We start from the raw sequence: 130,643 nt of genomic DNA, 5'->3' as shown, positions 1-130,643 counted from the left end.
GTACCTGGGTTTCGAAGGTCATCCACCACCTTCTGACACCGCCCGTAGATGGATCTCTGTCTGTCCACTTATTTGTTACCAGGTCGTTGTCTATCAGCAGCCCGATTGAGTTCTACGGCAGTTTGGATTTCAGCAGCCTGTTCCACATGCTCCGATAAGTTGTCTTGACCTCTTGACGATTAGCATCACTGGCAAGACAGACGTAGATTGGAGGAGAGACATGGATTCTTTATCGCTCAGTGGGAGGATAGGGATTCTTTGGTACTACAGGAGCTTTTGCCACTTGCACATAATGATCAGGGCCACCTATCTGTTAACAGTGAGTATATAGGGTGGTATCATAGAGTGACCTGTCGATGGATGACCCGCAGGGCTGCGATTGCGACGCACGTGTTATGTTGTTATATTATTGATGTGTTGTTTTATAATCTTGTTTCTCAGTCACTAACAAGTTATTTCATGTTTGTACTACAGGCTGATCGCGCAGAGACGGTGGTCCATGTGACTTCGCCGGAGGTCGGGTATCGTTCTCTATGGATCAGATTTACCACAAGTCTCTCAGGGTAGTTGCCGCTTGTGATGATATGACCAGGTTGACAGATCCGGGCGAGCCCGCAGCCCCACCGGTGGTACGTAATACACAAGACCCTCCGCCTGTCCAGCATCGTTCTCGACGTTCGCGTATTGAGGGTTTGCCCCTGCACCATTCCGCACCTACTGTTGCTGATACGCCTGTTATAGTCCCTCCCATGCCCCCCCCCCCCGTCCGGTCGGGATGTATTATTCGCTTGGATTTCCAGCAGGTCCTTCTCAGCAGTATTGGTGGCCCCCGCAGTTTTCCAGTGCAGCACCTGGGGTTCATCCAGCACAGTATCCACCCTGGCAGACTGCGCCACCTATGGGTCAGTATGGGTATCAAAGTCAGCTGTTTCCCATGTATGCAGGCGGTAGCAGTTCACAGCCCACGCAGGGCTTAGACTCATTCACAGAGTACTAAAGGCCATCACCTTATCCACAGGATCCATCAGTTGCACATGCTCAGCCAGATGATTCTGATCCGGTGATTTCCACTCCCACTGCGTACTCGACGAGTTTCTTGCAGTCACCACATTCACAGCCATTCGGGGATTTTTCTGCTCAGGATTTGGCCGAGGCTATGCGAGAGGCGACTAATGCCGATTATCCTGGCCATGCGCAGGACGTACCTGTTCCCGGTGCTGATGCAGATCCTGATGTTGATGGTGCTGATGCTCAGGGGATTAGGAGAAACCCCGTTCGACAGGCCAGGTTTACTTGCATGCTGTCACCATTTGACCATGATCAGGCTAATTGCGCAGGGTATCATGCTCGACAGCATTGATGTGTTATTTTGTTGTGTCTGTATGTTTAGGTTGACTTTGCTTCAGTTTCCTATGGACGATGGACTGTTATGTACGTATATTTTGCACTTGTCTTGGTGACGATATGTTATGCGCGACTTATGTAGTTGTTGTAATTGCTATGATTATCGTTGTTTACTTTGGTAATACAATATTGTTACAGATGATGTTTTCTTTATAGTTATGGTTATGTTCCTGCCAAAAAGAAGCATTGAAATACAATAAAATGTAAATGGCGGTACTAAATATTATAACAAAGCCAACATGTCAGTGTACATACATCACTACTTTTGCGAATAACTAAATACACATGTTACTTACGCATATAATAAATATTTAAGACTCATTCACTGCTGTGGTTGCTGGCGCGAAGGACAATTTCGTTTATTATGCCCAACAACCCTACAATAACCGCACCTTGTTCGAGTAATTGCCCCTTCACGCGAATCCATTTCATTGTGAATACGTGTACTTCTTGGCCTCCCCCGTTGACGTCTCATAGACACATCTGGTATAACTGTTGCATGTGCAAATGGCGGTATGAAATCCTCGTTACCAATTGGATACCATTGACCCGAATAAATTTCACATTGATTCTTGGCACTGTATGCAGGGTCTATGTATAGTGTGGGATCGTGATGCGTCGATGTACATGCCGCAATGACATGGCTACACGGGAACCTGAAAGCAGTGAACTCACCACACTGACATGTACGGTCAAATAAAGAAACCGACCATTTTCGTCCCTCGCGATGAGTCCGGACATTATACGACTCTTGCACTTCAAATCTTGTCCTTTGCGCGTCATAAGATGTTACGTAATGTGTCGCAGCTTTACTTTGATTGTCAACATATAGTCGCCACATGACTTTGGCGAAGCGATTACCTCTGTCAAGCTCCTCACAGGCTTCCTGTCCGTGCTCTAAAAAATATGCCACCAGTCTACTGTAAGTTATACGCACAAGTGACATAATTGGAAGGTTTCTTGCCCCTTTTAAAACTTTGTTAACACACTCTGACAGATTAGTTGTCATGTGGCCAAACCTTCTTCCTTGTTCATCGTAAGAGATGCTCCACTTCTCTTTCGGGATGCGATCAATCCAAGCAGCTATTTGAGGGCTTGTTTCTCTAAATTTCTCTAAACCAGCATCAAAGTCAAAGCACGATGTTGTATATCCTACACATGGCACACAAAAAACATTACTACCTGTTGTCCATTAAACGAATCAGACCAATTGAAAACATACCTAACTTCTTCAACTACTTCTTCAACATGACATTCTTGAACTTGTGATTGAAATTACTGGCCACGTGGCGAAGGCAATACACATGATATGCCTGTGGTGGAGACCATCCTAGATCAGCATTGTTGACTGCAGACAAGATACCCGCATGCCGATCAGAAATCAGACAGATTCCGTGTTTTTGCGTAACATGTATTCGAATAAGTGCTAAGAACCATGACCAGTTGTCAGTATTCTCCGCAGACACGATAGTCGAATGCAATTGGAAGAATGTAATTGTTGCCATCAACAGCTGTAGCAATCATTAGGGTCCCACGATATTTGCCATATAGATGTGTTCCATCGATCAAGATTATTGGCTTGCAATAATTGAATGCTTCACAACACTGTTTAAATGTCCAAAACACCCTTCTGAAAACCTTGTGAGCTTGGTCTAGGCATCCATCAATGAAATGGTCACGCAAATTCAGCTTATATGCGGATCCGGGAGAAAAACGCAACATGTAATCCAGCCACCTAGGTAAGAACGCATACGACTCGTCCCAGTCACCAAAAACTTTCACAATAGCCTTTTGCTTTGCCTTCCATGCCTTCCTATACGATATATGGAATCCAAGGCTAGTAGCGATCCTTTCTTGGATAAGGCCAATTTTGACACTGGGCTCCTCTCTTATCATTTCTGTTTATGTGGTCAAACAACACTGTATTAGTCAACAATAGACAAAGTTTTTATAAATTTAATATGAATAACTGTACGCACCTAAGATCAATAAACAAATGAGATTTGAGTCCAACTGCTTGTGATCTTGGGTAAGAGATTGACTAACACATGTGTGTTCGTTGTTCCATGTGCCTATCGCCCATTCGCTGCCGCCTTTTTTTTGGTATGCTCTCATCCTCATTGGACAACCCGCGTTATGATTTTGACAAACCATAATCAACCTTTTCGTATCACTTTTCAGAACGAATGTTGTGCGATGATTTGCCATACAATATTGTTTAATTGCCATCTGTACATCTTGCTTAGTGTCAAACATTTGGTCCTTATATAGCTCGTCGCCGATCTGCCAGTTAGGTATTTGTGCTCCATTCATATCATCCAATTCTTGGTCTGGATATTCCCAATTAACATTCGTGAAATGGCTTACTCCAGACCAAAATGGTACATTATCATTTCCTGCATAATAAGATATCCAAAAACCCAATATATAATGTAAATGTCGTTATATTTGATATTAGATATTTTATTATAAAGCATTAATCCTTACGTACCTGCAACAGGAGGATCTTGCATTCCGACAATGCCTGGCGATGGAATTGGTTGTTCAACTGCAGTAGACGGACAACAATCAAAGTCACCATCGACATCCGTATCCGATGACTCGCTATCTAGAACAAGACCTTCATCACGCTCTTCCTCAGAACTATCCGTACGCCAAGATGGATCGTACATGTCGTTGGCTGGAACCGCTTCATACAAAATTTCTTGGGTTGGTGGTGCAAGCGTTGGGGACGCGACCTCAACTTCCAGATTAACATCGGGCACCATGTTTATGTCGATGATGTCAGTGCATGGATTGCTCGGTTGACTGCTGGATTGTCCACCGTAGTTGACTTCTGCATACAATTCAATAAATCTTGACTCGCCGTGTTCAGAAGTGCTTGCATCTACTACTAACGTTACATCTTCATCGTCGACAATTTCCACACCAACCCATTGCACCGGGTTACCCGAGGCACATCTAGCGGTCAACCGAGCAAGAGTTTGACCACGTTCTAATCTTAACTTCTTGTATATTAACTTCTTCAGCTCGTGAAGATTGCATCTTGGGCTCATGCGAAACATTTTTGCATCACCTTCAAACACTTGCCCGTTTGGACCAAAGTATTTTCTTCCATTATAATAAACAGTTGCTATTAAATCATTCCTACCCTCACTCATCCTACAAAAATAGAAAAAAAACTAAGATTCAACAACAACACAAAAGTAGTAAACCTTAACATAAAAGGAAAAATATGGCACTGGTAGTTCATACCCGAAATGGAGTAATTTATAGCTCATAATTCGCTAGGGGGGTAGCAAATTAAGTATCATAATTTCGTTGTACCCCCTAGCGAATTAGTGGGGAGATGACACTTGGCAGATATTACATATTTCGCTACCAGTCATGCCAAAAATAACCACATAATTCGCTACCTAGTACAACGAATTATGTGGGGAAGTGACACGTGGCCTGACTTTGAGTTGACATGAACTGACCCTTCTGCTGCATAATTTGCTATACAGGGTAGCGAATTACGTGTCCAACAGGGGTGTGCCACGTGTCCAAAAGGTGCCTGGCAGGGCTGACCTTTTGACCACGTATTTCGCTACCCTGTGTAGCGAAATACGTGGACCACTGAGGACGTGACACATCATCAGGCCTAATTCGCTGCACTGTGTAGCGAATTAGCCTGCGAGGCAGTTTGGGAATTTTTACTGTGCGCGTGGCATTCTGGTAAATTTTATGATGAACAGTGGCAAATTGGTCACTGTTTTGAAATATGTGTGGTCTTCAATGAGTAAATGATTCCAAAGCAAAGACCAAACTTTCTATCCAAAAAAGCATAATATGATTCTAAAAACCACCAACATGTTGACAATGGAATACTACCTTCACTACGGAGCCGTGTGGTGAGCACAGAGCGAACTATTCTTTCGCCTTTTACTAAAGAATACTACTTTCACTCAGTATTATAATCCATCCACTGCACTTGTGGTTTTCCTCCTTAACTTTCCTAAAACTTTGGTGAATATAATTGAAACTATGCAAAAAGGGAATACCAATGGACGCTTATGCGTAAAGGTGGCTTTTAAAAGGAAATCTATCAAAAACTACATAAAGGCTTGGCTTTGAGAAAATCATCGATTAATCAGGAAGAATAATAGCATAAAGAGGACCAAAACCAGAGAAAAAAAATACGAGAGTCAAAACAACATACCTTGGCTCTGAGTAAAAAGTTAGTAAATAATGTGAGAGATATTTTAGTAGAGAAATTTCAATAAATCTCAGGAATTATTATGAGATTGTGATAGAGGCAAATTATTAAAAAGTCTCACAAAATTCACAATAATAAAAAATTCATTAAAATAGTCAAATTTTTGAATATCACAATATTGCTTTTTATTTGTTTAAAATCTTAATTGAATACCACCGGATTTGGATAGATTCTAAAATAGTCTTTTAAAATCCTAATCGAATATCACATGACTTTTCTATAATCCTTTAAAATCCTAATTGAATACTAATGTATTTTTTGTCCAAAAATAATTCTTTAAAATTTCAATCCAATACACCCTAAGATTTTAAAAGATTTTTATCTAAATTTTTTTTAAAAAAATTAATAAATTTATAACGATGATATGGATTTACAAAACTGTTATAAAAAAAACTCCTTCCATAATTAAGATATGATAAAATTGAATTTTAAATGAATTTAATATAATTGGTAAGATTAAAAACGATAATACGAATTTACAAGATTTTAAAAAAACTAATACATTTTTTTAATTTCATAGCAATTTGATATAATTTCATGGCCCCATAAGCATCATCTCTCCATATTTTTGAAGTTATGCTAGTCTTCCGAGTATTAGGATCTTCTTGTTTCTATTTTTGGGTTTGAAAAATTGGTTGAAACTTTATGGCCTCCTAACACCTCACTTTCTTTTTGTTTCTGAGTATGTTTTGCACTTCATTTTTTATTTTATTTTTTGTGTTTGCAATTCTTATCTTTTTTTTTTTTTTTGAAATAAACAATTCTTATCTTCTTGGCCTCCTAACACCTCAATTTTTTTTCTTTTTTTGTTCATTGTTTTTTACTTTCGATTTTTTTTTTACCCGCGGCCCCAAAACCATGTCAATTGTCACTCTTCCATGAAGTTTGGATTTTTTTTAATTTTTTTTTTAGATATTTCAATCAGTTCATTGCTTCTGACTAATTTGATTCGGAGTTAGTTCCGGAATTAAGACTTTAAATTCTTCCTAAAGTCGGTACTAGAAAAGATCATACAGATGCTTTCACCCTACCCCCTCCTGCTCAGTTATCTAGCATCAATTGAGCTACTCCTTTGATTCTTTAACCTCTTTGAAATAGAAATAACAATATCTATTTATATTTCTTTTTTCTGTTAGAGGGTTGCGGGAAAAAGTCAGCATTCTACTTGCTAAAAGAACTAAGGGGGCGTTTGGTATGCAGTATTTTTCAGGATTTTCGAGAAATTGAATTTTTCTAAAATTTTAATTTTGGAATATTATCGTAAACTGAATGTAAAATTATATTTCTGAAAATTAAAATTTCCGGATAGAAAAAAATTTCTCCTGTACCAAACACCTATTAAGAGATATATTGTGACATAAATTCACTAAGCAACAAGCATTCAAATAAAGAGCGTAGAGAGACATAAATAGAGATGTGAGTTTCTTATGAAGAGCTTTCACTTTGAGAAGATGCTAGGCAGCAGTAGAGAAATTCAAGAGCTAGGGTAGGATTGTAAGGCACGATTGATATTTATATCTCCAATAAAAAAATCCTACAAAATCCATATTAATAAGAAATTCATTAAAAGTTTCAGAATTTTTAATACACTTAAGAGTAGGGGTTGGCAAAACTGTATGACCCACTGGTCGACTCACAATATGATATGTTAAATGTCAATCATTAAGATAAAACAAACAGTGTATCAGTTTATATGAATGACATGAATTATTGTCGTGTCATGTCCATAGTTGTTAAAATCTCAATTTATCACTATGATTTTATGTTTTTATGATTTTTTTTTATCAAAATAATTTTACTAATATTTCAAACGCTTTTACATTTTTATGATTTTTTTACGATTTTTTACATTACGATTTTATGTTTTATGATTTTTTAGTTTCCTTCCGATTTTACTTAAAATCTCGATTTTAACAACATTGGTCATGTCAACTCGAAAAATATTTTTGTCCTAAAATGTTTTAAAGAATTGAAGTTTCGATGATTTTGACACAACCTCTTTCGAGCCCGGGATTAATCTGCATATTTTATTCAATTTTTTTCTATTGTTAATGTGAGAATTATCCATAAATAACACCTTCATTACTAAGCAAGGCATATGATCTCTATCTATCGTTACCCTGCCAATTTCATAAGCCCACACTGCAACTCAACACACACACCCCCCACTTACATTGTTGAACATCATATATGGGATCACCGGCGGACCCACATTGGGTCACATGTCCGCAAGTGCGGACACGAGATTTTGCATTTTAATATTTTTTTTTAGTCATGTAGGTTATTATTTATCTCTTAGTTCAATATTTATTGTAGGAGTAAATATCATTTTAAGTTCCTAACAAAAAATATGGTCCCCATTTTAGTTCCTTACTAAAAATTAGTCTCAAGGAGGTTTCTAAGAAATTCAAAGTGGATCAATTTAATTAAAATCATGGTCCATTACAAATTCAAAAAAGACCTATATTAGTTTCAAAAAGACTAAAATAGGTCCACTTTAAATTTTATAGGGACTTGGTGACTATTTTTTTTATAATGGACTAAAGTGGGGACAAATTTTTCGTTAGGGACCAAAAATGATATTTATTCTTATATTAGTTAGCAACGTACGGAGATGATTACAACAACGTAGCAACTCAAATTGATTAGAGAGAAAACTTATTCTTCCTCCCCTGTCACATACCTATCCCCATGATTTCTTCATCATTTGTTATGGAAACAACTAGATTATGAGTGAGTTCAAGCATTAATTTAAACTTCTTTACAAAAAAAAAATTTCGGGGGCAGCACCCCCGAACTCCCGTCACTAAACGTGTAGACATAAAGAAATTTTTCTAGGTCCGCCACTGTCTAGGATGTCATTGTCTAGTTTGATCTCTACTTTTGCCAGTAACGGTACCCTTATAATGACCTTTACCTTTTTCAATGGTACATATTAAGCTTGCAGCTCTCAACGGTACATAAGAGAAGAAATTTTTTCAAAACGAGGTTTTGGATTTGATGAAAAAATACATAATGTTTTGGAAATTTTGCTTATAAATTTTCTTATCTAAAGTAATCTTGTTTTTATCAAACTAATAATTTAGAGAAATTATATAAAAAATAATTAAAAAAAAGTTACGATAAAATGGTATGAGACATCCTCTCTTCTAATATTTGAAGTGTATAATCTGCACGAGAGTTTAAATTTAATTAAATAATTTAAACCATATTTAAATATTATATTACCAATTTCAAATTTTCCACTAAAAGCATCCACTCTCCACCCATACACGAGTTGAAATTTGAGCTATATGTGACGCGTCGAAGTCATTCACACTCCCTTATCTGCTTCTACCTTCGTTCAGCAGAGCTCAAAAATTAGATAGCGCGAAAAAACCCTAACTCGAAATCCATGGAGGTTGTTTTGCAGCCTCTGTGCACCATTATAACCGCCAAAACCTTGAGGTGTAAATGTAAACAACCACTTCTCATTCCACAAATGCCTAATCCTTCTTCTTCAAAACATTTTCCGTTATTTTCTTTCCGCACCACTCTCTCTTCTCCTTCTCGTTTTCCTCCACCACCTGGTAAATTTCTGTGTTTATTTTGTTTCTTCCTTATTCAATGAATTTCGTTGGTATTTATTTTCAACTCCTCATTTTTACTTAATTTATTTTTAAATTTTGTCTTATCTTCTGATCTGAGAATAGATTTGTCTGTTTCTGGATTTTCCGGTAGTTTTGTCTGCGACGCCGGAGAATCAATTGAGCAGCGTTGGGGAAGGGGAGGACGCCGATACAAGAGAATTGCAATTACAAGGTACTTTATGTCTTTAGTTAAACAATAAGCTAGAAACTATAGCTTAACTTCATTTGAGGTGTTTTTAGTATAGTTTAGGGGAAATGATGTGATATTTTCATTCATACATCAAGCATAGGACGTGACTTGATGATAGTAATCTTTAGGATAACACTAAAATTCAAGTAACCCTATCCAATTATAGGTCAATTGCAGAACTCCTATGGTTTATCCCTTTCCATCATAAAATATCTAAACAATGGTATAGTAAGTTCATTCCACCCCATTCCATTCCATCCTATCCCTTTCCATTTCATTCCACCCATCATTAGGTATCTAAACATAGCCTAAAGGAATGACATAGTCAGATACACAGAGAGACTACAGGCCAATCTCTTATTAATATTTGTAGTTCCTTGTGTTTTTTTGCTTTTCCAAATCATTGTAATCTAAAATTTTAATTTGTAATTGAATAAGTACATTTGTACATTGGCATTGTCTTATGGACTTCTTTAGGTCTAAGTCATTTGACACTTTCCAGTTTCCCTCCAGCTTTTCTATGACCATACACTGATCATAATGCATGGATGTGTTTAATCAGAGAAAAGTTTATAGAATTAATTCTGGATCAGTTGTTATAATGTAGTGCATCACTTGGTGTTATTTTGCAGATTTTTATTCCCTGAGGAAAGATGTTGAAATTACATCACAGCGTGTTGAAGAGATTAGAGAATCTTCTGGTCTACAGCTGTTGGAGCAAGAAATTTCCAATTTAGAGGAGAAAGCAGCTGCTAGTTCCTTTTGGGACAATCGAGCCAAAGCTCAAGAGACTCTTTCGACCTTGGCTGATGTCAAAGATAAGATAAAATTGCTCACTGAGTTCAAAACCCAGGTTAGATATAATTCTTATCAATTTCCAACAATTATTTTAGGAAAAATTACATTAAGAACCAATATGTAGTTGAAAATACAGGAAATTTTACTATTTTCAATTACTGATTTGCTGGGTGCAGTATTAAAGGAAAATCATAAGAACTTTATTATAAAAATGTTAGAATAGTTACATTATACTTTAGGCGCATGCAACAAATATATTCACTGTACATGGGGATGTGAATAGGTTAGGCTATGCTTTCCCTAAGTAGGACTAGGCCTGTTTTGCAAGACATCATCATCTTGAGCCTGGCCTGTTACCCGCTGCATGCTTTTTTTGGAGCTTGACCTGGCCTTTTTGCGAAAATATAAAAGCATGGCCTGGCCTGGAACATATTTAGGGGCTTACATTCCTTCAATTAATGCTAAGAAACTTGAACTTTTTAGTTTTAATCTATAGGCCATAATTAATAAATGACATAATAACCTTTAATAAAATTGTTAATTCTCTATAAAATTAATATGTTATATTTCTCTATAATTAATAGGAGAGAGATCATTTGACTCCAGAGTAACACTTATAAGTCTTACTCCCCATCTTAGCCGTTGATTTCCGTCCATCCAACGGTTATAGTTTAGGAAGTTATATTAATTATTAATTACACTATAAATGACAACCGTTGATTTCCGTCCATCAACGGCTGGGATGGGGAGTAAGATTTAAAAGTCTTACTCTGGAGTCAAAAGAACCCTCCCCTAATTAATAAACTATGTAAGTACTATAAATTAAAGGTTTTTTAAAGACCTAGGCCATAGCATACTTAATTAAACAGGCCTTTCTAAAGCCCATGCCTGGCTTGTGTCAGGACAGAAGGGTAGTTGCTTGGAAGAATAAAAGGAAGACAGTGTAGTTAGTTTAGACAGATAGAACAGTCAGTTAGAGAGAATTAGTAAGTTAAATAAATATGGGGAAATAAGGGTAGGAGAGGGGATTATATGTCTATGTAGACTAATTACTCACATAATTCCAGCCAAAGAGATTCACTCTTTTTAAAAAAAAATTATAATAGGATGGAAAGGGAGCATGTACATCTTGGGGAAGGAGAAAACCTCCTGAAAAAGAAGAGCCAATGGGCCTAAAAAAATGCACTCAAGCTGTCTGGTTTATTCATATGTCAGTAATAATAAGACTTGTAATCTGTGGTTAGACACAATTTGTGGGTTTTGACTGTTGATATGACAGCAATTCAGGATTACTTGCACATATTGGAGTGATAATATTTAAATTTATGGATATGGGGTGTAGCATTTGAGACTTAAATGTTTGGAAATGGTAGTATAAAGGTTGAGAATTCTATGTAACTGATATATTGATCTAATTCGAATTAATTATCCTAGTTGTTGATATAAAGAAAATAAAAATCAAAAGGAAACTAAGTAACTAACCCACTTGCCAACTGGTGAAAAGGAAACTAACCTATCTGCGGACTTGGTTTTATAAACATGGCTTGCTTAACATTCATGATGCATGAGTGGTGTACACCAGATCTTTTTCTCTCTTAAGGATTCATTGACCACATGTTGAATTGAGTGTCTCCACTTCTTCTCTTGTATTAATCAAGCTTTGTGCCAATATGGACCTTCATCACAATGAATATAGGTCGAGGATGCAGAAACAATAGTTAAGCTGACTGAGGAAATGGAATCCATTGATAGAGGGCTTTTTGAGGAGGCTGCTAGTCTTATTAAAGAACTGAATAAATCACTAGATCGATTTGAGCTGACTCAACTTCTTTCTGGTCCTTACGATAAAGAAGGTGCTGTTATCTCTATTACAGCGGGTGCTGGAGGTACTGATGCACAGGTAAATAGCTATCTATGTACAGATGCTACATCAATCAACTTGTTTCTCTCATTGTTAGTCTTCGTTGAACACTTAGTCTGATATATTGTGCTGATAGATGACTAGAACTTGTATGCCAACAAAATCTAGAACTTATCTTTTTCATCATCCTGAGTAAATATTCTCTGCAGTTGTGACTTTAGAATACCGCCTCTATGTCTCAACATTGTTAACCTTCCTGGCTTTCAGGAATATTTTTGTTCATCTCTACTGAAGTATTGACAAATAAAGAGTCATATGCAATCAAATCTGGACAAGCATTCCCCTAATGTGTGGGGTGTGGGTTTATTAAGCATTTAATATTCTGCCATTTAGGAATTTAGTCATATGTGGGCTTTGTTTTGCTGATTTTTATTTTCCAAACCATGATAAAGGGGCCTGCCCTGTGTAGTCTGGGAGATGCAACTTATCTATCTTTCCAGTTCCTTTTTCTACTTGTGTTTTCCTTGGAATTTGAGTACCTGATGGTGATTCTGAGTATTCAGTTTCAACTTCTGTACAAAATTATCATTTCCAGTGCAGGATTGGGCGGACATGCTTCTTAGGATGTACGTGAGATGGGGTGAGAAACAGAGATACAAGACCCGAGTGGTTGAGAAATCCCCTGGAGAAGAAGCTGGAATTAAATCTGCCACCATCGAAATTGAAGGTCGTTATGCTTATGGGTATTTGTCTGGGGAGAAAGGAACACATCGCATTGTTCGGCAATCTCCTTTTAATGCCAAAGGTCTCCGTCAGGTAATAACCAACTTTTTTGGGTAGCTGAATGTCAGATTGCAAGATCAGGCCCCAAAGAACAAAAACCCAAAGAAAAGTGGCATCAGAGTGCATAACAATGATGTCCATGAATCCCAATTTTTTTTTTAATGTACATGGTCATTTACTACAGATTTGCCATTGGGTGGCGATGGATTGTTAAATTCTATTTCTCTCCCTTTAATTGTCAAATACATCAAATTTTCTTTTAAATTACAAGGTTTTAATATTTAAACAGACAAGCTTTTCTGGTGTTGAAGTCATGCCTCTTCTTCCAGAAGAATCTATGAATGTTGAAATTCCTGAGGAGGATCTGGAAATTAGTTTTTCAAGAGCAGGTGGAAAAGGAGGTCAGAATGTGAACAAGGTTGAAACTGCAGTTCGGATGACACACATCCCAACTGGTGTCACTGTTCGCTGCACAGGTTTTTTTTTTTTCCTCCTTTGGCACTTACTTAATCCCACTAAAGTAAACTTATCTTGTTCCATCATGAAATTGGTTTTTTACATGACTGTGAAGTCCTCTTCCATGTTTCTGCTGCTTCTTTGCAGCAAATATTTTCTTTTCTTTTCTTTTTTTGGTTTGGGGGTTCATAGGGTGCATACCTATTTATTGCTTATTGTGCACTGCTGTTGAAAGGGCTAATTGTGCCATTGCAGCCATGGTTAACTGTGTTGCACAGGTCAATATGCGGGTAGGTTGAACGTAATATTAAATTAATGATGACTCAAAAATATATTTGGTGACAATTTCTCATATTAAGTTGAATGGATCAAAGGTTCAAAAATAAAGCGCAAAATGTTTCTCTTTTCGGAATTCTTATCGCCACTCTAACCCTTACTAGCAATATGACTAGAAGTACTCATTTAGGAAACTAATTTTTATGCACAAAATGGTCTCAACCAAGTGTCAAGTAGGCTATTCTCCACAGTTTTCTTCGTTGTTTGAAACATTAGATATTATTTAAAATTTGAATTTGGAACTGTTTGAGGTGACTTTATGAATTTTCAGCTGCAAGTATTGTGATTTAACTTGGTTCGTGTGATAACATACTTCATTTATCAAGCTGAAATTTGATACCGGTGTTAAAGGATCCTACCTTTTATATATATATATATATATATATGTGGAATACATTAGGTGCTTTTTAATGGTAATTTCAGCTTGATATTTGGCTAGGACTATATAGGGAAGAAATCAGAGGATCCATATGTTGTATTATTATTATTTTTTGTCAAAATTTATGAGAGCCGCTTCTCTTGTACTATTTTTATTCTGGATCCAATTCAATAATCTAGTTTTTAATTGCAAAGTGTTAACTTCAAACGACCATTGTGCAGAGGAGAGATCCCAACTAGCAAATAAGATAAAGGCCTTAAGCCGTTTGAAAGCCAAGCTGTTGGTGATAGCTGTAGAGCAACGTGCATCTGAAATTAAGCAGATTCGGGGAGAAGCAGTCAAAGCTGAATGGGGACAACAAATAAGGAACTATGTATTCCATCCGTACAAACTAGTAAAAGATGTAAGAACGGGGTATGACACGCCAGATATCACCTCTGTTATGGATGGCGAGTTAGACCCTTTCATCAAATCTTACCTCAGACACAAGTACAGTATGACACTGTCTGCAAGTGGGGTCAACTAATATCTTCTATTTTAGTCACGGGTCCTTGCTCCCCCGAAGTGAGGTATAGTTAGGTTGTTGTATTAGTGGACCTATGTATCGCATTACAATGTGAAATTAAGGAGACAATTTAAGTTGTTGCCACTGGTTCCTATTAGTTATCCATTTATAATTTTAATCGCTGATTTTTACTAAATCAACTGTTGATGTCACCTTGAAACTGGGTGGCTTATAAAATAGAAGATAATGCTGGTTAGCATCTGCAGATCTTTCATTTAAAGCCTGTGATTTGTAGAATTTGGGAGGATCACCTGTCATTTTTCCTGACCTTATCCCTGCATTATCCCAATTTTATCCAGCTCTCTTTTCCATTTTCAATCTCTGAAATATATCGTGTCAATCTTACCTTTAAGAATCACTAGTTTATGTTCAGATTTGTTATTTTGCATTTTAAAAGTAATGTGGAGTTTAGTTTATGGAAGTAGAGGCGCCTATTGGAATTTTTTAAACCTTCATTGTTCAATTTGAAATTCCAAATACCGTATCTTGTCAATTGTCAGATAAGGTGTTATTCAGTTTGATAGATAACCTTCAACTAAATTATATTTGATACAAGTCCTTGAAAAACAAGCACAAATGAGGATCACGATGCCTTCTTTTTTCCCAGCAGTAGACTCAAAGAATAAGTATTTCCTTTCTGTGCAGCAGCTTCTACTCGATTTTTGCCAACCTATCAGTCATTTATATAAACTATCAATATGTAAAAACTAGGTATTGTAACTGATGTCCAATGTAAGTACATGATAAACAAAAAAATGTTAAAAGACTGACAAAATGCATATTAAACAGATGGCAAATACCTTGTCCATGAGCCAATAACCAATCGATGGCATGTACTGAACAAGATACATGACAAGCAGCACAGGCTGCAAAAGAGGTCAGTTTGATCAAGGACCAAAGTTGCATGCTGGAAATTATAATTCTTGCTAATTGAAAGAATCACCAACACAAACAGTATACCCACCACAAAGCGTGCATATGCATACCAATTAGCCTATCTATCAGGAGCAGCCGAATGCTAAAATCCAACATTTTTTTTTTAAAGTAGATAAATGCAACAAATTTTTAAATTTGTCAAAACATTCAATCTTCTGGGTGAGTGAACATAAACTCTTACGCTTCGTAAAGCAGGAAAAGATATTCCCAGCGTCATACTTGAATTCATGATGTTACAAGTTAACAACGATCCAGTATTTTCATGTCAATTACACAATTATACAGACGATTGCATAAACAAGGTAACATACAATCAAAGTAAACATACTTAATGATACATTATAAGGACAATGTTTAATCTCAATTGAAAGGAGAAGGTGGCAGCAAGTCACGTAAAAAGGGAGTAGTTAAATCGAAAAGGTAACCAAAAGCAAGCATCAAGCAGATTCGCTATATGAAATAATAACTTGTTAAACCCTCACCCTCCTTGATTCGCTCTCTCTTCCTAACACAAATACCATCATGATCTTAAACAAGAGATAAGGAGGCACAAAAGTTGAATAGTGGAGGAGCATTCGAACAGAAGTGAATTGCTAATACCAATGCTTTTACCTGATTTGATATCCAAACTTCCTTTAAGCCATGGGTTGCAGCAATAATAGTCAGCTCTGCACACCTTTCCGACGACAAACGCTTCTGTCACAGAATGCAATGCAAGAAAACGAACTTTCAATGTTTAATATAATGTATCCAGTGCAACACCACACGACAGGGAAGAATATACTGTATAGTCCAGGATCCTGCCCTATACTGCTTCTCCGCAATCAATATTTCATTTCCTTTTCGCAATAAAATTAGATATTTTTATGTATTTTAGTTTTGTTTTCATTTAGCAAACATGAGATCAGCAATCCATATTCATAGTTTTATAATAATAATCGAACATGTGCCAACTATATCAAAAGAAAAAATCTGAAGTAAAATTATGTACATCAACTTTAGCTAACAGGTACAATGAAAACAATTTTCTTCATTCTTGCAAAACATAGAAAATAGTAATGTATCTTGATTTAGCACTCTCAGTGGACTAGAAGTTTCTAAAGATACCTGTACTATGTACATCGCAGGAAGAAAGTAAAGAAAAAACAGACTCAAGCTGTGTCTTTCTTTACATTAGTAATGGATGATAAATTAGCAAAGAAATATACCTCAGATGAAACGTTCACTTCAGAGTTTTTTGATGTTTCTATTGGACCAGGACAGACAACAGTTACCCCGATTCCTTTCTGACAAAGCTGCCACCATAAAATGGTTAGTAATGCATGATATGTACTGTATGATAATTAGAATAAAATGTCTTTGGAGGAAAACTATGTATTTTATCTTCCAGTTATATAGTATAGTATGGTTTATCGCGGTGAGTTGCTTACCATTTTACCAAAGATAATAAACACTATCAACATACCTCCGAACGCAAGGTATGGAAGTACCCATTCAGAGCATATTTAGAAGCGGAGTATACAGCCTGACCTGGGGCAGGTGTCTTTCCTGCTGCACTGCTCATCTGATAGTAAACAAAGAACAAAAGATTATCAATTTATGAACGGGAAATGGGGTTCAAAGCAATATCAAATAAGCTCTCCAAAATTAGGAGTCACACACACACACACACACAAAGCAATATCAAATAAGCTCTCCAAAATTAGGAGTCACACAGATATATATATATATATGGGCCAGGATACATATGGGCCAGGATCATTTTACACCAGTGTAAGTTATAATCTTAATCTTGACTGAAGTTACACTTAATCTTGACTGTTGATTTCACTTTTATTTAATGGCTATAATTTTCTAGTTATATGAGCCATTGGATACAAGTGAATCAACAATCACTTCTTATTTCTTATTTATTTTTGCTTAATCTGTTCTTGCTTTTATATGGGTTCACCAACAGCCGACCCCAACTAATTTGTGATAAATTTGATATTGATGTTGATGATAGTTATAAACATAGCTAGAAATTAGTGCACCTAAAACATAAAACACATGCCAATATATTTTAACCAAACAATTAAAATTATGATTGCCCATTCAAGGATAAAAAGTATTTGAAAACCCGACTAGTGACAAAAATTCAGTAACAAACATCTTCCTGCAAGCTCCATGCTCCACATGATATAGTTTCTAACCACATTGCTATCCACATTCCGTAACCAAAATAAGATATTACCAAAGAATTCCCACATACCACCACAAAATGACCTCGCCCTCTCTTCAACATGAAAGGTGCCAAAAGCCTTGTGAGAGTTATTGTCCCCAGAACATTAACATCAAATGTTGCCTAATCAGGAGAGAAGAGCAACATAAAATTTCAGAAGGCTACTTTCAGTGTTTTGAAAGAAGACTAAAAAGGCAAAAAGAAAAACACTTTTCAAAGCCTTCGTAAATAAGCAGCAGGAGTAAGAGATACCTTAAGACCTTCCTCAGTTACATCTATAGCCGATGTTTTCTGCGAAACAAAATAATTAATTTCATAATACCTTTAATTAAAGAAGCATATTATAAATAAAGAATCATTAAAATAGATCAGTGAAGAGAAATTTCATCAACTCTCCAAAGCATCATCACTATATCGTCCTGGCAGGTAATGATATGCAAGCATCTCATCGCATTTTCTCAAATCCGGTGTTCTGTTAATAAAGATACTTGCTACAAATCCACCAACATGCAAGTACACTCAAAATTATCACATTTGAAGTAATTCTACTATCCTATAATTGTGATTAAAACACTAAAAGAGATATATGAAACAATGCTAAAGATATAAAAATGAACTCTCTCTCTCTCTCTCTCTCTCTCTCTCTATATATATATATATATATATATATATATATATATATGTTGATGCCCTGTATAACGACTAATAATGTTGTCTGCATATTGTATATCCTGATTAAAAGGAGGACACAACAATTCCACTTTTTTTTCTTTCTCTTGTTTTACATTTACAGGTGTACCTTCTAATATAACGAGCAAGCACATATTTGTTTTGTCTCCAGATGCAATTTCTGAATTATGAAATCTAGCTATTAGATAAAGCAATCAGTCACTTACCGGACGCTCAAAAGCTGCATTATGGATCATGTAATTAACACCAGAATCTGGAAAAAAAGATTCTGCTTTCTCAACAGCCTTCCGAAGAGAATCTTCTCCAGATGTTAAATCCATTGGTAAAATCTTGACTTCAACCGGTGCATGCTTACCTGGTGGTGCGCAAATCACATATTAATAGAGCACAGCACGAGTCCACATCATTATTTGTACACAGACATAAGTCATAAAATGAGTTATTTAAACCTTACATGCGGCTATACATAATAGAATATACCTTTCAGCTGTGTCCTTACTTGGTTCAGTTCAGCTTCATTCCTTGCAGAGATTATTAGCTTGGCCCCTAAACTTGCAAGCTGTTTAGCTAGAATCTCCCCTTCATATACATCATTGAATAGAAAAAATAGAAGAGAAAAAGGAATTAGTTATGCAAACAAAATTAGTCACAAAATAAGGAAAATGTTCTGGATGTACAAAGGAATCTTTCAATATTTAGAGGAGAATTTAAGCACAAAGGAACCCTGAAATAAAATCAAATAAACAACTGAACTCAAAACCGGTATTGCATGATTAATTAGATCAAGACACTTGTTCAAAGTCGACCATTAACAGAATTAAGCTGGAAACGGAAGGGCAAGACATAAAGAATTGAACTTGAATTGCATTAACTGTCCTTAATCAAATTCATCCAAAGTTAATTACTTTCTTTCATTCACTTATCAAAGTGATATCTGGGTGAATTTGAATTTGATGTAAGCCCAATGTTACATAAACAAATCAATCCTCTAGAAATAGAAGAGTGATACTAAAAGAAGGAATGAAAAAAAGGGTATAGTTATAGTTATAGTTATACCAATTCCACGGCTAGCACCAGTAATCCAGAAAACCTGGAAGGAAATGCAATAAGAGAGTGCAAAGTCATTTATCTATTGACGTAAGAAATGAAACACTAAGTGTGTATGTAGCATAACAAGTCTCGGTTAAAACAAACAACCTTGTCTTCAATTTCATGGCGCTTTGGTTGCTTCTTGGACATCAAAGTGAAATCGCCTAATAAATCAAAAACAAAAGAATGAGAATCGAAAATAAAAAAATTAAAAGAGAGAAAGTAAGAAAGAGGGATGATAGAGTGAAATAAAAAAAAATACCATAAGCGGTGGCGAATTTGAATAAAAATAACAATAAAAGGAACACGCAAATGAACACCACCAACATGGGGTTCTCTCTCTCTCTCTCTCTCTCTCTCTCTGTGTGTGTGTGTCTGTGTTGACAAATCGGTAATTACTGCTTGGTGTTTCTGCTGTTAGCCATTTCTTATTTTCGTTGCTGGTTGTTCCCAGGCATGAAAATGGAATAAACAGGCGTTAATGTCAATATTTGAACGCCTATCGGATTTATTTATTTATTTATTTATTTGGTGAACGCCTATCGGAATTTTATTTAGCTATAAAGAGTAAGTGATTATATATTTATTAATAATATTTTTATGAGGTTTTAGTTTGTCTTTTAATACGACACAAAAAAATTTCCTACACACACAATATTTTGTGGGACCCACACTTTTTAAAGCAAAATAAAAAAAAAAAATTAAGGCACACAAAATGAATCTCTATAACATTACACAATCACTTTTTCTACAATATAACTCTTATAAAACCCTATTTTTATACATACTTTTATGTATCATGGATTCACGGGGATACAAGCAGAAAGTTGGAAGCAGAGAATTAAAAGATTGAGCTGACCTTGGATCACCTGAAATTTATAGCTTATCCTTATTACAAGCTATGAAGCATTGATACTCCTTAAAATTTTTTCCAACAGATCAGATATGCATTTCGGAATGGTATCAACTTCCTATATCAAGAACGTATTATAAACGTATCGAAAATGCCGTGTCAGAATCGGTGCTTCATAGATTACAAGGCCTCTATTTTTGCTGTGGAAGCTCTGATTTTGAGTGATCACCTCATTGGCGAATGCACAACAGTATATATAGGTTGCTCATAGTTTTTGGTTTTTGACAATTTTATTTTGTAGGAGGAAATGAGAAGCTGGTGCTGAGTTTTGTATGTGTGGATTGATCATTGAACATTCTTCCAAAGCGATTATTTTATTTTAGGGTAGAATGAACTTTAACTCACTGGAATCTTAGCCATGCATAAAATAAAGATCTATTTTTTCTTGAATGGAAGACAGGATTTAAACAGATGGTGTCTATGAATTGCTGGTTATGCCATTTGGGTTTTATGATGCTGTGTTTCCGTGCGTCTCATGACTCGTATTGGGAAGCAAAAAGTTCAATATTAAGATATGGCTTTCTTTTCTCGTTTAAAAAAAATCAAAGTAGATGCATCTGATCTCAGAGCTTCATGTGGATAAATTCTAATGTCTTTAATCTAAATTAAGAAAAAAATTATTATTTTTTTATTCCCGAAATTTTTTATATTTTACTTACTATTCGAAGCCATGATAGTTAATTTATGTATAAGCAACTATGATAATGCCTTTAATACTCAAAATAATGTAAAATGGAAGTTATTGTATGACCATGAGGCATAACGGAACCAAAGCATCTTTACCACCTTAATTTACCAACCATCGCTCGTATGACCAGCAATCAAGTTTATCATGTATTCTTTTGCATTCTATTTGTCGACCTTTTCATTATTTGTCTCTTTTTAACTCCAAACCCCAAATTAATGCGAATTTTTTTGCGAAATTTTTTCTAATTTGTTTCGGAAATTAATTCATAACACGTAAATTAGGTAATTGTAAATGATCAATTCCACAATATAACTAGTTTTTCTGATATAAGGGTTTGTAATTTATATATTTTTTATTCTTTAATTATTCATTATTAAATTAGTTGATGTTATTTAGATTATTATATATATCAATAAATGAAAAGACTTTTGTGAGAAACAATTTTGAACTGAATAAGCTAATGAGGTGTAAAATCATGGCAAAAAAATTAATTTAATGCATTTTAATTAAATAATTACGCATTTATTGCAGTTTTGAGAATAATTACGAATTTATTGTACACTGTGACGCCCAAAATGGGCGTCACATGTAACGCCCCAGTGAGGCGTCTCACCCTAAGGGGAAGACGCCCCAATGGGGCGTCTTTCATCTGGTGTCTATTGTGAATTCTAACCCTCAAAGCCCTATAATTTAGATTGGCCAATTCTAAACAGGATATGTAAAAATTAAACCATGTAGAATAAAACAAACTAACTAATTAACTTATAAAATATCAATACAGGAAATATAAAGGATTCACATCGGGTCCGTGATTCCAACTACAAAAACAAATTAGCCAGACATAGCTGGCTTAAACAAATTAAAGAAATAAAAAGAATTCATAAAAGCAATAAAGAAGAAGAATGATCAATGGTCTTCAATCGTCAACTCTGTCGAAATCCTGATCTCCAGCGTGAGACTCCAAGAATTCTCTCCAGCCAAAATGAAGCTTTAAAGTAATGTAATTCTGAATTACCAATTAAGCTTGAAGCTTTAAAAGCAATTTAATAACCGTGATTAAATTTAAATTTCCGTGGTTAAACACCGCATTTCTTGTAGTGGAAAGAGCTAATATTACAAGCAAGAACTTGAGAAAGTAAAAGCATTGGAATGTTTATCTATTAAAGTTATTTGTAGAATTGTAATTCATAAAATCATTATGTACAATCAATTGTCCTTGAGGCTAAGAGTAAAGGGAATAGCAAACATCGAAATCCAGGCATCTAATTTATTGATTATTCGGATACAATGAAGCCGTTCATGTTGTTTGATAAATATGAACTATATGATTCTTGTATAGTAACTGTATGTACAATAGTCTTGACTTATGTACAACTCTTGTCATCTTGCACGACCATGGGGAATCAAATGATAAAAATCCAAAGATAAGACAATATTTAGGTTGACAAGTGCAAACACACACGCACAAAAGCATAAATAGGTGCATACTACACATTTCAGAAATAGTTTTATTACATTTCCATAGTTCTATCCAATTCTATTACAGAATCATAATATCAAATAAGATGAGCCTATAAATTTAACAAGGCAGCTGCTGAGTAGTAGTGGGACGAAGAATCGGATCCAATCGCCTAATCCATTGAGTGATTTGCTGATTGTCATGTAGGGTCATACAGATTTGCTTGTTGTACTTCTCCATCATCAACATTAATGTCCACACAGCAGGTACTATGATCCCAATAACTGGGGAAATCAGTGTGTAAAGAAGATAGGTGGTTGAAATTCCAAACATTAAAATCATAGATGAAAAAATCGGATGCTCGGTTCCCTCTTTTCCAAAATACACAGGCACAATCAAGATCACGTAGTGGAAGTAAACGGCGGCGAACACAAAGCCTACGAGGAACGGATACTGTTCATGAAATTCCTTCCCGACTTCAGAAGTGATAAATACAAATAACAACTCATTAATTTTTAAGTTATGAACATGATAATTAGACAAAATTAATGTTAAGTACTTAAAGTAGGAGTCTTGGGAGTTTCCGGGTAAAAAATTTGACGACAGTTAAGTTAAAAATTACACCGGGTCCCACTAAAGGACAAAGGCCATGTTGTGAAATCGGCAAGTATACCGTTCGTTTCAAGTAATAAAGTGATAAGTGTAACAGCCCGTTACATACCGGTAATGTTATCATTGCATATGGTATTAAGCGCAGTTACAATCACAGTAATTGAGTTAATTAAATTACGGGTAAACTTTTTCTTTTATTACGTTCCTTTCTTTAAACATCAACCCTTTCCGTAATCAATTAAAACAACGCCATAATTGTAAATGCGAAACTCGCGGAAGCATAAAACATACCAAATATAATCTCTCTAAGAAATACCATTTATTTAGTCTTTAGAAAACACATTTTTCAAATTTAACACAGTGGTAATCGATTACCAACTTGAGGTAATCGATTACCAAAGGTTACTGTAGAAGTCAGAACCTTAATTTAGGCTCCCCTGTTTTCTGGTAATCGATTACCAGATATTGGTAATCGATTACTGAACTAGGTAATCGATTACCAATGCTCTGGTAATCGATTACTTTGAAGACAAAAGCTCAATTTTTCGTTCCCTGTTGCAGGTAATCGATTACCAGTGAAAAGTAATCAATTACTATGCAGCAAAAATGACAGATGACAGCTTTTAAGACCCAAAATGAGTGGTCTAACCTACTCTTAACACATTGCTACTTCATGTACACTTTACACATGTCCTAATGTAGGCTCTAAGCCCTTCCATCATGCATATTCATTAATCAATGCATCATTACAACCATTTGCAATATCATAGCCATTTTACACAATCAATGGTCTATTTACAACTCAAGTCTTCCAATGCCTCAAAATACAAATATGTGGCCATGGACAAGTCCCATGCTCACTCAAAATACAAAATAACAAGAGGCATAACCATACATCAATTTTTAAGGACTTAACATATAGTCATAAATATACAAAAGCATGGCAATATTCACATGCAACAAGTTCATATCCTAAGTCCAAAATATCACATACTCCACTATGTACATCAAAAGGAATCCTTCAATATGTCATGCTCTCTAATGCACCTCACGCTCTACTCTTCCACTAAGCGGGCCTCTTGCCCGGAGATCCACCATGCTCAGCAAACCTGAAATGATGTCCCCAAACGCGGGGTGAGATATACAAATATATCTCAGTAAACCAAGGGTACTAGAGGATCACTCCACCCCATGGCTCACTCAATGTGCATACAATGATCATCATATAAAATGCATAACATACAATTATCACACAACAACAACAACTGGGCACAAATCCAAGGACATCCACATCAGGATTCCCTTAAAGGACCCCATCGTATAACTCCCGAAATCTTCCTGGTGCCTCTCCCATGGTTGAGACGACCCCATGGCAAAACCCAATTGGAACTCCTCATGAGACCTATCCAGCGGAAGTCCCACGTTTGGATCACCCTGGTACCGTTCCCAGAGTCGGTTCCACGGCAAAACCCGACCGGAATCCCCAAAGGATATCTCCAGCAGATGTCCAAACCAACACACATCTACTGGCCAGAGATCACAATTATTTCACACAACATGCTCCAAGCATGTCACACAATCATGTCAATAATGCATGAACATACATTTACATATAATCAAAGGCATCAAATCAAACCACGACCTTCCACTAGGTGTGGTGGAACACACGAGCGAATAAAACCCAAGTTCCAAAGGTTTACCTCATTCCGAAGCCAATGCTCCTCAACGTAAGCTCCAAGCTTAATTCTCCTCTATTGAGTCTGAGAGAGGAAACCTATAATGATCAATCAACATGATCATCAACACAATTTCAAGACAACCAATTCACTTTCAAATACAATAATTCTCAACAAAACAACTTAGGCCTAATGGCCAACTACGTTTAATCCAATTACGTCAACCATTTTAGTCACTAAAATAAATCATCATTTATGCACTAAGGCATCACTCATTGGTTATACCACCTTTTCACATCATTTTCCTTATTTCCTTCAATATGGTTAAAATCTCACACACACAACACATCCAACATTCCTCCTTTCAATTTCACTACATCAAACCAACTTACCATTCATTTAAACACCAATCACGATCATATAACATCAACCACATTATTTTTACATCATCTAGCCATCCATGACCTCAATAGGTCGAATTCTTCATTCCCATCAACCTAGGGGTATTCAATCCAATTCCACACTCACACTCATCATATAATCGTATTATTTACACATTACCAACCATCAATTGTACACATTTTTCACCTCCATAATTTCTTCCAACCATTACATGGTTCGAATTCCTCACTAGATGGTACTCCCAAGGTTTTTCATCCATTCTAACAATTATTCACTTCATATAATCCTACCATTTATACATACCAACCAACAATCAACAATTTTCAACCAATACATTCATGATCACAACCCACCATTTCATCAATTTCCACCAAATTTCACTAAGTTATAAAATTATATATCACCATAAATTTTATTGGTTCAATCATCATTATTCATCATTACAAGCAACAATTTACAAAGGAGTAACATCATTAAAGGTTCCTAAACATCACATTCATCAATACCTCATTAAACACAAACCCAAATTGTGATTTCCACAAAAACTTCATGAAACTAGGAATACTTACAACCAATAGCTTCCTAAGGCTCCAAAGGTTGACGATCAAGGGTCCATTCAAGCCAAAGCACCACCATTGGCCCCCAAACTCCTCAAAACTGCCATCCCATCACCAAGGAGGATCTCCTCGCACACTCACTCTTTGGAAGATTTCTTAGGATGAAAGGTGATCACAAGGGGTAGAGGAACAACTTTGATGTTGGAACTCTATTGATTTGGTGGCTAGGTTTCAAGTTGGCAACAATCAAAACAAACTCCCCTCCCTCCCATGGAGGTGCTGTCCATCGAAGAAGAAAGGAAAGAGAGGAGAGAGGGAGAGAAAGAAAAGGCGTGAGGGAGAGAGAGAAAATAAGGGATTTAAGTGACTTTTGGTGGGGCGGGTCCCACACACGATTTAACTTTGATTTAAACATCAATTTCAACTACAATTTTACAATCTACGTATTTTTATGGTTCTAGACATATTTTTGTTTCCTAAAAATGTTCATAAAATTTTCACCTTTATCGGTACCATTATACCGCAGTATTTTTACACCGGTAAAATCACTATTCATCAGAATTTTCAAAACTTGCCTATTCACTCGATTTTTCGTCCTGAATCCATTTCCGGCATTATTTTTACCATTTGAGATCTCCTACTCCATTTTTCATGCCTAGGGTTACGTGTTTGGTAAATTACCGTTTTGCCCTTTTCACTTAGTTTGCCCTTAATTTCCGGATTTCACTAATCCTTCCCTTTTAACCCACATTATAACATATAATTTCACATTTTGATTTACGAGGTGTTATAATAAGTAGAGTATCGTTCCCACGAGGATTAATGCACCAAGTACTAGTTTAACTATTCCCCTTAAGTTGAAAAATAAAATTTGGTTGAGTTGTGAAAGTAATTGATTTTGGAATTTCAACACAGAATTTAAAAAAAAAAAAATTTAAAACAGAAATTTAATAACAATAAATTTTGAACGCATGCAAGAAAAGATCAAGAACGCGAGAAAGTATTGATGAAAAAATTATAAAAAGGATGTAGCCATGATGCATTTCACCTACGATCCTCCCTTATATTCCTATATTGTATTTTATAATTAATTAATTCGTTTGTTAAGACAATTCATTATTTTCCTATAAAATAGTTGAACCCTAATGTCTTAGTGATTTCAACCCTTTAACCCAATCATAATTCTAATGTCTTAGTAATCCCTCTTGAATTAAGCATTAAGCAAATGAATTATGAGTCTGCAATCTATGTAAGCCTATGTCTAGATCATACACAAATTGTTATTCCAAGAACTCTCTCACTTTCTTGATTTCTCCAAATTCTTCCAGCCAATGATGCCTCCTAAGGGTTTTTACTCCTTTATTTATAGAAAGGAATTCAAATCTCTCTGTATCTTGGTCAAAACTTTGATTTAGAGTCCTTTTTAAAATAGAATCTCAACTCATTAAATAATACATGTGGCATCCGCGCGATCCGCGCGGATGGACAGAGGGTAAAGCTGTGTTTCATCTTTCTTGGGGCGATTCGCGCCAGTATGCAGTTGTTGTGTTTCTTCTTTGTGAAATCCTCCTTCTTTTATGCATTTTTATTCTGTAAAATACATAATTTTTTTGAGAGCATGTCTGATTTTGGATTATCAATAATTCTAATATATAATGTCATTTATCACTCAATTAATATCAAATCTTTGTTTTTTTCAGTTCAGAAACCTCTATATATGCTGGAGGCATATTGTAACACCCCAAATTTCTAACAAGTTATAAAACATTCTTATAATAAATAAATTGTCAAAATTCACATTTTATATAATTATGATAATAGAAATATTGCGGAAGCTAATCTAAAACTAATTTGGGGAATGTTACCGCCGCACCTATACAGGGACAAGTGCAAAGCTAACTCTAATTATATTATTATTCTTACACCGGTGTAAGATGATCCTGCCCCCATATATTGTAATCTAGACGCAGCTATAAGAACTTTTTGTGTGGATAAATATAAGAACAAATTACATTCTGGTAGGGGTGTTAAATGGCCGAGCCTATGTTTAAATGTGTCAGCCTGACCAAGTCTGTTACCTGTTATAAATATAATTATCGGCCTGTGGCCTAACTTATTTACAAAATATAAAACCCTGGTTTAACCTATTAAAAAAAATAAGACAACAAAAATTTATCCAACATAATATACAATCAACAACACTAGTAATTCCATAAATATTCATAAATTCAATGTATATCCAAATAGCATAATATAGAATAAAATCATTCAAAATCTTTGTTTAACCAATAAAATAGGGTGAAATGGATTAAGGAGAAATAGAAGGCTATTACAAGTAGTATAAAAATATAAAATAAAAAAATAATATATTAGACCAGTCTGAGAGGCTCTAAGGCAGAGCTTTTGAATTGGAGCCTGAAACTTTTTTATTAAACGAGCTTTTATACATGTTTAAGACTGTTGCCAACAACCAATTTTAGACATGTAAGCTCAGGCCTTCACGAACCAAGCCAATGGCTCCTAAATTGCCCCTGGTTCGTTTAGCACCCTTACATGCTGGTATAAAATACTAACAGTTAGAAGTGTTAAACTGGTCTCGGCACATAGGGTCGGGTCGTCCTGCTAACCAATACATTCTTATAATAAAATAAAAATTTCACCCTTCATCTTTTATAATTAAATTTCTAAATCTGATTTCAATTTTGTAAATACTAATTTGTGAAATTTCAAATACTAATGCCACAAATCTTTGCAAAAAAATAATTATTTACTTTTATTCATTACTAAGTAATGAACACTTGACCATTCAATGTTTTGCAGTATATCGTTATTTTAATGTTATTTATGATTAGTTGTTCCTAACACAGTGTGTAGTTGACTTTTCATATTTTTCACCATATTATTATTGGATACATTAAATATATACTTATATATATATATATTTATATTTATATTAATTTGTGGATAAATATGGATAGATAGTAATTAGGGGTGGCAAAACGGGTTGGCCCACCCCGCCCCGCCACCAACCCGCCAAAAGTGGGTTGGCCCGCCCCGCCACTTGAATTTGGGTTGAAAACCCCAACCCGCCCCGTTTTATGGTGGATTGGCGGGTCAACCCGCTTAAAATATAAAAAATAATTAAAAATAAAAAATGAAATATATTTTATAAATATTATAATATTACTTATTTTCATATCACATTCTTCTTAATTTTTTTCCAATCTTAAGTCTAAATATAATAACCGTAATTACATGACTTTTAAATTAGAGGGTTATGATGAGGACCTTATGGTCATAAATAGCATGAGAATGAAATTCCAAGAATTTGTATACTCATATTAAGGGTATTCCAGACAGGTGAATTTTCATCTGTTGTTTTTACTGTTAACGCAATAACAGACTGTAAAATAGCTCCAGTATAGTGAGTTTAAGTTAGAGAGCTATTTTAATGATATGAATATCATAAATGATGTAAGCATAAGATTTGATGAAGTTTGATACCTATATTGAGGGTATTCTGAACAGTTGAGTTTTCAACTGTTGTTTTTGACTGCTGACGCAGTAACAGTCTGTAGAATAACTTCAACCTAGCAAATCTGAGTTAGAGATCTAATCTAATGATATAAACATCATGAATGAGGTTAGGATATGATTTGATGAAGATTGATACCCATATTGGGGTATTTTTAAAAAGTCACTTCTGCCGGATATTTTTTACTGCTGTAGCAGCAGCCGGTGGAATCCCGAAACGGGAAAAAGATGAGAAAATGGAAATAAAGACCAATATATGCCTAAAAAGTCATAATTAGACCAAAAATGTCAAAGTTAAGAAGATTATGAAATCCGGGTACAGTTAAGAACACCGGTAAAGACTACGGTGCAATTAAACAGCTGTTAGTGGATCTGTGATCTACTAATTAAAATTTTAAGTTATGAACATGATAATTTGACAAAATTAATGTTAATTACTTAAAGTTAGAGTCTTGGGAGTTTCCGGGTAAAAAAATTGACGACAATTAATTTAAAAATTACACCGGGTCCCACTAAAGGACAAAGGCCATGTTGCGAAATCGGCAAGTATACCGTTCATTTCAAGTAATAAAGTGATAAGTAGAGTATCGTTCCCACGAGGATTAATGCATCAAGTACTAGTTTAAATATTCCCCTTAAGTTGAAAAATAAAATTTGGTTGAGTTGTGAAAGTAATTCATTTTGGAATTTCAAAACAGAATTTAAAAACAATTAAATTTAAAACAGAAATTTAATAACAATAAATTTTGAACGCATGCAAGAAAAGATCAAGAACACGAGAAAGTATTGATGAAAAAATTATAAAAAGGATGTAGCCATGATGCATTTCACCTACGATCCTCCCTTATATTCCTATATTGTATTTTATAATTAATTAATTCGTTTGTTCAGACAATTCATTATTTTCCTATAAAATAGTTGAACCCTAATGTCTTAGTGATTTCAACCCTTTAACCCAATCATAATTCTAATGTCTTAGTAATCCCTCTTGAATTAAGCATTAAGCAAATGAATTATGAGTCTGCAATCTATGTAAGCTTATGTCTAGATCATACACAAATTATTATTCTACCCTTGTCCAGATTAAAACCCCAATATGTCTATTGTGAATTCTAACCCTCAAAGTCCTATAATTTAGATTGGCCAATTCTAAACAGGAAATGTAAAAATTAAACCAGGTAGAATAAAACAAACTAACTAATTAACTTATAAAATATCAATACAGGAAATATAAAGGATTCACATCGGGTCCGTGATTCCAACTACAAAAACAAACTAGCCAGACATAGCTGGCTTAAACAAATTAAAGAAATAAAAAGAATTCATAAAAGCAATAAAGAAGAAGAAGAAGAAGATGAATGATCAATGGTCTTCAATCGTCAACTCTGTCGAAATCCTGATCTCCAGCGTGAGCCTCCAAGAATTCTCTCCAGCCAAAGATTCATGTTTCTTGGGGTCTGAGTCTCTATTTGTAGAGTTTGTGCCCTTGCTTAGAAATCTTGATTAAATCTTCATCGTAAATCTTGGTGCAATCTTTATCCGATTCAGCCTCGAAATTTGTTTAAAAATTTCTCACGTAACTCCCGTGCTACTAGCGCCACTTACACGCTAGTAGCGTGGGAGTTCTGTTCAGCATATTGGAGGTTCACGCTACTAGCGTGGTTCTCACGCTAATAGCGTGAGTGTTATAAATGGTTGGCGCTACTAGCGCCACTTCCACACTAGTAGCGTGAGAGTCTCTGGATGAAAAGTTTCTTCTGACGCTACTAGCGCGGGTTTCACGTTAATAGCATGGGGCTTCAGCCTGGTACATGTTTGTAGACGGGACAACTAATTAATCAAGCACAAAGTCGTCGGAGCTTAAAAGGTTTGTAGATGATCATACAACTTGTACGAAAGCTTATATTAAGCTTTAAGCTAACGCGGTGTTTCCCCTATTCTAAAGTGGTTTGGTTAACCATGATATCTGAACCAATTTTAAAAGATAAGATCCAACCCATATCCAAAAATTAAGAAACAGTTTAGTTTTTAAAACCATTTTAAAAAGGGATAGGATATTGTGACACACAAATAATGTTACGCACAATGTTACGACCACATCTTAACCGTTGATTTCCGCCAATTAACGGTTATCATTTATTGCGAATTAATTATTAATTAATGAGTTTGATTTGAAAAATGATAACCGTTAAGATGTGGTTGTAACATTGTGCGTAACATTATTTGTGTGTCACAATATCCTATCCCTTTTAAAAAACCAGTTTTTATGAATCAGTTTAGTTTGGTTTTCTATTTGATTTGGTTCAATTGAATTTTTTGCACACCCCTATATTTTAGCATAACTTTTTAGAATGCTTTTTGTGCTAAAACCGTCGTTTGCTTGCTGTAGCGTATAAGCAAGGAGATTTCAGATCCCCCCACTCAACCTGAAATGTTTTTTGGGAATCGACAAAGGAAGAAGAGAAAGCTGCTAGACCTTAATGCAATTGTAAGTTTATCTTTATAATTTATGAAGTCAAATATAATTACCTCTTACTAACATTGCTTTAAATATGCTGGACCAAACTTTTTGACTGGATTGAAAATTCTGGTCAGCCTTCCACTGAAGCTTTTCCGGCCGTGTCTGGGAAAGAAAAGCCAGGGAAAATTTGCTACTATGAAAGAACTACCACACCTACTCTGTTGAAAATAAATGAAGAAATGACAGAAATGGAGAAAATAAATGCTAATAAGGCCAAACATTTAAATGAAAAGATTGAAGTGTTAGAGGCACAACATAATACTGAAATGGCAACAGTGGAGAAAAAAGTTTCAACTTCATTCAAAGGACTATGCTAAATCAAAGAAACTTAGGACTAGATGTGGAGCCCTTGGCAGATTTAATTTGATATCAACTCTAGGTGATGCTATTGCTACCAGTGCTCCACACAATCATGAGGTAAAATGATTTTCTTTTTTTATTTTCTATCACTGCCTTGTTGCTATATTGATTGTGACTACTGAATGGAGTTAAAACAATTATATACTAGATAATCAAGTGATTAGTTTATGACAACTTACTGCACTTTTTAACTTCCCTTTATAGTCAGTCAATGGCTATTCTAACAATTTTTTTGTCAATGCATGTGGCGTAGTTAATAAATTTCTCTTTCGTTAATTATTTTCTCTCAAGGATAGATTTGATAATTTCAATTTACTTATAGAATTCATTGGATGTTAGAAACATGTGACCTTTAATGATTTGGATTAAAAATTGTAGTCCTTGATTTTGCTATATGGCTTTTAATATAATATTGCATTTGATTAAAATTTGTGGTCATTGATTTCGATTTCCTGCTTGACTTTCAATGCAATAGTTTGGTGTGTCAGTTTAAATAATTTAGTGACTAAGAAATGTTAACAGTAATGAACTTAATTTAAAAGGGTAATTCTTTTTACAGTAGTTGCAAGGGACGACTTTCAATTCTATAATGCATGATTATGGAATGGCATAACTCCATAATGTTCTTATTTTATTGTGCCCTAACATTTTTATGAGATATTGTGAACATATTTTTCAAGCCAATAGATTTGAGTTGCCTATTTACATTCAATGTTTGTTCATGATTGATGAAAATTAATGTTGATAAAAAAAAAGAGTGAAAGATTTCGTCAATAATTAAGTCTTACATATACATTATGATTGACGAGGCCACCAGACGAAATATGCATAAGGGATTCTTTCACTTTAGAATATGAAATTTAATGAAGGATAGGCTGAATTTATAATTAATCGGTCTTTTAGCATTAAACAAATAAAACAAAAGTTCAATAAATTGTGGTTAAAGGATCATGAGTTCTCTTTACTCTTGTAATACATTGGATTTGGTTGGAATGTAGAAACTAACACCGTTACTACTAGTGAAGAAGTTTAGCAATCTTATATTCGGGTACATTTAAGATTTTATTTGTGGGGTTGTGATTTTATTTTATTGTCAACATTTTTAAGTATCATTTGACTATTTTTATAAATAATTTTAGGCACATCCAAAGCCTAGGATTCATGCTGAGACGTATAAGGCTAAAAGTATAGAGGAGACTTCAAATGCATTGCCCAATTATTCTATTACTAAGTGTATGAATGCTCTTAATGAGATTGAAGACGTTTCTGATGAGATCTATGTGAAAGCTTCAGAAAAATTTATGGAGCCTGATCGGAGGGAAATATTTCTTAACATGCCTATGAACAGGAGAAAGCCATGGCTAGATAGATTTCAATGAGAAATTGTGCAAGTAGATGTTGAATTACTGATGTACTTTACTTAAATGGTGGGTTTATTGTCTTAATGGTTATTATTTTTCGGAGTTTATGATATCCGTTTGTACATGTGCTTTTTATTATATCATTAAATTTTAACGTATCCTTATTTATATAAAAATAAAATGCGTTATCAAATGTTTGTATGTGTGTTGAGTATTAGCACATTAAACTCTAATTTATGTTTGTACATGTGTGTTTATTAAACATATTCTTGTTATGAAATTATTTGACAGGTTTTGTCTGTAATGGATGTTGATAATACTACATCAGAAAGTGATTCTTGTTGTTTTGGTGAATCTTTATTTTTTCTTAAGTGATGATTGTTGCAATTGGATCACGACGTGACGGAGAAAAATTAAAAATTAAAAATAATGGAGTCGCCACCGTGATTTATTGAGAAAAATATTGGGAAAAAAAAATCCCTTTTTGTTTAAGAAAGTCGATCTTTGAAAACATAAACAGATGTGGAAGTCTATTATGAGTAGGGAAGGTGTTAGTACCCTACACCGTCCACTTTAAAAAATGGTACCTTAAATTAATTGCACAAATTATTAATAAATTTTCAAAATATTTATCTCACCCAAGGAATTAAATCAAATAAAACGTGTTATTTACAAAGAAAACTAAATCATAAAAATTATTTTTGTACTTGACGGAAAGGTTCCGCTCTGCTGTATCTCTCGGTGCAATAGGGAATTCAAAACTACGTTGTTCTATAAAAATATTTGTGTGTTAGTTAATTTTAATTTTTTTATTAGATTGTTAATTTTTTTTTGTAGGTAGATTGTTAATTTTAATTTGAATACAATGATTTTTTAGAAAGATAATTAATTTCAAAAAAGGAATCCATCATTGCTCAAAATTTAAGGTAGCACAAACACCTGAGGATGGTGAACTATACAATCAATGTTTATAAATTGTTGCTAGGATATTTTCGAATGAATCTATTAGACAAATAATTTGATTTTTGAAATCTTGGGAGAAAATAATTTGCTTAGAAAATACAGATGCATTACACGGGTTATAAGATAGCGTGGCTATACGTGTACCTTTATGAAACATACAACATTGAGGATGGTAAACCATACAATCAACGTTAAGTTTATTGCACAGATATTTTATTAAAAATAATTTATATGAGATGAAAATAATTACCTAAGACAAAATAGCACATAAATAATATCAACAATTTTCAAAATTAACACTATGTAATTTAAAATCAAAACAACATCAAATTAGCAATTACCTAAATTAAAAAAAAAACGCATACACAGGAAACCTCAATAAACATTTTTTCATTTCTTTATTTTCTTTATTTTCTGTTTTACATTATCCCACATGCAAATATCTTCCAATTAAAATAAAAGGGTAAACTTTAATGTAAGAAAATAACTCAAATTTTTTATTAGAATAATGTAGAGAAACTGAATAGATTAAGAAGAGAAAAAATGGGCTATGATGCTTCGGCCCAAATCCAAGCTATTGTCTAGAACATAACAAATAATATTAGAATAAAAGAAAGTAAAATAAAAATAATTAATAATGTTATAATAATGAAAACTAACCTTACGAGCGGGTGAGCAAATGTGGGGATTCGAAATCTCATCCTTTGGGTTCAATTGAAAAGAAGAACAGGGTCTCCTTTACGGTTATGGAGATATAATTATGATGCTAGAAGCTTTGCTGTAAGTGAAGAAAATATGGAGGTTTTTAGCAGCCTTTACTTCGTGATGCTTCTCCAGATCTATGTACAAACATCTTCTTGTAGGGTAAGCATATAAGATTGCCAAACTTCTAGATTATGTCCATCTTTATTCTAATAATTTTGCCCATAAATGATTACAATCTTATAACACATAACATGATTCATTCCATAACTTTATCTCTTCCAAGAAAAGAAACGTTAAACCATTTTTTTTAAACAAAAGCATTCTAAAAATACTTTTGGGCTGGACCAAACGTTAATTAATAGATAAAAATATGTGTGTAGGTTTGGGCTGTGCCTAAAGTCTAATATAATCCCAAAAGAAATTAAAATTGCAAAAATGCATTTCTCCCGATTTCAAAAGGATATCAATTTTACCAACAACGAAAAAGGATATCAATTTTACCAACAACAAAAAAATGATATGATTTTGGGTAAAAATAGATAACTTTATGGGAGTCAATACTCTCGAATATTAATTAATTAACATGATAATATCATTTGAAAGAATTATAACTATTAATAAATAAATCAATGCTGATGATTTTGTCATACTCTACTATAATATTTTTGGCAATGAATGATTACAAGTACATCACATGACATGATTATGTTAAATAAGATATGAAATGATCTATTTCCTAACTTTATCTCCTCTAACAAAAAAAAAATATTAAATCCTTTTTTAAAATAAAAGCATTCTAAAAATACTTTTGGGCTGGGCCAAACATTAAATAATAGACAAAGCTACGTGTGTGTGTCAGTGTGTGTGCAGGTTTGGGCTGGGCCTAATGCACGAAGCCCAAGCCCATTGCAGGACACAGGGTTTGGTTTTGGAGGCATGCTATGTAAGAGTGATAGAGGTGAGTGAGAGTTTGAGAATCGAGAGAGTGAAAGAAGCATCGCATCATCAATGGCGGCGAGGAGGAGCGGTTTACCTCTGATCAAATACTTGAGAGTGCAGGTTGATGCTTTGCCACACAACTACCAAACTCCGTTGAGGCTCTTCCAGAACGTGTTGCTTCGCCGCTTCTCCACCGAAGAGGTTAGGGGTTGCTTTCTCGATAAGTCCGAGGTTACAGATCGCGTCGTCTCATGTGTCAAAAACTTCCAGAAAGTCGACCCTTCCAAGGTACACACACTCCTCTTTCCCTTTTCCATTTTCATTTCCATTTCCATTTCCATTTCCATTTCCATTTCCATTTTCTTTCTAGGTTTTTGAGAATGTGTGACTATTGAGTTTGTGTTTAGACATTTATGATTCACAAATTTCTTTATCCTATTCTCTATTGATTTTGTTTTCGATTTCTACTTACTGCTGAAGGTTGTGATTAAGCCCAATTTTCGATTAATTAAGTTTATTAGAGCTCTAACAGGCACAAGTATGATGGTTAATTAATGGAAAAAACATCTATAAAAGTATATAATCCGTTAATTTCCGTCCATTAACGGTTATAATCTATTCAGTCAAACTTAATGGGCCAAATTTATTATTAATTAATTAATAATTTTGACTCAATAGATTATAACCGTTAATGGACGGTAACGGAAATCAGCGGTTACAGTCTAAAAAGGTTTTATCCTACAGATGTTATTCCCTTAATTAATATATGAAAATCATTTTTAAACCCTAAGCCCTAAATCTAAATTCTAATATTTATGCATGACTTGTTTTGTTCTCTACTCATTTTCTAATGCTCAGCCGATACCATGCTTTGAGCTATACTTGTTGTTCCCCTCTCTGTTTGGTTAGTGAGCTACTCATTTTCTATCTCATTGCTCTTAGATGCAGAGGTATGGACCAAAGCTCTATGCAGAATATCTTTGCCTGTGAGAGGGGATGGTGAGAGGGCACTGTAGCTTTAGATTTCTGCAAAGTCATAACTCATGAAATGTAGGATGTAAGATGCCCTTTTCAATAGCTGAAGAGAGATATTTATAGGTGGGAAAATATTCCCTAATCATGAGAGAGCGCCATAACCGTTTTGCCTAGTGATCCTACTACAAGGGAATCGCACCTCCCAGACGTGTATGAGGTGAGCTTGTGCTGGGAGTGTGTCATTCTCTGCTGCCAGGATCTAAAAATTCCCACTTTGGGGAGGCAGGAATGACCCCTTAATTGGGGCCTCTAAGGGCTGGCTCGTGAGACAGGGCTGGTGAGGCCAGTCTAAAACAGTTAGATATAGGAGAGTAACTGACAAGAACGTTGTTTGGGGCCTTTGTTCCGGTTATTGTCATCCTATTAGGATGTGAATTAAAAAACATCAGTATTCGCCAGGAAAATCAGCAAGCACTTGTACTTCTCTGTACACTTGAAGAGGATACATTCTGCCCATCACCGTCGCAATTATTTTCTGTATTGTTGTGATTTAAACTTGTGTTCTTACGTTAACATGGTGCCAATACTTCGTTTCATTTTCAGGTAACCCCAAATGCTCATTTCAAGGATGACCTTGGATTGGATAGTTTAGATTCAGTGGAGATCGTGATGGCTCTTGAGGAAGAGTTTGGGTTTGAGATTCCTGATAATGAAGCAGACAAGATCGAATCCATTAAACTTGCCGTCGACTTCATTGCATCTCATCCTCAGGCAAAGTAGGAGAGAATCAATGAGGCCCGGTGTATAATTTTTTATTTTGTTTCTCATCAAGTAGGGTAGAACCATCAAAACTTTTGAGACATTTTTCCCCCTCCTTGTTTGCTTCTAAAATGCAAGTTTATGTTCTCTTCCCTCTAAATCCCAGAAGAGTGTTAGCTGGGGATGTGCCAACTTGAATGCTACTGTACTTATGGTAGGATTGCCATCTCGAGACTTTAACATTTAATCTTTCCCCAGTATTCATGTCAATAAAAATCGTGTGTTAAATTTCTGATTATAAAATCTTGAGGTCTTGAGTTGTACTGTGTATCTGATGCAGTATGCTATTCTCTTTTGCTTGTTTTGTTATGCGATGGATATAACGTATCTGTAATAGTTTCACTTATTTTAATCTCCATGTTTGATAATTGATGTTGTATTTTTTTTTGTTGGTTCTTGTTATGGGAAAGGCATTGAATTGTTGCCCGTTTAAGAAAAGATATGCTCTTTTCTAGGAATGTATGTATACTACTGCATGAATAAACATCCATTTGATATTAGAGCCCTAACCTCTAGGTGATTTGTCGGGGCATGCAGCATGGATTTGTGGCTGAATAAAAGTTTCACCAAGCCCCAAGGGTTTCAATTTCAAAATGGGGTTGCAGCTCTCATTCTACGTTTCTTTTTTCTTGAATCTTCGGAAATCAGACATTTTTGGTAGGGAAGGAAGACTGAACTGGATCCTTAGGTGTTCACTTGTTCAAAACTCAGGTGGAAACGTTGCCTGTTATAACTAGTATCTACTATATTTGGGCAAAACAAGTTCGTTCCAATCATCTTGACTCGAACGTTCCATAGCTCAAATTAGAGAACAAATTCCAAACTCCATCAGTTTCCTCATGGGCTTTACCTAAAAAGCTCTGGCCTACACTATTTTATTGTTATTATTTTTGACAAATCACATATATTCTACACCGGAGACAATTTTGTATGAGCAAGGAACATTTATATATATCATGGTGGGGTTAATTTTTTTCAAAATGAATTTTTTGTATTCAAAGGACTTGAATCTAGAATCTATTTAAGCGAAATCAAGTATGTATTATTTGAAACTCCCGGTTGTTTGGTGTCTAAACTGGAATTAGAAATTTGATTGAATCTAATAATATCTGAGAGTCTACATTGGAAATAGAAATTTAATTGAATCAAATTCTAGCAAATTGAATAGTTAAATTCTTGGCATATATACCTTTATGTGTTACAATTCCAAGGAGTCCAGGAATACAAAATTAATTTTATTGTTAACCATCTAGATTGATTGTGTATTCGAGCAGTCATTGTTACCGGGCACTTCAGCAATTATCACCGCTAGATACCGTTGTTGATGGTGCTGGCTATGTTGTATTTTTTATCTTTTAATCAGTATTACCATTGGTATCAGTTGATCATTGTCTTCCTTTGCATCCTTCGATCATCAGCTATGCGTCATCAAATTCCTCAGCATCCATCGACACTGAAGATGGATTCTTACAACCATTAATGTCGTTGTAATATGAAAACAGAAGCTCTATTAAAATTTTATTAAATATTTTAAACTCTTATTAAATTTTTTATGACTGAAAGGTCAAAAATTCAAATTCAAAAAATATATAAGGGGAAGCTGTGTAAAGAATTGCCCTCAAGTGGTTTTTTAATTTTAAACCCTTCTTATTGAATTTAAATTTAATTTTTTTTATGTATTCTTGATAAAAAAAAAAAAATTGATAGTTAATGGTAAATATTTAGTAATGATTAGTGGTGGGGTAAGTTAAGTGGAGAATTGAAGGCACTAAACGAAAGTGGACTTTTGAGTCGTCTTGGCCACGTTGACTGTCGGAGTAATTGACAATTCAAACGCGTTCCTTGAGCCTTCCCAGAAGGAGTATGGAAGGAACTAAAACTAAGGAATACGGAAAGACATTTGAACCCTATCTTAAAAATTAGTAAATTTTTAATACTCGCGTTACATGTTCCTTTATACTTGCATTCAGGTGATATTAAAAATAACCATGTGGGTGGAATAAATGGAGTTAGGTTAATTATTATTTCTAGATTTAGTGGGTGGAGGGGCGGACCTGTATTGGTGTAAGTGTGAGTAAGTGCACACGCAAATTTTTGGGGGAAAAAAAAGAGAAAGTATATTTTGTGTCCTTAATAAAAATTAAAATTATAGGGCTCAATTTAATCTCTTAGAAAAAAAAATCAACTCTCGGTCCCTCTAAATTCCAAAATAGATCCGATGAGTCGAAATTATGGTTCCTCTAAAATTCAAAGAAAACTTACATTGGTCCCTAAAAAAGAGTAACATGGGTCTATTTAGAAATTCAGAGGGATATCACGAGTCAATTTTTTTTTAAGGGATTAAATTGGATCATGTGATTTTTGTTAAGGACTTAAAAGGTACTTTATTTTTTGTAGTAAGTTTCAGTTTTCTTTTTTTTTTTGTTTATATTCTTTTTGTTTTTTAATACATATAAAACTGTCTTTAAAAAAAAAAATCGAGACATTGCCATCGAACCCTTATTCTTAAATGTGCAGATGTAAATAAAATTGTTTGGATCCGTCATTAAGTGAGTGCAACACTAAAAACAAATGATAATAGCTGGGTTGACGTATAAGAGCTGAGCAAGTAAATTTAAGAGTATCTATTCGATTTTTTTTAGTATTATATTTGAAACGGATTATCTCTTATAAAAGATACCTATGATTTATTTAAAAAACAAAACAAAATAATAAAAAATTATCGAAGCCATTATAATTGATTTAGTGGTAAATGATTTGAGTAATTTGGATCAGATTATTTTTAATGTGATCATTGTATGAAAAGAAAAAATTATAGGTTAAGTCAAAATTGCATTTTCTTTCTTGCCTTCCTGTTTGGTTTAATGACTTTTGGAAGGTCTCGTAGACTTTGACTTCCTGTTACTTTCATTTAAGAAAAAAAGAAAAAAAAACTCAAAAAAGAAAATAAAAAAATGACACAGAAATGCAAGAAAGAAATGGTACCATTGGCCATTGCTACGTCAAAATTGGCCCTCTATTGGACAATTGCAACACTGATTATCATGCTTTTCAAGTCTTCAACGACCAACATGATTTTCATTTTCTAAGTAAAGAACACGCAGAAAGAAAAACAAACAATCTTTTATCTCAGTGGCATACAAGTAATTAAGAGGGCATGAGAGGGGCAAAGAAGTAGGTAGCTCCTCTATAAGTAAGCTATGGAATTTGTCAGTGACAGAGAACAATTATTGGAAAAGGCTTTAACTGAGATGAAGAAGTTTGTGTTTTTTTGTTTGCTGCTAATACAAGTTTCGGTTTCTGAAATCATTTTTGAAGAACGCTTCGATGGTATTTTATTCTCTGCTCTTTGAAGCTTATTTCTTTAGTTTCAACTTTCATGTTCCAACTGTTACCACCACGTGTGAATTGTTTGTTCAGTTTGGTTAGTTAGTTGGTGATTCGTTATTTTTTATTTTTTGGTAAATTGGTTATTAAATATACGAATGATTATTTCTTTATTAGTATATAAGCCACGTATGTATGTATGGCTATTGTGTAATCATTTTTTTGTCGTTAAGTTAATTTCGGTTTGTGTAATCATTTTTAGCATTTTGTTTATAAAATCTTGAAAATAGAAAACAAAATGAAAGCAGGGTGACATATTTGTAATTATTAGTGAAAAGCTATCAACTGATAATGAGAATAAAAATAAAAATAAAAAAGTGTGGTGTGGAATTCAGCTTATAGTTTGTTTAGTGTTTATGGTTTTTCATTGATGATATGATATGGTATCTGATGTGTTGTTGGTTTTGGTTAAGATGGATGGCAAAGTCGCTGGGTTAAATCAGACTGGAAAAAGAGCGAAGGAAAAGCAGGTTCATTCAAGCACACGGCAGGAAAATGGGCTGGAGATCCGGATGACAAAGGTACTTAGAACCAATTCAACTCAAAAACTTAAGCTTAGAAATGAGAAATACTATTATAACCCTTAAATAAATTATAATTACAAAAATACCTTGATTTCCGTCCCAAAACGACGATGTTATTTTGGGTTTAATATAGATAACTTATCTACATTGACAACGAACTCTTAAATAAATGTATTCTTTCTCTTTGCTCAACAAATGAGGCTGGACTAGTATAGGAAAGACATCTAAATACAAAACATTCATGAGCTAATCATTCAGTAAGTGAATCTGTTAGTGTAACAACATTTTGGTTAGTTTGAATTTTCTTTAATATAAATATTAGGGACTTCTGTGTAAATTTCATAATAAAGGAGAGGTTTGTGTAGTAAATGCAAAATACAGAGAAAGGGAGAGTAATTTACTCCAATAAATAACTCAATTAGGGAATAAACTTTACATTTGTAGTTGCCTCTCCCTTTCTTAATATGTACAAAATGGTAGTAATAGGAATTTGGTTGTATTGGTTAATTTAGTTATTTTGTGGGATCTTGTAGGTATTCAAACATCTAGTGATGCCAAACACTTTGCCATTTCTGCAAAGATACCAGAATTCAGCAACAAGAACAGAACATTGGTCGTCCAGTATTCTATAAAATTTGAGCAAGATATTGAGTGTGGTGGAGGTTACATGAAGCTCCTATCTGGATTTGTTAATCAGAAGAAGTTTGGTGGGGATACTCCTTATAGGTATGCTGCATATTCCATGTTCTTCACTTTGTCTTTGCTTCTTGAATTATATATCAAGTGAACAAATAGTTAATCTGCAGCCTAAAAAAGCTAACTTTTAAAAAAAAATATCAATCAATTTTACATTTTTTTTTTTATTAATGAAATTTAGCAGCTTTAGTAAACTAATGAGAGAAACAAAGTAGAACAAAAAGGTGGTTGGAAATAAGATGATGACATTTACTTCTCTGTTTGTAAGATGCAAATACTGTTTCAAATATTGCAATGTCCTCAACATTCCATCTTAAGCTGCATTTTGGATAACAGTAGCCCCTAGCTCATTGTACATTCACATAAGCTATCAATATAAAACCTACTTGTCTTCTAATTGACCTTATTACATTAAATAGTCACCATCTCTATTCCATACTTGTTTTCTAATATGTCAATAATCTAAACCTACAAGCTTAGTTCTTTCATTTTAAGACAGGACTTTGCAACAGAATTTTGTCTCTTTACAAAATATATGGAAGGGCATTCTTTGCTGATAATGTTGGTACAAGATCTAATTTGCTGGAAAATAGGAAATTGAGGCAAAATGACTTGTAAATTCATATTGAATATTACTTGTTTTCTAAAGCTCTTCTAAGTCATGCCAATGATTTTGTGACGTGTCGCTATTCCTACCTTTCTGGTTAGTAGTTGTACTATGGTAATGACGTACCAAAGTCTTACGTGAAGCACACTAGGAGACATAGAACAGATTGAGAATTAAACTAGTTTCAGCACCATGTTAATACGTATTACAAGGTTTGCAGATAAAAAAGATATTCATCTTCTTCCAGAGAGATTAGAAAACAGCATCTTTCAATGGGTGAAATATAGAGATTCATTATGTCCTAGAAAATTATTTTCAAAGTAACTTCAAGTAGAAGTTCCTCTTTGTTGATCTTCAAATTTATATTCCATATACATGTTATTTTTCTTTTTATTATCTTGTTTCACCCTGATCATTGCATGGTATTTTGCTTTACCTTGCATAATACTCTGTGCACTACCGGTGTTGTATCTTCATTGTATTTTATTTTTACTTTTTTATCCATATTTTCCATAAAAAAGAATGTCATACTGACAAATTCTCTATAGTTTAATGTTTGGACCAGATTTATGTGGCACGGATACAAAGAAGCTCCATGTCATACTCTCCTACCAGGGTCAAAATTACCCTATAAAGAAGGACCTACAGTGTGAAACTGACAAGTTAACTCATTTCTACACATTCATTCTCAGGCCAGATGCCTCATACAGTCTCCTGGTTGATAATAGAGAGAGAGATTCAGGAAGCATGTATACAGATTGGGATATTCTTCCTCCACGAAAAATCAAAGATGTCAAGGCAAAAAAGGTTTCACTTTGAGCTGTTTTACTTAGTAGTCAACTTCAGATATTGTCCTTTAACATGACACGACATGATGCTTTTGGTGTTCTGAATATCTTACAACAACATTATAACTCAGTCAAGATTTCCTGTTTTACCATAAAGAGACTTACCCTATACCATCCAGATCCTATTGTTCAGATATCTTTTATCTTCTAGCAATAAGTTGTACTTTGAAATTAAAACATCTCCCAACTTGCAGCCTGCAGACTGGGATGAAAGAGAATACATTGATGACCCTAATGGTATCAAACCTGAGGTAATTAAAAGTTCTAACTTTTCCCTAATGATAACTGAAGAAAAAGGATGGTATTTTTATTCCATGAGTATATTGCAAACTCATTTATTTGTTTATTGTTATTGTAGGGATATGATTCAATCCCAGCAGAAATTCCTGATCCAAATGCCAAAGAGGTTATTTTCCAGAAATTCCCCATTTCTTCTTAGTTCCTTTCCTCTCTGGTGTAACGCATTATTTTGGTTTTTTGATGTGATAACTTCTAAATAAAGAGATAAGTGAGGGAAAAAAAATGTTCTTATGCATCTTCTATCCTCTTAATTAGCCTGATAACTGGGATGAAGAGGAAGATGGTATATGGAAACCACCAAAGGTGCCAAATCCAGCATACAAAGGACCATGGAAACGAAAGGTTTGTTGATCAAGTAACCAAGATGGCTTCAAGCATTAGTTTTTCATTATTCTCTTTCAGTTTTCTTTCATCAGTCATTATCTCTTACTTGCAACCTCTATGTTAACAGAAAATCAAGAACCCTAACTACAAAGGGAAATGGAAAACTCCATGGATAGATAATCCAGGTATGTTCAAATGCATATACTAGGTTCTTTGTGATAATTTAGTATATATTACAAACTTTGCCACATGCTATGAAATGCTTAAATTATTTTATTTTTTTTCCTGTATCAGAGTTTGAAGATGACCCTGATCTTTATGTGCTTAAGCCTATCAAGTATGTGGGTATCGAAGTTTGGCAGGTATGATGAATGCAACGGTGATAGCTTGTTATATTATACTGTAGACCTCTCTGTCTATACTAAGTCCAAAGCTATTAGGCTAAAATGGGTGGCTGCTGTTAATTTAATCAAGCCAAATATTGTGATTCAGGTTAAAGGAGGCTCAGTTTATGACAATGTTTTGATTTGTGATGATCCTGATTATGCAAAACAAGTTGTTGATGAAGTGTTTGCCAACAGGGAGGTGAGTTTTTCTCTTTGATTTAGCTCAATTACCGACTTGTAGGTGGCACTTGGGTTACATATTAAAAAACAACTAATATTTTTCTATATATAAGTGTATTGACTTTTTCATTGGTTTTATAAAAAATAATTTTAAATATTTAAAAATATGTACAATATCTAATGTTAACTTCTGTATTGCCCTGTGGATTAATTTTTTAAAAGATTTAATTTAGTCTATACTTTTAAGTTGTGTTCATTTTAATCTTATATAGAAGTTTTTCACTTAAGTCTCTCTAATGAACCATATGCATTCAGTGGAAAAAAATCTCTAAAAGTGAGAAAGCCTTTAAAGTGCACAAGTGAAGGGTGCATCAACAGTTGATTTAAATTAAAGTGAAAGTGCCTCATGAACATAACCGATACACTCACACTTGTGCACTTCAGAGGCTTTCCCACTTTAGAGAAATCTTATCCAATTTAAATGTAGTTCATATAATCAACTGTCATCCAAATTAGGCTATTAATGGAGTCACTTGCAGTTGATTAGAGCGAAAATGTGTAAGATGATGTCATGTACGAAGTAAACATTAGCTAAACAAGCACCTATGAGCCTTATTTGGATGGCAATTGACATTAGGGGATACCTTGATCGCAAATGGTAAATTAAGGGACTTAATTGAAAAAATTCTAACACCAGCTCAACTTAAAAATGAATGGTATAGAAACTTAGTTAAGCCTTTTTGAAGTTATACTTGATTTGCCTCGAAAAAATTCAATTTAGTGGGAAAAAAAACAAGTGTATACAATTCTCCTTAATATGTCTTCTCTTAAGGTACATGTTAAAATGACCCTTATTTTTTTTTGGCGTCTCAGCTTGAAAAGGAGGCTTTGGAGGAAGCAGAGAAAGTGAAAAAAGCCAAAGAGGAGGAGGTACATGGACATAAAACTTTTTAAGTTCCAATGTGTGAGTCACCTAGGTTTCTTTCCAGGATCTAAAACTCTTATTTATGCAGGAGGCTCAAAGAGCAAGAGAAGAAGGTGAAAGGAGGAGAAGAGAGAGAGGTCATGATCGACGACACCGGGACAGATATAGAAAGGTTTGTATCATACCAGAATATGTTCAATATTTATTCTTTTCTTTCTTAATGAATCTTGTATCCCTTTTAAGGATAAGATAAATGGCCTAGATTGGAATATAACTCCAGTTTCAAAGTAGTATTCTAGCATTGTTTTCTAAGTATTGCTTTGAAATATCCTTTATGGTAAAATGTGTGTGGAAGGTAAACCAACTTGCCTAATAATGTTATGGGAAATATTTCACTTTGAGTTAGGCCTTATGTTCCGGAAGAATTCATTAAGTTCTCAACATTAGCTATACTACTTCAGTTAGATGTCAATAAATGTATTTGACAAAGAACAAAAGAAATAGACTGAATTGGTTTATATGTTTCTGTCTGATGATGACTATGACAGCAAAATTTTCTTATACCGAGTTATTTTTGTATGCAGCGTCGCCGTGATTACATGGATGATTATCATGTAAGTGACAATTTTTTCCATAAGTTAATATTTCTAATGCTACTTAGATTCATAGAGATTGAGGTGGCATTTTAATGATCAATCTCCAAAAATTTTCACTATTGGTTGAAACATAGCTTTTTATGTCATAACATTAATTTAAGTAATGAGTTTGATGTTTGTCATGTCATAGGAGATAAAATTTATTTTTTCTACACATATAAAAGTGTGTGGGACACACGTAAGGTCATGTAAAGAGAAGAGAGTAAAAAAAAAAAAATTAGGTCCCACACACTTCTATAGGTGTGTAAGAGATAATTTTATCTCCTACAACATGAGAGACATTAAAACATTACACCGTTAATTTAAAAAGATAAAGAGGAGCAAGAAGCTACAAATGAGTGTGATTGATATGCAATCTTTGACATCTTTAATTTCATTGTTGAACTCAAAAAATGACTTTCTTTGACTATGCAGGATGAGCTCTGATGGAATGAAACGTCCTTCTTTACTATCTGGTTGACAGGAATTTCTGGATTGTTATGAATTTTAATTACGTTGACATTAGTGTTGTATTCCATCTCGTGTTAATTTGTAGGGGAAACTTTTTCAATAATAAATATCTTTTTTGTCGGTTTTTTTTGTTCCCCCTCTTGTGGTTGTCATGCATTTTTTATGATATGGATTGGGAAAGCCTAAACCCAAATTGCCATTGAATTTTTGAGGAACGTTGGTGCAATCTTCGCATAAATTCTTATTAAATATCTATGAATATTGTGATTGATCGATTGACACAAAATTAAGTAATTCGTAGTATAAACTCCAGAGCTCATGTATTAATTCAAATTTAGTAAATATGCTTTAACACAGCAACATCCTTAACACACTCTCTATGCTTTGCTTTTGATATGGGAGATATAAACAAAGTCCATGTAATTTTTAAGTAACCTCAAGAGACTAACTGGTTATGTTCAAAGAGAGAGAGAGAGTGAAGAAAAGAAAAGAAAAACTGAATTGCTGCACTCAATCAAACACCAAAAATGGGAAGAATAATACCAAAGTTGGAATCCAAATATCCAATCCGATGAAACTAACGAAAAAGTTTTATCAGGCTATACACAAAATCCATTTATACAAGATATATGATCAATACAAGGGATAGAAAAGGGAGAAACGAAATCGAAAAAAACTACGACATACTTGGTGGACATGATATGATAAGATAAGAATTTATAGGATAAGAGGCTTGCATAAAAATAGGAAAATATACGGGCATGATAAGTTGATATCTTATCTTGTATTTGATATGCATTAAATAAGTAGACTGACAGGATAACGTTATTCTATTGAGTGCTTGAGATGAACTATCTGATTTAACCGAATTTCATTTATTACTTATTATACATTAGCTCCTATATTAAATTATTAAAAAATTAAAAATTACAATTTTAAATAAAAATATTAAAATACATATAAAACTTATCAAAATTTTCAAAAGAAAAATATGTCCTTACAAAATAATTTTTAAAAAATCATGTTTTAAAATGATCGTCAATATTTTTGGCAATGGTTAGTGACAATGATTAGCGTGGTGGTGACAGGTAAGAGTGATCGGTAAAAGTTGTGATGACTGATGGTGGTGGTTGTGAGGCTAGTGCGGTGATTGGTGGTGACAGTGTAGGTGCCGACAATGGCAACTAATGGTGGCGGTAATGGTGGGTATCGGGCTTCTGGTGGTTGGGGTGGCGGTGGCTTGAGGTGGTGGTGGTGGCGCCTGCAATAACCAATAGCAATTGTGGTGGCTAACTGATAGCGATAGTGATGGTGATGGCAGGGGTTTGAGGTGGTAGTGGCCAATGGCGATGACGATGATTATGGCGGTGGTGACGTCGGCAATGACATATGATAATTATGGGGGTTGATCAATGGCGGTGGTAGTGGCTAGTGGTGGCAGTGGTAGTTAGGGGTGGTGTTAACTAATAATGGTGGTGGCAGCGATGACCAGTGGCAATAGTGATGGCTGACTGATGGTTGGTGGTGACAATAGTGGGAGGTAGAGGTGGCTAATGGCAACAGTGTTAGTAGTTGGTCGGTGGCAGACCCTCACGTACTCAACAAAGTTCGTAATATATAAGTGTAAGGATACATTTGAGATGAGTGAGATATGACATTTGTTATCATATCCTGTCTATTTCTAATTTGAGTCCCCTTTAGGATAGTTTATTAGTTTATCTAAAATGAGCCAACAAAATAAATTTATCATATCTTATTCATTCACCAAACAATGTATAAGAGTAGTGTAACATCCTTCGATTATTAACCGAGGAATGTTACATACGTTTTTTGCACTATAATTATATACGTACATTATAGTTGGGTAAACTCATTTCTACAGTCGTTTTACGTACAACAATGACATGTGTATGGTTATGATTCCCTACATTTAATGCTTTCACGTATATATATGGCAAGTATTTGACTGCTGCACGTACAACAGCTGCAGAAATGTAAACCCCTTATAGTTTATCCTATCGTGTCATCTCTATCTTGACCACCAAAGGATAAGAATGGACAAGATAAAAGCAAATGATAAGAATATGAAAGGATATGAGCCTAATAAACTCTAGCATATCATATGTTTGATGTGCTCTAGATAAACAATGTGGTATGATAATATTATCCCCTCCCGCGTTTAAGGCGACCATATAGTGTTATGATATGATATAAATAAACAAAAATACCCGTTTTTAAAATTAATTTTTAAACTATTTTTTTTACTTATTTACACATTAGTTCTTATTTTAAATTATTAAAAAAATTAGAAGTCACAACTTTAAATAAAATATATTTAAATACATAAATAACTTATGAAAAAAATTAAAATAAAAAATTATATTCTCACCAAATAGCATAAGGTTATATTTGGGATAAGGAGAGTATGACATTTGTTATCTCATTCTGTTCATTCTTTAACCCGAGTCCACTTAGGATAGCTTATCGGTGCACAGGATAAAATGATCGAACATGATAAACTTATCATATACTATTGGCTCACCAAATAATTAATAGGAGTGAGATATGAAAGTTTATCATATCCTAAGATCTTATCTTATTATTTAAAATTATTATTTAAAGCCTTATTTCTCTATTTTCCTTCTCAACTTATCCATAGCTTTACGATAACATTTATTTCGATGATTCTTTTCTTCCTTTGCCTGAGGCAATCGAAATTTCCTTTGACTTTTCATCTTTCTTGGAAACTTTTTCTTATATGCTTTTATTAAATATCCATATTTGCTTAAGCTCTTCCCTTATTTCGGTATTATTATTGGTTTTTCAATACTGGCATGATATTATCGGGGAGAGCAAGAATGATAAAACTGCACTGTCTTTCCACGTACGAATAATGATCAAGAAGATATCATGAATACACTGAAGATTAGTACGAATATAAGGGTGTAGATGAAGAGATCTTGATAAAATCTTTGCATTCGGATTGGTATTAGCTGGTACGTTTGCGCCATGACTTGCTCAACTCTTCATGGGCTTGATTGGATTTTTTTATACAAGAAAATGCTTCTTCTTTTTTTGAATAAAAATATTTTTCGTGTATTAGGATGGAGTTTTTGAAAAAAAAAGTATAGATTAAAAAAATGGCGAAAATATGCTCTCTTGTATTTTTTTTTATTTTTTTTTTGGAAGCCAAAATACTGCTTTTTACTTAAAAGTGTTTTTTAGATATTGATATAAGAGATAGAATATTATGCCTACTATTTTGTGATCTAACAATGTTAAAGAAAGTAAATAGAATAGCCATAAAAAACAGACAGGCATAATATCCTTGATACAAACACAAAATAACTCTGTTTTTTGAAAAATATAAAATATAAAAAAGGCTTTTTTTAAAAAACCCATGCAAACGGGCTTCATGTCTCCTCGGTCTATCTTAGTGCTTACCTGCATCTAGTGAATTCAAAGAACTTAAATTGTCTCTGTTTTAAGCCACCTAGTGGTGAGAGGTGTAGATAATTATGTAATAGGTTGTGTGATTAATTCCTCAATGTATCCCAAAAAAACAAAAAACTTCTATTGGAAAACAGATTAATATGGCAGCAGAAATAAAGCCCAAAATGAGAGGTACCAAATGATAGACGTGTTAAATTTTCAATATAACATTAAATACTCAATCTAATTGGAAAATTTTAAGACGTGGCTGTTTCAAAGTTTGCAAGCAAATCAGATTACAATTTTTTCATAGGGGAATCGCAAATCTATGAATATGTAATTAAAATTATTTTTAAAATGCTACATAAAAGGTCAATCTATGATTTCGTTCATAACCCATGTCCTAAAATAATGTCTTACAAGGTCGAGGAAGCCAAATTATCATCTTCTGCGTACACCAGAACTTGTTCCACGCTGTACTGCAGATCCTGACTGCTGCTGTGGCTGAGCACCTGCTTGCCCACCAGCCTGTTCCTCAGGCATATTCATTGCTTGGGTAACGGCATTCATTACGATGAGTCCAAGAGGGATCAGGTACATCCACTGATATTAAGACAGGTTCCACATGAAAATTTTATTTCGGATACATATAGGTTTAATAAAAAAAGGGGGAGAAAGTTGTAGCATAAAAATCAAGCCCAACATGCATGTTGTATACTTACGTATTTAGCCCAAAAGGACCTTTCTATTGGCTGTACCATTTCACCATCTCCCACCTCCCCACCAAGCACATCTTCAGCAAATATTGGAGATCTGTAAAACCAAAAAATATTTGTTGAATAAAAAGACACAGAAGACACACTAGTAAAAACCTGTCATCAAGATAGTGCAACAGCTACATCATGTATGATGCTAATAAACTAAACTGCAAAAGGTTTACCCCTCCTTCCTTCCTAGTTTATTAGATAAAGACCATATTAATCTTAATCAAATATATTCCAGACAACTTCACGGAAACATTTAATTGGGGAAGCTATTTTTCTATTTCTAATTTTCAATTTTTTTATCTCTATTTTTTGCTTTCGTTTCAATTGAGAAGATATTTTAGGAAAACATTCTTCCAAGAAAATAAAAAACTGGACATTGAATTCAGTAAACACTAAACAGTTCAAAGCCAGAAGAACACATTCAATTATTTTTTTAATCTCATTATATTTTTATATAATGTGTATATTCTTTTTCTTTTTTCTTTTTTGTAAATTAATGTGTATATTCTTAGTTATATAATCAACACCAATTTTTTCAAAGACCTCTGAGCAGTTTTTCATCCTGCATTTTTTGTTCCTCAGTTTTACCAAAAGAACCTTCTTGACATGTCTTTTGAGGATATAAGAGGAAGCTTGCTTGTTCATTTTCCGTTTAACTTTGTTATGAATTCTTTGAAAGAGGGACTAATTCTAAAGCTGTTAAACTGCAGGCATTATTTGAATAAAATTCATCTAGTCTTCATCCTCATCCTCGTAGTGATATAAATCTTCAATGTATTCATACACATCTTCATGATCCACATGACCTTCAACAATTCAAAGGTTTAGAGTTCAAACCACAACATCATAAGTATTGACCAAGGTTATGTTAATGATTATTCCAGACCAACTTATAATTAGCGAACACTGTATACTTTCACTTGATCCTTTCCAAGTGCTATTTGGCAAAAAAATCAGTGAATCAAATATGGAGCGTAGAACTCAAGGAAGAATGTTTTCTGATGGAGACAAACAACCATAGAAGACTGCACTCATATAAAGACCAGAAAATCAGAATATCAGAATAATTGTTATGCTGAAATAAAAGCAATCCAGATTGTATTCAAGGACCTTATCCATTGATAATCCAGTCAGCAAAGGTCACAAGGACAGAATAACACCTCCATAGTAGAATCAGAAAAAATCGCACAAGATGAAAATTTTGAAGAGGAATATTCCATTTCCTGGGTCAAACTGATAGTGGTCCAACATCTCTTTTCTGCCTTGCTTAAACTTTAAGTAACTCAAGAAACCATGACTCAATAAGCAGAACGGGAGCTGATAGGGTATCAGATGACAGAAGAGCAGAAAATGGAAAGAAGAAATGGAATTTTGTATTGAATCTGCAGAATTACAAGTATGGTGGCTGACCTTTCTAGAGGTCAGCTCTCTCATCTAGCAGTGAAACTGCCCCAAAGTGACATTAATTCCAGCCTAATGCTAAACAAATCATCCCCCCTCCCCCACAAACCTGATCTCGTACAGAAAAACCCTTCTAACAAACTCTAACAGAATCAGTTCTTCCCTACATGTCCTTCTGACATGTCATGATAGTGGCTTGGCCCTGGATTGTCTATAACCATTTTACCCTTCCTAACATACACCCTGGTTACTACTGGCCTATCAGGAGCCTACAAAGAAATATCCATAGTCATTCCCAACCTTCATCTGAAAATTCAATTCGTAATTTTTGTTGATTAGCCTTTTAAGACTTCTGTGAGAATTTATGAACTTGAGAGAATTCTTGAACTAGTCCAAGAGTGATATATGGGCAAGAGAGTGTGATAGTCTCCCCGTAATTGATTGTAACTCACTTGGAGAGGCTAGGGTGGACCGAAAGACACTTGTTCATCAGTAAAAATCTCAGCGTTGCTGGGATTGGATGTAGACTCCACATTGAAGATTGAACCAGAAAACTCAATGTACAAGCTTTCATCATCCTATTTGTCAAACTTGGTGTCTATCTTATCCGGGGATAGACCTTCAATATGATATAGTTTTTGTCGCCCTTAAAGGTAGTCTGAATGACTTGGGACCACTGTAAATATTTTTTTTAGTGAGACAGTAGGTTGTATGCAGAACCGGGAGGTTGTTTAGATTGACCGATGTGGTCACAATGGATTCAAAAATGGATTGCGTGGTCTGGCAGGAGGTTTGGGTGATCTCTGAGTCAAACATGGTTGCCAGAGGCAGACTGGGCAGCTGGGCCATGGCAGAGATGAGAGAGAGAACACATAGGTGATGCTGACAGTGTGGGCACAACAGTTCTGCTGGTGGCTTTCACCAGTCAGAGCTACAGCGATGGCGGACGGCTAATAGTGAGAAATTCTAAGAAATTCATTGGTGATGCAAGCCCAATGAAGGCGTTGTCTCAGGAACAATGAAGGAACAAACGGATAGGGGTTTGGATACTACGAAAGCTGTTGGGATTGGCTGCACTGAATGCGGCCTTCACAAGGCTGCGATGAAGATGTTACAACAGGACTTCACAATGGGGGGCAACCTTCCATATGGAGGGTATACACTAGGAAGAGTATGACCCATAGGCAACCGTAGCCAATTAGTACAGTCAGTTTCTTTTCTATTTTGACTGTGGTCAACAAATCAGTTTGCATAAATAGTAGGATTCCTGATTGTATTATACAGAGAATTACTTGTATGTTTTAAAGAGAACTCTGAGGTGAGGCTCAGACACGGAATTCCTTCCCTGGGAGGAGGGTTACTGATAAGAATCTTGAGGTGCACCACCCCAAAAGCTAGCTCAAAGGGTGGGAGTGCCCAAGGCCTTATAAACCCCACATTAATTGCTCATACAACCAATGTGGGACTCCAAGTCCCATACCTTGCATTGCAATGCCGGCGTCACCACCCGCACCGCTCGATTGCAACCGGGAGATATAATGGAAGGCTCTGATACCATTTGATAAGAACCTTGAGGTGCACCACCCCAAAAGCTAGCTCAAAGGATGAGAGTGCCCAAGGCCTTATAAACCCCACATTAGTTGTCCATACAACCAATGTGGGACTCCAAATCTCATACCTTGCAAATAGGTCCTAACAGTTACCCTCTTGTAAACTTTCAATATGTTAATAAAGAATCAATTTTCAACCATTAAAATTGCTTTCTTGCTCTGTTTTCCTACGTCTGAGTAATACAATAGTCAGTTGAGATTTCCAGGGCGTAACAGAAGACAAGCTAAAGTTTCACGGAAGCAAAGTCTCCCAAATCGAGAGCTCTGATACTATGTTGAAACTTGAAATTCTGAATTTAAATATTTTTACATAAAAGTTTACAATTTATATACTAATGTTGGTGCAAAAAGTCAAAGAGTTGATGGTAAAAAAATTCAAAGGTGTCTGGCTACCTTTGACTAATTACAAAATTATTAGTTTTATATTTACAAGCTATAACACTAGTCAAGCCTAGTGCATCTAGCCAGTTATAATTTAGAAGAAATGATACTGTCTAAATATCAAACCACAAAAACAAATAGTGGAGGAGAATAGTGAAAGCAAAGCAACGCCCTGTATAAACTGGCAATTTCATCTAAGCAGCGTTTCTACTACACCGGTAATAAAAAAGTGAGAAAGCCAGCATTATGCTGATTTGAATTTCATTTTAACATAGAGGGGAAAAAAGAGGAAAGAAAGAAAGTTGAAAATATTTTTTGTTTTTTCTATTGGGTAAATACTAATTGGAAATTTAAGAAAGTTTTCCTTAACTGAATGCTCCCTTAGCAACCTTGCTAGGAACACTATGAATGCTTCTTTTTTTCCTATTATATTTGTATATTAAGTAAAAAAAACCACTACCCATTAAATCCCGACTAGCGAGGGTGGGGTAAGAGCAATCTTTGTACTCAGCCTTACCCTCGCATAATTGCAAAGAGATTATTTCCCGGATTTTTGTACATTAAGTACCAAAAAAAAATAACAATTAAAAGTGAAATTGTCAATCATAGAACATATACCTTGGTGCCTGTTCACTGTTCTTCAAAACTGTATGTGATTTGAAAGACCACCTTGCAGGCTAAAGCCAAAAGAAAACCACGTATAAGATTATCTTTTATAATATAAAATCAGGTATTCGACATCAAATTAAGTTTCACAAGTTATGAAATGGACTGGAAGACATGCACATTAGGGTTTTCTCGCTAACTTTTAAGAACAAGAACAAGAACAAGATGTGGCGTAGCAGAATATGTGTATGGAATATTCAGGTAGACTAAACTTCTATAAAAGGCTTCATACATGATAATTTTACTATTTCAAACAAGCAGGGATCAGGACCACGATATATTAATAAGATAAACACCTTCCATCTAAACTTCCACCTGCCTGTTTTAGATCTAATCACACCTTTATCCTGAACTGCAAGATTGTAAAATTATTCCTCCTAAAATCATTCTATATGCTCAAAAAAAATGTATATATGGCAAAAACAGTTAAAACATTGAATAATGTATGTATTTATATCATTATGTGTACGTTGAGGAAAAAGATAATATTATTGACTCCTTGTACAACACAAACAAATTGAATAATAGATGGCAGTTGTACCATGTCAGCCGTGTGTTTTCAAGAGAACAGAAGCAAGAGGGGAGAAAACAGATGACAACAAAACATGTTGAAAAGTTTTAAAGTTGAGCTATGCTCAACGAAAAACAAGAAAAAAGTACAGTTGCCAAAAGCAGACATGACTTACAAGCTTCAGTTGCCGGGGATAAGGGCAAGCCCCAGGGGCACCATAATCGACAGCCAAGACGTTAACACCTTCCTGAAACAGAAAAATGGAAAGAGTGAGACTCAAAAAGATTAAAAAGAAATAAATGTAAAGATAGATCTGTAAGAAAAGCTATCAAACCAAAGTTCAGTTCTGTTTCCAGGTTGAACTATTCTACTTGTTATATAGGGAACTCCACCCATGTACTATCAAGTCTCTTCAATTTATATGAAATATGAAAAACTCACTAACTTTTCAAAAGTCAAAACCCACTTTCTCTACTTTTTCAAAATCAACTGTTCCACTATAAAAATTACAGCTATTGAAGAGTTGAAAATAAACCCAACTACGGTCTATGACTTTCTCTTTTTTTCATCATATATAAAAAAATGGATACAAAATTTTAAAAATAAAAAAATATTTTCTATTAGAATGCCTCTTAACTGTCAAGAGGCTAGTATTTTGTCTTTGACTGTAGCTTGGATAAACAAAATTATTCATCAAAAGACGTTTTGGAAGGTAGCAAAAGTAGTTCTTGATGAATCAAAAGGGTTTGGAGTTTGGAACTAATAGTAAAGATTCATGGTGGTGGGAAAAAAGTGTTCAAGATAGGGATAAAAGTATAGATATTACTTTAAAACATTGCACCAATGTAGTAGTACCGAAAACTAGGAAAAGTATCAAGTAGCTAAGAAAGATACTAAAATCTTAAAAAAAGTTATCTAGGTGAAAGCAGAAGCTTTTCAGGGGTTACATCAATCTTTAGGCGCCAAAAATGAGGAAAAACATAGATACAAGCTTTCCAAGGGAGATGACAGGAAAACAAGAGGTTTAGTTTAAATCCGGTGAGATACATTCAGAATGAAGATGGACAAATCTTGGTTAATGAGCAAGACATTAAGGAAGAGTCAAGGAGTCATTTCTACAAGCTATCCAACAAAAGGCATGCCACAACAATAGACTTGAGGAGTTGAACTTCAACCGCTATAGAGGCTGATCAAAACTATGCTTTTTATCACACAATCCAAGAATTTGAGGTAAAGGAAGCACTAAAGAAGATGGACAACAGTAAAGATAGTTTGATTAAAAGGGATAGACAAAGAGTGAAGAAAACTTTAAGAGAAACCATTAAAAAAACCTTACTCTCAATACTTTATTGAAATTTTGGATTTTGATATAGCATAATTGGTTGTTTGATCCATATGAACACAAACACAGCTGTAATGCACATTCCCAAAACCATTTGTGTAAGAGCTGAAGCAAAACACATCAATTATCCCAAAATCCAAACACTGCTTATGAATCAATAATCCTATCCTATTCTATACATTCATTCTACCAAATTCATTAACTGAATCTACATAATAAGACATTCACTATTTTTCCCCATTTCCAGAAGACTGTTGAGTTTGATTTTCAAATGAGACGAGTATTTATGATGAATTCCTTTATGTACCAAAATTTGAACTGATGGGAGGAAAAGTTATCTTTGCAAATATAAAAGAACATCAATGCAGTATAAACAGCATATTTTATTATAATAAAGCAAATTACCATGTGTATTACAAAATGCTCCTCCAATCCCTCCCCTGGAAGACATCGCTGGATTCAGAAATGCAGAACTGTTAGTTATATTTGGAGTCAATAGTTCAAACAATCATCGCAACACCAAATAAAAGAGCCACAACTACCAAAATAGCATGACCAATGCAGTGGCAGCATAACAAGACTTCAAGCTATTGAAAGACATTCTTAAGAGTTAAAAACCCTACCAGGAAAAAATAAAAAGAAAAAAAGTAATAGCTTTCATTTAATATCACATGGTAAGCGCTGAACAAACCATACCCAGCATTATTAGTACAGTACTGCTAACTATCATATACCACAGTACCACCATTATCAACAGCACCAAATACATTGCCAGAAAAGGGAAAAAACAGACCGAGAAGCTAAAAGCTTCACACTTCCCAAGCATAAACCCGATTGTAAACCAACAGTATGAGCAGTAAATGAGAAGGACCAGGACCACCATATTTAGTTTTGAAAATTCACACTATCCAATGGACAAGAACTTGATTCGTATTTATACTTACAGCTTTCACCGAAGAAATAATATACTCCCTGCCAGGAGGGCTCAAAACATTAGATGGCAGTCTAATCCTATAGAAATCATCACCTTGCAACAGCTCCTGTAATAAGAGAAGAGCGCCAAAACTTTATACAAAGCTAGTATGCCAGAACACACACGGACAAAATAACTCGATGGAAAACAAATAATTACTTGAAATTTCTTTTGCTCAATATCAGTCAAAGGATCCCGCTTAAACCGCAGCTTCGTCAACGTCTGTCACGAATCAAAATTGCTTTTCAGTCCAACAGTATGAACCTCGCATATATCCATTAGAACTCAGCGCAATAAGATGGAACTAACGCCACAATAATATTTATGGTTTTGCACAGAATTAGACTCGAATCGACACAATACACATTCACGAATCGTTATCCTTGGTTTAAAAGAAAAACAACTCTAAAATTCTAATATGTTAGAGAAAGAGAACAAGATTTAGAAAGAAGCAACGGTTATCCATTAATAAGACGAGATAACAAAGGGGGAGAGAGGGAGAGGGAGAGAAATAAGTGATTGAAGAGAGTAACGAACCTGAGCGCCGTGGCTCCAAGTCTTTAGGCGAGCGGAGAAGTTACCGGCGTCGAAGAAATCGGAGTCTCCAAAAGCGTGTTGGAGTGGGAACTGGATCTTGGAATCGGAGGCAGAGTCTGAAAACCTCTTGCGAGTGGTGGTGGAAGCAGATGAAGGTGTGTGGGATTCAGGAAAATCGGAGGAGCGTCCTCCTTCGAGGCCAAATTCTTCGTCGTCGAGGTGAAGCTCGTCCGATTGAAAAGCGAGTGAGAGAGAGTAAGAGAGGAACAGAGTGAACAACAAAACCAACCGGAATATTCCCATTCTCGCGGCGGAGCAGATCGCAACTGAGTCTGCTTTCTCAAAACCTTTGTTATACCCGCTGAGTCAATTATATTTCACTTTTTTATTTTTTATTTTTTTTATTTTTTTAGTAGACCGTCTAGGAGCTAGGAGGCTGTTAGATTACTTTTTAGCGCAAAAATAATAAGCTGAGAAAGATAAATTAAATCGAGCAATTTTATAATGTTTTACATTTATAATGGATTTTTAAATAAAAATTACAAATGAAGTAGAAACGGTAAAAACATACTGAAAAATAACTATCCAATTAAATAATATAGAGAATAATTATCGAACTAAACAATACAGGGGTGCTTTGCTAGGAATTCAGAAAACATAGAAATGGAATTACATATTTATGGAATCATGAGTTTGTATCATTCAACTCTTCATCAAAATAAACATTATCCCCAAGGTTCTTGATGTCCCCAAGATTGGAGATTGTCATTTGATGTTGGGTCAAGTTGGTTATGGTCAAAGTGTTCATCGCAATTAAAATAAAACAGAGCTCTTCCCGCCTGACTTTCATTTCTTCGATGGCTAATCGTTGAACATCCGGTGGGAATTTTGATGGTGTAGAGGTTAAAGGCAGTGCTTTATTGTGGAATGAAGTAGGAGGTGAAGTGGATACAAGAGGGAAGAGAGTTTGTCTTCTTCGAGTTTGGCGAGACCCTGCGCTTGAAAGATGGTTGTTGGTTGGAGAGCTTGTATCTCTTTTCAGATTGTTGGTTTAAGACCAAATATAAAGTTGTGAAGCAGGAGCTATAATGGAAGGTTGGAAATGCGATTTGCTAAGGATTCATATGCAGTGATGTAGGCTTGAACAGCAGTCGTCTGTTGGAGTTTTGCAAGTGATCCTATGTGATCAGCATAGGGAGAATCACCAAAACGAGCTTCAAGTGCCATAATGAAGTCGTGTCAGTCATTGAAGGGGTGGTTAGAGTGCATCCATTGGAACCAAGCAAGGATTGGTCCGTCTATGTGAAAAGAGGCAATATGAAGTTTTTGTTGTTGAGGAGTATGGTGAAAGTCGAGTGACTGTGTAGCTTTGAAGAGCTAGCCTGAAGGATTTGTTCTGTCAAAGCGTGGGAAGTCAAGTTTGAAGGGTCTAAGTTAAAGGACAGGTGGGAAATATGGAGGTGGTAGTGGTGGAGGAGGAGGTGGAGGTGGGTTATTGGTGGTTGGGGTGATATGCATGAGTTGGTCAATACGGCTTATTAAAGTGGTAAATGTAGTCTGAACCTCATCAGGCAATGAACAGTCTGATTTGATTGTTTAGTAAGGTCAAAAAATTGTGTGGATGTTTTGCAAAGTTGGTTGATTTGGGAAGATCTTGGGTAGAGTTTTCGAAAAGTTTGTTGATTTGTGTGGCATGGTTTTCTTGAATTTTTTCAAGTTTTCTAAAACACGTTCCTTCAGCCATGGATGAGGAGAGTGGACTCAACGAGAGCACCAAATGTTAGATTCATATTTAGTAAATGATAAGCTTAAGGAAAGGAGAAAAATAATCTAAATGAAGCAATTTTCTTATATCTTTTCATTCATAATTGGTTTTTAAATAAAAATCACAACTAAAGCAAAAACAGTAAAAATATAATGGAAAATAATTCCCCAACTAAACAATATGGAGAATAACTACCCAATTAAAAAATACAGGGTGCTTGCTAGGAATTCAGGAAACATGAAAGTGCAGTTACATATTCATGGGATCATGAGTTTGTATTAGAGGTTCGGTCACTACACTAATGTGATGTGCTTGAGGTTTTGGATTGGAATAAGCTTTATATGATTAATAGGATGTGAAGCGAGGGACCATTTGAATGGTTTTTTTTTCTCTAAAAATTGCTCTCTCTTTTTTTCAAAAATAAAAAGTACTTCTCACTTCAAAGTTTGTTTTGATGTCTCCTTTTTAAAAAAGCACAAGTCACAAAAAAATAAAATAAAAAACTGTTTTTTTTTAAGCTAAAAATTTTAGCTTGTAAAAAAAGCAAGTCAAATGTCAATTTTTTTTTTTAAATAACTAAATAGATTTAGTTTTTCTAAAAAACACTTCTAAAACGACGTTCTTTTAGAAGTAAATGCATATAAGTATATAACTTATCTGCATTAACTGCAGAAATATCTTTCTGATTTAATATATTTCTTTTTGAATGAGATCTTAAATAAAATTATACATGTTGTAACACAATGCACAAAGGCATGCAACAACAAGCACCAATTGGGGAGGGGATTTAGTGGTATTGTTTTCTCTTTGTATAAAATTACAATTGCCATATCTAATTTCCTAGTATATCCTAATAAAATAAATATATATAATCTAATATATTAATAATATTAAATAATATAGTCTAATGAAAATATTTAACGCGATATAGTTATAATTGAATGAAAAAATATATATATTCATGGGAAGAAAATGAAATTTGGTCAAACAGAAAGTAATTTTGTGATGAATATTTCTATTTTTTAAAATAGATTATCTTGTATCTGGTAAATCCTTAGCCCTCTCAATAGAATGTTTTTGTAAATTATGGTAAATGTAAGTGTACAAAGCGTGATTTCACATTCAAAGTTTAAATGTACTTTAACAACTTTATTTATGCCAGAGTTTGGTTTTGTTGGATGGTAGTTTAGAAGTGGACAAATGAGTCATTATTTCTACCACTGTACATAATTGTTAATCTCCAAAATTGGTTTTAGTTAAATATTACACAATTTATTATTATTATTATTACTTTATTTTTATGAATTTTTTTGAGAAAATGATATTTTTCGTTATTATGACTGTAATGATTATAGTTAGAAAACCTTAATATTATTGAGATTTTTATCACATGTGCTTGTTTTGTGCTAACCTTCTTATAAGACCATCATGCCTAGTCTATACTTGTCGGTGAAGGATGGACGGTTACTGTTTATCGTTATGAATGACGTTCAGAATTTTATATAGTAATTGAAAATCAATGAGCTGTAGCTATATTCCACATAGACAATGTGAAAACTTATATTTATAGGCTAGATTAAAATGAGACTTATGTATTGTATAAATTTGTAACTTTAAGTAGTTAGGAATGAAATATATATATGGTACTGATGTAAAATAGTTTAGGACATAGACTTATTGTAAGATATTTAGAATGTGAAAAGTTATCTAGTAACTCAAATCCATTTACAATATAATGAAGGATGTTAGTTTAACTAATTGACCTTCCTGAGTTTATATTCCTCTATATCTCTTGTTATTTTATTAAAATATAATTTAGGAAACAATATGATATTCTCTAGTCACAGAGGATGTTATATGTGTTAACACTAGTGTTTTAAAACTCGGATCGATCATCAAACCGGTCGAGGTACTGGGTCACTGGTTCAACCGAATTCAACCGGGTTGAACCAGATAAACTGTTCACGTATTAGAAATATAAAAATATTACTTATATTAATAAAAATTCACATAAAAAAATTATCAATGAGCTTCAAAAAATAAATTGATTTTCAATGATAGCAAATATTATATACTTATAAGCTTCTAGCTTTAGACCTTATCCTAATATTGGATTAAAATTGCAATATAAGTTAAATGCACCTTTTGTGCTTGACATGATACGGATAAATTAAATCATGATAACAAATAGTATGCATGAAATGTACACTAAGAAAAAAGTGTCACCGTTATCATGATAACAAATAGTATGCATAAAATATACACTAAAAAAAAAGTGTCCACCGTTGAGATGAGCTCATGAGACCATCAGTGTTTATTACCACTTAACTTCATGAGATCATTATAAGATGCAACTAAATTACATAAACGAACTGCACTAATCTAAAATACCTTATTATTTTCACCTTACTTTTAATCATATTCATCATAAAATATGAATATGATTTAATTCAAGAGTTCTTATAAAAAAAAATTACCAAAAAAAAAAAAAGAATAACCGGTCTAACCCGGGTCACCGGGTTTCGGCCGGGTCAACCGGTTCAATCGGGGTTGGCTGCAGAAGCATAACTGGTCCATATTTAATATTTTATATTTATTTTAATCTTTTATGATTATGATTTCCTATATTTAATGCTTTCACGTTAAATATGAAGAATCATAACCATACAAAGATGAAAATAAATATAATCATTGGATCAACATAATCGATCTATCGATGAAATTTATTGATAGTAATATTTGTAGTAATATTAATTGATTGTTATAATATTCTATTTCTATTTTACATGTGTATATTTTTCCCCCGAACCCAACCCTAAAACTCGTGCGCAAAACATAGTAGTTCTTTTGTGGGTAAATATTCCAGATCGAATCCAAAACAAAACAAAACAAAACAAAAAAGAAGAGTGAGCAAAGCGAGTGGTGTGTTGGAGTAGTAGAACCCTAATACGAGCACTGAAGTGGTGGAGTAAACATGGATGCCATACGAAAGCAGCTTGATGTGTTGATGGGAGCAAATCGTAACGGAGATGTCAGAGAAGTTAATCGCAAATACTACGATCGCGATGTTTGTCGCCTCTATCTCGTTGGCCTTTGCCCTCACGAGCTCTTTCAGCTCACGGTAACCACTTTTCCATCGTTCTCCGTTTCTTTCTTTCTGGTTTGGTTAGGGTATCGTTTTTTTAATTCTATTATTTACTAAATCCGTTTCAGAAAATGGATATGGGACCTTGCCCCAAGGTGCACTCCTTACAGCTAAGGAAAGAGTATCCTTAACGATCTCTCTATGTATTTTACTTAGGGTATTGCTATTAAACAAGATTGTTTTGTTTGAAATTAAAATTACGCCCCGAACAATGTTTATTATTGTGTTTTTGGAATAGTGCTTAACTGTTTTCTAGATATGAAGAAGGGAAAGCCAAGGGGACTGATAATTATGATAGGGAGTTGGAGGATGTTATAGATAAACTCATTGGTGAGTGTGATAGGAAAATTGGCAGGGCTCTGAAGCGCCTTGAGGACGATGATGCAAAAGCTGCAATTGCAATTTCGGTCTCTGAAGTCACTCAGGTGACTGTTTTGTTCCGGTTTTGTTTGTTTGTCAGTGGTGATGATCCTGCAAGTTGTAATAATTATTTTGTTCAATGTGCAGACACCTGAGGTGCTTGAGTTGTCAAAACAAATCAAAGAGAAGTTGAACGAAGCTGATGAATATGGTATTATTGTTACTATGTAAACTTTTTTTGTTCTTTTGCTTTTTGATGAAATTGTAGAAAAGAACAGAATACTATGGGGATAATACATGACATGGAACTGTGAATGATGTCTGTTTATATGGTCGTAAACCCATTGTTTTTCTTGTCTCGAGTTGTAGCTTTTGCCTTTAGTTGAATGTCTATGTTGCTGGAGGTATCAATGTATCGCATTAACGGCTATATTTGCTTTTTTGCCCATAGTTGCAAGTTTGTGCTTTTCATGTGAAAATCTGCATTTGTAGATAGGGGTGATCTGTTTTTAGGAATTGAATAGATCCCAATGCAGAAGTTGGTAGTTACATCCCTTGACAACTATGCAAGTTCAATTATTAGATTGCAGCATTTTTAAGTATGAAAACTGCAGATGATCAAATTTAACTTGATTAGATTTGAAACTATTTGATATGTGATTAAATGCTTTTATTCCTCACACAAAAGTTGATTAAACTTAGTATCAAAACTTAACAGGATGGAAGATTTCATTATCTTTTATCTTTCTAACATTTAGCTGAGGTTGTGAATAGGGTATGCTATGCCATTTAACAGTGGGTCTGTTGAATCACGTGACAAGAAGTCAAATTATCAAAGTATTTGAACTTGCTTATTTTACAAGTGCTTGAAATTGTTTTTTCTGTTGTACATGAAGTCATGAGTGATGTTATTTTTTTAAAGTTTGATGCATGTCTTAAATGGTGAAAAACCTGGTTTTTGTTCATTTTTTTTACTTGTATAAAACAATTGTGGATTTACAGATCTTGAAGGCAAGACAGATCTCAAGATTCGAGCTTTGGAGGTTGTAGAGGAACTTAGAACTAAAAGAGCAGACAAGCAGGTCAGCGATCTCAATATTTTTTCGCAATTCATGTTGTTAGACTGTCATGTCAGTTTTCTGATCACTATTATAGATGATTATACTAACAACCCTTTTTGTTTTTGTTTTCTATCAATTTGGAACAGTCTATGCTTCTTTTAGATGCCTTTAACAAAGATAGGGCATCTTTACCTCAACCTCTGCCAAATCCACCACCTTTGGCACCCATTCCGGTGGTTACTCCTGATCCTCGAACACAGGAGATGATAAATGAAAAGTTGAAGAAGGCCGAGGATCTTGGTAAGTCAGTGATACTCTTAGCACATGTTTGGTTTTGCTTAATTTTTTCACATAAGTAGCTTTGCGGATAAAATCTGTTTCTGCAGCATTTTGATTATCTTTAACTGTTGAACACAAAATAAGATAATCCAAACACACCATGTGTCGCAATTATCTTTAAAACCCTTTTTAGTTTTAAGCAGCTACAAAATTTGCTATATGTCTTTCAAATGCTGATGCATTCATTACAACATTAGATGATTATGAATTAGCAATCTGATATATTTCTGGATTAAGAGATGGATAACTTGGAGAGAAATCCCCTTACGAGGGAAATATAGTCTGAAAACTAGAAACACAGAATATACTCTCAGAAATAATTCTGAGCCAAGATCCCATTCTATTTTGTCTTGATTAATTATTCATTTCATCTTCACCTCCTTCAGTTATGACAGCACATCCCCCTCCCGTTTCTCTTGGAACCCTTTCTATTAGCGTAGCTTTTATAATGTTAGTGAGTATAGAGATATGGAGGTCTGTATTCTGACCCATTACTGTAGTTCATGTTGTACCAGATTCTGATCACTATTTGGTTATTTTGTTACTAGTCTGTTAGATCAGTTAGTTAGCTGAGTGACTCATTGTTGAGTCATCAGCAGGTCTATATATAGTGCTTGTATCAGAAGCTTTTATATCAGTTTTCTATTCCACAAAAACCTGAATATAATGTGTTTCTTTCAGATTGTCTTCCTCTCTCTTTCTCAAACTTTCTCTTGTTTTCTTGATGCTACACAATTCTAATACTTTCGAATTCCTTTGGTGCCTCTGTTGCTTCCTTCGGTTCAATTCCCAAACTGCATCTTCTGTCTGGCCTTCTGTATTCCTGGAGAGTGGTTTTTCTAATACTAGGCTTAATAGGCTTCTTCTTTTTTACATAAACTTTCTTAACCCGCCTATCATAATCTCATGTCTCTACCCTTTGTCATGTACTGTAGTCAATTGTTTCTTGCAGTCCATTTGAGTCTGGCATACTTCTGTCTTCCTCTCATAAAATTTAGTTTTGAAATGCTACTGGCAGAATTATCTAGTAAAGGCTGCTCTTCATAAACTGCAATAACGAAAGCAAAAGATATAACATATTAGTAAAACTTGAACTACTAAGATAGAGCATGAATAGTTATAAGTTTTATGCCTTTCAATACCTATTACTGAATAGGAAGATGATTTATTGAGTTTGATGCGGCCGGAGTATTTATAAAGGAAGAATTTTTTATGAATAGTAAAGGATGGTAAAAAAATCAAAAGAACCATAGAGAGCTTAGTCATGACTCATGACTTAATTTGATGGCAAAAACTGATACAATAGTTCCTAAGGGTCTTTTCAAGCTTCTAATAACCCTAGCATCATATCAATCAATTACATGTCTTAAGTAAATGTCACCACTCAAGTTTATCAAAGGTCACATGCTGCTCCAACTCCCCTAAAAATAGCTCATGCCAGTTAAAATAACGTCTTTAAAATATTATAATAGCTCATTTGTCATGCCTCCGAATTGAAAATAACTAATGCTGATATGACCCTTAGGAATGAAAAAAGAATGGAATACTTGTGTTTGAAAATAACATTTGTCATGACCACAAAAAAGAATGGAATCAAAAATATTGAAGAGAAAATCTGCATGTCTCAAAAGGACTTTACCATTAATATGATCTAGTTTTTTATTTTATATTGTAAAACTAATATATTGTGAGTTTTTAGCTTTAGCCTCTGGGAAGATTTGGTATACTTGTGTTTTAACATCAACATAATGACTGCTGCCTGGTAGTCATGATAGCATTTTCGTTTTGTTTGGATCTTGATGCTGTATGTGTTTAGCTAAAAACAAACAAATTCGACCCTAAGCTTTGTCCTTTGCCTTCTGTGTAGCAACTCTAAAATGTGAACAGATTGCTTCTTGCAGAAAATCCTCTTTATTTATTATTTAATGATATGTATTTTTAATGAACAGGTGAGCAAGGAATGGTTGATGAGGCACAAAAAGCTTTGGAAGAGGCTGAAGCGCTTAAGAAGGTACTTCATTTTTTTTTTCTTATTCATTTTCAGCTTTTACTTATGTAATGGCTCTAATGGTCTGATTCTTCTATCTCAGCTTCCTGCGAGGCAGGAGCCAATATTGGATTCTTCAAAGTATACAGCTGCAGATGTGCGGATTGTGAGTAGATTTTTTTTGATCTCTAACTCTTTTTGTTTGATAAAAAATTACATTTATATTCCACCAATACAGCAAATGAGATGTTAGAATAAATTAAATAAAGTGTAGGAAAGAAGCTCCTCAGTCCCTTTCAGTGTCATAATTCTTGACCTTGTCAATAATTTTATATTAGTTATTTGTCCGATGTATACAACTTGCGAGGTATACCATCATGACATATCTTGTTCCAAACCTACTATTCATTGTAAGTTCATATTTATGGGAGTGCAATATACGCATATGTATCTCTTTTTCCAACTTTGTAGACAAGGAAATGGGAAAATAATTTCCTATATCTTCGCCTCATATCCACAATTTTGAAATATTTAGGTTTTTTGTTTTTTAGCTGATAATTTTTTGCTTATTTAGTCATATTAAAATATAAGTGTAATGATTCTTACACCTGTTTTACTCATATAACAATTCAGACTGATCAGAAGCTACGTGTGTGCGACATTTGTGGAGCATTTTTGAGTGTTTATGACAGGTAATGATCCTGCACCCCCTACATCTTTTCCCCTTATTAAGTGTTGCTAGGGATTTTTGGAGTTAGAGTTTGGGGTTTCAAGTGCTTCAGCTTTTGACCCGTTAGTAATACCTCCTTGTCACCAGCAGGCTCTTGTGCCAGTTTTACGAGGATAACTTTTGCAGCTAAAGAATGTGCGTCTTTTCTGTTTTTTGCTCGTAGATCATGCTATTCTTAGCTAGAAATTCTTGGGGAAATCATGTCGTACATCAGTATAATATCTTGATGCTTTTGTATATTTTGCTTTAATGTTTTGATTTGCATTATCATTTACAGTGATCGCCGTTTAGCTGATCATTTTGGAGGGAAACTTCATTTAGGGTATATGCAGATTCGTGAGAAGTTAGCAGAACTTCAAGTAAGACATCTTTCATGCAGTTCTAATCTTGAGTGATTTTATTCTATTCTGAAACTGGTTGTTAAATATGTATTTCATTTTAGATATGGAGAAAATGTTAAGGATTTGCCAGTTGGTTGTTTGCTGCATGACTCCTAAAGCCTCTCTTTTGGTTGCTTTTCAGGCTATTGCTTCCATCTAATTCTTGAAATATATTTAATAATTCCATCTTTCTGCCATAGTATAAAATGAAAAAAGAATAATGTGCTAAGTGTATTTTGTTCGTGATCTGATGCATTGGTTCAGGTGCTGGTGTTTGTTTGACTTAGTTCTAAAGAGATTCCGAATTAGTAGATGATGTGAGTTTTCTAACCTAAAAAAGAATGGATTTTACGTCTTGATGGTGGTCATCCTTTATTAATAAGTAATAACAAAGGTCTCAATTTGGTCCTAAAACATGTAAACTTGTGAACGGATGCACTTGTCATTTTGGTTTGATGTTTGTTCTGGCATTGCACTTCGTAAGTTAATATGGTTTCTTACTATTAAAATATAAAGAAAATCAGAATTTCTCAGATTGATGTCTCTGGGTTCTGGTCAAGCGATTAAATTTATGTCCATCAGTGACAATCCTGGCTATTTCTATAGCAAGTTTGTCGCTTTGTGCACTCAGTTTTTTGGCCTCCCATAATGTTATAGGAGTAATGTTTTCATCAATTTTGGCTTGTTGCTCAATACCAAAATGATTTTTTTTTCCTTCCTCTATTGTTAACTCTACTATTATGTCTGATTATTTCATAGTGTTTAGCCATTCATAGGCAAAAGGAAGAATCAAAAGAATCGGATGGTGGGATTGACTTTGAATAGTTCGGGGGTTGTGTTTTCGGGCATGTATTAAGTGTATATGTGAATTTTGTATATGAACTTTTGCTTAGGAAGAATCTCAGACTTTGTTATTTTCTGGATCAGGAAGAAAGGAACAAGAGCCGTAAGACTGAACGGCATGATGACAGGAGGTAAATTCCATTGCTTCAAAATATAGAAACATATTTGATGAACAGTGAAGTATAATTTCATATTTGGTTAAATATTGTGCGCATTTATTTTGCCTTAGATCAAAAGAACGGAGTAGGGATCGTGACAGGGAGTCGAGTAGGGACCGTGAACATGTTGAGAGTCATGAACGAGTGCGAGAGCGGGACTATGATCGCAGGAGCAGGGATCGTGATAGGCATCACGATAGAGACCGTGGATATGATAGAGACCGTGACAGAGATGCAGACCGCTCTCGCTCCTATGAATCAAGAAGTCGTCGGAGGTCCCGCTCAAGATCTCAAGAGCGTTCTAGGGACTATGATCGTCATAGGTACAAGCTTGCTTGACTGTTCCTTCAATCCTCCCTCCATTTGTTTTTGCATCCTTTTTCCACAACATGCTTTAGTTAACCATGGAAAACAAGTGCAGGGGATCCAATAGGAGTGACATAAGTGGGTCCAAAGTCTGAGAGTCAAGTAGAGCTTACTATATCGTCACTCCTAAAGCATCCCTTGTGGTATCCAAATACAGGGGCACATGCATAGCTTTTGCGTTGAAAGTCTCTGGCTTAGTCTTTGGTTATTTCGTTTTCTTTTTTTCGTACATCTTTTTATGCATCTAATCTTTGGGAGGTTATATCTTTAGAGAATAAGTGAGGGATTGCAACTATTGATGAAAAAATCGAGTGGATTCTAACAAAATGTATGGGTTGTTATGCATGTATATGTAATATTAACAATTGATTTTCTCGTTAATGGTTGAAATCCCTTACTTTTTCCTGTAAAATGAGGTATCACTTCATTCATATTTTACTTATCAGTACCTGGTGCCTAACTTTTCTCAATACTTTTTTGCCAGGCGTCATGATCGATACTAGCAATTGCCATGAATCTTATGGATATGAATAGCCTAGGTGGTTGTTGAACCTTGTGTTGGACAAATAATTTTGCAATTTCTTGTGTTGGGCTGTGTCTCCAATGATGGATGTAACTTGAGAGCTTAGATGTAGTTAAAATTATGGTTTGATGTCGCTTTGCAGATTTTTAATCCAATTTGTAATCTGCTTACTTGGAGCAGTTCCTGCGATTGTGCCTTAAAATAGTTGTTCTTTTTGGCTAATCATATGGTCCTCTTAGTTGCTTTTAGAAAAATACCCCGTGTTTAAGGAACCATGGAATTGATTTGACACCCTATCATTTTTTGTTAACCACTTGCATAGGTGATATGGGATGGTTAGTTTTTTGTTTGTCTAATATATTTAGCTAATAGTTAGTAGGGTTTGAACACTGCGGTATTTTTGGTAGAAGAGATCGGTTTCACCTTGCACCGTTGAAAGTTCATCCTATATAGATTATGTTTACACAATATTATGTTAATTTAAAATTACATAATATTTTCACTGATATAGTTTAAGATTAACGTAAATATATAAAAATATGAAATATTTGATTATATGTTAAATGATGATAAGGATTAATTATAATTTCACATTTGAGTCGATAAATTTATTAAGTCTTACACTATATATATATATATATGGGAAAAGTGTTTGTCATTTTAAATGACAGAAAATTTGAATTTTAAATTAAAAAAAATCACTCGCTTTTTCTCTCTCATGATTTTCGTTTTTCTGTGTCTATCTCTCTCTCTCCTAAAATAACATAACTTATGTCATTTTAAATGACAAACACCAAATCCTATATATATATATATATATATATATATATATATATATATATATATATATATATAGGGATAGGTTATTGTGCCTACTCCTATTTTACCTACTTTTGCCTACCCCTTTCGTTACCGTTCGATTACCATCTCATCCAACGATCCATATTTGTGATATAAAATAAACCTTTTTTTCCCTTTTTTTTCTTCTCACTTTCTTCCATACCTTTTATCTCTCCTCCCCTTTCTCTCTTCCTCTGCCATATACCTAATTTTTTCCCTTCTGCCGTCGTGGACCTCAATCTCCTGACAAACTGTTCGATTCTAATGATATTTTTAATCCTTGTAAATTAATACGATTGAATCGATGACTAACAAAGAAGTTTTGATGTGATTCAAAGCGGTGGTGCCACAAGGTCGATCTGTTCACAGAATCCTCCTTGTCTCTGCTTCAATATGTCGATCTGTTCTTCCACATGATAGATACTCTTAATTTCTAATAATTAATTGGCTATCTATATCAACATAATTGCTGGAATGGCACCAATTAACCCTCTTTCCAGATTTTCCCAATATCAATTTTTTTTATTCTTTAATTTTTTTATTTATTTTGAATCTTTTCCAACTCTGCACAGATCTTTTGAATCACATTAAAACTTCTTTGTTAGTCATCGATTCAATCTTATTATTTTATAAAATTTATGTTGTTCTTCAGATCTAAAAACTTGTTGTGATTTTTCAATCCATTGACACTGGTAATTTGATAGAATCTGATTCAGAAGGAGAAAATTTATATTACAATAATAAAAACAGAGACTAATGTATATTGACGATGATTTCAAATGCTGTGGTAATTGATTTCAAATGCTTCTGCACCGTTCACCTGGGCAGAGATTAACGATAAAGGAAAAAAATAGGTATATGGCAGAGGAAGAGAGAAAGGGAAGGAGAGAGAAAGGGAAGGAGAGAGAAAGTGAGAAGAAAGAAAGAAAAAAAAAGGTTTATTTTATATCACAAATATGGATCGTTGGATGAGATGGTAATCGAACGGTAACGAAAGGGGTAGGCAAAAGTAGATAAAATAGGAGTAGGCACAATAACCTATCCCATATATATATATATATATATATTATGAGTTCATTTTTTCTACGGTCAATGTATATAATTTATTTATATTGAGCTCAAAACGATGTCGTTTTGAGACGGAAATCAAGGTATTTTTGTAATTATAATTTATTTCAGGGTTATAATAGTCTTTTTCATTATAATTTTTTAATTTTTCAATCCAAAACGACGTCGTTTTGAGAGCGAACGCAGATAACTTATCTACATTCATTTTAGAAACATTAAAGTCATATATATATGGGTTTAAATTGTCTCCTTTTATAGAAGATACTTATCTTATGTTAGTGAGGCATAAAAATTGTGCCATTCTTTTTTTATTTTAAAAAAATGGTGGGACCTACATAATTTGTTTATATGCATGATAAAAGCTATCTTCTATTAAAGGAGATTAGTAAATCCCTCTCTCTCTCGCTCTCTCTCTCTCTCTATATATATATAGAGAGAGAGGATCCTTTGACACTAGTGTCAAATTTTAAATTTGACACCTCGTCTGAGAGTCGTTAAATAAAAAAAGATCAATGGTGTCACATGCTTACAAATCAGAGTCGTTGATCTTTTTTGATCTAACGGCTCTCAGATGAGGTGTCAAATTTCAAATTTGACAATGGTGTCAAAAGATCCTACCCTATATATATATATATATAATATTATATCCGACAATTTATATTCCAACTCTTGACTGTATTTTACAAACGAATCAAATATTTAAGATTTTTTATTTTTATGGTGTTAGAATATTATATAACCTGGAAGTTTAAAAGAGATTGAACTTGAAATTGTAATTTTAAGTTTTAGTTAAGGGTTTAAAGTTTTTAAAGTTATTTTAGATAATTTTATCTAACATTTATTAAAGGGAAAAGTGTTTTTCATTTTAAATGACAGAAAGTTATGTCATTTTAAGAGAGATACAAACACATAAAATTTGAATTTTAAATTAAAAAAACCACTCACTTTCTCTCTCCCATGATTTCCGTTTTTCTGTGTCTATCTCTATCCTAAAATGACATAACTTATGTCATTTTAAATGACAAATACCAAACCCTTTATTAAAATACATAAAATAAAATGTATATGTCTCTGGTCTCCACCTCTCGACCAGAGCACTAATTAATGGGGCATCAATCTGAAATAAATTATACAATTATCACGTGTTAACGAAAGGTATTGAATAATCACATAAATACAAAACGTCAGAAATTGCATACCTGCATATGTCGCATGCGGGCAACGTGTATAAATCCAGCCTGTGTGAGGTAGTCTGTGACCACATTTGGAATAGCGCCGGTAGGTGGCCCCCCTTGTGGTCTCCCACGCCTGGTATTCAGTCTCCTCACATGTTCCATATTCCACACTTTTTGTGAAATATGGTCACTTTGCGTCCTCTTACGAAGGACGTCCCATCTATAAGGCCCATGTATGTACATGCTAGGATTGGTAGGCTCTGGATCCGATAAAGAACCCGAAGATGATGATGAATCAGCCATGACCCTAAACTATATAATATAAAACATCATTGAAATTAATCACATGTAACAACACATTTTATGTACAAATTAATTAAGTAATACCCTAATTTATTATCAAAAATATTAAGCATAAACCCTACGTTTTTACTACAATCGTAATTAATGAAATCATATTAATACGTAATACAGTAATTTATTGGTCAAATAATAATAATAAAACGTCGGACACAAATTAAAGCATACTGACATAATACTTAACCCTAAGTCACTAATAATTTCGTAAATATGTACTAATAATAATAACATCATACAAAATTTACGAAGTCACTATCACTATCTTCTAAATCACTAATTAATACGCTAAACCCCAATGCATAATTAAATATTAATATTAATAACTACGTAACAAAAAAATTACTAAATCATTACAACATTCATAGCATGGTACAAAATTTCTAAGTGACTATCCTTATGTTTTAAGTTTCTAATATACGATAAATCCTAACATGTTCGCAAGGTAGCGCTGTAATTTAAACGTATAAATAACAGGTATTACGAACTTACCTAAGTTGGCAGAGCTTCGCTACGAAAATTTCCGTGTTTGGTCGGGAGCACAATCCGTGGTTAGAGAGAGGTTAGAAAGAGGTGAAATGGTAAGAGTGAGTAGTGAAATGGTAAAAATAGGGGTATTTATAGGGTTGCACATGTGACGCCTAAAATGGAGCGTCAGTGCAGTAGATCCGTAATTATTCTCAAAACTGTAATAAATGCATAATTATTTAATTAAAAAGCATTAAATTAATTTTTTTGCCATCTAAAATAACTTAAACCCTTTAATTAATTATTAAGTATTTGAATGGTTAATTTTTTCGTGGCATTTATTTTATTTTTATCTTTTTAAATGTTTGAAAAACTCGAAGGTCATATTCTCTTGGTGAGAAGGACTTATATGGGAGTTCTAGAAGGAGGAATAGTTTTTGGTGAATCTTTTCTTTGGACAGGGAAAATTGACATAATGTCAATTATCAGAACGTAATTATGTGAACATTTTCCAAAAATCACCGAAAATAATCCGATGAATTTGTATTAATTTGTAAAGAAATAAAACTTTTGCTAATCGCAATGAAAAATTATTGTTCCTAGAGAATTAAATGTACTAAAAAGAGAGAAGAATTCTCTTATTTTTTCAATATACTAACATGTTTTGCTACTTGTTGAGTTGTTCGTAAGCAATACATTGTAGCAGGAATTCGCGACTAGAAATTGTATTCAAGGTGAAATTTTAGTTTCACTGTAATGGGAGATACAATATAACACAAGCAGAACTTGAAATGCAAAATAACAAGACGAATGAATCTTCTTCAGATTTGCCTAGAAGCAGCATCGGCAACAAAAGGCAAGTAAGGTGTACGACCCAAAACACAAGACCCCACACTGTAGAGGAAGCACATGACGCTGAATAGGAATATAGCATTGTGCGACCAAATCGTCACCCGGAACCCGAGCCCGGTCCGACCCGGAGAGAAGATCCGTTGGAGTAGTAGTGGAATCACGAGGAGCACGTCGAGCGTGACGGCTTGCATTGCGTTGAACCTCACATACTTGGGGAAGCTAGGGTTTCTGACGATTCCCAAGTAGAGTGCGAAGAATGCTACGAAGGAGGAGTAAGGAATGGACCTGTAGAACGAGAGTAGTGGAATTATAGGGTCGAAGAGGAGTGCTAGGTTTGGGTATTGTGAGAGGATGAATCGACCGTACTGGACAGAGTTGAAGAATGGGAGTGTGTAAGCGACGACGGAGATTAACCGCTCCGTCGCTGGCGGCGAGGAATTGTTTTGGGGATTTGACATTCGAGCCACAACGACGCCGCTTTTGAGCTTCGATTTGGATGTAGACATTGGGAAGGGTCTAAGTGTTAGGGTAGAAGGGGGTTTGAGGATGTGAGTGTGAGTGTGAGTGTGAGTGTGAAGGAAGCATGGACGGAGAAGAGTAACAGAGGCCATCTTCGAGTTCTTCAACACAGGTTTGGTCACTGCTGCTAATTTTAATTTTAGGGCTTCTACCCATTCGTACATATCAATTGCTTTGTATATGTATATAAATGGGCGTTATGCGGGAGACAAAAAAAAAAAATACAGGACACACTGTTTTTGTTTTTTTTAAATTATCAGAATCTATCTTACTTAAAAAATTATCTGAATCTGATGTTGTATCCATTTTCTCTCTCTCTTATTTTTGTGTATGAGAAGTAGAAGTCATAAAGAGAGAGAAAAAAGTGGGGCCTATATCGAAGAAAAAATAAAAAAGTGGTTAGTAGAAATATCGAACTTGAGAGTTATAAAAGAAGAGATTTTTTTTTTTTTTTTTTTTTGGAGTTACCCAACCCTAATTACTTCTTTGAGGCGAGTTGGCTCCCTCCGGTATGCAACGTAAGAAGTCTTTTTTCTATAAATTATATTGAAAAAATGTGTATCATTTTAAATGACACAAGTTATGTTATCTCATGACACAAAGAGGTGAGACACATATTTTTTATTTTTTATTTTTATTTTTTTCAGTGAGAACCACATCTCTGTGTCTATAAAATAACACAACTTTCATATATATATATATATATATATATATATATATATATAGGTTTGGTATTTGTCATTTTAAATGACATAAGTTATGTTATTTTAAGGGAGAGATAGACACAAGGAATGAAAATCATGGGAGAAAAAGTGGATGTTTTTTTTAATTTAAATTTTAAATAAAAAAATATTTTCTTGTGTCTATCTCTCTCTTAAAATGACATAACTTTATGTCATTTAAAATAACAAATATTTTCCCCTATATATGGTGTAAGACTTGCTAGTCTTACACGGTGTAAAAAGAACTTGCCCCATATATATATAAAGGAAAAGTATTTCTCCAGTGACTCCAAAATGACGTCGTTTTGGGTTATAAGATTAAAAAATTATAATGATAAAGACTATATAACCTTGCAATATATTAAAATTACGAAAACACCTTTATTTTTGCCACAATACGTCATTTTGGATTCACCGGAGATAACTTATCTCTATAGACTGGAGAAATCTTTTACCTTATATATATATATGGAGAAGTTATACTTACCATTTTTTTTTACTATCTCGTACTATCAAATGTTAACTATTGATTTCCACTAATTTAACGGTTATAATTTATTGGGTCACACTTATTAATTAATTCTTAATAAATTATAACTGTTATATTGCCAGAAATCAACGGTTAAGATTTGATAATTAAAAATAAGGGTTTAATGTTTCTACATTGAATGTGGATAAGTTATCTACATTCACTCTCAAAACGACGTCGTTTTTGGTTGAAAAATTAAGAAATTATAATGAAAAAGACTATTATAACCCTGAAATAAATTATAATTACAAAAAATACTTTGATTTCAGCCTTAAAACGACGTCGTTTTGAGCTTAATGTAGATAAGTTATCTATGTTGACTATAGAAAAAGAGAACCCTAAAAATAATAATAAAAAAAGGGAAAGGATATTGTAACAACCAAGTTGTGTTACTACCATGTTACTACCAATCAATCTCACCGTTAGATCGTCTATGTTGATCTAACGGTTATATTTATTTCCATCTTTGTATGGTTATGATTTCTCAAATTTAATACTTTCACTTTAAATATGGGGAATCATAACCATACAAAGATGAAAATAAATATAACCGTTGGATCAACATAATTGATCTAACGGTGAGATTGATTGGTAGTAACATGGTAGTAAAACAACTTGGTTGTTACAATATCCTTCCCCATAAAAAAAATAGTATAACCTCCCCCGTCCCACACACACATAACTTTATCTCCGGCTATTAAATCATAGCCATACAAAATTAGATCAATGATGATAAAGGAAGAAAGATAATCATAATCATTCAAAGTTGAATCAATTAGTATAAGGAAATAAATAAATAAAATGACGTAATTTTTTGGTAGACGGAATCTTAGCTGCTTGAGAAATATTTTTCTCATATATAGATATATTTATGTGTGCGTGTGTGTGAAATATTTTTCTCATATATATATATATATATATATATATATATATATTTATGTGTGCGTGTGTGTGCGCGCGGGCTTTACCATTCGAAATTTTTTTTTCTACAGACTCAAAGAAGTGTGAGGTCTACACTTGTTTTTTTTTTTCATGTACTTCTTTAATGGGACCCACGAATTGTTTGTCTCAGTGGCACAAGAGGTGTTTTTTTTTCCTGTCCTTCTTTAATGAGACCCGTGAATTGTTTGTCTCAGTGGCACACGAGGAATCTAATTTCCTGTAACATAATATAATATTCGGTGTAAGAAGATCCTGCTTCTACTTATATTTATATTTATATATATATATATATATGAGAAAAATGTGTATAATTTTAAAGGATGTAAAATTATGTTATAAATGCTTTATAAACATGCATTTATTCATTTAAATAGATTTAAGGTAGAAGGAGGTTCTCCCGTTTCAAGTTAAGGATAAACTATAAACTTTAATGAAAATTTACAATGACATTATATATTATAGAGCTACGTTACTACGTAGGCTCCTAAGTTCAAACCTAAGTAGTTATCGTAAGCAAAATCTCTAATTTCAAGAATCAGTTCTCATGATGGTGGGGTATCCTTTGGTATCTAATAGGTTGTATAAATTTAATTTTGCGTGTTCAAAGTAGAACCTTTTTATCAAAATAAACGTTGATTTTCTCCTTTCTTTATTGTTACAATAATTACTTCTTTGAGATTAACTAATTCATGCCGTCTTTATTTCCATTTCTCCCACCTCATAGATTAATACAACACATTTTGACAACAACGAAGATATTAAGAATTGGATATCAGCTAAAAGTTATTTTAAGTTAAAGTAAAAATAATAATTTAAAAAATAAAGCCAAAAACTGTTAAATAACTTATATACAACTATTTTAAAGATTCTGAATGAGAAAAAAATAAAATTATTTGTTATTAAGATAATTTATTACAGTAAAGAGTAAAATTGATAAATTCAAATTTAAAATAAGGGTGAAATTAAAAAATAAATATGAAAACTCAAATAATAATATATATATAATATAAAAAATTCCTCTTGCGAGCTTGACTAAATTTGAGAAAAGAAGCATAAAAAGGCTGTGAAGCACTTACTACCTTTAATTTACAAACGTAAAAGGCTTTTGCCAAATTCTAAACGAAAATAGCTGAACAATCAATATCCTTGTGTTCTTTTGACATTTAACGCCAGTTTGAGCCAAAAATCAGTGGAGACAAATTTTGCATGCGCATCAAGTCACTGACTCTTCCCTAATGATAGTTTGCATGAAACTTATTGGGAGTTATACTTACTATCATTTTAGGTTTACAATTCTTACTACTTATTTGATTACTGTTGGATTGACTTGAACTCAACTGCGATAAAAGAAAAGAAAAACTAACTACCATTAATTTCAAATCGATCCAATGATTACCAAACAGATAATAAGAGTTATAAGCCTAAAATGATAATAAGAATAACTTCCCAACTGACACACTTTTTGATTAGTAACTAAAACTTGGAGAGGCTTATAAACCACCTAAATAACGCTTTTAAGCCCTATTACAACTTAATCTAAATCCACACTGAACACAAACACTTATCCGTCAACGCAAAAATTTCATCCTGTTCGTAACCAAAGCAATACATGTACATGATTTCTATACTGCAAAAATATTTACAAATCTTTCCAATTTCAAATTAGGTAACCAAAGGAGACTAGAAGTGTATAAAAATTTCAACCTGTTCGTAACCAAAGCAATACGTAAAGTGGCCAAAGAAAAATTTCATCTATAAGGTGGGTGGATCAACAGAGACTAAGTGTATAAAAAGGGCAAACCTAAAAACCATTTGCTTTTCTTCTCAATTCATTAAGCTCCTTCTCAACCTCCAAGTCAGGGAACGGAAATTCTTTGTTTGTGGGAACAGTTCTTCCAGGTGGAAGTTCTCCTCGCTGTCAATAGAAAAATGAGAAGAAAAAAAACACATACAATATTTAATTTCCATAGGTTTTAATCAGCCAACAATGCTTGTGGACTGTGTTTACTATAGTCTTTTAAACCTATTAACTGAAATAAGTTCAAATTAAAAATCAATCTTACACAGTCACACCATGAATTATTTTTTTATTGCATTTCTTTCTCACAAAATTTACCACTGGATTGAAAGTTCTAATGATATACACCATACCCATGAAATTTCACATTAATCCAAAAATTGTTATATACAAAGTTCCCATGATAAGTTTTGTTTTGATGAAGCGATACAGTCATAGATAGAAGGAATACCTTGGAGCTTCCAGATAATTCTTTCTTTAACTCTGCAAGATCATCATCGATAGAAGAGTTCTCTAGCAGTGCAAACTGTAAATAATAGAGTAAGAAACAAAGTTATCAAATGCGGATTGCGGCATGTTGCGGCTAACCCCAAAAAACGCTATAGCGCTATAGCAAGTTGTAGATGCGGAAATAGCGGAATAGATATATGACAGAAATAATGACAAAAAGAAACATTTTTTAAAGGCAGAGATAGCATAAGTGATAGAGAGAGACGCAGATAGACTAAAAAACTCTTAAAAATTTTCTGTTACACATTTAAATTTTGGACAAAATTGACATTTTGTCTTATGACAGCCATTTGGCCGCAAATGCGATCGCAATAGCCGCTATTGCGTTCCGGTGCGGCGCAGTTTCTTGCGGCGAGGCACCGCAACGCCAGTACGGCGCGGCTCGCGGCGCTATTGCGGTGCAATTAACTACTATGGTAAGAAATTCCTTTTGTTTTGTGTGAGGGAGGAAAAAATTCAACCACACAAATATTTTACTTAGAAGATGTGGCACAAAACAGTGAAATACAGCTGCTACAGCAAAATGGAAATCACTACAAGAGGTCAATGAAAACTGACAAGCCATTATTATTATGCCAAGACATACAAAATCAAGAGGAAGAGTTCCATGAATTTTAGATTCACTTATAACACCCACAAATAACTTTTTTATTTGATATGTTACATACATGTACCAACAAAAACTTAAAACTAAAACAATCCCTTCGTTTTGTTTCGAAGAAGAAAATGATCTTAAAAGAGACATACTGCTTAGCTATATATAAGTTGTACTACCTTTCCCTCAAGATTGTCAGTAGTCAACTGATTCAATGCGTCTGCCTGAGCCTCCATGGTTAGTACTGTAAAAATAAAGAGACAAATAAATTTCTAAGGCTTCAAATAAATTATAAAAGAACTATATATGCACTAACAACTATTGATACATGAATGAAAGCCATTTCTTCCACATGAAGCATTCAAAAAGGTGTAAATTATTAAATATATATATATATATATATATATATATATATATATATATATATTAAAAAACTAACCCTTTTCCTCCATCTTATCAAAAGCTGCAAGGGCACTGCTTGTGCTGATATTGCTCACCATCTCACTTACTATGGTTGCAGTCCTAAAAAGAGGAAAAAGAATCGGCTATTTAGAACAAAGGTAAGACACAAACCCTTGACTTTCAAAGAATCAAAGATAGAGCCAAAGACTAACTTTGCAGACTGAGCTCTTGCTTTGAGGGTATCTTTCTTCGACTTTGCTTCCTGTATCTTGTTCTCCAAAAGCTGTTGACAAAAAAAAAGAACAAAAATGAAAAAGAATGCATAACAGAGTTACATAAATTGCTCAGATATGCTCGCCAAATAGCTCTAATGAACAATACAACTGATGGTAAAAGAAAATGGTACTTTGAAGAATATATAGATTTATTATCGAATCTTGCTTGCTAGTTTATATCCGCTATTTCGAGGTTCGGATGCTCGTCCCAGAGGATATCCATTCATGATGTATATCAAATTTGCTTTCTATTAATCTTGCTATGAATTTTCACCCTCAGGTTGTATAAGATACAAAATTTTTCATAATAATTCAATATAACAATTTACATATATGCCTATATTGTAGTAGTTTATTTATTTTTACTTTTTTCTGGTGTATAGTGTTTTAGTTACTTCACTTTATGCGCATTCACCTTATTAATTTAATTTTCATAAGTTATCATCAGAACATCTCTATCATATACTTGTTCTTCCCCGAAGTGGAGCTTCAAGCAAGAACTTATACAATATCATAAGGATAGAGCAAAAAAGTTGGCTCTGATAATTCCGTTAAATAAAAAAAAAAATTATGCAAAGTCAAGGAATATGAAGAGTACTGCACAACCCTTTTGTATTAAAAGAGAAGCTAATGGAACCGAATGGGAAGGAAAATATATGGGAATATGGAAGTATGGCTATTGCATGATGTCCAGTTTCACAATATTATGACAGTATTCAGGATAACTAAGCATGAATGTTTTAGTTATGAAACATGCAAAGGTGAATTGAAGCTCACATTTTACGAGCAAAAAAGCATGTGACTTCCAATATAAGTAAATTTAGTACCCCCACCAAAAGAAGAAGAAGCAAATTTAGTATAGTTATAAGCAACATTTTCACACTTTTAATGCAATGATTATCTTTTTTTCTCAAGGTCAACCATGCAATTTCCTGTACAGCAAGAGTCAGCACATTACCCAATTCACTTGCAGCTGTACATATCAGGGGCATATATAGCATCAATATATTAGCTTAAACTTCCAGTGAGAAAATTTCATGAACTGATGAACCAAAATATCAATACACATGGCTATACTACTACATAGAACTGAATCATAAAAATAAAATCTACTACTGTAGTTAGCACATATCTTCCACAGTTCAAAAATTAAAATTTAATTTAACATGTAACAATAAATAATATAATGGTAAAGGGTTTGGTGTTTGTCATTTTAAATGACATAAGTTATGTTATTTTAAGAGAAAGATAGACATAGAAAAACGGAAATCATGGGAGAGAGAAAGTGGGTGGTTTTTTTTAATTTAAAATTCAAATTTTCTGTGTCTGTATCTCTCTTAAAATGACATAACTTTCTGTCATTTAAAATGACAAACACTTTTCCTAATGGTAAATTGATTAAAGTTCATCAAATGACAATATAAACTTACTACTACTGATCTCTATTCTCATATCTCTCTCTCCCCCTCTCTCTTGATTCTCTCCACTTCCACTTCCCCAGTTTTTTACTCATGTTTTATTGTTCTCTCCCCTACAAACTCTGTAACTACCTCCTGTCCCTACATTTTCCTCCGTTTTATTCATCAACTTTTGAAAACAAATTAGAGTAATAAAAGATAAAAAGTGGGTTAACACCTGATGTAGTGAGTGTTAAGATACTAGTTCAGGTATTAATGTCCATGGAAAGTTATGGACAGGCCACCATTGTAAAACTATCATAACAGATGGCAACTAACCTGTGTATTGGACACAAGACTATCAATAACACTCTTTTGCTGTTCAAGCTGTGTCTTCAAAGCAGTTGCATTATCCTGTACATACCACATATGATGCAGATGGCAGAAATCAACTTCAATCTACCAAAATAACTTGTTTTCAACTTATAATGACATGCAATAATTAAACAACACGCACGCCATGCTGCAAATTCAAAGGAAACTAGCATGCTACATCTCTACTTAATATTTAGAATATTTCCTTATTTCTAAAGAGAAAAATCTCTCTCTATTTATAGGGATTTTGTAATTATGTCTTTGTCACTGGTTTCATGTCTATGCATGTAGGGATGTTACCATTAAATAAGAGCTGTTTTAAAAGAGTGAAATTCTAAAACCAAGAAGAAGGATGATTATGAGAAATAACACTAGTAGCTATTTCAGGTTGTCCAATATATAAATAGAAAAGGTCTTTTAGAATTGGCGTTGGGCATTTAGAATTCTCATGAACAACCATGAGCAGTAGTAACTAATTCCAAGCTATCTATGTCAACTAACAACTATCATACTAAATACAAGAATCTTGAATTCACAAAAATATTAAACCCAAGCAAAGAGGATCACAGAATGCATCACTCCTTCATCCTTACCAATTCTAGTTCAACAGACACTTCCCATCTGATGAGCCCTTGGAGCCATATAAAGAGGTATATAAACACAAAGGGAGGAAACAATCTGGGGGTGAATGTAAATATCTGAGGTACTTGAGGACTGAAAAGATGAAAAGTGAGAAGTTAGTTAGTGTCAATGCCACGTGGCTAATGTTGAATGGAGAAGGAGAATTGGGTGCAAGGTGGAATGTGGAGTCAGTTAGTGAAAAGGAGGATAAAGGGGAGGAGAGGATGGGAGTGGGGCAGGCATGAAATCAGTAAATTGGTGGGTCGTTACTGATGAGTGGGATTCAGTAGCTGGGTATTTGGGGGTGGTCATGTATTAGTTCTTTTCTATCAATTACTAGTAGTGCTTTTCAATTAGCGTTGTAATTTCTAAGTCCAGGTTGCTTGGTTACTTTCTTGTTCTTCTGTGTAAGGAGTATTGTCTCCATTAATCCATTAGCAGTGAATTTCTGGTACCATCACCATCCCCCCAAAGAAGAGTTAGATGCAGAAAAGCTGCATCAATATAGTGTTTCTGAGAAAAGAACATGAACTAGTGCATAAACCAGTAAGATCTTTGCAAATTGAATGACACTAATCACTACTAGTTTAGAGGTGCCTTAATAATATAGTAAAAAATTATAAGACATCTGATTCTGTATGCATTTCCCTATTGGTATTTAAAATTTCAAAACCATAAGGAAGAAAGCTAGTATTGGAAACATTAAGGAAAGAAAGAAAAAGAAAAGTTGGGGGAACTAATGGTACCAAGTTTAACGAGCAATGAAACCAATTAAAACCAACAGCAAGGGCGCAAATTAAGCTTCCAGTTTCCACATAAATGTTCTTTTCTTTCTATCCTTTGACGATAAAGAATATGTGTACTGTGTACTGTACAAATGGTTTATCTCATGTCAAGATCTATACATAATACACAACATTCTCATTTATAATGCATAAAACTTAAAGTCCTCCACAAAGCTTTAGATAGGAAAGTGGCGTACGGCATAAGTTTTTCTTCGCTTAAGTGCTTCACGGGCAAGATCCTCATCCCCCTTTTGAAGAGCAAGTTGTGCCCTTCGATACCTATTATCAAGGTAAGGGAAGGAGAATAACTACCAGACAATGAATGATGCAGATGCAAAAAAGTAGATGTTTCTGAAAACATACACACACACACACACAAAAAAAAAAAAAAAATTGAAAAAGAATACCAATCATCAGAAGCTTTTTGTACGGAAGTGTACTTGCTTTCTAATTGCTTTTGAGATGCTAGAACCTGGATAAAATTGAAACACAGAAGTTCATTGAAAACGTCAATTCAGCTCAGTAAAAACCAGGCTGGAATATAATGATTGACAAATGAGAATTGGGAACAACTGAAAAATATAATTGTGAAGAAAACAGAAGTTGACAAACTCAAAACATACCTGTGCTGTAGCTTGGCGAACCTTTATCAAATCATTATTCATATCTACAACAGTTTGTTCTAAGATCTTCTCAGGGTCTTCAAAGGAGCTTATAATGGCATTAGCATATGACTGCATTAATTCAAAGTTATTGATATGCAAGAAAAATTACAGTGAAAGTGGTGGATGGAAAGAATCAAATCCATAAGTTAACTATAAAAAAAATAAAATAAAAAAATCTCAATTATATGTATATCCTTATCTTACCTTGATAACTCTAGCAAATCTGCTAAAAAGATTCATCTGAGCACCAAGGGCACCGCCACCTTGACAATTACATTTTAACCTATTGGAGTAGGATACTCGTATACCAGGAACTTCCAGTGCTCCTGCAGCAATAAACCCTGGTTAATGTTCCTTCAAGTTTATGTTGAAGGAACATTTCTTTCATGCTAAAATAACCATAAAATTTTAATTATATCATCAAAGTGCTCTAAAATGTGCCAACTATAGTTTTTCAACTTTCAGAATCATGGTCAGTTTTCTTGTGTAACAAAGGATCATAAAAACATGTCCTCCCATTTGGGGTATAATAATAATAACAACAACAAATGATCATAGGTTAAAACAAAGGTATGAACTTACCCCTATAACTGAGAAATGATGATTTGAAGGGTGGAAGTCTGGAAGACCTTAGAGAAACGAAGCCCAAATCTGTGACTGGCGTAGCCTTCATAGCCATAGCCATTTTCTCACGAGTCTAAATCTCTTCTGTTTTAAACCCAAACTCAACTCAATCGTTGTTGTGTTTTGCACCGACAACAACTTGGGTCGTCACTTCTTTTTCTCCAACTTTGGGTGGTTTTATGCGAGATTTCAAAAACAACAAAATAGTTTCTTTGCAAGTGCTTTAAATACGGATCATCATTGGATTAATAGAATTTTTTTTTTATATAAAAAAATGAAAACGTATCAAGTAATTGAAACAAAGATGTAAATATGTTAGACTAGTTTTGATTTAAAATAGATTAAGTTTTTGTAAAAAATATTGAGTTTGACCTAGCCCGTTAGGAATAAATCTTTGGTGCTATTGTAGCATCAAAGATTTAGTACATCCCACCAATAAAAATATTACATGTCAGCTAAAGTTTTATTTTTTCTGACAATTTTTTTTCTCTCCTATGATGTGTAATGCTCTCATTGGTGAGATGCACTGAATCTTGGTGCAGCAGTAGCACCAAAGATTTATTCGCCCGTTAGCCTGTGTAAACCCCAAATTACAAGGATGACCTGACTTATATTTAAAAATTAAAAATTTTGGCCTAAGCGTGTTATCTTATTAAACATTAAATAATTAAAATAATATTATTTTATTATTCAAAATTATTAAAATAATAATTGTATTTAAAATAAATATTATGATATACGTCGGCTCGTAAATTTATAGGACTGATATGTATAAAAGAGCCCGTGACTTATTTTTTAAATAATTTTTTTTAAAAGTCTAGACCTGTTCTATATTACTATTTGTTGTAGGCCAAGTCTAGCCTAATATAGGTTAGGCCGTAGGCCGACCTAGCCTATTTACACACCCAATTGAAATGATTCTATGTGCATAACTAACCATGTAATAAAAATTGTACTTTGACAATTCTGATAATTTCTTATGTATTCTTAAGCTATTATATTTAAGGGTTTAATGTTTCTTATGTTTAAAAAAAAATAAAGTTATTTCTTATACATACAAAAAAGTGTGTGAGGTCTATATTTTTTCTTTCTCTCTCTCTTCTTCTCATATGGGTTCACATGGACCTCACATATTTTATATGTGTATAAGAGATGAATTTATCTTGTATAATATGAGAAACATTAAACTCTATATTTAATCAAATAAAAATATGATAGATGGATTGTATAATTATATAATTATTTAATTCAATTTAAAATCTTACTTATAATATTTAATTCAATATAAAATTATGTGAACAATTTTGTCAAAGGAAAATTATAAATATTATTATATTTTTTTTTGGATAAACATATCCTCTGTGGGGGACAATTGTGACCGAGTCTGGAATATCCACATATAATATTTACTTCAATATAAAATTATGTGAACAATTTTGTCAAAGAAAAAATTTAAATATTATTAATATTTATTTTGGATAAATATATCCTCTATGTGAGATATTCATGTTCGAGTCGAGAATATCTACATTATAATGGGCTAGCTCTTACAAAGAAATTCTCTTGCCTTCACAATATTATATTTTGAATGCTTACATTCTTATTAGAGACTCAAGTAGTCCAAAATGATTAATGATCACATTAATAGAGTAAAGGAGGAATTGTTTACAAAATAAAAAGAATAAAGGAGGAATTGTGACTTCAAAATGTAACCACAATGGCAACATAAATGATACGAACTTTGATAGAACCTTACCTTAAAAGCTAACTTATAAGTTCAAAGTTTATATAAACCCTGAACCAAAACTTTATATTTTCCACACTTTATATTTTCCACGTGAGACTCCCAGACAAAGCCTAAATCTCGAAACTTACAACTATATTGTAACATATTACTCCAAGGCTTATTATGATCTTTTGGTAACAAATGATTTCTCGTGACAAAAAATATATAGGGTTTATATTGGCCAATATGAGAGGAGAGATCGAAAAATAAAATATGAGCTCCACAAATTTTTATGTATACGTGAGAAATAAAAATTAAATATCAGAAAAAATTTTACCCTTCAAATAATAATAATAATAATAATAATAATAGTCTACTAAAAAATAATAAATAAAAAAATGGGGTAGGGCACGTGAGAGGTAAAGTAGTTATAGTAGAGCCACTGGATATGTGCCGAGTGTTCTTGTTGCTGTCTCACTCGTCACTTCCATTGTTTTTATCAAAACATTCGACCTTTGTTTCTCTCTCTCTCTCTCTCTCAGAAGTTAAAAGTGTTGTTTCAGTTTGAGACATGGCATCGTCTTTGGCTTCAACATCACCTTCACCTGCTTCAGCTTCTGCTGTCACCAAATCCGCCACTAATTTGCGCCTCTTTCATTTCTCAAACTCTAACCTCTCTTTCCGCCTCTCTCCCAAACCCAACTTCCGCTTTTTCACCAAGGTATCTCTCTCTCTCTCTCTCTCTCTCTCTCATATGATTTCCATTTTATTCTTAATTTAGGTCACTACCAAATTCAATGTCTTTTCTTTTCTTTCTTCTTACCTTTACACTTGTCTTGTCTCTCTCTACCCACTTTTTTCCATATCACAAAATGTTGGAAATTAAAACACTTTTATGTATGCAATGTATCTTTCTTCTATATACTATCCATGCTCCAAATATTCATTCATATATGGCACAATTCCTTTATCTACCTATTTATGTATATATGTTTAGGGATACCCTCCTACTCATCTGTTGTTATGCCCAAGGGTTAAGGCTCAGTTAAATGAGGTAAACAAACACTCTTCCTTTTCCTTTCACACTATGTATGTATTTATGTATGCTCCTTTTGGTCTCATATTTTGGGTTAAACAAGGTTGCCCTTGATGGTTCCTCCAATGCTGCGCCTCCTATCAAAGCCAAATCAGACGTGGAACCACCTACCAAGCCTTCAAGTGAACCATCTTCTTCAATCTTGGCAACTCAAGAATCAATCTCTGATTTTATTACTCAAGTTGCAAGTCTTGTCAAGTAAGCACTTGCTTCTTTCTATTGGTAATAACTTATATATAAGCTTTTTCCCAACATGGTTGGAGTGGAGCAATCAGCAATGCAAACCTTTATGTTCAATTTCCTCCTCCTGCAGGCTTGTTGATTCAAGAGACATTGTAGAGTTGAAGCTTAAGCAGCTTGACTGTGAAGTAACAATCAGGAAAAAAGAAGCTATGCCTCAACTACAATATGCTCCTCAACCTGCCATGTTATATTCACCCCCTTTGCCGGCGGGGCAGCCTGTTGCGCCGCCATCTACTCCAACATCTGCTCTGGCTCCTCCTACCTCTCTACCATCAACTTCTCCCCCAGCTGCCAGGTCAGCTAAATCATCGCATCAGCCTCTTAAATGCCCCATGGCAGGGACATTCTACCGAAGTCCAGCACCTGGTGAACCTGCATTTGTGAAGGTACATCTTCTTAACTTCTTTATAATTTGTATATTTATTCTTTGTATAATACTTTTTTGCAGCCTTATGTGAAGGGACTCTTTCTTTAGGTCGGAGACAAAGTAAAGAAGGGGCAAGTCCTATGCATCATTGAGGCGATGAAATTGATGAATGAAATAGAAGTAAGTTCACAGAAACTGTTGATTAAAATAGTGGGTTCTACGTATGATGCCTTTATAAGATGCACTTATTTGTTATGCATATGCTGCCTCGCGTCATTTCTCTTTGCATTATCAAAATTACTGGTTGGCAATGGATGATGCAACTGAATGTAAAAATATTGAGGTTATTAGCACATATGCAATGCATTTTGAGTCACCTCCTTGCATTTTGAGTCACCTCCTTATTAAGTAAATTGAGCCAATGGAAATGGAAAATCAAAGATGTTCAAATGTGGAGTAGAATGATTGGATCCTGATTGCCAATTTTTCCTTCCCCGTCTCCCTCTTCAGGCCTGTCAGAAAATAAAAAATTTCAAGTCTTATTGTGTTAGTCTACTGGGTAGATCATGTAGCATGAATTGCATAATGACTACTAGGAACATGTAGGGTGGGAAATTAGGGATAGTCAACCCAGCGGGAGACGTTTGGATGGAAGAATATCATTGGAAGGAAAGAAGAGGTACAAAGAAGGAGAATACTGTATTCCTCCTTAGATAGAACAACAGCAGAAACTAAAGCAAGGCAGAGAAAACGTTAATAGAAAAGTGCTTTCCAGTCCAGTTGTTTGTTTGACAAAGGAAAATCAGAAACAGACCATGTGATAAGCCCCAGGGTGAAGCCATGAAAACAAGCCTATCACAAAACAATCTAGGGGTAAGGAATTTTTCCCAAATTCAACCAAAGACACAACAGAACAGCATATGAAGCACGCTGCCATAACAATTTTGCTCTGCTTACTCCTTTAAAAGCCTGTGAGTATGATCAACAAGAATTATTGCAAGCTTTGTGAGAAAACTCAAGTTTCACCAAAAACTATAAAAAGTCTAAAGGGCAATGTATAAATAAAGGGGTTTACAATTCTCATTTCACAGGAAAAACATGCTCTCCTACCGCTGAGACATCGAGACGAGTGTTTCAATTTTCTATTTCTTTTTTGTTTTTGTAAAAGTGTGGGGCCCACTGTGTATCTATCTGCTGCAAAATTCGAAAATCTCCTGTGACGTAAGAAATGTAAAACCCATAAATAAATATGTAGCTGTTCCTTAATTAGTGCAACACGCATCACACACATATCAGAGGATAAAATTTTATTACGTCCATGATACCATTAGACATTAGTGCATTATACACAAAATTGACTAATGAAACATTATTTATGATTATTATCATATGTTGGTCACCCTGATATACCTTGATCTAAATGGTTTTGCTGAAAACTTGGTTTATGACACACCCCAATGGCATTGATTGATCCCTGAGCCAATCCCATCTAGTTGGTATAAAGCTTGGTTGTTGTTGTTAGTCTACCTGGTGAAGTATTCTGAATTTCTTGGCCTGCACATCCAAATAAATCACGAGCTTTCTGATGTTCTGACAATGTAGCTTGGAAACTTAAGTTCATTTTAGCTACCCCAAGTTTTTTTTTTTGGAAAGAGAAACTATGAGTTTAGCAATGTCAGTGGTCACTTATTATTGAGAAATGCTTTGAAGTAGCATTTCTGGTTGGTAAGTGCCCTTAAAAGCAAGCTGCAAGTTGTTTTTTGATAATTTCACCATCTATATTATATTACCTTTGTTTTGCTAATATTTTTAGGATTATATGTTGCACTTTGAAAGTTAAAATTTAGGGTTTTCAATATACTATATTTCCCTCATTCCTCTTTTTTGACAGTAAACCCATGATTTAAGTGACGCCTTGTAACATGAAAGATGAACCTACTGAAAAATGTGATGTCAAAGTAAAATATTCCTCAATATTGGAAAAAGTTGAATGAGACACATAAAGGAGGAAAGAGGGAGTATATGGGTTGATCTATTGCTTTGCGGCATCTTTATTCTCTTTGTTTTCGTTTTTGGTAGTATTTGTTCCTCCTCTCTTTAGTAGTTCCCTTCCTGCAATAGTCCTTGATATCTCATAATGAGTTCAGGTTTGTTGGTATTAAATTAGCTATGTACCATCGTAGTCTTTTTAAAGTTTTATGCAATTTCACAAGTTTGTTAACATGAGTTTAGTTTTTGTAAAGTTACTTGTTCTTCACATGCATATATAGAATCTATTACAATGAAGTTTACTCAAGCAAAATAAAAAAAACAAAGAATCCTGCTAATTGTTATATTATTAATTCATACTTAAGGAGGAAATAACTTGTGTTCAACAAGTTCATGTCATATTGTACTTAAAGTAGAACTGAAATCAATTGGACACATTACATTTATTTTTTAGTTCAAAACAGCTACACTTTACTGGTTTTTATGGAGATACAACAATGAAGTGCAAAAACTTACTGAATTATTTAAGGACGCATTATAGTTGACTTTTCCATACAATAAACCTTTCGCCGAAAAAAATTGTATACAATAGGATTAAGTTTGATTTCTAACTTGATTAATAGACATGAGATGCAAATCAAAAAAATCATTAAGAGAAGTAAGAATTGTAGCAATTTTTATTTTGTCTTGAGGATCCTGTGGATTTTCCCTTCCATCTCGAACTATAAAAATTTGTATATTTTCCTTATGTACTATATATACAGGCTGATCAGTCAGGAACTATAGTTGAAATCCTTGCGGAAGATGGCAAGTCTGTAAGCGTTGACACTGTGAGTATATTCTAGGCCCTCCTGATTAATAACTCAAGTAAAATTAACTTGTTCATCATTATAGGTTTGATCTCTTTTGTTCCCTTGCTTTGCAGCCCCTATTTGTGATTGAACCTTAGAGCTCACGGAGTATTCAAGTAGATGGATGAAACAACATATAGAGGTATCTACTGGTATTGGTAGTTGAAAAGTGTGAGGCGCATCATCTCCCCCAAAACACCCCCTCCCCCAAAGGTAGAGAAAGCTAGGAAGATTTTGTTCTGATTTGGGATGGTACAGTTGAGAAGAATTACTCCTTTATAATGGATTTATTCCTTTTTTTTTTTTTTTTTCTTATCATCCAGTTCTACATGCTTGGACTATGTTCTAGTGAATATTTTTTTTGTTTCAACTTTCAAGCAAAAATTCATGTGTCTGATATGCATTTCAAGCCTTTTGTTTTTCCTTTTTATTTTTGAAAAGGGTGGGGGAGCATTTGATCCTATAGTTATGTTCTGTATTTTTAGCTGGTGATATCATTTCTTTCCAAGTTTTTATGCAGATTATAAGAGTGGTAGAAAGATTCGTTATTCTTTTTTTTTTTGGATACATAAAGATTCGTTATTCTCAATAAGGAAGAAATGGAGATGTGATGTACAGAAGTTACTATTGGGGGAAAACAGTAACCTAAACAATTTATAAGAAAATTCCAAAAAAGCTGCTTAGGTGCTTTTCTCAAGAGTTTAAAATAATAACTTACAGAAAACATTTCTAGAAAAAATAAAATAAAAAAGATTACTGGTTAACAAATTTCATTTGCCCCTTGATGAGGCATATGAAAATAACACCCGTAGAAAAAAAAAAAATGTGTCATTTTAAATGACACACTTGACATTCTTTCATTTTTGTAAAAAGTTGGGATTCACATCTTTAAAAAAAAAAATTTCACACTTTTTTCCATGATTTATCTTTCTCTTATTTAAAATAATACAATTTGTGTTCTTTAAAATGATACATTTTCTCCCGTAAAAAAAATTAATACCCATCGGCACATTTTTATCTCAGGTTTGAATGGGATATTGGCAGCGGAGTAAACCCAACAATCTCATGGGAAAACATTTTTTTGATTCATGTCACAAGTGGAGCTTACAAAATAGTGGAGAGAAAATAAAAATAAAAATTAAGGCGAGACCATGAATCATTAGTAAGAGAAATTTTTTATATGATTGCTCTTCTAAAAAACCATAATCATCTGATGTTTGTTGATCTAATAACATTCTGTCAAGAAGAAACAGATTTGATAAATATGAATAATTTTTGTAGAGTATTATAACGGAAAAAAGTCAAATTAATTGATTGGATTCGAAATGATTTTGATCTAATCTAAATTTAATATAAGTTAATTCGGATTGAATTATATGTATATTTTTTTGGTAGTTGATTGCATTATACTTTTATTTGTTGTTAAAATTGTTTTGATATATAAATTCGTTAAATTATGAAAATTTACTTTCATCAAAATTAATATTAGTTCAAACAAATGCATAAAATATTTTTTATTAAATACAAATATACAATCGAATTAATTTTTTTTTAACTTTTTAATTGATACCAATGTCAAACTAAAAAATTTGATACTAAATTTTAATTGTTGATTTTCGTCAATCGATAATTATAATTTATTAAAATTATTAATTAATTAGTAAGTATGATTCAATAAATTATAACTGTCGATTGACAAAAATCAATAACTAGAATTTAGTGTCAAACTTTTTATTTTGACACTAATATCAAAAGATCTTGCCTCATTTTTTTAATGGTTCATCTTTTTTTACTGTCAATGTAGATAAGTTATTATATTGAACCCAAAATGACATCGTTCTGGAGCAAAAATTAAGGTATTTTTGTAATTAACATTTATTTCAGGATTATAATAGTCTTTCTTATTATAATTTTTTAATTTTTCAACGCAAAACGATGTCATTTTGAGAGTAAATGTAAATAACTTTTTTTGTGTGTGTGGAAATATAGATAATTTATTTATATTTTCTGTAGAAATATTAAAGCTTTTTTTAATATAATCCCTCCCGAAAATTTCCAAAGCGTTGGAGTGTTTTTTGTCCTGATCTTAATGGATATCGCTGTATCGGTAATTAATCCCAGTTAAACTTTTTGGTTACCAATTTTTTTTTTTATTTACATAATTCTTATTCTTAATAAATTAGAATTAAAAGTTGGTTATTAAATACTCGTATCTAAATGGACAAAAATACATTAATTTGTTTATCATTAGGTAAACATCAAAGGGGAAGAAAGAGCACAGAATTTTCCAAATTCAAAATCTGGTGTTTCTTCTTCTCTTGAAAAAAAATTCTAAAACATCGATGGCTATGGCTATGGCTATGGAGGGTGGGGTTTCCATTTTGCCATGGATTGTTGTTGTGAGCGTGTCGACGTTGTGGTTAGTGGTAAATGGTTCAAATTCAACTACGATATACGAAGAGCTTCGTGCACAAGGGTTACCCGTAGGGCTTCTTCCTAAAGGGATCACAAGGTATTCGATTAATGGTAGCAGTGGCGAATTCGAGGTGTGGATGGAACAACCTTGCAACGCCAAATTCGAAAACGAAGTTCACTATGATTCCAACATCAAGGGTACCCTAGGTTATGGTCGGATCGGGGAATTATCCGGTGTGACTGCTCAGGAGCTTTTTCTATGGTTCCCCGTTAAGGGTATACGCGTTGATCTCCCCAGCTCTGGTCTCATCCACTTCGATGTCGGCGTCGCTGATAAACAATTCTCTTTGTCCCTCTTTGAGGACCCTCCTGATTGCAACCCCCAGGTTTATCATCAATCATACAAATTTATGATTTTTTCTCTTCTGGGTATCTGAGATTTATGTTTTTTTAATTTTTATTTATTTGGGTATCTGAAATTAATTTTTTTTTTTTTTTTTTGGTATATGAAATTTATGAATTTTTGTTTTGTTTTGTTGGGGTATCTGAAATTTATGATGACTAATATGGTTTCCAATTTGTTCAGGATAATGCTGATGGTGGTGGTGATGTGCTGAGGGCAGTTTGGTAGAGAAAGATAAGAATGTTGCTGCATTTCAAATTATAGCTCAAGTGGCCTGTCTGTGCATGTGGTTGGTCTTGTTAAAATTGTGACAGTCTTTTTCTTTTCTGCTTGGATTGTATCAATCCCTTGTCTCAAGGGACAAAGGATGACAATTTTGGTTGTTAACGACATTGGCCTTGCTGCTGCTTTGCCTATGTACAAAATCTGTGACAGACTGGGATGTCGGGTCAAGTTGCTTTTGCTAAGAATTATCTGTATAATTCCAAAGTTTTATTATCTGTATTTTGGGCTTGTTTTTTTCTTTTCTTTTTCTCTCTTCCATACGAGTGTTTCAGCCATGTGTTGTGTTAGACTCAACTATTTTTAATAAAATACAACATAACATGTTGGTTGTTCTTGTATTATTACTTGTAATGATCCCGTATTCACACAATTTCACACAATTACATGTAAGTTAGTCATGCTTTGGTTGGGGACGTTTTCTCCAGCTGTTTCTGTTTTTGAACTCTGTTAAATCAATGGTTGTTCCTCAAGGTATTCCAATTCCATAATGTTTCGGTTTGGTTCTACATTCAAGATATTAGTGATTTAGTGAATAGTGAAAATTGAAGTTTCTTCCCTTTAGACTTTAGTTGGCAAATATCTAATTTTACGAATGATAAAGGTCAAAAGGTTTTTATTTTGAGAGTTTTACGCAATTTATAAAGAGTTGGCTTTTTCTACGTCAATGTAAATAACTTATCTATATTGAGCTTATAACGACAACGTTTTGGAGAAAAAATAAAGGTATTTTTGTAATTATAATTTATTTTAGGGTTATAATAGTTTTTTTCATTATAATTTTTAATTTAAAATGACGTTGTTTTTGTTTTGGGAGAGAATGTATATAACTTATCTCCATTCACTGTAGAAACATTAAAGCCATTTATAAATTAATTAGTGTCATATATTTTAAAATTGCTGAAAACTTATTGATACTGAAGTATTTTAAATAGTGTCATCTTTTTTATGTATATTTTAAAGGGAAAGATAATGTAACAACTAAGTTGTGTTATTATCAAGTTACTATTAATCAATTTCACCGCTAGATCAATTATGTTGATCCAATGATTATATTTATTTCCATCTTTGTATGGTCATGATTTTCCAAATTTATTATTTTCACCTTTGTATTGTTATGATTTTCCATATTTAATGCTTTCCCTTTAAATATGATTTTAATGTTGGTTTGAACATGTTAAATATGAGGATTTTCGCTTTTTTATATCTAAATATCTTTTAAATATAATTTAGTACATAAAAGATGAACTAATCTACTTACCTGTATGCCCCTGAGTTCTGAGTAGAATTATCAAAATGGGTCACCTGTGTCATTAGGCCCTAGCCCGTATGGATTAGGATTAAAAAGCCCACAAAGTTAAATAAATCTCAATAATAAAATCCCGACACAAGCCAAAAGTCCTAATGGGTTAGGATCAGCCCACGGGCAATCAAAAATTATAATTTCATAAAATTTTGTTATCATATTAAATATATTAAAAAATATTTTAACAAATAAATATTTAACACTTTCTTAACATATTTTATATAAATTAATTTTTGAGGTAGATTATACTTACAACCTTGTTTTTTACAACCTCTTACAACCATATCTTAACACCGTTGATTTCCGCAATCAACGGTTATAATTTTCGTAAATTAAACTCATTAATTAATTATTAATTCACAATAAATGATAATCGTTGATTGGCGAAAATCAACGGTGTTAAGATATAATTGTAAGAGGTTGTAAAAACAAAAGGTTGTAAGTATAACCTTCCTCTTAATTTTTAATAGTTTAATTTAAAAAAAATAATATTTGTGTATAAATATACAAGTGAAAATTTAGTTACTACTTTTACTAAATTTATTATTAAAGGATGTCATCAAATAAAGATTTTCTCATCAGTAAGAGTGTAAATGGGCCAGGCTGGCCTACAGGGGCCTACAGCCTAGCCTATGTTAGGCCTGGCCTAATTTGACCTATCTGAAAATTAGATTAGGCTTAGGCTTATAGATTAGCCTTTTTTTTAAAAAAAGCCCTAGGCCAACTAAGTAACCGCCTAGCCTTAAAGCCTATAGGCCAGCCTATTTAATCTTTAAAATAAAATAATATATTTATCAATTATCATAAATATTATTCATCTACCTAAGTCTACTAAGAAAAAAATCAATCTTTGGTGTCATGAACACTATTTAAAAATCTTTGTGTTCTTGTTAAAAATTTTGTTTGAGAATTTTTGTAATTTCGACCCTTGCTGAAAATATTGTTTAATGAATCAGATATCTTATTTCTTTATTTTAGTTTAATTTGTAACTTGGTCGGCCTAAAAGGCCTCATAGGCCATATTAGGCCTTTTTATTTTTTTAACAATAGGTCAGGCCTAGTAAATAAACTAAGCCTTTAATAGGCTAATAGGCCAGATAGGCTCATCATTTTTTTACGTAGGCTTAGGTCATGAAGGCCAAAGTCTAGCCTAGCCTAACCCATTTACACCGCAACTCATCAGGAGTCATAACAGAATACAACAACTCTAGTGGAAAAATAAAAGTAACGATGAAAACATTATCTTAATACCAGTATGCTCTTAGTATGCTATATATTTAAAAGTAAAAACATTGATTTTCTTCGACTACTAGCATTATAAAAAAAAATTAGTTATTATTATCCACAAAATTACTAAGGTGCATTGTATACAATATGTTTCAATACAAATTTAGATATATAACATTCTTAGATGTTAATAGAAAATTTTATTTTTATTGATGCGCTGATGAAATTATCTGTTGAAACATATCACTGCTGAAAATTTTATGTTTGTTGTAAAATTTATGGATGACCTTTCACATGGTTCATAACATGTTACTTTTTATTTTTCATGACATTTGATGTATTTTAAACTATCATACGAATGGTGTGTTTAATTGTAGAATACATCCAAGAGAGTTTGTTGCAAAATATTATGGATAACCTTTTACATGGTTCATAACATGTGACTTTTTGTTTTTTTATGATCTTTGATATATTCTACAATCATCACACTAATGATATGTTGAATTGTATCTATTCCCATAATTATGTTTAAAGTTTTATATAAGGATATATCTTAGATGAAAAAAGTGGTACTTGGTGAATTCATAATATAATAATATTTCTTTACCTTCAAAAGCTCATACTCGTTCTTATTTTATTCTTCCTATGATTTTCTTTCTACACTTCATTTTCCTTTCTTTCATATTTCACTTCCTCTTATATTCTTTATCAAATTCACAACAATTTTTACTTATATTATGTTTATAATTTATTTTTATATTTATAAATATTTAAATTTATATATTTTTTAGTTTTTTATATAATTAAAATTTTTATTAAGAAAAAAATTTGGTCTACGAGCCAACCCTAATTCAGCCTACTAAATTATAGAGCTTTAATCGTTAAGGTTAAAAAATACCCTAATGAGTTATGGTTAATATAGAACTTTGTGAGCTAATTCGTGGGCTTTAGCCCATTTTAACGCATATAATTTTAAGAGATTTCAACTGTACTCTGGATTATAAGCGAACACTTAAATAACATGAAAAATATATTAAATGACATGAAAAATATACCAGAAATTCTGAACAAAAGCTTGGTTAATTAAAAATTACTATACGCCAACAAGAGTTCTAAGTCCTGCACTTAAGCTACGGTGGCCATAAATTGTAACGTTACTAGCATAATTCAACTACGGTGAATAACTTTGCATCCAAGTTCTTTTTTTTGTCCTTGACTCATTTCTAATGCTAAATCTTTTTGGCTAAACTCAAGAAACACGGCTGTGTTTTTTAAAGTTTAATGTTTATGATATTATAGGAAATAAAATTATTTTTTAAAAATACATTAAAATGTGTGAGATTCATGTGAAGTCATATGAAGAGAAGAGAGAAAAAAAGAAAATACAAACCGCACACACTTTTACATGTGTATAGGAAATAAAATTATCAAAATTATCTCCTATAACATGATACACATTAATACCCACTCGAGAGATTAAACCCCGTTTCTAATTCTGCAAAAGGCAAGGCCATGCTATAAAAGATTTTCACGTTAAACAATACCACTTCAATTATGTGATTGCCACCGAGCTCCAGCAACCAAAATAAGCGATTCAGCAAACCAAATACATCAAGGATGTAATGACCATATTAAAAAAACACATCAAATGCCTCAGGAAATGATTGATATCTATTCTGACTGGTGAGAATGTTTTATGTAAATAAAACAGGGAGCCTAAATCTTTTAGTTTAGGATGCGCTAGTATGCCACCCAGATATATGTCCAAGACAGAATTGAAGTGTTCATGAAACTTCTTTATTGAGTAGTGACACTCTTGGCAAGATTACGAGGCTGGTCAACGTTAAATCCCCTCGATACTGTGAGATGATATGCTAGTAACTGCATCAGAAAGGAATTTGTTGAAATATATACCACGTACAAATTATCTTTTGTAGAATAAACAAGGAGAAGCTAGCCTTTTAAGATTTTAGCAGATAAAAAAGGAAATAGAACTGCAAAACTTGCATATCAGAAATCCAGACACTGAAATTTATATTGAAATGAGAAAATGGCTAAGAAGCTCAAGAAATAATAATGAATAGAAAATCAATACGCACATACAGAAAAATAATAAAAACTTCGACACTAATAAAGCAGTAAAAAAGCTGAAAAAGCATGCTAAATATACCTGTAATGGGACTACATTAATTACAGGTTGAAGACAATCCTCAACTTGCGGAACTTCAATTAGCCTACAAGATTCTCCAGGACATACAGAAGCGGCATCCCCTTTTGAACACATAACTATCAGGCGACCTTTACGTGCATGAAGTTGCTGAATAACAGACTGCTGTTTGCTGTCAAAGATAAAAGATGTCAATGTCAAACTACTAATTTCAGATCACAAAGCAACTCAACAGTCTACTCAACAAACCTGAAGCAAGCATCACGTGTAGCTATAACAACAATTGGAAGATTTTCATCCACTAAAGCCAAAGGCCCATGCTTCATTTCACCAGCAAGTATCCCTTCACTATGCATAAGTGCCACTTCCTTTACTTTCAAAGCTCCTTCCAGAGCAGTTGCATAGTTGTATCCTCTCCCAAAAACAAGAAGAGACTGCTCAGCAATCAATAGATTTGCTAGATCCTTCATCTCCTGATCAAGCTTCAGCACCTCTCTGACCTTGTCTACAATCCAACATGTTAATTAGATTACTTGTACAACTGCTCCTAAGTTGCTTTATGTGGCATTTGGTAGCGTTTTGAAGGATTCATCATCAAAAATAGTTTTTAGCTTGATTAAAGGTTGTATGGAATTCCTGGAGATTCTAATTTCTTTCTTTTTTGTTTTTTGGCAATAGAAAGTTTACGAGGGAAAGTTCTCCCATTCCAAGCAAGCTCAAGGCATGCCACAAGCCTCCGCAAGGCTTAAAGTGGTACACTAGTTCTTATCAAACCTTTCGGTTGACGCTGCTTGGTCCTACCAACTGAACCCACCCACATTAAAGAAAAATTATAATTAACAAATTTCCTTGAAACAACAGCTCAGTTACAACAACACCCATCGGTTTTCTAGAGTTCCACCTTTAAATACTCTGTTAACATGTATGTATGCGGTTATTATTTGCCAACTCCACTGACATCATTGTTTCAGCAATCATAGCTCCTGCTGCCGCCATAACTGATATCACTAGTTCTTGTAATGCTACTATTATGACCAATATCATCTCACCTTCATCATCATTAATTTTGTTATAATATTTTGTTTACAAGTTAACATTTCATACGCTGTCAGTGTAAATAAATGTTTGCACTCTCACAACTTTTGCACAATTGTTTCATTAAAATAATTTGTGAAACCTATACGGAATACACAATAAATAGGCTAGATGCGTTCAAGTTTTTAGTTTTATTTAAACCTAACCATGTAGCCATGACATTCATCGTAGCACGAGGATATAATTTTAAAACTTGAGAATCATAAGAATATTATGCTAATACTCTAATATGACATGCAGGATGCCAATAACCAGACACCACAAAATGTACTCAATTCCTGCAAGATGCTCAGCCAACAGAAACTTACTTGGCAGGTCGAATAGACCATCAATAATAGCTTCTCTTCTCGCTTGATTGGAAATTGTATCACCTCCTATTGCAAGAGCCAACATGGCCATAACTACTATTTGGCTCGTGTATGCCTATAATAGTTATAAATGGGAGTAAACCATTGGTTAAACCAATAAAAAACAACATAAAATGAAACGAAGGAAACTATATCCTTTAAGTGCAACATTTACCTTGGTACTTGCCACACCTATCTCAGCACCAGCATTTATATGAACACCACAATGTGTATTCCTTGCTATTGCACTACCAACAGTGTTTGTTATCCCAACACACAATGCACCGTTATCTAAAGCATATTGCAGTGCAAGTAAAGTGTCTGCAGTTTCACCAGATTGACTAACAAAAACGGCTGTATCTTCTCGGTATATTGGTCCCTGCCTATCCAATAAATCACTTGCAATTTCCATAGTAACAGGAACACCTATAATTTATTGTTATAGAATAAAACAATATAAGCACGCGTAAACTTTTAATCTGCAAAACTGACTAAAATATTAAAGTCATACAGCACTGACCAGAAAGTTCTTCCAAAATGGGTCTAGCTGCCAAAGCAGCATTGTAGCTTGTACCACAACCAATGAAAACTATCCTTCTACTTCGCCTAATGGTTTTGAGGTGATCCTTCAGTCCACCTAACATAACAGACTTGGATTTGCTAGATCCCCGACGTATCAGCCTCCCCCTCATTGTGGTTGTTAGAGACTCTGGTTGCTCATGAATTTCCTTCTGCATATAATGCTCATAATGTCCTTTATTTATTTGCTCAACTTCCATCTCAAGAACAGATAATGCACGTTGCACTGAAGCAGCTCTGGAAAAGGGAGTGCCACGTTCTCCCTTGTCATTCTCAAACTTTAAAATAGAAACCCCACCATCCTGAGACAACCATTTCTAAGTATGAAATGCTGTTTTGAAATTGACATGATTACAAACAACAAAGCAACTGGCACACAAATCCATTCAGCATATGCAACATACAGTAACAGTGAACGATACAAGTTACCATCTCACCATGCCAGAAAGGGGAATGCAAAGGATAGATGAAGTGAAGTAGTGAACCACTAAGAAATCATGAAAGCAATCTTTACAAAGAATACATTCTTACAGAAATATTTCCCAGAGTCAGAATACTATACATTTCAATGATAAGAAGTGTGCCAAGTAGAGTAAAAAGACATCATCTTGCAAGTACTTCATTGAAAAGAGAGGGTGCTGTATGTACCTTGAGATGAACTACTTCACCATCCTCAATAACTAGCACTTTCTTTGTATGCTCAACCACAGCATGGGGATCACTGGACAAAAACAATTCTTTGGGCTGGCCATCTTTTGATAAGAATTTGTTATCCTCAAATGCTGAACCATTGTCTTTATTTTCTCTCAATTCCTGAAATCAGAGCAGTAATTACTTTAATCATTATCAATCAGAAAATCTTCACCTTCACTGAATATCTATTAACCATGAAAAGTAAATTACACGAGAAAAAGTGGTATTATGAAACACAAAATAGAAATCTAAGCTAATTCATAGTAAAAGAAAGATGGCTCAAGTATCAAATTATAGGAAGATTTGATGTTTAATAAACCATCTTTCTCTATTTCCTATTCCTGGCTCCCACCTTTTTCATTCATAATCTATGCATCCCACTGCATTCGCAGCTGTTCTGTTCAAAATTCTTTTATTGGAATTCCATGACTTTCACATATGTTACATACAAACAAGCATTATAACTCAAGATTCTTGATAGTGTAACTCTATCAACGACTACCACTCTCCATTAGTGGAAAGTAGGATTTGGAAATTAGATAATCTGAAGTGAAATTAGATAACTACAAAGTGAATTCCAGTTGGTCCTATTTCCAGTTTCATTCAATTTTGAAATGGGGAAAACTTTCCTATTTCTATCCCTCTTCAGGATTCCAAGAAGTGAATCTTTCTTTGTACTGCAATGCCAGATAGAATTAATACAAATAATTTGTTGGAAGTTTAGGAACCACCTAAAATTCTCCAAATACGGGAAACAACCTCTTTGCAAGATCATGGGTTCGAATACGGGAAACAACCTCTTTGCAACTATGCAAAGGTAAGATTACGTACAAGGATTTCCCTCATCTTGCCCTTGCTAGTTGGGGTTTAATGGGGAGTTGTAGTTTTTTTTTTGTGCCACATGTTTCTCTGATTTGGAAACTAACAACTTTTATTTTCTTGCTGTCCTACTATTAGATAATTGAGGAGTAGACTCTTTGGCATATTTGGTGATGAATGGTTGATTTGTACAAAGAATTTAGCATACTTTGTCATGGGATTTTAGTGGTTTTGGATTGAGCAAAGAGGGCGAGGCTCTTTGGTAGTGAGCATTGTACAATTATCAATTGCGCTGCAATTGCACACAATCCTGCTATTGGCCGCAACACAACAAGATCCTGTTGCGGCTGCAATCGCGGCCTTTCACGGTGCAAGTGAAAGGACGTGATTTTTTCAAGTTTACCTGCATTTTAAATTTCCAGCAGCCATTTTTCATGGACTTTATGGTTTTTTAATCGGGTTGTATAATGAAACCCTCAACCCACTCTCTTGCGTCTATGTACCCATTCTGCTTTGTCAATTATTAACAGGTATCCTCACATAATAACAGCCTATTATCCTCACATACTGCTTTATTTAACAGTGTATATTAACAGATTATTACTCATTTCTGTTTACTTTGTCAGCCTATAATTATGAATCAACCTTTCTTTCTTGTTCATAATCATATTTTGTTGAAGAATTGATTTGATTTTTGCTACTGATATTTAGGTCCTAGGGATAAAAGGAATGTTAATTTGTTATGGACTGACAATATTTAGAATCCCAATTTGTTTTGGAATGATAGTGATAATATATTTAAGTATGAATGAATGTCTTATTTTTGAGCATTTATATGTGTGGTATATCAAGATTCCATTCCGCTATACCGCTACCAGCCATAGCGCTATAGCGTTTTCGGAGTCGGCCGCAATTCGCATTTGATAACTATGGTTGGAAAGGAAAGCCAGAATTGCGAACTCTTAAGGATAATTTTTTAATGTTGCCTCTTTTGGGAGAAAAAGTGGTCTTTTTAGACTTGTTATGGACAATCATTGCTTTGCCTCATTCAACCAAGCAGCATAAAGTGAGGCCTAAGCTCAATCTATACATTATTAAACAAAAGTCTGACGGCATATACTAGCTAGAGTCCAAACATTTTGGTGAACAGCATATATTGTGTCCAATTTTCATGAGTAAAGAGAGTAGATACAATAAATGCAACTATATTTCTTAAGAGATATTTAGGTGCTCTGACTAGAAGCATAATCAACGATGTCAAGAGAAAAAGTAACAGTCATTGCCCGCGAAAAGACCCTTGAAAATTAATTTTGAAATAGGTCACTTTTTTAAGAAAAATAATCACTAAATTGCATTCAACTTACTTTAACACCTAGGATCAGCGGACTACCGCGCTTGCAAGCAATCAATTCATTAGGATAATGAAGACTTTTGAAAATAAGGGCATAGGCTCCATCAAGATGCCTCATAACTTCCAGAACAACTTGACTGAAGGTAACATCCTGACCACCTGCAACATGATTGGAAAAGTACTTTAAGCATACATCACCCATAATGGCATTGAAACCTCTTAATTAGAAGCATAGTTATCAAATGCGGATTGCGGCATGTCGCGGCCAACCCCGAAAAATGCTATAGCGTTATAGCGGGTTACGGTTGCGTAAATAGCGGAATAGATATATGACGGAAATAATGACAAAAATAAACATTTTTTAAAGGAAGATACAGCAGAAGTGACAGAGACAGAAGCGGATAGACTAAAAAACCCTTAAATTTTATCTGTTACACATTTAAATTTAGGACAAAATTGACATTTTTCCTTATGACAGCAATATAGCCGCAAATGCGATCACAATGGCTGCTATTGCGTTTCGGTGTAGCGCGGCGCGGTTTCTTGCGGCGAGGCACCGCAACACCCATACGACGCGGCTCGCGGCGCTATTGCGGCGCAATTAACTACTATGATTAGAAGTGGAAAAAAGAAGCTCAGATATAAACCTCTGAAAAAAACTGTACTGAATGTAACTACAAATAAATGGAAAAACCAGCAGACTTAACGCAGATCAATTTAACCTCCAAAACAAGCAGGTTTATCATACTCGGAACCAATCTCCAGTATCATTTTTCAATCAAATTCATTAAAAAAATCAGTTTGGCAGCATTAAAATGGAAATTTTGTTAGTCTCTATCCCCATTACTTCCTCTTCACAATTTATACAGATTTTACAATTTACATCAACAAAATATCATGAACTCAATTGTGTGAAATAATTACGGAGGGGCCTTTTCTACCGGTAGCCAATAACGGTCACGAAACTTCCCAAACCTTAACCCTGTACTATTGAGAAATCCAGTGCTACACTGTTACGATCCTACTCCAAGGTATGAGACTTGGAGTCCCACATTGGTTATATGGGTTATTAATGTGGGGTTTATATGAACTTTGGGATCTCCTACCTCTTAAGCTAGCTTTTGGGATGAGGTTCTCCCAAAGTTCGTATCAATTGGTATCAGAGTCTTCCACTATATCTCCAAGGTGTGAAGCTAGAGCATTGGTAAGGAAACAACATATTTGCAAAAAAAAAATACAAGGGTAAGGCTGCTTAGAGAGATTTCCCTCCACGTGCCCTCGCAAGTCAGGGTTTCATGGGGTTTATTAACTCTATAAATTCCATATGATTCTCTGAATGGAAACAATGCAAATACTTCATCGATTCAGCAATAAAAACTACCTGCTTCCTCTGTGGTTTTGTCGTAAACAAACTTTGCAAGCTTGGGAATGACTTCTGTGTCGGTTTCAGATTCAAAGGTAAAGCCATGTCTGACCAGAGTTTCCTTCAAAACCTGAAGAATACATAACATAAAAAAACAAGGCAGAAACTAAAATTCAGCAACACGGTTGGCAAATGCCTCAAACGCACGCACAATATAACAATACCATAAACAATCAATAAAAAAAAAAAAAAAAATGGTAACAATTAGTGTTAACCTCATAATTAGTGATAACACCATTATGAACAACCAAGAACTCATTTCCAGGACCAGATGTCTGAGGATGACTATTCCTAGGTGCAGGCTCTCCATGAGTGGCCCAACGAGTGTGCGCTATTCCAGCATGAGTAGAAAACGATTCTTCCAAGTTCAATTCTACTTCATCTACTTCTGTTAATTTAAAAAATAAAATAAAATAATAATAATATTAAAATATGTAGAAATGACACATTGATGTAACTAGAATTACAATAAAGGTAAAGAGAGGAATTAAACAAACCTTGGTAAACGGATTTAACGAGAGACTCGATGTTTCCCTCTTGACGGAACACAATAGGAGGAGGATCGGAATTGGAGGAGCATTGAGATTGTGATGATGAAGAAGAAGAAGAATCGATGGCGATCCCAGCTGAATCGTAACCACGATATTCCAATCTTCTAAGGCCATTGAAGAGAACCTGCAAGATGTATCTCCTCTCTCTGTTCACATTGTAATTCAGATATGCAAATATTCCACACATTTTCTCTTTTCTCTCTTCTCTTTCTCCTCTTTTTCTTCTTCTAAGCTAAAATGAATCTTGACGACGAAGCAGACTCAGTAGTTTTCATTATAAATAAATTGAAATTGCGCCTTTTGACTTGTCGTGAGTCAATTGTGTCACGCGAAACGAACGAATCAGAAACTTCCATATCTGCTTCCTTCCTTCGGTTACGTTACCGGTGAAGGGGAAACTGATTCTTCCAATTCAATTTTCAAACATTCGGGGATAAATTTGTCATTTCACTCCGCATCAGTCCCCCTCACGTGGCGTTTCCTTATTGGATCGTTTCAGTCAAACTTCAAAACCCGCCATTCTCCAATTTACACCTTGGCCTCTTTTTTCTTTGATCTTTCTCTCCAATAAATATTCATATTCATATCCAACCATTTTAACTAAGAGTTTTATTAATATCATGTTAAAGGAGATTAGTTATCTCATGTTATAGAGATAAATTTGTGAGTTTCACCATTTGAAAAAAAAAAGATGGCACATCGAAGAGTGTGTAGGAGAGAAATTTATCACATCTAGCATAAGAATAGTTTTTTCCTTCAAGAAATTATTCTCATTCATGATTTTAATGTTCTCGTTCAGTAAAATATTTAATATGGTTCAGGTCTACTGAATTTTTGGTGCTCTCTCTCACATCATTATTTTTTTCTTTTCTTTTTTATCCTTGTTATTTTCTCTCTCTTTCAATTTTACCCTCTATTTACACTAAGGGACCACCTAAAAAATGATGGTACCGGTTCACAATAAATAATCTACTCATTCAGATCTACTTATAATTTTTAATGAGTAAAATCAATGTTTTATAATTAATATGATTGATTTTTCTATTCCACTATCAATTTAAATACTAATTAACTTCATAAATAATAATTAATACCATCGATATTAAATCTATTAAGTCAAAATGTCAAATACTATTAAAAATCAAAAATTAAATTATCACTATTAATAATAATTTAATATTGTTAAATTGGTGATAATTCTAAAATATTAAGTCAATTATCATTATTGATCCCGCGGGAATGGGGTGAAGGATTCCGTGCATTATATTAATAACATGTTAAGATTGCATTATTTAGGATACTTTTTTAAAAAATGCATTAAAATATTTTTTTAATTTTTTTTTAAAAATTGCATTAAAACTATAAGGTACAAGACTTAAAATCCCACATAAAAATATATAATATTTTAATATGAAGTTTATATAGATTTTGAACTTTTAGTACAGAGCTTTTTCAGGATTCATGTCAATTAATATCATAACTAATATATGACACCCCGTCTACCAAAAAAAATTATATGACACCCCAAAACCAATGTTGGTATCATTTTCCCAACAATTGTCAAAAGGCCCATTCTTAAGTTATGTTGTTGTCTGTCACACAACATGAATGACAATCATCATCTGCATTATAATTGATTCTTCCAGTTGCATTAACGTGGTTGGTAGACATAATTGGAGACAACTCTTTTTTTTATTGAGAATCCACATTAATCCAGTGGACCATGAGGGAGGGGCAATTAGCTCCTTTACATTAGATAACACTGATTCAATCCATATTTATCTCATGCAATTTTTTAAGGAAAAAAAAAAATATCAGCCAGCCAACTTTATAAACACCCCATGATCAAGTTGATAACACAAATAACTTTGAGCAACTCTTCCCTAGGTATAGCCGTATAGGGAATAATCAATTACGGTTTATAACAATCACATGATGACATTTTTTCATCTTTCATTCGGCAGCTTACAATTGCATTAAAATACTTACAAAGGTGTCAAGCATAATATTATAACATAGAAAGAGAGAACATTTATATTCTTTAGGTTGATCGAACAGTGTCTATGGCAATGACCAAATCATCAAATTTAGCTCCAGTAACCTCTTTTACAACGTTGCTATCCTTCAGAATTTTAAAAGTGGGAACCACTTTAATTCCAAGCTCTTTTGCCAAGGGCTGTAAACAACCATTAAACAAATACTATGTGAGTCAAAGAATGTAAAGGTTAGCCTTAGGCTTAACCTAAGATGTCTATAATTTAAATAAATGAATAAAAAGAGACTATCTACTATCTGGCACATCTCATCCACACCTTGTTATCTTGGTTGCAATCAAGCTTTAGAAAGACAACATCCAGATACTTCTCAGATAATTCTTGAAACTTTGGAGCCATAACTTTGCAAGGACCGCACCTGCAAAAATTCATAAATTCTTATGTAAGGTTATAAAAATATGCAGTTAGTATTTAGTAGCTGGGACAACAATGTCATAAAGGTTGGATTCTTAAAATAACCATTCCTGCAGAACCACACCAGAGAATTATCAAAATTAATCTCAGAATTGAAATTAACCTGTGGTACTAGCTCTGTTTTTGTTATCACCCAACCAATTTATTATTACTGAAGAAGCTTGTTTTGATTCCTTTTATAAACTGATGAGATGACCAGCTGAATACTATTTAAGTCACATGACATCTTGTAAAGAACCATTTCAACTCTAAAGCTTAAGCTTGTGGGTGAAATTACATTAATAGTTTTATACATTTCTAACACGCCCCCTCATACGAGAGCCCATTGGGTTTGAAGGGTGGATGATACATCAGGCTCAGTCTACCTGTGCTAAGAAATTCCATAATAGAAAGTGGGGGACGGTGAGGATCAAACCCGTGACACCAAGACTCTGATACCATGTCCATGTCAACCTAAAAGCTTAAGCTGGTGGGTGATATTACATTAATGATTTTATATATCTCTAACACATCTACATAAAACTTCATCAATAATCCACTTTTATACAAGGACGAAAATAGTAAAAAAAAAAGCCTACCCTTTTGCAAGCTAAACCAGGTAAATCAAGTTGTCAATAATTATATACAAGTTCCCTGATTTGGGTCCATTTGTTTCATATCCCAAATAATTATATTACTTCATCCCAGGAATACAACTTGTATTAGCCTTCGCTAAGCACATAATTGCAGAAAGGTATGACTCAACTGTACACCAAAGGCCAACTTTGAAGCTTTCAACCAATGTAAGAATGGAAAGTATGAATGCTAAATATTTCTTTTAATATTCGGCCTACATACAAATGTTCAGCACTCTCATCTCAATTACTAATGTCATGGCATTTTATTCCCATTTTGCCGTTAATTAAGTTCCTTGCATTATATAATTAACCAGGGAAGTGCCCCACCCCACCCCATCCCATTCCATTTGGCTACTCTTAAGGGATTTAGAGTAAAAAGTGTGTTGTAATGGTTGATTGAAAAATCAACTACAGAGATTATGATAAAATGCATGCACATATATAATAAACTATAAAGTTGTTTAAATCCACTCCTTGGCTCTCTCATCAACGATTATAACTCTTCACTTTTCCCTCTAAAGGAATCCCTGATAGAAGCCAAATCCTTTTTTCTCAACCTCCATCAAAAAATGAACTTTAGCAAGAGATTTATTTTGAACATTCCTCATTTAGGTACAGACAACACTATGAAACTGTTCAGTGATATATTGTGAGCGAATATAAGCCAGATTCATAATTGATTATCTACTGTGTTTGTCAAATTTCCTGCCTATACATAATTCTGAAAGCTGGAAAAGAAATGAAACCCCAAAAGACAGAGAGAAAGAAAGAAGAACGGCTATGAATTTCAGAAACCAACAACTAAGTCAAACAAAACCAATCCAAACTGACAAATGGTATAATCCATACATCATGTAAATTTTTGTGTGTAATATCAGTTTGTGTTACCAATTCCAAAATATACAAATCAACTAGCACTAAGAGAAACTAAGGCTATGCTTGTTTAAGTAAACAGAAAATGGTAAAGCACAAAAATTATTGCATTCCACATTAGACCTCATATATTTGTTTGTATTTTGTACCAACCAATTGTACATTAATTTTCATTCCTCAGCATAAAACTAGCAAAACACTTAGGCCCGTTTGCTAGGTGGTATTCTTTAGAATTCCCGAAAAACTGATTTTTTTTAAATTTCAAATTTTTAGATATTATCATAAACTCCTAAAAATTATATTTTTGAAAATCGAGATTTTCAAATAAAATTTTTTTTAACGCCCCCTAAGGAATCTGAAAGCTAAGAGATAAAATATAGGTAGCTGTAATAAACAAGTAAAGTATAATTATTTTTCCTAAATTCAAATCCATCATATAATAAATTATAAGAAAAAAAAAGGGTATGATTATAAATATAAATATATATATACCATTGGGTGTACATGTCAAGGACTACTGTCTTATCTCCGGCGGCCTTAACAATGGGCCAGAATGTATCCTTGTTTACCTCAGTGACCTGCCCCACTGTGACTGTGGGCCCCGCAGTTTCTAAGCTGGATCTTACAGTAACACTTGCACTCTTCCTCACACTCGTAGTATTTGTACTGAAGCTGAGACTTACACTACTAGCAATGTTGTTTATGTTGTTGCCATTCTTGGAACTGGAAATAGAAGAAGAACCAAGTGATGATAACCTTCCAGAAGAAGCACCATCCAACGTGATCGTTGAAGGAGAGCCAACCCATTTACACTTAGGTGAGACACACAGATTCACAGCCATTGTTGTTGCTAATTGCCAAGGAATTTTCGAATCTCCAACACAAAGGAGAAGACAACTTGGGAAAACACTGAGATATGGTCGTGGTGGAGATGAACTTATGGAAGTGTAGAGTGAAAAGACACGATTGCCCTTGTAATTTGTGTCTCCTGTTATTGCTATCCGAAAATGAGAGTGGTCTTTGGTAAATTGACTGAAGCAAACATGTTGAAGAGAATGAAAGTGATGTGTAGCCAGTTTTAGAATGTTTTATTACCAAAATGTCCTTTTTTGGAAAAACAAAAATATCTCTTGTTTGTTTCAGTATTATCAGATCGGCCGCATCGGAAATAAAATAATCGATTCGAGTAAGTATTGAACGGATCACATTCAAAAGATCTCCTGATAAATGCTCAAAAGATCCCTCTGAAAAATCTCTCTTGTTCTGTTCGTGGAACATTCCAATAATACGATTTTATACGCATATGAATTTGTATTTGTATGCTTTTTTTCGTTTGATTATAATTATATTTTTTTATACACTCACATCTTGATTCTTTTACTTTACACAAATATAAAGTGATACATTTAGTGTTAAAAAAAAGACAATATTACAAAAATTATTTATTACCAGCATAGTTAATTTTTAGATTGATTCTTTACTTAATTGTCAGTTTAATTAACAAGTGACTTTTTTTCCAGCTTTTTCATCAAAAGTTTAATTAGTCTTGTTCGAGCATTCGTAGACTCATGTAGAGGGCAATTCTCCTAATATCATTTTCTTCGTTTTCAAGATTCGAATTCTATATTTTTAATTAGGAAAAAATATTTGTCATTTTAAATAACAGAAAGTTATATCATTTTAAGAGAGATACAGATACAGAAAATTTGAATTTTAAATTAAAAAAATCACTCATTTTCTCTCTCTCTCGTGATTTCTGTTTTTCTGTGTCTATCTCTCGTAAAATGACATAACTTATGTTATTTTAAATGACAAACCTCAAACCCTTTTAATTAACATAAATAAACTCTTTCTTACTTGAACAAATAGCTATTGGTATCAAGTTTCGAACTATAAAAAATATCAATGCAGGTGAAATAAGTAAAATCAAGGTTTTAAGGCAGTGATGGTAATTACCAAGATGCAGATGAGCGAGGGGGATTCAGTTTCACAAGAAAATGACGAGAGATTAAGGATTAGGTTTTGGATTTTTTTTTTTTTTTTGTGAATTCCCCTTTTCTTGCTATTTTGATGGACCAAGTTACTACCTTAGGGGTTAGGGGCAACTCTTGTCCCAGATTTTTGGGAATGTTACTTTTTGGATGCATATAAATTAACAAAGGAAAATTATTTTTTCCAAATAGAAAATAACTATCTTACGTCACAAAGGCATAAAATAATGTGACTATAATTTTTTTTATTTATTTTTCTTTAACTTGTGAGCTCCATATTTTTTGTTAATATAGGAAAAAAAAAATTTCTCTCATGTCAGATGAAAGAAATATTACCCATTAACAAATTTGGGATTTCGATTCCTTCCAAATTTAGCCTTTTGTTTACTTTTCTTTTTTTGTAACGGTCAACCATTTTCCATTCAATGCAATCCTCGGAGAATCAATCACATTAGTTACATGAGAAATTCGATCAACTCGAAATTATTTACCACCAGTGGCCTTCTCTATGGATGTTGATGAACTGCCACCACAATCCTAGGTGTTGCAACCGTGTATTCCTAAGTGATGATAATAGCCCAAGTTGCTATGAATGGAATATAGACCCTTACTTGTTGTGGATCATGAGTTAGGTATGTTTCGGTGGTGTATGTCGATATACGTGTGTTCAAAGATGCTTTGATATAGATCAAAGCTTTGGGAGAATCACCGAAAGCCCTATCACATGTATGGTTGTGTGAGGGGATGTGTGTTAGGCAATCGTGGTTCTAAAATACAACATAGTAATCACTCATAAAAAAGCTAAGTATCAAGTGCCTCCTCTCTTGTGTAGGAGATGTTTATATATGAGGGGAAATATTCCCCAACGATGATGAGTGTGAGAAAAGATAAGTCAAAACCATTAATCATTGTCTCCCCTATCATAGTGAGGCGTTAGCTCACCTTGTGGGTGTACAATGGTGAGCTATGCAGGGAGAGATGAGTTTCCTAATTCATTTATAATTGGCTCATTGCACCTGGCTCAACCATTGATTCAAAAAGCTTAGTGTCAACTGGAGTTGTGGCCTAAGCTTATAGTCAACTAGAGTTGTGGCCTAATAAGTATGGCCTAATTGTTGAAAGAAGCAGTGATTTGGAATATAACAAATTACGATCAAATCCAATTTTCAGTAAAGTAGCAGATATGATTATGATTTGTTTAGTAAGAAAATAAAAACAAAACATTTGACATTATTTGAGATATAAGATTTGGGATGTGTTTTGAATGATTTAATTGTAATTATTTATTTAGAAAACAAATATAGCAATAGGAATCCATAATGAGATTGTCATCATCTTTCTCTTCATCGGTTCATCATATATAGATACCTCATCATATAATGGATACTTATTGTTTTTCTCTTCTTTGGATTCGTAATAGACAGGGACCTTATGATCTTTTGTCAAGTCTCTGAAGTCAAATACCCTTTCGACTCGACTGTGTGTAACCAGTCGATAAACTCATATGGATGAGTGGTGCCCTCGAATTCCGGGATCTCGATCTTCACCTAATATTAGCAACAAAAAAAAGAATTTATCGCCAGGTTGTCTTCGTCCTTATTGCTCTTGGTTCCATAATGAGTTTTCACTCATTTTCTCTACATGAGATGATCTTTCAGATTCCCTTCCTTCATCTAACTCGTCCAACTGTGTTAGGGCAAGCAGTTATTCGAGCTCCTGAATTCGTCTATCTTGTTCTGTCATTGTAGCGGCCATTGCAGCTACAATTATGGCGTCTCGCACTAAGATGCGTGGTTGTTCACCATCGCCGTTAAGGGTGTTACCATGTCCTTTACAGCCGCCGTCACCTCGACCCCGTCGTCCATGACCTCGACCACCATTGTTTTTGTTCAGCCATTTATGTGACAACCAAATCTTTGATACCAAATAATGTCAAGAGTAACCAATTGACTAAACAGAAAGAAGAACGAACACAAGAAGTGCGAGAAAGTACTATTTCTCTTTTCTTAATTTTATTTAACCAAAAACAACCAAGTAATAATAGGGTTCTCTAAGCCTTAAATAGGCAAACAAAATAAAATGAAAATAAAATCAAAAGGAATCATGCGCAATCAAAGGAGATAACTCACAATCAACGTGCACTCAAACATAATCTAAGAAATAACAAAAAAGGTAAATAACTAACAATTATTGAAAAGTCATAATTATGGAAAGACCCAAAATTGTTGATGCTCGCGAGAGTCTTGCTCATAAGCCCATTTAGAGTTGGCTATACAAATTTGAGCTCAATCCAAGTCAATCAGCTCGGGTGCATCATTCCCTGTGGTGAGGACCATGTGCTCACTTGTGGGATGCTAGAATATAATTGGGTCTCCATTAAGCTTATGAATGACCGTCCGAGCACGTTGGGCCTGTGTTGGCCGGCTATAACAACACTCATATTCAACTCTCTTTATCACCATAAGATTCAAGTCAATTTTAAGGCAAACCCTAGCAATTCTCCCTCTTTTGACCTTTAGTATATTCGTATAAATTTTAATAAACCTTCTCATTAGAGAAAAAATTACCTGAAAGAAACATGTATCAAAATATGTCAGAATTGAGATTAGGAAACCTAATAATCCATACCAAAATCTTTTCAATGGCTACAATTGAGGTTACAGAATCTAATAATTAGAAACAAACTAGTAAATCATAAGGTTATACAAGCATCATGTAACACGAAGAAAATCGATTTGCCTACAGACACAAAAATCGAATTAGGGTGAGATTGTGAGAGAGACATTCTATTTATACAAGCATCGTCCAACTGTGTTATTGGCACAAAAATTGTTTGAAATCGTTTTGTATAGTGAAGGAATTTCGTTCATGAATATATTGTTACGAAACATAAGTTCCATACTATGGAGGTTTCAACTTTCTTTAAATCAATATTATTTTATTAATGTAAAATAAATTTTGGTTTGGGGGTTTTTGTTCCCCTGTTGTTTTTTCAATGTTGTTTTAATACAAAAATTACACTTTTTTGTGCCAAGAAAAATCACAACACTTAGATTGAAAAATTATTTTTTAAACTTCCAAAAGCTCTCAAAATTGCTAAAAAAATCTGATGTTTTTGAGATGGATTAGATTAGAATCTTGTTGGGTTGTTGTTTCTAGGTTGTTTTGTAATAAAAATCACTAAAAAATCTACTGTTTTGGAGCTTTGACAAAGTTCCAATGGCAAAACTCGGTTTCAAGCGGGTCGACTCGTTAAAGGAAGAAAAAAATAGTGCAATAGAGAAATCTAAGTATATCCTAAGGATTAAGGTGAGATTGTGAGAAAGACATTCTATTTATACTTTTCGTTAAAAAGTCTCACGAAATTCACGTCAATAAAAATTCGACTAAAATAATCAATTTTTTAAAACCACAAGATTAATTTTCCTTTGTTTAAAATCCTGATTAAATACCATCGGATTTGGACTGACTCTAAAATAATCATTTAAAATCTTAATTAAATATCACGTGACTTTTTTTCAATTATTTAAAATCCTAATTGAATAGGAATATATTTTTTTTGTTAAAAAATAATTCATTAAAATCTCAATTCAATACACCCTTTTAATTTCTTAATTTTGTCAAACATGCTTTACTTAATTTTATTTTATTTTTTGTTTTTCTGTACTTAATGTTTTTTTACCTGCAACGATTAAACCGAGACGAAATCACATAGAATACAAAGATAAAAAAGATATAGTATTCAACTGTACATTGATATTTTGTATTTTTAATTTAATTAATTTATAATATTAAAGGGAGAAAAGAACTGAGGAAGGAAGTTTGTAAGGGACTAAAAACACGGTTTTGTTCTATACAAAAAAAAAAAAAAAAAAACACGGCTTTGAACTTAACAACTCTTTAAAGGACGGCTTTTTTGTACTAAAAAAGAAAATAAGGACGGCTTTGACCTTGATATTTCTTATATAGGATCCAATTTGAAGTTGAGTCACTAAGAGCCAATAAGATTAGGTGGGTTAATAAAATTTCTAACTTGTCATTAGAGGATGGCGCTATTCCAAATTAACTCTCTTCATTTAATTATCTAATTCTAAAAAATTATCTTTATCATATAATCGAAATACTTTAATTTTTTATATTATACATTGATTCATCGATTACTCAACTGATTTAATTTTAAATTTTAAATATTATTTGAAATACTTTTATTAGTTATATACAATTTACAAAAAGTGAGCTGGAACATCAATTTTGATGATAAAAAAAAAAGAATTGTTTTTATTATGTTACATAACCTAAAATCATCTTCTTACACACACAAATTTTATATGGGACCCACTTTAAATTCTTTTTCTCTTTTTCCTATTCTCTCTCCTCTCTCCTCCTTTTGTGAGAGTAGGAAATTTGCTTTTAGGTTATCTTACATAACAAAAGCAATTCCCTAAAAAAAAATTAGATCAAACACAAGAATTATCTGCTAAAGATTATTTCAGCTTAATCACAAATTTTAAATATGCATTTGCGTAAAATTTTGATAAGGACAACTTTAGCACCTTTAAATCAAGGGTTTGTTTTTTCTGCTGCCGCCGAACAAAGCAAATGGGATCCACTGGTTAAAAAACAAATTATTTAAAGCAAATGGTATCCACGGGTTAAAAGACAAATTATTTTATCATGATCCAATGTCATATTCTTGTGTCATTACATGCCACAATTTTTTTTTCCAGTAACACAAGAAGTATTAAACCCTTTAAACAATCATAATCAATTAGTACCAGGGGATATATCCACTTATCACCAAATTTTAACCATTTATTTTTGTCAATTTGACGGTTATAATTTATTGGACGATACTTATTAATTAATTATTAATTTTTAATAAATTATAATCGTCATATTGATAGAAATTAACAATTAAAATTTGATAGTAAATTTAATTGGTGATAAATATATCTTGTCCCTTATTATTATTATTTTTGCCCCTTATTATTATTATTTATATATATACAAATAATAATAATAATAAGGGGCATGATATTTTTATCACCAATTAAATTTACCACCAAATAATAATAATATTTAATTATTAAGATACGCATCTTTAAATCAATCCTAGTCAATTAATCATTAAGATACGCATGTGAACAAAACGAGTTAAAATGTCATATGAATATTTTCCTTTTGTTTCCAAAAAGGGGTTGCATAGTTGGCTAGATAGAGTTAATGGCATGTGTTTGTCTGGCCCTTTTGGAAGGGGTGGAATAAGAAAAGAAAAGAAAAGAAAAGAAAGTTCATAGGCAAATTGGATACCGCGATATCCATTGCATAAAACAAGGAAAAGAAAAGCAAAAACCTCATATATTTGAAAACAAAAAAGAAAACAAACTCAACGAAGCAAAGGAAAGGACCAAAACAACAACGTTGTTTATTGTTCTGTAATTTTTATCTTATAAAAAAACATTGTATACGAGACGTGTCGTTAGCCGTTGAAATCGCGTTGTCTCTCTCTCTCCTTTAACTTTCTCTCTCATACGTCCCGTGTTTAACAAAGTTGCCTCTCGTTATTTTGTGTTTGTTTTGTTTGTTTTCCCCTTCTCGTTTCTCCGACCCTCATTTCTTCTATTTGGGTCGGCAATGGAATAGAAAACATTAAGAGAAACTTGTTCGATCTATTTGTTTCTCTTCTTTTTCTTTTTTTCCTTTTTTTTTGTGTTGCTTTCTCTCGAAGCTACTACTACCCTTTTGAAATGGATCTCAGAGGATTGCTTTTGGTCCTTGTTGCGGGGTTGTTTTGTTGCGTTGCCAATGCCAATTTGGTTTTCCCTGTTGAACGAAAATTCAAAGGTCCTCATTCGAGTTTAGGTGCTATCAAAGCTCATGATGCTCGTCGCCGAGGTAGATTTCTTTCTGCAATCGATGTTCCTCTTGGTGGCAATGGCCTTCCTTCTTCAACTGGGTTTGTTTTTCCCCTTTCTTTCTTCTGTTTTCTCAAATGCAATTCTTATTATTATGTGTTATGTATCATGGCATGTGTTTGATTATTTATTTTTGGGGTACGTTATATTTGAAGCTAATCTGGTAATTTTCATTTGGATGCTGAATGTTGTTTGTTTGGTTGGTTAATTTAGGCTGTATTTTACCAAACTTGGGCTTGGCTCTCCCCCAAAGGAATACTATGTGCAAGTTGATACAGGAAGTGACATTCTATGGGTGAATTGTCTTGGCTGCACATCATGTCCGAAGAAAAGTGGTCTTGGTGTACGTATCTAGATTTTACTGCATTTAACTTTCATGCCTTTTGGTTGAAATATAGGTATATTGAGTTTTGCTATATATAGTACCCTGTTTGTACCCTCACCCTTCTTAGGATATAGGTACCCTTTATGAATATTTATTATTGTTGTTGATTCTCACAGTAAATGTTTGACGTCCATAAATTATAACCAGCAACCAACAAATACGTGATTATTCAAGGTACTGGTACCAAAAAAAAAAAAAAAAAAAAGAGTATTGGAGTAGTCCCTAGGTATATTACATTTAAGGTATACTTTGACATACTAAAAGTATATTGCTTGACCACTTATCAATGTTGTTTTTGCTATTTTATTATTGTGTTACAGATGGACCTGACCCTCTATGATCCAAACGACTCCAAAACTTCAAATGTGGTTTCTTGTGAAGATGATTTTTGCACTTCCACATATGATGGTCCTGTTTCTGGTTGCAAACAAGACATGTCCTGCCCATATGGCATAACTTATGGAGATGGAAGTACAACGTCTGGTTCCTTTGTGAAGGATTATCTTACATTTAACCAAGTTAATGGTAATCTCCGTACAGTACCAAAAAATAGCAGCGTGATTTTTGGGTGAGTATAATTTCTAATACTTCACATTACACACACACACACACACTTGAGTAGGGGAAGTAGATAGATGATTTGATGAATGAATGAACCTTTGACATCATCATCACACCCCAACCTTAAAGACTGGGGCCAGTGACAATTGAGCTACAAGCTCGATGGCACATTATAGTCAAATGTTGCAGGTCTCAATTGGATCTTCTGTCAATGTTGCTGAATTTGATAAGAAGTTCTCATTTTTGCTTCTCATGAGAAAATTCTTCTTAATTTAAACTGTATTTTCATCCGCATTTGAGCTAACTGTTTTATTTTATGTGGACACTTCCCGTTATAATCATTTTTCTGTTTCTACTAGATTTTTGTTGGGGTATAAGGCCACTCGTTACCCTTCTCTGGACCATTGGCAGCATGTGCTTTATAGCACTAACCTGCCCATTTTATTTTTTCTGTTCTTATTCTTCGTAGCCTTAGTTTTTATGTTTATTGCTTTATTATAACTTTCAAATTGGGAGGTTCAATGTTTATATGTTTATGCATACAACTATTTTGCTTCTTAGGTTGGTAAAGAAACAAAGAAAAGGTTCAACATTATATATATATATATATATATATATATATATTTTTATGTTTTCTTGACTACTCTCTTGCTGTTAGGTGTGGTAATAAACAATCTGGGACTTTGAGTTCATCTTCTGATGAAGCCCTTGATGGAATAATGGGTTTTGGACAAGCAAATTCTTCCGTGCTTTCGCAGCTTGCTGCATCTGGAAAGGTGAAAAAAATATTTTCACACTGCCTTGACAGTGTTAATGGAGGAGGAATATTTTCGGTAGGGGAAGTGGTGGATCCAAAATTTAATACAACTTCATTGGTACCAAGAATGTATGTGCAGAATCTTAGCTTTTTGTTCCCATGCCATGTTATTTGTTATAAGTGTATTTGATTTGTTTCATTGTTGGATAATAGTAATTTGATGGAACAGGATGGTATCTATTTGATGATAACGAGAACCAAATATGCTAGGTTTTCATTTATGTTATTTTCTTGAAGACTGGTATTGACTTAGGAATTCTTTATTTTCATATAAAATTTAGCAAAGACCTTAGGTTTATAATCTAAAATTTATCAGAAAATGAAAAGATCCTCATTTCATGTTCACAAGATTTTAGTTGGCTGGACAGGATTGTTCTGCAATTGAGATGGAGAGCAGTACCTGGTATAAGTTGAAGGCAGGGAGCTTGCTTGAGAACTGAATCTGCATGCTTTTTCTTTTCCATTTGGAAAAATTATAAGCTCAAGTATTTAATGAAATGATTTTATCTTCTTACTAGTTAAATGATTCAGAAAATGGAGTAATCAAGCCTAAATACTGTAAATGTTAGATATTTGAGTGGAATAAAACATTCACACCAATCATCTGCAATGGATTTTCATTTGTATATTGTCATCTAATATATTGCTGCATATCAATGTCACTATTGTAGCTGTGTCAAGCAATCAACCTTTTCAGGGTTCTTCTTTGTCTTTTCAAACCCCATTAAGATCTTGTTGGAGTTATTTAAAAGTTAAAATTGTAAAAAGATTTTTTTGTGGCTACTATAAATGGAATTTGTATATATGAAATTTCAGCTCTCTCTGTCTCTAGTATTTACTATTTATATGTATGATAAGTCCTTTTGTTTTCTTGGTCCACTTGAAGGGCCAATGAGTCCCATAGGCAACTGAATAAGGGTGTCCTTTTGCATCTTTTATTCTTTCTGCAATCTCTGATATAATCTATAAAAAATTTCAATGCAAGCTCTCTGGCACAGTCTCTTGCAAATGTTCTTTCAAATTCTTATAATGTGATTTATATCCAGTTTAGGTTTTGGGATTGGAATTATGTCATAACTGTAGTCTATTGACTGTTTTAGGGCACACTATAATGTGGTTTTGAAGGACATTGAGATTGATGGGGACTTTCTACAGCTTCCCTCAGATATATTTGATTCTGGAAATGGGAGGGGAACAATAATAGATAGTGGTACAACCTTGGCTTATATTCCAGCTACAGTTTATGATCAACTAGTGCCTAAGGTAAGTCTAATTTAAGGGTTAAGTGAGTCAATTTTTCCCACTTGAATACTCATGATTATTCTTTCTAATAGGTTTTGTCTCGCCAGTCTGGAATGAAATTATATCTTGTTGAGGAACAATTTACTTGTTTTCGTTATACCGAAAAGTACGATTCTTATCTTCTTGACTTTATTTTACTTCATATATAGAGGGAATTTTGCATTTCTCTTTTCTTTTGAAATAAGTATCATTTGCCAATATTAAGGTGTGATGTTCTTTTTGTTTGATTTGTCATTGTTGTGTAATTGACTAAGTACACCATATATTTGTCAGGTTGTCATTTAAACATATCTTCAAAAATATCGAGCTATCACTGTTTTGATAGTACTTGTGATCCGATATTCTGGAATCTGCAAGGGGGTAAAAGATTGTAACAAAACAAAAGCAGATGTGACAGTAGTAACTAGGATTTACAAAATATAATAGAGGTTGTGTTTTTGTATTATTTTTTGAACCTGAGCAGGGACGGAGCTATGACCTAAATCAATTTGTTGACTTTAAAATTGCTGATTAGGTTCTTAATGAAGTGAATTAATCTGGTATTATATGGATTTTATTAATAGACAAGGATGCATTGCATGCATGTATTAAAAATAATATTCTGAGATTGCCTTTCTCAGTCCTTTTTATTTTCTGTTTGGGTTTTTGTAGTACTTTGCTCTTTTGTTTAGGATGATTATCAACAAATAATCTCATATATGATTCTTTAACTAGACTAGAAGTTTATCAAAATTTTCCTGTCACATATACAGAGGATTTTATACTAGAACAGAATTAATTCTTCGAGATAGTCTTCTTATGAAATACAGAAATAATAACGGGCATGAATTGTTCTAATGATTCTCTGGTATATAAAATATATTCTTTTGGTGAATTAAGTTTCATCAGTTCAAGAAGAAGGCAATGAGTTCACTTTTATTGTCTGGCATATGCAGCTCTTAACTTTTTAACCATTGTAATTTTGCAGTCTTGATGATGGATTTCCTGTTGTCACGTTTCACTTTGAGGGGCTTTCTCTGGTAGTTTATCCTCACGACTACCTGTTCCTGCTTAAAGTGAGTGGGAACTTGATTATTCATTTTATATGTACCCAGTTTCTGATTTGAGAAGTTTTCTGGCTGCTAGATACTCAAACAGTCAAACGACAAATATGTTTATTTTTCATATGAAAACTATACTCTTAAGTTTAACCTGTTACCTGAATTGTTTTCTCCCTCTCGGAAATTTACCAGTGTGTTTTATACATTGGCTTATCATACATGCTTATTAAATGGCGTAGAGTCTAATTATTTATCTTCCGTTCACTGTTGACTACAATGAGGATTTAAGTTGCAATCTGGAGAGTTTTACGATGCGTTTTGTTTTCGAATATATATGCAACTTTTTATTTTGAAAACCTGGATTTGATAAATTTGTTTTAGGTGTTCAATAATGCTATATTATTTTGTCTTCATTTTCCCCAGGAGGATATGTATTGTATTGGCTGGCAGAAAAGTGCAGACCAAACTAAAAGTGGAAAGGACCTGATTCTTCTTGGAGGTGAGGTTTTAGAATTAAAGTACATTCATAATTTAATATATTGACTTCTTGGTATAACTTTGTAGAAGGCATGATTTGTTCATTTAGTCCCCTTTAACTGTTTCTGATATATGTAGGCTATTTATGTTAAATTAAGAACTTTCATAAACTGTAAGCTCTTGAGTCTGATTCTGATATATGTTTTAGAAATTTTTTGCTGAATGAAGAACTTCCATATACTTATGTTTGTACCTTTTACTTTTACTGCACCTGTGTGGTAAAATATGCTGATTAATATATGCCTGACCTAACCGATGCTAGTTTTGATCATTTTGGAATGAGTGCTACTTATGTTGGTTGACTAAATAATTTACTAACTTTGAATTATTTCCAATTGCAGATTTGGTGCTGTCGAACAAATTAGTCGTATATGATCTTGAAAATATGCTCATTGGATGGACAAATTACAATTGTGAGTACCCTACTTGTTTATATGCTGAATGTTCAATCCAAGTTTGTCCAAATCATATCACCTGGGATTGTTTCTTTTATTGCTCTTTAATGAGAATCATATTTCATCCCAGCTTTTGAATATTCCATCCCTCTATGCTTCATTTTCATGTCTCTTTTAAATGTTTTTGAGATTTATGAATTAGAAAAAGAAAAGGTTCATAAATTTAAGAGAGCTTGGCCTAAACAGGCTTCATTTGTTGTAGCTACCTTTATTTATGACTCTTCTATGGCTTTTAGGGTTAAATTTCTTGACATTGATGTGTACTAGAATGATGTTCTTAGCATTGTCTTGTTGATTCTTTAGGCTCTTCCAGCATTAAAGTGAAGGATGACACAACTGGATCTGTATATACAGTGGCTGCACACAACCTTTCTTCAGCTTCCACCGTGTTAATTGGAAGAATATTGACGTTCTTTTTGTTGCTTATTGGCATGCTAAACATTTAATTTTGACTAGTTTATATATATGTATATGAGAAATGGCATTTATTTCATTTTGTTGTAATTTAATTCCTTGAATGGTATGCTTAATGCGTATGATTCAGCCATTTTTCGTATAGATGGAAATAGAATTGAGAAAGGGGAGAATTTTTAAGATCTTTTCTATCGCTTCTTCTTTCTTTCATTTTTTCATTTTTTTAATGACGAATGTATATGACTACTTTTCTAATCGATTCAATGTCATGATGAATATTGCTATCCATACAAAATTTGTTAAAAATATATATTTTCCTGTAAAAAAGGCATATCCATTAAGTATGCTAGTATAAAAGAGTCACTGAGATCACATCCTGAATTCAAAACTATGCTTAAATAGTTATTTTGCAAATACGCCAGACAAGTTTCAGTAGCATCTATCAATGAGGATTGTCATATCAATAACCATTGGTTCAAGTGGCAATGAGTTTGTTCACATTAAGTATAAACAGGTGGATATATCTAAAATAAATAAATAAGATTTGTCATTAAAATTTTCAAATTTCTTTAATAATATGTTCAAAAGTCGATTCAAAGTCAATTGTGATGAACAGAAACTCAATCAAACCAAGCAGCTACATTTCCCTGCCTATGGAATTATAGTTGAAGCTTATCTTTGTTGAACAAAAGATCAAACACATCCTAAATAATTGTGTTTGTTTTATATCATTATAATCAAATGGTCCTTTGTGTCTGTTGTATCAAAAAAACCAGCACTATGGCCTGCCAAAAATGTTAAGGGAAACGTCTGAATTTACATTCACGCAATGAGAACATATCTGCTTGTAACTTTGACAAAAAACAACTATTGAGTATAAGCTGATTATCACACTTTATAATGACAAATATTCGTGAATGAAGAGATGTAAGTTCAGATCGTGACAAGACAGGAAAGGCACAGGCTTTACAAAGTAATCCTCAGAAATTGTACCACAAAATAAAGAACTGCTAGGAGTAGTGCAATCTGATATGCATCTCGTTGAAAGCTGTCGTCCATCTGGAAGAACTGAATAAAAGCACAAACCAACAATCAACTCGTGAAAGAAAATGGCCTATGTTCTAATAAGACAGTGAAGTGTAATTTTCATGAGAATGGCAATCTTTCTTGCAAGGCATTTTACCATCATGTTCTGGTGACAAAGGAAGCAATGAAATAAACTGCAAGACTTGAACACCTTGCTTGCTTGATTCATTAAATAAATTAATAAAGCAAAATGCATCCAATATGAAAAAGGATAGGATACTAAAGCCAGGCATTTAGGATTCTTCTTAAAAAGAAGAACTCACCTTTGTTGGATCACCAGAAGGGTCTGGATAAATCTCCAAGTTCTCTTTTTTGGTTGGAAATTTACTACTCAAATTCTTAGCACTATCAGCCAAGTCTTTTACAGATTCAGTAGTAGCAAACAGAACACGCGATGTCCAGAAAAATGCCTGAGCACTAGCAGATGAAGCTGATATGTCCCATAATTCTTCATGCAGAATGACTTGACCACTAATTTGGTTAAGAGTAAATTTGGAAGTAATTTGAAGTATGAGATCTCCTCCTACCCCTGCAATAAAAGATTTAGGCTTCCCTCTAATCGTCCACTCGATACTTAAAACACTGGTTGACAGCATGACCATTTCCTGCACAGTCTGTCACCAAACATATCTTAAAATAATCCTACCTTCCATTTTTATCTGTATGCTTTAGAAAATATTGTTTTGTTTTACCTAATCAGAAAAACATAAAAAAAATTCAACCTTATTCTTTAAAATTAAATAGAATGATAATAGTCAATCAATTTTTGTTGAAAACTATTGAATAACTTAAAGGGAAGACTAGAAAAGGAAGGGGTGGAATAATTGAGAAAGAAATGAGTTTTAAAATTGAAGACACAAATTGAATAACACACTAGTAAATGGGGAAGGATCAAATTACATGGAACAGGTCTTACACTCATTACTAGCTATTGATTCCACTTGCATCTAGTGACTCTAATTTATTAGTCACGTAAACCGTTAGATGCAAGTGAGATCAACAGCTAATAATTTGTATAAGACTTGTTAGACTTACACCAGGATAAGATGATCCTTTCCTAGTAAATATATAGCTTATGTATTTCTAAACCACCAAATTAAAAAGCAAAAACCTGTGTACTTTGAGTTTTAACACTTGTTACCTACTCAAGCGTTGATCAAACAATAGATGCCATAAGATGAGAAGGAATTACAAAATCCCTGTTTAATGGATTAATTGCTGCTTTAAGAGCAGGACTTCAGAAATTAAACTCACCACAGATGGATTGTCTAGTGCACTAGTTGCCCATAGTGGTCTTTTGTACTTGTTACGACCAGTAAAACTCCTAACAGGATCCTGTACACAGAAACAGTATCACAAACATAACATAAAAGTCCAACGAGTAAAACAAACTGCTTTGCTTTTATCTATAAACTGATAGAAAAAGATTGTATAGGACAAACGCAATTACCTTGTATTTGACAGAAACGGCAAAGGTTCCAAGTGCTCGATTTCCCTCCCGTAGCTCGAGTATGTCACGCACAAGTTGTCTAGCTGTGGATTCTACCAATGGACTACTCATGCACTCAAAGTCATTGCAAAGCTCACCAAAGTCCATACCATCAATCAGCTTATCAGCATCTGAATATGATGTTTTGGTTGTGGTATCAGAAGACACTTCAGTCCTATCACCATCATTGGCAACTGCAAAACACATTTATCAACTTCATAACTTACTAAAAGGAATATATATAAACAACAACTATTGGTTCAAGTGTCAAGGAGCGTTCAAATGGCAAGGAGTTTGTTTTCCTTAACAGTCCTCAATATGCGTATGCTCGAATTGGATTAATCCGACTTGGATACCAAAAAAAATAAAGAATATATATATATGAGATAGGATCCTTTGATACTGGTGTCAAACTTTAAAATTTGACATCAAATCTTAATCATTGATTTATGTCAATAACGATTATCATTTATTGAAAATTAACTTTTATATATATATATATATATATATATATATATATATATATAGGGGTTATCAAACCCACTGAAATTTGAAATACGTGACTCACACTAAATATAAACAAGTGAGTGTAGTTATCAATTAAAAGCAGTTAAGTAACTTAAGTGATTACTTTGTTTCTAATTTTAACAAGTGTAGCACTGAGTAATCTGTAGAGAAGAAGTGGAAATTTATACGTTATCAAGTGAGAGCATAAGAGATGAAAAAAAAAAAATCTTAACACAACTAAACTACGAACTATACATGTGCAGTCAAAATTAGTTTTACTTAGAACTTATCTTAACCATTCAAGTGAAATTAAATGATCAATGTTCTCATGTTCTTACACTCTCTAATGTTCTCTGTCTTTATGTATGTATGAAAGAACTAATATATTCAATTATACATAAACAGTAAAAATTGAAATTATGTAAAAGTAAAACCAATATCTATCACCCTATATAAATATTCTTGTAACCTCATAACATAACTTAATATACAACTAATTCCAAAAGAAAATCATAATAAGTAAACTAGAAAGAAAGGAAAACATGACATGACATGTCACTAACTAGCTAGAATTGTTCATGTTGAATTGCTATGAGTAGGAGAGAGAAGAAAAACAGTGAAACCTCGCAATAAAAAAGAGTGGTGTTGGTGATCATGGAAGGAAAAGGGCATGCATAAGTTGGAGGAATGCATCTTGGAGGAGATGCATTTATTCCGGCGGAGCCCGGAGGCGGAAAGAGAAGCAACGGCGAGAGAACAAGAAAGAGCGGCAGTTAAAGTCATGTCTCCCCATTCCGTGAGGGAAGGTGTGTTGTTTGAGATTACAAATGAGACATGCAGAGAATAAGAGCCTCTTCTTTTTTTATTTTTCTTAATTTTCTTCCATCTAAAAGCTTAACTTATAGATAAGGTGGGGCCTCTCACTTATCAATATATTATATATATATATATATATATAGGGATAGGATCTGTCAAAGTTGTTGATCTTTTTTGATCTATGGCTCTTAAATGAGGTGTCAAACTTTAAATTTGATACTGGTGTCAAAGGATTCTGCCTCATATATATATATATATATATAGGGACAGGATATTCTTACACCGGTGTAAGAGTTAGAAGTTTTACACTCAATCTTGATTATTGATACACTTGTATCAAATGACTCACATTACTAAAAAATTTGAGCCCTTAGATATAAATGGAATTAACAGAGAAGATTAAAAGTGTAACTTACACTGGTGTAAAATGATCCTGGCCCATATATATATTTGCGTTAAAATGTTAACTTTTCTGTCATAATAACTTTTCTGTCTCGCCTGGGCCCGCTGCATATTTTCTTTAATCCTCTCTACCTGCTCAGATGTTTCCTGGATCATATCGGGCCCCAAAATACTATGCTCGCCAACTTCAACCTAACACAGCGGGGATCTACATTTCCTCCCGTACAATGCTTCATACGGTGCCATCCGGATACTGGAATGATAACTGTTGTTATATGCGAACTCCACCAACGGAAGATATTTGTCCCAGCTGCCTCCTTGATCTAAGATACATGCCCGCAACATAACCTCTAAAACCTGTATAGTGCGTTCTGTCTGGCCATCTGTTTGCGGATGATACGCAGTACTCAACCTCAATTGGGTCCCGAGAGCTCGCTGGAATGACTCCCAGAACTTAGAGGTGAACTTGGGATCACGATCACTAACGATACTGGTAGGAACTCCATGCAGCTTCACGATCTCCCGAAGATAAATCCTGGCAAGCTTCTCTGTATTATACGTCGTCCGAACACACAAGAAATGAGCTGATTTCGTCAACCGATATATATATATATATATATATATATATATATATATATATTTGCGTTAAAATGTTAACTTTTGTATACTAATTATATTTTCTTAATACAAAGAGGAATGCTAGTGCTATTTACGAAAGGAGACATCATTCCTACAAAAAAAAAGAAAAGAAAGAAACATACAATTGAGAGGAGAACATGAAAAAGAAAAAAAAATAAACAAAAAATAATAATGATTGGAATTTAATGAAATTTATTTTAGATACCAAAACTATTACATAAAAATATAATAATTATTATAATGTAACCAAAACTATATAGGGTCAATGTTATTTTATATCCATATAAGTTATACTCTTAATTTTGGTTATTAATATTATTTATATCAAATTGCTCTAATTTATTAGATATGTTACGCAAATGCCCCTTGCCTTTGCTTTCCTTCACGAACATCTGGTCCCAGTCTCTGGCAAAACAACAAACACCTTCTCGTCAACAACATATTCACCCACCATTACATTTTCACATTGTAAATAGATAAAAATTCCAGTAGCACTATTTCATCATGCCTATGATAGACAAAAAAAACACCTCAACTAACATAAGAGCTTCGAACACAACTTGGTCCAAAGAAGCGACTCTACAACCCAAAACAAATACACAAGCTTTTAGCAAAGATTGCAACTTTTCAAAGTGGGCAATCAAAAAAATGAAATGGGTCTATTAAGAAATAGAAATTCTGATACAAGACCTAAGGATGAGTTTGATTTGGGGAACACTGAAGGAAGCCAAATCCATTCCCCAATGCACACGACGCCTTACTTCCCACTTCATAGGTTGATATTGTGTTTGTGGGTTCTAGCGGAGAAGGCAGAAGATGCTGGTAGTAAAGTGAAATGCTAGCACAAGTACGGTGGTGAAACTATGGCCATAGTCTTAGAGGCCGTAATAATTGTTGGGTCATGTGTGATTCTGCAAATATGATATGAAAATAGAAATGATGATGCTATTTGACTATTCCTCTTCATGGCACAGGTGTCCAACGATACTTTCACGGGTCTAAGGGGTATTTTCGATTTTTTGATATTTTTCTCCATCAATATTTTACTTTCAACCAAATATAGTCTAGGTAAATTTCTGTTAATTTTTCTAGTAATATTTCGGTCTACTAAACAACTTTTTTTTAATTTTCTCATTAATTTAATTTTTCAATCATTTCTTCACTAATTATATTTATCTGATCAAAAAATTTATCGCATATACCAAACGCCCATTATAGCTTATTCTCTTATGGCGTGTTTG

The 130,643-nt window shown here is 33.6% G+C and overlaps 14 protein-coding genes across 15 annotated transcripts; 7 read left to right on the top strand and 7 right to left on the bottom strand.

Moving 5' to 3' along the window:
- Positions 1 to 8,970: 8,970 nt before the first annotated feature.
- LOC133296258 (peptide chain release factor PrfB1, chloroplastic) lies at positions 8,971 to 14,830 on the top strand. Its single transcript, XM_061495205.1, has 7 exons — positions 8,971 to 9,231; positions 9,383 to 9,463; positions 10,114 to 10,334; positions 11,976 to 12,179; positions 12,741 to 12,956; positions 13,213 to 13,399; positions 14,316 to 14,830. The coding sequence occupies exons 1-7, from the start codon at positions 9,057 to 9,059 to the stop codon at positions 14,618 to 14,620; spliced, it is 1,389 nt and encodes a 462-aa protein (XP_061351189.1). The 5' UTR covers positions 8,971 to 9,056; the 3' UTR covers positions 14,621 to 14,830.
- Positions 14,831 to 15,114: 284 nt separating this feature from the next.
- Positions 15,115 to 20,040, bottom strand: LOC133296263 (uncharacterized). 2 transcript variants are annotated; one of them, XM_061495209.1, is made up of 12 exons: positions 19,858 to 20,040; positions 19,704 to 19,759; positions 19,563 to 19,596; positions 18,987 to 19,085; positions 18,713 to 18,861; positions 18,069 to 18,107; positions 17,847 to 17,939; positions 17,061 to 17,159; positions 16,804 to 16,890; positions 16,208 to 16,291; positions 15,460 to 15,525; positions 15,115 to 15,329 (listed from the first exon to the last, which is right to left on the bottom strand). In XM_061495209.1, the coding sequence occupies exons 1-12, from the start codon at positions 19,922 to 19,924 to the stop codon at positions 15,243 to 15,245; spliced, it is 960 nt and encodes a 319-aa protein (XP_061351193.1). In that variant the 5' UTR covers positions 19,925 to 20,040; the 3' UTR covers positions 15,115 to 15,242. The 2 variants fall into 2 exon arrangements, with proteins under 2 accessions (XP_061351193.1, XP_061351195.1); XM_061495211.1 differs by having other exon boundaries at positions 16,208 to 16,288.
- A 16,274-nt stretch (positions 20,041 to 36,314) lies between these two features.
- Positions 36,315 to 38,362, top strand: LOC133296253 (acyl carrier protein 2, mitochondrial). Its single transcript, XM_061495200.1, has 2 exons — positions 36,315 to 36,573; positions 37,864 to 38,362. Exons 1-2 carry the CDS (start codon positions 36,355 to 36,357, stop codon positions 38,038 to 38,040), a joined length of 396 nt encoding a protein of 131 aa, XP_061351184.1. The 5' UTR covers positions 36,315 to 36,354; the 3' UTR covers positions 38,041 to 38,362.
- A 2,896-nt stretch (positions 38,363 to 41,258) lies between these two features.
- LOC133296248 (calreticulin-3-like) lies at positions 41,259 to 47,486 on the top strand. The gene is made up of 14 exons (XM_061495192.1): positions 41,259 to 41,409; positions 41,880 to 41,987; positions 42,524 to 42,716; positions 43,842 to 44,100; positions 44,336 to 44,392; positions 44,500 to 44,547; positions 44,697 to 44,783; positions 44,893 to 44,950; positions 45,060 to 45,127; positions 45,258 to 45,350; positions 46,205 to 46,261; positions 46,345 to 46,428; positions 46,841 to 46,870; positions 47,327 to 47,486. Exons 1-14 carry the CDS (start codon positions 41,280 to 41,282, stop codon positions 47,336 to 47,338), a joined length of 1,284 nt encoding a protein of 427 aa, XP_061351176.1. The 5' UTR covers positions 41,259 to 41,279; the 3' UTR covers positions 47,339 to 47,486.
- Positions 47,487 to 51,028: 3,542 nt separating this feature from the next.
- Positions 51,029 to 59,318, bottom strand: LOC133296264 (uncharacterized). Its single transcript, XM_061495212.1, has 8 exons — positions 58,983 to 59,318; positions 58,605 to 58,667; positions 58,417 to 58,512; positions 57,878 to 57,925; positions 56,306 to 56,377; positions 55,572 to 55,630; positions 51,517 to 51,607; positions 51,029 to 51,397 (listed from the first exon to the last, which is right to left on the bottom strand). Exons 1-8 carry the CDS (start codon positions 59,283 to 59,285, stop codon positions 51,236 to 51,238), a joined length of 894 nt encoding a protein of 297 aa, XP_061351196.1. The 5' UTR covers positions 59,286 to 59,318; the 3' UTR covers positions 51,029 to 51,235.
- A 4,274-nt stretch (positions 59,319 to 63,592) lies between these two features.
- LOC133296252 (uncharacterized) lies at positions 63,593 to 70,917 on the top strand. The gene is made up of 13 exons (XM_061495198.1): positions 63,593 to 63,868; positions 63,961 to 64,013; positions 64,149 to 64,317; positions 64,400 to 64,463; positions 65,255 to 65,334; positions 65,460 to 65,613; positions 67,602 to 67,663; positions 67,743 to 67,805; positions 68,273 to 68,331; positions 68,647 to 68,728; positions 69,677 to 69,723; positions 69,822 to 70,073; positions 70,601 to 70,917. The coding sequence occupies exons 1-13, from the start codon at positions 63,722 to 63,724 to the stop codon at positions 70,617 to 70,619; spliced, it is 1,251 nt and encodes a 416-aa protein (XP_061351182.1). The 5' UTR covers positions 63,593 to 63,721; the 3' UTR covers positions 70,620 to 70,917.
- A 4,292-nt stretch (positions 70,918 to 75,209) lies between these two features.
- LOC133296268 (protein TIC 20-II, chloroplastic) lies at positions 75,210 to 76,097 on the bottom strand. The gene has a single exon (XM_061495215.1). The coding sequence runs from the start codon at positions 76,080 to 76,082 to the stop codon at positions 75,369 to 75,371; it is 714 nt and encodes a 237-aa protein (XP_061351199.1). The 5' UTR covers positions 76,083 to 76,097; the 3' UTR covers positions 75,210 to 75,368.
- Positions 76,098 to 79,636: 3,539 nt separating this feature from the next.
- On the bottom strand, positions 79,637 to 86,318 carry LOC133296262 (membrane-associated protein VIPP1, chloroplastic). Its single transcript, XM_061495208.1, has 11 exons — positions 86,117 to 86,318; positions 85,739 to 85,860; positions 85,493 to 85,603; positions 85,277 to 85,341; positions 85,067 to 85,148; positions 83,428 to 83,502; positions 81,629 to 81,699; positions 81,454 to 81,536; positions 81,194 to 81,258; positions 80,361 to 80,435; positions 79,637 to 80,026 (listed from the first exon to the last, which is right to left on the bottom strand). The coding sequence occupies exons 1-11, from the start codon at positions 86,217 to 86,219 to the stop codon at positions 79,913 to 79,915; spliced, it is 966 nt and encodes a 321-aa protein (XP_061351192.1). The 5' UTR covers positions 86,220 to 86,318; the 3' UTR covers positions 79,637 to 79,912.
- A 2,112-nt stretch (positions 86,319 to 88,430) lies between these two features.
- On the top strand, positions 88,431 to 92,836 carry LOC133296257 (biotin carboxyl carrier protein of acetyl-CoA carboxylase, chloroplastic). The gene is made up of 7 exons (XM_061495204.1): positions 88,431 to 88,605; positions 88,882 to 88,938; positions 89,024 to 89,178; positions 89,294 to 89,609; positions 89,699 to 89,770; positions 92,344 to 92,409; positions 92,505 to 92,836. The coding sequence occupies exons 1-7, from the start codon at positions 88,456 to 88,458 to the stop codon at positions 92,526 to 92,528; spliced, it is 840 nt and encodes a 279-aa protein (XP_061351188.1). The 5' UTR covers positions 88,431 to 88,455; the 3' UTR covers positions 92,529 to 92,836.
- A 1,835-nt stretch (positions 92,837 to 94,671) lies between these two features.
- LOC133296266 (uncharacterized) lies at positions 94,672 to 95,871 on the top strand. The gene is made up of 2 exons (XM_061495214.1): positions 94,672 to 95,231; positions 95,432 to 95,871. The coding sequence occupies exons 1-2, from the start codon at positions 94,773 to 94,775 to the stop codon at positions 95,474 to 95,476; spliced, it is 504 nt and encodes a 167-aa protein (XP_061351198.1). The 5' UTR covers positions 94,672 to 94,772; the 3' UTR covers positions 95,477 to 95,871.
- A 3,662-nt stretch (positions 95,872 to 99,533) lies between these two features.
- Positions 99,534 to 107,326, bottom strand: LOC133296261 (glutamine--fructose-6-phosphate aminotransferase [isomerizing] 1). The gene is made up of 11 exons (XM_061495207.1): positions 107,035 to 107,326; positions 106,753 to 106,925; positions 106,496 to 106,607; positions 105,128 to 105,273; positions 102,900 to 103,064; positions 102,193 to 102,553; positions 101,848 to 102,098; positions 101,634 to 101,748; positions 100,480 to 100,735; positions 100,234 to 100,402; positions 99,534 to 99,944 (listed from the first exon to the last, which is right to left on the bottom strand). The coding sequence occupies exons 1-11, from the start codon at positions 107,273 to 107,275 to the stop codon at positions 99,861 to 99,863; spliced, it is 2,073 nt and encodes a 690-aa protein (XP_061351191.1). The 5' UTR covers positions 107,276 to 107,326; the 3' UTR covers positions 99,534 to 99,860.
- A 1,629-nt stretch (positions 107,327 to 108,955) lies between these two features.
- LOC133296259 (thioredoxin F-type, chloroplastic-like) lies at positions 108,956 to 111,962 on the bottom strand. The gene is made up of 3 exons (XM_061495206.1): positions 111,539 to 111,962; positions 109,401 to 109,500; positions 108,956 to 109,264 (listed from the first exon to the last, which is right to left on the bottom strand). The coding sequence occupies exons 1-3, from the start codon at positions 111,886 to 111,888 to the stop codon at positions 109,130 to 109,132; spliced, it is 585 nt and encodes a 194-aa protein (XP_061351190.1). The 5' UTR covers positions 111,889 to 111,962; the 3' UTR covers positions 108,956 to 109,129.
- A 6,822-nt stretch (positions 111,963 to 118,784) lies between these two features.
- LOC133296251 (aspartic proteinase 36) lies at positions 118,785 to 124,495 on the top strand. Its single transcript, XM_061495197.1, has 10 exons — positions 118,785 to 118,993; positions 119,166 to 119,295; positions 119,658 to 119,905; positions 120,557 to 120,784; positions 121,816 to 121,978; positions 122,050 to 122,123; positions 122,985 to 123,072; positions 123,481 to 123,556; positions 123,936 to 124,007; positions 124,353 to 124,495. Exons 1-10 carry the CDS (start codon positions 118,785 to 118,787, stop codon positions 124,493 to 124,495), a joined length of 1,431 nt encoding a protein of 476 aa, XP_061351181.1.
- A 670-nt stretch (positions 124,496 to 125,165) lies between these two features.
- LOC133296254 (uncharacterized) lies at positions 125,166 to 128,376 on the bottom strand. The gene is made up of 5 exons (XM_061495201.1): positions 128,169 to 128,376; positions 127,000 to 127,232; positions 126,804 to 126,884; positions 125,813 to 126,163; positions 125,166 to 125,531 (listed from the first exon to the last, which is right to left on the bottom strand). The coding sequence occupies exons 1-5, from the start codon at positions 128,326 to 128,328 to the stop codon at positions 125,430 to 125,432; spliced, it is 927 nt and encodes a 308-aa protein (XP_061351185.1). The 5' UTR covers positions 128,329 to 128,376; the 3' UTR covers positions 125,166 to 125,429.
- Between the last annotated feature and the right edge of the window lie 2,267 nt (positions 128,377 to 130,643).

Source organism: Gastrolobium bilobum, unplaced genomic scaffold, assembly GCF_033153095.1.
Source record: "Gastrolobium bilobum isolate Gb01-03AN ecotype WA unplaced genomic scaffold, APGP_CSIRO_Gbil_v1 utg6327, whole genome shotgun sequence".
Taxonomy (NCBI): Eukaryota; Viridiplantae; Streptophyta; class Magnoliopsida; order Fabales; family Fabaceae; genus Gastrolobium; species Gastrolobium bilobum.
Note: the sequence above shows the minus strand (reverse complement) of the source record. Positions and strands in the feature narration are given on the sequence as shown.

Excerpts from the sequence above, each read along its gene's own strand:
- LOC133296253 (XM_061495200.1), top strand. The coding sequence starts at position 36,355 with ATGGCGGCGAGGAGGAGCGGTTTACCTCTGATCAAATACTTGAGAGTG. Across the intron at positions 36,574-37,863 it reads AGAAAGTCGACCCTTCCAAG|GTAACCCCAAATGCTCATTT; the intron begins GTACACACACTC and ends TTTCATTTTCAG.
- LOC133296251 (XM_061495197.1), top strand. The coding sequence starts at position 118,785 with ATGGATCTCAGAGGATTGCTTTTGGTCCTTGTTGCGGGGTTGTTTTGT. Across the intron at positions 119,906-120,556 it reads AATAGCAGCGTGATTTTTGG|GTGTGGTAATAAACAATCTG; the intron begins GTGAGTATAATT and ends TCTTGCTGTTAG. Across the intron at positions 121,979-122,049 it reads ATGATCAACTAGTGCCTAAG|GTTTTGTCTCGCCAGTCTGG; the intron begins GTAAGTCTAATT and ends TCTTTCTAATAG.
- LOC133296258 (XM_061495205.1), top strand. The coding sequence starts at position 9,057 with ATGGAGGTTGTTTTGCAGCCTCTGTGCACCATTATAACCGCCAAAACC. Across the intron at positions 9,232-9,382 it reads TCGTTTTCCTCCACCACCTG|TTTTGTCTGCGACGCCGGAG; the intron begins GTAAATTTCTGT and ends ATTTTCCGGTAG. Across the intron at positions 10,335-11,975 it reads TCACTGAGTTCAAAACCCAG|GTCGAGGATGCAGAAACAAT; the intron begins GTTAGATATAAT and ends CAATGAATATAG.
- LOC133296252 (XM_061495198.1), top strand. The coding sequence starts at position 63,722 with ATGGATGCCATACGAAAGCAGCTTGATGTGTTGATGGGAGCAAATCGT. Across the intron at positions 64,014-64,148 it reads TCCTTACAGCTAAGGAAAGA|ATATGAAGAAGGGAAAGCCA; the intron begins GTATCCTTAACG and ends ACTGTTTTCTAG. Across the intron at positions 64,318-64,399 it reads CGGTCTCTGAAGTCACTCAG|ACACCTGAGGTGCTTGAGTT; the intron begins GTGACTGTTTTG and ends TTCAATGTGCAG.
- LOC133296259 (XM_061495206.1), bottom strand. The coding sequence starts at position 111,888 with ATGGCTGTGAATCTGTGTGTCTCACCTAAGTGTAAATGGGTTGGCTCT. Across the intron at positions 109,501-111,538 it reads CTTGACATGTACACCCAATG|GTGCGGTCCTTGCAAAGTTA; the intron begins GTATATATATAT and ends GAATTTTTGCAG. Across the intron at positions 109,265-109,400 it reads ATTGCAACCAAGATAACAAG|CCCTTGGCAAAAGAGCTTGG; the intron begins GTGTGGATGAGA and ends GGTTGTTTACAG.
- LOC133296263 (XM_061495209.1), bottom strand. The coding sequence starts at position 19,924 with ATGTTGGTGGTGTTCATTTGCGTGTTCCTTTTATTGTTATTTTTATTC. Across the intron at positions 19,760-19,857 it reads CAAATTCGCCACCGCTTATG|GCGATTTCACTTTGATGTCC; the intron begins GTATTTTTTTTT and ends TTGATTTATTAG. Across the intron at positions 19,597-19,703 it reads GCCATGAAATTGAAGACAAG|GTTTTCTGGATTACTGGTGC; the intron begins GTTGTTTGTTTT and ends ATTTCCTTCCAG.
- LOC133296268 (XM_061495215.1), bottom strand. The coding sequence starts at position 76,082 with ATGTACGAATGGGTAGAAGCCCTAAAATTAAAATTAGCAGCAGTGACC.
- LOC133296257 (XM_061495204.1), top strand. The coding sequence starts at position 88,456 with ATGGCATCGTCTTTGGCTTCAACATCACCTTCACCTGCTTCAGCTTCT. Across the intron at positions 88,606-88,881 it reads ACTTCCGCTTTTTCACCAAG|GGATACCCTCCTACTCATCT; the intron begins GTATCTCTCTCT and ends ATATATGTTTAG. Across the intron at positions 89,771-92,343 it reads AATTGATGAATGAAATAGAA|GCTGATCAGTCAGGAACTAT; the intron begins GTAAGTTCACAG and ends CTATATATACAG.
- LOC133296248 (XM_061495192.1), top strand. The coding sequence starts at position 41,280 with ATGGAATTTGTCAGTGACAGAGAACAATTATTGGAAAAGGCTTTAACT. Across the intron at positions 45,128-45,257 it reads TGGGTATCGAAGTTTGGCAG|GTTAAAGGAGGCTCAGTTTA; the intron begins GTATGATGAATG and ends ATTGTGATTCAG. Across the intron at positions 46,262-46,344 it reads AAAAAGCCAAAGAGGAGGAG|GAGGCTCAAAGAGCAAGAGA; the intron begins GTACATGGACAT and ends TTATTTATGCAG.
- LOC133296266 (XM_061495214.1), top strand. The coding sequence starts at position 94,773 with ATGGCTATGGCTATGGCTATGGAGGGTGGGGTTTCCATTTTGCCATGG. Across the intron at positions 95,232-95,431 it reads CTCCTGATTGCAACCCCCAG|GATAATGCTGATGGTGGTGG; the intron begins GTTTATCATCAA and ends CAATTTGTTCAG.
- LOC133296264 (XM_061495212.1), bottom strand. The coding sequence starts at position 59,285 with ATGGGAATATTCCGGTTGGTTTTGTTGTTCACTCTGTTCCTCTCTTAC. Across the intron at positions 56,378-57,877 it reads AGCATTTTGTAATACACATG|GAAGGTGTTAACGTCTTGGC; the intron begins GTAATTTGCTTT and ends TTTCTGTTTCAG. Across the intron at positions 51,398-51,516 it reads GGTCCTTTTGGGCTAAATAC|TGGATGTACCTGATCCCTCT; the intron begins GTAAGTATACAA and ends TCTTAATATCAG.
- LOC133296262 (XM_061495208.1), bottom strand. The coding sequence starts at position 86,219 with ATGGCTATGGCTATGAAGGCTACGCCAGTCACAGATTTGGGCTTCGTT. Across the intron at positions 85,149-85,276 it reads CAAAAAGCTTCTGATGATTG|GTATCGAAGGGCACAACTTG; the intron begins GTATTCTTTTTC and ends CCTTGATAATAG. Across the intron at positions 83,503-85,066 it reads AGCGAAGAAAAACTTATGCC|GATAATGCAACTGCTTTGAA; the intron begins GTACGCCACTTT and ends TGGTATGTACAG.
- LOC133296261 (XM_061495207.1), bottom strand. The coding sequence starts at position 107,275 with ATGTGTGGAATATTTGCATATCTGAATTACAATGTGAACAGAGAGAGG. Across the intron at positions 106,608-106,752 it reads GTGTTATCACTAATTATGAG|GTTTTGAAGGAAACTCTGGT; the intron begins GTTAACACTAAT and ends TGTATTCTTCAG. Across the intron at positions 100,403-100,479 it reads ACACGTGATGCTTGCTTCAG|CAAACAGCAGTCTGTTATTC; the intron begins GTTTGTTGAGTA and ends TATCTTTGACAG.
- LOC133296254 (XM_061495201.1), bottom strand. The coding sequence starts at position 128,328 with ATGACTTTAACTGCCGCTCTTTCTTGTTCTCTCGCCGTTGCTTCTCTT. Across the intron at positions 126,164-126,803 it reads CACTAGACAATCCATCTGTG|ACTGTGCAGGAAATGGTCAT; the intron begins GTGAGTTTAATT and ends GTTTGGTGACAG. Across the intron at positions 125,532-125,812 it reads CTTCTGGTGATCCAACAAAG|TTCTTCCAGATGGACGACAG; the intron begins GTGAGTTCTTCT and ends GCTTTTATTCAG.